Source organism: Nelumbo nucifera, chromosome 1 (genome assembly GCF_055504915.1).
Source record: "Nelumbo nucifera cultivar China Antique chromosome 1, China Antique-T2T, whole genome shotgun sequence".
NCBI lineage: Eukaryota > Viridiplantae > Streptophyta > Magnoliopsida > Proteales > Nelumbonaceae > Nelumbo > Nelumbo nucifera.
This window is the reverse complement of record NC_142649.1, coordinates 104,443,372-104,553,677: the sequence shown is the minus strand read 5'-3', so window position 1 is coordinate 104,553,677 and position 110,306 is coordinate 104,443,372. Positions and strand designations below refer to the sequence as shown.

The 110,306-nt window shown below is 38.9% G+C and overlaps 3 protein-coding genes and 1 pseudogene across 5 annotated transcripts; 1 reads left to right on the top strand and 3 right to left on the bottom strand.

Annotated features, from left to right (window-relative positions):
* Positions 1–20,498: 20,498 nt before the first annotated feature.
* Positions 20,499–22,440, bottom strand: LOC104608618 (zinc-finger homeodomain protein 1-like). Its single transcript, XM_010274655.3, has one exon. It carries the CDS (start codon positions 21,821–21,823, stop codon positions 21,146–21,148), a length of 678 nt encoding a protein of 225 aa, XP_010272957.1. The 5' UTR covers positions 21,824–22,440; the 3' UTR covers positions 20,499–21,145.
* A 28,032-nt stretch (positions 22,441–50,472) lies between these two features.
* LOC104608617 (GEM-like protein 1) lies at positions 50,473–88,073 on the bottom strand. 3 transcript variants are annotated; one of them, XM_088890969.1, is made up of 5 exons: positions 87,605–88,073; positions 87,312–87,413; positions 83,405–83,676; positions 54,808–54,868; positions 50,876–50,961 (listed from the first exon to the last, which is right to left on the bottom strand). In XM_088890969.1, exons 1-4 carry the CDS (start codon positions 87,927–87,929, stop codon positions 54,854–54,856), a joined length of 714 nt encoding a protein of 237 aa, XP_088747095.1. In that variant the 5' UTR covers positions 87,930–88,073; the 3' UTR covers positions 50,876–50,961; positions 54,808–54,853. The 3 variants fall into 3 exon arrangements, with proteins under 3 accessions (XP_010272956.1, XP_088747095.1, XP_088747086.1); XM_088890960.1 differs by lacking the exon at positions 54,808–54,868 and adding an exon at positions 52,693–52,769 and having other exon boundaries at positions 50,944–50,961; XM_010274654.3 differs by lacking the exon at positions 54,808–54,868 and having other exon boundaries at positions 50,473–50,961; positions 87,605–88,072.
* Positions 69,136–71,027, top strand: LOC104608674 (uncharacterized; annotated as a pseudogene).
* A 2,451-nt stretch (positions 88,074–90,524) lies between the features above and the next one.
* On the bottom strand, positions 90,525–90,935 carry LOC148803650 (putative pectinesterase/pectinesterase inhibitor 34). The gene has a single exon (XM_088897025.1). The coding sequence runs from the start codon at positions 90,933–90,935 to the stop codon at positions 90,525–90,527; it is 411 nt and encodes a 136-aa protein (XP_088753151.1).
* Between the last annotated feature and the right edge of the window lie 19,371 nt (positions 90,936–110,306).

Genomic DNA, 110,306 nt, shown 5'->3' with positions numbered 1-110,306 from the left:
TGAGCTCAGGAGATTCCTGTCTTGGAGCACCTTGGCTCGGGATGCTTTTGTGGAAGAATCTTAGCTCGGGGCGTTCCCTTCTTGAGGAGGAGCTCGGGGGCTCTTTTACTTGGGAGGAGTTCGGGATAATCGGAGTGTCATCTAGTACCAAGCTGCCACGCTGGACCTTGGCGGACTGGTCGTGTTGAGCTATCACTTATGCTGAGTCACGCCCATGTATCCCCCTACGACGAGGTCAGGGCAAATCACCCTCCATCAATTGCCCCCCACTCCTTGAGCCAGAGGTCCTGATCTAGTGCGGGGAGTTCACGACATGACGGGTGGATTTGGCCCGAAGTCTAGGCTGCCTCAACAGAATTCGCCAATCGGACTAGTTCGGCGTTTGGCTTAAAAAAAAAAAACTGGATCGCATACAGTTCATGCGCGGACGTGACACGGTTTATAGACTCTGCGGATGTCAAAAAATGCGCTAAACCGATTTGGCCTCGAGGGTCGCACGGCCGGTTTTCTTGAGGACCGTTAGATTGTCTTGATCTCAACCGTTGAATCTCGGGTATACCGACTATAAATAGGGGGGATCCCCGTCATTTTCTCCGCCATAAGTTCATTAGCACTCGCCTTGTGGTCGCGTCTAAGGTCTTCAACTCAGGTTCTCCAGTTCGTCTCCCTTCCCAGCTCAGTTGCTCTTTCTTTGGTGAGTCTCCCTAGCTCCTTCTTTCAGTTTGTTTCCAGTCTTCAGTTTCGGTTTGGTAGCTAGTTGCCCTTAGTTTCATTTAGTTTGTTTTCTAGTTCGTAGCTATGTCAGATCATAGCTTCGACAGTCTCTTAGACGAGCCCGAGGTAGATGCCCCAGCTCAAGCAGACAGTCTCCTAGATGAGCCCGAGGTGGGTACCCCGGGTTAAGTTGGTGCCTCTGAGGCACATTCCACCTACGAGGTGCAGAAGACCTTGGGTAACCTGACATCCACCTTTAACCGAGGTCGGATACCAGATAAGTTTGGTCCTTCTACCATGACGGTAGATAGGCTTAGGAGCCTGATAGCCCAGTACAACCTTACTAGGGAGTACACTTACCTTCTTCCTGCATGCGACTTCCCTTGGGAACACGGTCGTGACGAGATCGTGATTTTTGGGGAACAACTTGCAGCTGGGCTCCGCCTTCCACTGCACCCTCTCATTGTTGAAGTGTTGAATCACTTCGATGTAACCATAGATCAATTCCACCCAAACTCTGTTTGGAACGTGGTCGGTACAATTTCCCTCTTTTTCGACTACGCCCTTCCCCTTGATCTTGACAATTTTTCTTCTATCTTGTCGATAAAGAAGAATGCATCTAGCGTTCTCCCCGAGCACAGGCGGACCTACTACTTGTCCCCCCGCCTGGGCTTCAAGTTGTTACATAAGCTTCCCAGTAAAGTCCCAGCCTAGAAACGGGACTATTTTGTAGTTCGTAACTCTGCGGGATGGCCCTTCCCTACTCACTGGAGGATGGCCATCCAGGACTCCGGCTTTAGGTTGGACCGGGGTACGAGTGAGATACTTCAGTCTTGGGCGGAGCTCGGCTTTGACTACAAGGATTACCTCACCGAGAACAAGCTCGTTGAGGTCGGTCCTTGTTTAGAATTAGTATTTTTCTTTGGCATCCAATTTCTTCTTGATAGCATTACTGACGTCGAACTCTGTTGCAGGTCCTATGGAGCGATTTAGTGTAGAAAATCTCTTCGGAAAGATGAAGGGGAAAAAGAAGCGAGCTGCGAAGAGAGCTCGCATTGAATCTCCACGGGCTCCTACTCCCGAGCCCGAGCTGCCTATTGTAGCTCTGGTGATTGACTTGGAGGAGCCTGAGAACCTTCTACCTCGGGGGCTTGAGGCGACTACGGAGTCCGTTCTCGAGACTAGGGAGCCCACTCCCGAGGCTACTGCAGAGCTCACTCCCGTCTCTACCTCAGGGAGTGAGGGAGCAACTCAAAGCATCTAGAACCCACAGTGCAGCCTTCGGAATAGCAAGGGGGTTGTGTATCCCGAAGAGGTCTCTGAATGGGCCGAGTTAACCCCTTCCCAGCTCGGAGCTCGAGTGGCTACCCACTCCATGGTGGTAAGTCTTGTAGTACTTGTAACTTCTGTATTTGTTGCTTTATTGGTACTAATTAGCATTCTTTGGCAGGTGAACTCCGCTGTGCATGCCCTGACCCTCCAATCCGAGAGGCACTTGAAGTGAGCCCGGACTGCCGAGGATTCAGCCCGCGTAGCACATGCCAAACTGGAGCTAGCTCGTGGCCAAATCCACCAGCTGGAGGGTGATGTGCTAGCTCTTATGTCAGAGAAGGAGGAATGGCTACGCGAGAGGGAGGAGTTGCTATGCGAGAAGGAGGAAATGTTGCGTGAGAAGACACTCTGAAGCGTTAGGTCGAGAACCTCGAAGCTGACATTAAGGAGCGAACTGAAACCCTCGATGCCATGAAGGAGGCCAAAGTGAAGGTCGTTCAAGAGTACGTTATGTCTGAGGACTTCGACGGGGTGATGGTGGATGCCTACTGCAAAGGCTTCAAGCTCAGTCGATGGTTGATCAAGCGTGAGTTTCCACAACTTGATGTGAGCGCCATCACCACCTCGCGAATCATGGGAGAGGTAGCCCGTCAAGCCGCCGAAGACCCGGACTCTGAAGAGGAGGGTGACAAAGACATCGGGGAGGCCAACGCTACTGACCAGGCCGGTACTTCCGCATAGGCCTCAGGCGAGAAGTCCCCCAAGTAGTTCGAGCGGTCCTTGTACTTTGAGCCTGCGAGATCAGCTTTTCCTTCTCCAATATGTTTTAAAATCCTTTCCACCCTAGAATGAAATTCAACATCTGAAAACTTATAAATAAAACAATAACGTTCGTTGTACTTGGTTTTCTTTGTTCGTTGTACATGGAAATCCTCTAGTATGTTTTAAAATTCTTTTTACCTATAGATGGAACATAACGTTCGAAAATTTTAGAATGAATTATTTATGATATAGTTCTTCCACTTGGACCATAACAACCATTGTTGATATTCTTGACAAAATCCTAATCAATAGAATCTATATATACGCAAATGTTTCACTGTCACCAACACAAAAAAGCTCGAACTCAACTCGAAAAAAATTGTCTAGGCATGGTATATTGGAGTCGTAGATGAACTTACGAATGTAAACTCATGACCAATCCCAACATGGAACAAGCCGGGCCAATTCAGTTCATCGACCTACCTAACCTAAAAACTGGTTTAATTCCTAGGAAACAGAACCGTGTAAGCCACAACTAACCAAATTTAACCCCCACCAACAATAGCATCTCTATAAGTCGCAACATAGCCAATAAAATCCTTAAGCAAATGCTAGGACAAAATTGGTTTTCTATGTACATTGTACACAAAAATTCTCCAGTATGTTTTAAAATCATTTCCACCTTAAAATGAAACTCGGCATTCGAAATATTATAGATTAAACAATAGATATCTTGGTTCTTTCCAAAGGACCTTGATAACCGTTGTTGATATTCATGACAAAATCTTGCTCAACAAAATTTATGTTTACAAAGATGTTATACAGTCACAAACCTAAGATCAGTTAAGTGGGCTCGAGATTGGGTTGGACATTTATGAAAAAGCCCGAGCATGAGCCGGCAAATATAGTCGGTTCCAGTACATTGGGTTCTCCTATGAGCTAATGTGAATAAATGCAAGTCCAATCCTGACTTAGAATGTGTCAGGCCAAGACGACCTAGCATGGTACCAAACCCATTAACATGTGTAATCCCAGGTAATCGGAACCGAGTAACCCATGACCACTGTATTTTAACCTCTACCAACACAAACATCTCTAAAGTTGCAACATCCCCAATAAAATCCCGAAGTAAATGCTAGAAAATAATTGGTTTTCTCTATTTGTTGTACTAGGCAATCCTCTACTATGGTTTACAATTCTTTCTATCCATGGATGAAACTAAGCGTTCGAAATATTTTAGACTTAACTATTAATGATATAGTTCTTCTACTTGGATCATGATAGCCATTATTGATATTCTTGACCAAATACTTCACAATAGAATGTATATATTCGCAAATGTTCCATTATGACCAACCCAAACTTGATTAACTGGGCTAGGGCTTGAGCTTGAGCTAGGCATTTATGAAAAAGCTTGAGCCCAACCGGAAAAAAAAAATAGTTCGGGCTTGGTATATTAGATCCATTGACGAACTTGTAGGTCCACACTCATGACTAATCCCAAACTTGGAATGCGCCGGGACAACTCAGTTCATCGATCTACCTGGCCCAAAAACTGGTTTAATTCCTGAGAAATGAAACTGGGTTAGTTACGACCAACGAAATTTATCCCCCACCTATAGTATAATCTCTAGAAGTCGCAACATACCCAACAATATTCTCAAGTAAATGCAGAGACACAATTGGTTTTCTATGTTCATTGTACTCAGAATTTCTCCAATATGTTTTAATATCCTTTCCACCTTAGAACAAAAATCAACATCTGAAATATTATAGATAAAACAATAGATACTTAAGTTCTTTCCCAAGAACCTTGATAGCCATTGTTGATATTATTGACAAAATCCTGCTCAATATAATTTATATATACAAAGATGTTATACAGTCAACAACCTAAGCTCGATTAAATGGGCTTTGGATCGGGTTGGGCATTTGTAAAAAGTCTGAGCCTGAATCGTAAAATATAGTTAGTTCCAGTACATTGGGTCCTCGTACGAGCTAATGGGGCTAAATGCAACTCCAATCCCGACTTAGAATGGGCCAGGTCAAGATGGCCTGTCAGGTTACCCAATCGGAACTAGGTAATCCACAACCACCGCAATTTAACCTCCTCCAATACAAGCATCTCTAAAGTCACAACATACCCAAAAAATCCTGAAATAAATGTTGGAGCAACATTGGTTTTCTCTGTTCATTGTACTCAGAAATCCTCTACTATGTTTTAAAATTCTTTTTACCTATGGATGAAACACAGCGTTCGAAAAATTTTAGAATGAACTACTAATGATATAGTTCTTCCACTTGGACCATGATGGCCATTGTTGATATTCTTGAAAAAAATCATTCTCAATAAGATCTATATATACACAATTGTAACGCTGTCAGCCTGTCACTAACCAAAACTTGAGTAAATGGGCTGGGGCTAGGGATCAGGTTGTCCATTTACGAAAAAGCTCGAGAACAACCTGAAAAATATTGTTCAGGCATGATATATTGGAGATGTGGATGAACTTGCAAATATAAACTCATGACCAATGCCAACGTTGAACAAGTTGGGCCATTTAAGTTCATTGACCTAACTGACCCAAAAACAGGTTTAGTTCTTGGGAAATGGAACTGGGTAAGCCACGGCCAACAAAATTTAACCCAACACCAACAATAGCATCTTTAGAAGTCACAACATACCCAATAAAATCCTTAAGCAAATGCTGGGAAAAAAATTAGTTTTCTATGTTCATTGTACTAAGAAATTCTCTAGTATGTTTTAAAATCATTTCCACCCTAAAATGAAACTCAACATTCAAAATAATATAGATTAAGCAATAGATACTTCAGTTCTTTCGCAAGGACCATGATATCCATTGTTGATATTCTTGACAAAATCCTGCTCAACAGAATTTATATATATAAAGTTATATTGTCACTAGCCCAAGCTTGGTTAAGTGGGCTCAGGATCTAGCTGGGCATTTATAAAAAAAGCCCGTGCCCAAGCCGACAAATGTAGTTGGTTCTGATACATTGGATCCTCGTACGAGATAATGGAGCTAAATGCAAGTCCACTCCCCACTTAGAATGGGCCTGGCCAAGATGACCTATCGGGCTACCAAACCCATTAACAGGTGTAATCCTAGGAAATCGGAATTGAGTAACCCATGACCACCGCAATTTAACCTCCACAAGCACAAGCATCTCTAAAGTCGCAACATACCCAATAAAATCCTGAAGTAAAAGCTAGAACAAAATTGGTTTTCTCCGTTCATTGTACTCAAGAATCCTCTACTATGTTTAAATTCTTTCTATCCATGGATGAAACTAAGCGTTCGAAAAACTTTAGACATAAGTATTAATGATATAGTTCTTCCACTTGGACCATGATAGCCATTGTCGATATTCTTAACAAAATCCTACTCAATAGAATCTATATATATGCAGATGTTCCACTGTCACTAACCCAAACTCGATTAAATTGGCCTGGGCTGTGGCTCGGGCTGGGCATTTACGAAAAAGCCCGTGCCTAACTCGGAAAAAAATAGTCTGGGCCCGATATATTGGATCTGTGGATGAACTTGCAGGGGTAAACTCATGCCCAATCCCAACTTGGAATGGGCCGGGACAGGTTATTTAATCAACCAACCTAACCCAAAAACTGGTTTAATTCTTGAGAAACGGAACCAGGTAAGCCACGACCAACGAAATTTATCCCTCACCAACAATAGTATCCCCATAAGTCACAACATACCTAATAAAAATTGGTTTCCTGTGTTCATTGTTCTAAAAAATTCTTCAGTATGTTTTAAAATCATTTCCACCTTAGAATGAAACTCAGTATTCGAAATAATATAGATTAAGCAGTAGCTACTTCAGTTCTTTTCCAAGGACCATGATAGCTATTGTTGATATTCTTGACAAAATCCTAATCAATAGAATTTATATCTACAAAGATGTTATATTGTCACTAATCCAAGCTCGGTTAAGTGGTTTCGGGATCGGGTTGGACATTTATGAAAAGGCCCGAGCCTGAGCTGACAAATGTAGTCGGTTCCGGTACATTGGGTCCTCATACGAGCTAATGGTGCTAACTGCATGTCCACTTCCTACTTAGAATTGGTTGTGCCAAGACGACCTATCGGGCTACTAAACCCATTAACAGGTCTAATCCTAGGAAATCAGAACTGGGTATATATATATGCAGATGTTCCACTATCACCAACCCAAGCTCGATTAAGTGGCCCAGGACTGGGGCTCGGGCTGGGCATTTACGTAAAAACCCAAGCCCAACCCAAAAAAAATAGTTTGGGCCCGGTATATTGGATCCATGGATGAACTTGCGGGTCTAAACTCATGACCAATTAGAATAGGCCAGGACAACTTATTTCATCAACCTACTTGACCCAGAAACTGGTTTAATTCCTGGGAAACGGAACTGGGTAAGCCACGACCAATGAAATTTATCTCCTACCAATAGTATAATCTCTAAAAATCGCAGCATGCCCAATAAAATTCTAAAGCAAGTGCTGGGACAAAATTGGTTTTCTATGTTCATTGTACTTATAATTTCTCCAATATGTTTTAAAATCCTTTCCACCCTATAATGAAATTCAGCACCCAAAATATTATAGATTAAATAATAAATATCTCAGCTCTTTCCTAAGGATTTTGATAGCCACTGTTGATATATATTCATGACAAAATCCTGCTCAATAGAATTTATATCTACAATCCTATCATTTGATCCGGTCCTATTTGAAAATCTGATAAAAGGCTATCCAAATCTGACAAAAATAGGACCAGATTTCATATCCAATCCATTTGCACCTCTAGGTATGGATCGACATGTCCTTGTCCACACTTCAAGTCTAATGTACTTTTGCATGCGGAGGTGGAAGATAGTGAAATTTATAATTGGGTAGGGCTAATATAGTGGGTTTATTTAATACCTTTCTTAGATTTCAGAGTGTGGAAGATAGTGAAATTTGCATCTAAAGATTGTTGCTGATCTTGTCAACGAAAAATTGGCAAAAACCACCTCTTTTACTCTCTATGAGAAGAAGAGGAAGAGGACTGCCGATCGAGAGAGATACTTCTCTAAACAATTCATAGATATGACCAACTTTTCTTCTCATCATTGTGTACGGGTGCAATTCGTGTTGGCCGGAGTTAGCATTTTACTCTACTTTGGCTCAGGCGAATGGGCTGGGCCCATCCAAATCTTGACAAAAGGCCAAACTGGACCTGCCAAAGTTCCATCCTATGGAGGATTTCTCAGAATTAATCTCTTCACTAAACCATCCACGAAAGAGACCAGTTATTGCTTTGATCTTTTGATAATTCTGAAGATGTGTTCCTTTCAAATATGAAGGTTCCTTCTTTCATTTTCTTTTTTTTTTTTTTTGGTTCCATGCAATTTGACGGTGGGCTATAGAATGGGTACCCATCCCCCATCCCCTTAAAATTCCTCAATTGTTCATCAAGCTCCAATTTACAACTGTTCTTCAAGCACTCTAGACAGGACTTCGTACAAAAAAATGAAGAGAAAAGGAGGGAGAGGGCAGCTTTGTTTCAACAAACCTGAAACCTCTCCCGTAGTTCACTATTTAGTAGAATGTGAAAGGAAGGAGCAGAGATGCACCTCAGAATTAATTACTTACATAAATGGGGACTAAAGCCACGTTTTCTTACTCCCAAGCTACGAAACCTCCCTCGACCTTGTCATATAGGCTTAGCCAAGGTCTAATTTGAGAATAAACCTCCCTCCATTCTTAAGGGGAAAAAATTGTAATTATCGGTATAGTTTTGGGGAATAATGTATGCCACGTAATGATGGAGTTTTCTATTCCATTCATTTTTTTTTTTCTGAAAAGAAATTAGTTTTCTTTTCACTCATGGAACCAAATACACAGTGTATCTATTTGCTTTTTCTTCAACTTGTTTAGAGAATCAAAGTAAAGGTTAACAGCTATCGCGTTCAACTAATTCTTGCTCTTCTTTAATTACATATCTGGTGGTTTTCCAATTCTTTTCTTTTGTTAGTTAGAGGAATTGGGCTGGATTGAAAACATTTGGAATCAGCTCAAAAGTAGCCGATCTATAGCTGGTCTATCTGGTGAGGCCAGGCATAACTCTAAGCCCTGCCCAAAGATAGATGGGTCTTAAAGCCCATTATCCTGCCCAATCCATTTGCAACCCTTATTACAAAAAGTTACTCAAAGGCTGGAATTGGATACATGAAAAGATTGGTTGAATGGATAGGTGATAGAAATCTCAACAGCCATAAAGAGGATGTTGGGGTTATTCCTCTATAAAAATGTCACCTACTAAGCATCCTATTCATCTGAGAATCAATAATTTATTAGATTACAACCACCACATACCTATTCATCTGAGTAAAGAGAAACCATACCTATCTGCATTTTATATGCAAATAGGTTTTATCTGCAACTTAGAACGCAGCTCATCTGAACCGGCCCTATACCAATACAGTGTATTGAGGGCTTTTGTGCTGGTTTTTTAGTTAAAAGATCAATTTGGAAAGAATATAAATACAAATATATGTACAGTACAAATACATAAAAAATAATACAAAATACAAGATTTTGCATTCTAGGTATTTGTATTTGTGCTTCTTCCAAATGGAGCCAAAAGAAAAAATGAAACACGACCAAACTTGCCACTAAAAATATGAGGTATTTTTCTATCTGAGTTAAATTTATTTAAGTGGAACACTGTTAGAAAATAAAAAAGTAAGTAAGAACCTCGTCTAACAGTTTAAGCCTTTAAAAAGGTTGAATAGTTGTTTGATTAAATGTAATAGTACTTATTCACGCTTCAAACCTGATAATCTTTCATTGTCATTTCAGCTACCTTGTAATTTAGCTTTTATTTGCTTTGCCGATTCTTGATTGGGGATGTGCTACCCCGTTTTGTGTAGCCCCTTTTCGTTTATATATAAAAAAAAAAAGAAAAAAAAAAAAAATCATTGTCATTTCATTTGGACCTACTTAATAGTTACCATTGGTCGCATAAAGGGATGTTGTTGGGAGAAAACTGCAGATGATCGTTTGGACAATGTTCATGATCCACCTCAAATGTTTTTAACTTCATTATGACCCATATATATATGCTTTATAGTGGTGGATCCGGTCTAAATCGGTCAGACCAATCCGATGCTGAAAAAAAAAAAAAAAAATCCTGATTGGTCCATGATACGAAGAATCCTACGTACACCAACGGGTAAAGCTAAGAATCGGTCCATTGGTGTTAGATCATGGATGTATGCACTATGCATCGTACTTCGTACACCAAGAAAAAAAGAAAATGACGAATTAAGTCATCAACGGATAAAGAGGAGGGCTTGTATGAGGGTCCGTGGGTCAAATGAGCTAAGTCTAGAATAGCCCATTCAAAAAGGAGTTGGTCGTGTACGGAGAAGCAAGCCCAGCCCAAAGACAAAATGCCCAACTCATTAGAAGGGACAGTGGGAGTATGACACTATGATGGGGTGAGGGGTGGAACAGACTACAGAGGAAGGAAGCATGTTATAGTATTTAGAGAATCAAATTTGAGTATGAAATATGAAAACCTCACTGTGGGTGAAAGTACGATATATTCCTTTATATAGTAATGTTGACATGATGATTGCTATTCACATTGGCCGATACAAACGTGTAAGTAAAATGAAATCTGACCAACTCAACGTTATTATTATATCGTCCAGGGATGCATCGAAACAAATATCAATGACATCCATCGTTGATATCAAGCAAAGGATTTCAAGGAAAGAGAAGTGTGGATGGACAATAACATAGACAACAATGGTTCGTTTGGTAGCTCATGAACTGTCACGGCAGATGGGCCAAACAACAACTCAAACTCGACAGACATAAAAAACAGCACCGTGGGGACAAGCAGAGAGGTCAGGTCAATATCATCAATTTTGGTTCCCATCAAGACAATGCCACTGTAGTCTAGTCCCTATCTTCTCTCTCTCTCCACTCTCCAGCACCAGGGACTATTATTTTAACACCATTTCCATTTCTCTTACTCCGTGATTTGAGCATTTATTCAAGTAAAAGTATTAGCAGCCAGCAGCTTCACCAGCACTCACAGTCCCACCACAGTCCAGAGATTAAATTTGGCCCAGAAATTAGATAGAGGTTTCAGCTGGTAACGTGATTGCACCATTGTTTGTTGCTTCTTGCTGCATGCATTTGGACGGTGGAGTAAAACTCTTCAAAAGCTATAGCCTTAAAATCAGTGGATGATTAAAGTTGGCTAAAAAATCATCTAAAATATGGTTTATGGTTGGACCATACGACAAAACTATGGTTTCAGGAAATGTTTCGTGCATATATAGTTAAATATACGGAATGAAATTTTGAGGTATATTTTCTGTTCATCTTTATGCATTATCTGTTAAAATCAATTCGGTTTTGTCCACAATGTTGATAACGAAAAAAAGCAAAAATTTGACACAGAAACTTCTGTTCATATCTTCTACATTTTTTTTATAAAACAAAACAAAAAAAAAGGATCTTTAAGTTGATAATAGGGTATAACAATCCATAAAATTCAAAGAAAAAAAAAAGTATATATGATATGGGCATATGCATGAATCAGTACTTACTGGAGATGGGTTGGACCTAAGACCTAACCAACGGTGGGTCGTGATCCTCTGAATAAAACAACTGGCAACTTAAGAGGGTCAAGACTGCAACTTTGCGTTGTGTGTCCCATACCCTAGACAGTCCCTTTGGAGAAGACGACATGGGACCACATGTCCCGTTGGTGGTTTTGGGGGATCATAATTTCTCACCATTTCATGGGTCCCGCTGTGGAGAATATACGTAGAGGCCCGAAATCAAACTGATACGCCAACTCTCACTGTCTTTTTGCTATAAAGCCTTTGGATGGAGAAGGAAAATTCCTTTATAACTCCTAGAAACAACAATGTCATCAGATGGTCAGTCAGTACTCAGTAGTAATTAGGGACACTGATTTTCAATTTTTTTTTTTTTTGGGGTGGGGGGTGCAATCTCGGTTCGGCGTCTCGCTCCTGGGTGGGGCCCATCTTAAGGATGAATGCGCAAGGGTGGCGAGTTATGGAGGGCAGGATTGCAGCCACGTGTCTAGCTAGTGGCGGATATGTATGACGGTACTTTTCTTTCATCATCTCGATCTATTGCGAGCAGTGTTGAACAATGAAGTGAAACGCAACTCGCAACTTCGCAAGGGAAGAGTTAAGAACTCTTTACCTTCATTGGTTGGTTAGAAGATAGAACCTTCCGGTTTCATTGAACTGTTGAATGGTTCAAAAGGTGCAATATAGTTTTACTTGATTTGGCAGTAATAACAAAACAACAGTTCCTTTGAGCTCAAGGTGATTGGCAGTCGTTGATGAACGTCCGGCTCAGTTTTGATTTCATAGAATTGCACCAAACCAGAGAATCAAGACTTCAACTCCAGATATCAATGTCCTACTTTAACAAGTCATTACCAAACAGCCCAGAGTAGGACGGGACGGTAATATATAAATGTATCTACAATTTGGAATAAGACTGCCTGGCCCACCTGAGTAAGCCCAGTAGTGTTGGCCTGTTGGGGTAAGATTAATTAGAATTTAACATACAGCCAAACCAAACGAAAATTTGAGAGTTTTGCTGCTGCTGCTGCTATCATGCACAGAGCCGTGAGAAAACAAGAAAACTGTTGTTCTGAAAAGGTTAGGAATATTGCAAATTGTTTGCGTGGGTCCAGGAAGGTGGGGAGGGTAGCTTTTGTGATAGGACTCTGGTTAGACTTGTCCAACAAAATGGGTAGTAAAGTGATTTTGGTCTACAACAATGAGACATATTATAAGGATTGTGGAAGGGACGACTTTGGTGGACTAGACTAGATATCCCGACTCATCAGCAGCGTATATCCATTTCCCAGTGGTAAAACACGTTACATCCGAATCTTCTCTTCTTGTTTTTTCAAGTATATAGGATCTACATCTTTCAATGAGACTATCGCTCTCTTTTGTCCTAGTTCCAACAATGATATAAACCCTGGTTTCAACCTTTGTCTTTCTTGGCGCTGTGTTTGTTTCATTGTAACAAGGCAGCCAAAAAAATACAACTGAAATGTTTCATGGTGACATCTTTTCTGTCCCTTTTACTGTTCTACATCCAAAGTTTGAATAAAACGTCCAACATTCTTCAGAGAAATTAAACTCCACCCCCACGAAAATAAATAAAGAAATAAAGAAACACATAAAGTGGAGTTGAAAACTGAGGCAGCGTTTGATTACATTGCTGTTGCTCTGGGAAACAGCCGAGAATCAAGTAGTAGGAAAAAGTAAGTAATTTTCCTGCTCCTGTATGAATAAAATCGACGTTTCTATGGATCGCTACCAAACACCACCACCGCCTGAGAACCGTGCATAAAATTCAAAGAAAGACGTACTTTAAGATTCATCCACTGGCTCATTTTCAGATGTAAGCCTCTAAAATCCATCAATATACATATGTGCGAGACGATCTGCATAAATTAATGGAAATATATTGATGAACATACCTCACTGACCTTCACTCATGAAAATCACCCACTAGGAATAAAAGCTACGTTTAAAAGTCAATGACAAGGAAAACGTTGGTAAGGCCCAGTTTGGAAGGAGTAGACAATGTCAATACATACAAAATCCAAGGTTTTGCATTCTACATAGTTGTGTTTGTACTTGTACCCCTTCCAAACTGAGCCTGAACCGATTAAAAAAGCTAAGTTGACTAAGCAAGCATCTCAGTTGTACGTGGTGGTTCAAATTTGTTCAAGTTGCATGTTAGAAGTTTTGTTTTCACTTTTCACAAACATATAATTTATAAATATATCAATGTCAATATGATTGTTTTTTTATTCCTGAATCCCTGATAACAATTTTCTTATATCCCGAGGCCAAAAGAAGGTTGCTCTAGAGTTTGATATGGATAACTTTTTATATACTCCAATAAAATTCATCATTATCAGAGTGATTAAGATATGATTTTATTAAGACATTATCCCCTCTAATGAGACTGGGAAAAATTATATTCTTTTAAACTATAAATGGTTTTGTAATTTAACTATTTTGCACAAGCAGGGGCGAAGCCAAGTAAGTATATTGATGGTGGTCCCCCCATTATTTATATGGTTATTAAGATGAGGCAAGGTCAAAAATGTAAATTTAAACTAAAATGTGAATGATCATTATCTAACGCTCCTCCAACCGAACCGAGTTCACCACATCTCCGCCCCACAATGCCATACAACACATCCCCGCCACCGCCATGTATTGAAAACACCTTCCAATGATGACATACATCATCAAAAAGTGATACTATTATTAGAAAATGTTCTCAATAAATACATGGCGAAGATGTGGTGTGAGAGGCTGTGGGGTGCAGATGTGATCTCCGTCCAACCAACCATTTTTCTCCCAATCCCTCTTGTACTCCCTTTTTCATTTTTAGCTTAACTTGGCCCCCAAAACATATCCGGGCTATGCCGCTGTACACAATGTTTAAAATTCCAACACAATATGCCTCGGATCATATATATCATGTTGTATCAGCAGGTGGCTGATACATCTTTTTTAAGACTAATTCCAAACCCATCCGTTTTTTGTTGATTCTGCATACATGTGAGAAGAATAAGAGTACACATCAACTTGAGGGACAAAATCCATGCATACTATCCGAGCATTAAAGAAAAGGGCAGTCAGTCAACTTAAGGTTTGAAAACCTTCCCCACTTTCTTAACCAATGATCCTCATCTTCACAATATTTCCTATGCGATTTCCTCGAATGGACAAAGATGTCACGATTCGCGGCTGCTATCTATCTATATTTATGGCAATATGTGAGTATAGGATCATAGTGATCACAACTCACAAGATGAAGATGATGGCGTGGTATGGCATCTCTCTCTCACACACAAGGTAGAAATGATAGTCTCCTCAGCTCCTTAATCTTTCACTTTTACTTTGGCACCATTCCTCTCTTTTTTGCTATTAAAATCTCAGTGTGTTCACAAGGATTTTAACCTACTATTATAATATCAAGTAATTAAAATTAATTTTGGTGTTTGGTATAAATAACTTAACAACTAGAGTCAATATTGGTATCATGTCCAACTCATTCAAAATGTAATGTGACAATGCAATTGTAGTTGATTGTCTAATGAATGGTCTCATTACCAGCAATACATTGTCTGAAGGACTAAGGCCCCGTTTAGTTTGCAGTAACAGGGGTCCGGAATCCGAATCGAAATGGGTTAATTGTGATTCCAACTGTTTGGTTGGGTAGAATTGGAATCTCATTCTCGTTCCTGCTGAAATAACCATTCCTTACCCCTTTCTTAGGAATGAAATCTCATTCCTGTTGATTCCCATTTTTATTCTCATTCCTGTCTGAATCAAATAGACTATGAAAATAGACCATTCCGATTTTGATTTCAAAAGATTTCGATTTCAAAAGATTCCGATTTCAAATCCAACTGCAAACTAAATAGACCCTAAAACTTCCAATTTGAATGGGAATGTATGTCTTAGTTAATTCCTCATTATAAGCCCTATTAGGGAGCACCTTTATCTCAACTCAAATTAACCTTTGACTAATCCAGTTTTTCTCTACGGTTGATTCACGGAGTATTATAAGTATATGAATGAATGTCGATGTTCTAGGTTGAACCTTCATTTTTCCAAAAATGAAGTTTTTTTTTTTTTTCCTTTTCTTTTTTGCGAAAAGATCAAGTTTGCTTCCTGGGAAAATAAGGTCTAAGTCTCTGTGAGCTTCTATGTATAATTAATGCCCGTATTTTATTGTAAAGTCTAGAATTGATTAAAAATTAAAGTTATAAAGAAGAAGAAAAATTGATGGCCAATATTTGTACAGACAATAGAAATAGGTGTGTTGGGAGTGGGCAAAATAACTAGATATATGGTTTAAGTAAAATAAGGACACCCCTAGTCATATAAATGGTTAGAATCTTTCATGTAGCTATCAATTAATATTAATCGCCAATAGCTCTGTTAGTGTAATGGATATATCAATCTTGGAGAAGGGTTTGATTTGGTATCCCCCTTTAGTAGAAGTCTTGCTAGTATGGTTGATGGGAAAAGCATTTATTAACAGTAATTTAGTACAAAAGTTCACAGAGATAAAGAACTAGCTAGAGAGGGGAGAAAACCCACTCATTAGATGAAATTAATACTACAACAGGTCATCAATACACAAAATGCTTTAGAAGTGGAGAGCAGGTCTGTATTTTTATTATACTATAATTAATTATCATTAAATATAAAAAACTGTAATCGTGCACACTTACAGTTAAATTAAACCATATAAAATGAAAGCTAATAATCTTCAGATTATTTTTATGCATTGCATGTTTTACTTTTTATCATGGCTTCTTTTTTGAGTAAAACATTTTTCAATATATATAGCAATACTGCAAAATGCACCTTAAGCTATAAATATTGCACCATTAGAGCTTGAGGTGCAATGTGAAAAGCATTAATGGGATTTTGGAAGGGCAACATTATTGAGCTCATAATGCACCATTTAGAGATTGAGGTGCCATTTGGAGTAGTGAGTACTGATACCAGAAAATGTGTTTTCGTACTATAAATTATAAAATTCATTTCATTTTAAATAATATCGATATCAAATTAAACATGAAGTTTTCTTGTGTGCAATACTTTTGTTATAACAGTGATTGAGATAGTTCATGAGAATTTTTCTTTTGAACCTGGCTCAGTTTGGAAGGAGTACAAATACATACAAAGCAACACAAAATGTAAGGTTTTGCACTGTACGTGTTTGTATTTATACTCCTTCGAAACTGAGCTAATAAGAAAAAGAAGTTAGCTCTTAAAAATAGAAAGGAATCGGCGGAAGAATGCACCCATCAAAATTTGTGAGAACTTTTTCTCATAGGTAAAAATGACTAACTGATGAACATCATTTATGTTATGTCAGCTACAAGAGAATATTATGACTGAGCTTGAGAAGAAGCACTACAAGGAGGAAATTATATATAATTGATGTAACAATTGAATTCTCTCTCCTACACAAGGACATTCTGAAAGCAAATAGGGACAGTTCTCACCACATAGAAATTCTTACTGACTACTTGGAATAGAAAAAAATTATTACTTGCTTTTGAAGTACAGATCGACGAGTTTATCTAAGGAAAAACAACGAGAATATGACAATTTAACAAATAAAAATAAGCATTTTAAACACAAGGGTAATTTTTCTCTCCATATATAGTGTGTATATTAAGTTCTCTCCACGAGATTCATACCTACTAAAGGCCCAAACACTGTAAAAATTTAAGGCTCTTCCCTGAATTACCTCTTATTTCATAATTTGAAGTCTCCAATTAAACTCTTAAGTTAAAGCATTAATGTTCTAGATTTGTTATATATCTTTGTTTTAGCAATCTTTTATTTTTCTTGATATCGAAATAAATTAAATAATCACTCTTCCATTTGATTTTGACATTCTATATATATTTTGGCTTTATGGATTAAGCTACTGCTCCATGCATGCTCATGCTCATGCTCATGTTCATGAGAGTCACTATTTTCTTACTAGTTTACAATATGCACGTACATAACCCAATTTAGTAAGAACTAAGAAGAATCTCTCACCCATGTAGAGTGCAAAATCTTATATTTTGTATGTATTTATAGTGTACATATTTGTATTTATACTCTTTCCAAACTGAGCCTAAGGTCAGGTTTGATCCTTCTGAATCAAAAAACGCTCAGGGTTGTTGGTGTTGATTGGTTTTTCACTACTGTGAGTTGGAAGGAAAATGATATATATAGACAAGATAAAAGAGAATACTGTAAATTAACCTACCAGAGATATATCAAGTAATATTGGTGGAAACAAGTTAGGCAGGAACTCTATAAAATGCATTTTCATGGGCAACCCCCCATCTCGAAATCCTAGAGGCAGTTCTGTGATAAGACAAGTCATACATATTTTTTGTTCCGAAACAAATATCCCGATTTTCTCCAAAACTAGATGGGTGAAGGCCCTCAAAAAGGATTAGCCAAAACAAAAAATACAGCTGATAAGGGCAAGCGAGGGGATTTTCTACTGGTGATTGCCAAATGTACATTAGGCTCCACCTGTTTCCCCATAGAATGGACATAAAATTTCCTAGCTAGGCTATGAAATCTTTAAGATATGATTCTGACCCGCTCTTCCAGAGTAAAAATTTTGTTGTTTTCCAACAATTTTTCTGATGTAAATGACAAGGAAAACTATGTTTTCATCTTAAAAGGGATGAAAATGCAACTCTAATAATATTTCATCCAGAAAAAGTATATACCAGTTGATGGAGAAACAAATGCAGACCTTTGTTTCAACATAAAATGGATAGAAATTTTCAAGTTGAAACTTGAATACAAGCTACATTTTCACCCTTAAAAATGAAAACTTGTTTTTTTTTTTTGTTTTTTCACCTCACATCCATTTTATGAAAACATAAATGATAAATGTAACCATTAATTGTAAAATTTTAGAGGCACTAAACTGATTAACTTCCTTCTCTTTCTTTTGGTAAGAGATTAACTTGCCTTTGGGTAACTGTTGGCAGAAGCATATATATTAAAACGGATTATCAAATTAATCAGGCAATGACCGGAAAGATGATTGGGGTTTAACTCCAAACAATAGACCAAGCATCCACCTTGTGCCCAATCAATTATATCTCTCTCTATTTTCTACTGAGGTAATCCATGTGAAGAGGTTGCATGGTTAAAATTAAGATCCCTCTACCTCTAAAATGGAGAAGCTTGATGAGCTTAGTAGCATTAATGATTGCAGCGTATACCTAGCTTTCTGCCTCGCTCGGCAACATACATACAACCAACAACCCGCCTGATAAATAGATTTAGATTCAATAAATGCTGCCTTTTGGTACCCGATAGGGATCCAACTGGTACTTAGTACTGGCACCATTCCCTATGGTACAGATCTAATGGTTAAAAAGCTACAGTGCATGTGCAGTGTGGGGCCCCCATTGGATTTTTTTTTTCTCTTTTCTTCTCTTTTGATTGTTGGATTATTATCCCAATCCCAAGGATCAAAATCAAAATTAGGTAAGGCTCTTCCATGCTTTTTTGTGGATGGATTTACAATTCACTTTCTAGTTTACATGCACATATATAATTTGAATACGAGGCGAGGCGAGGCGAGGATTATTAATTATATTTGTATGACAACTCAACTCAACTCAAGATGAGATTCATGAGTCCGCATATGTTTATTCAAGGGTCAGCCGTCCAACGTTGATACAGAGCGTTGGCTTACAGCAGTCAGCAGGTCCCAGCTCGAGATTAATCATAGATCCTCCGATCCTGAATCAGACATGTACAGCACACTACAGCTGGAAACTTGCCTCCCCCAGTCACCGGTAATTGTAGACAAAACATCAAGTACTTGGGTTTGAGTTGAGTATACCCCCTCTCTCTCTCTCTCTCTCTCAACGGAATTGAAAGAACATGAGACCAATCGACCTAGAAATCGTCGTCCCCGACATCTAATCCAATATCACTATCGACTTTCTTGAACAAATTACCATTAACTTCTCACAGGCACATCCCACCATGCATTGCGAATTTATACGTTATTACTCACGAGAGATGTTCCCAATGCATGGTGAGATGTGCCTGTGTGAAGCGCCCTGTGAGGAACAGATCCCAATTCTTCCATCACACCTTCCCGGTGGTTTTTAAGCAGGATGCAATCATATAACATTAAGTCTGGATGTGGAGTTGTGGACTGGGAACTGGAACCCCACCCCCCCCCCCATAATAAGACCTACACAGAAGGTTTACCTTCATCTCTCCCCTCCCCCAAGCCCAAGTATGTATCACTAGTTACAACTGCATCAATGAATACAACACAAATTATAACTGCAGAAGCAATGGCAACAGCGAAAGATGGATGGATTCTAAGCTGACTGGTCCATCATTAGTTAAGTTATTAATGCCAGAACTTGGAAGACGCTAACAAATATGAAAAAGAAAGAACAAAAGAAGAAGCATGGACAAGCAGAAGTTAAAAGACTAGTGTAAACAAATGAGTAGACAGACTGAGGACTGAAAAAGAGAGACGAAGGAGACGAGCACTGAATCGAGGACAAAAGATCAAGGCGGAAAATAGCAGAAAAAATGCATTCATTCACTCGACTGCGCACACATGCAAATGCAAGTAAGATGCATTACTTTTAATTACTTACTCGTCTTTTTCTCTCTTCTCCTCTTCCCTTCCTTAAGCACATCTGTCCCCGTTTCTTTCAGGTTTCCAGGTCTCAAAACGAGAAGATACATTGTAGAGCGAGAAATAAATGTAAGAGAGGAGAAGGTGTTGAAAGAAAGGTGGACAGATGTGAAGGGTCGGAAATTGCAGCCTTGCATGCCACATACACGTTATGGACTTGTTGAAAATTGGTCGATCAACTGTCAACCTCTCCTTAAACAAAAATAAATAAATTGTCAACCTTCGATAACATTTTGCTGACTTGCAGACAAGAGATGATAAAAAAAAAAAGAGAAGCCTTTCTTCATCTTTTAAGTTTCTTACTGCAAGTCTGCAACCAACCATGCTTTTAGGACTTGGAGAAAGAGAGAATGAAGAAACAGTTAGCATTAACGTATATACTACAACCATGTATTTAGAATTTGAGACAAAAAGAAGGCCAAGTTAACATAGAAATTTTGAAAACCTTAAACCCTAACAAGCATTCCTGTTCAGACTATGTTTCGCTACATGGGAAAGATGAAAACAAACCTTGTACTATGTAGCTAGATAGACTAGGTTCTCATTTAAACCCAATAAAACAGCAGTTGCAGTTAGAGTTAGGGTGGGGAAGAAAGAAGGTAGCAGTGAATTGAGCAATGGCCCATCAACAATAATGCACTACGAAACAAGAAGAAATACAATCTAAACAGCAGTAGAAGAGGTGGGATTCGGAAGGGAAAAAAAAAAAGAGAGAGAGAGAGAGAAAGAGAAAGAGACCTAATTAAATTCATCTCGAGGGAGCAACGTATGGAAGAATTCTCAAACGAATTTCCCATTCCATTTGTTCTCCGTTCATCATCGACTCTCAGTTGTTGTTCTTCTTCTTCCTTGTCGAGGAGGTTGCCTTTGTCCTTGGTACCAGTACAGTGGTGAAGAAAGGAATTGGTGGATGTAGCGAGACTTAGAAGTAGCAGTAGTAGTGGTAGTAGTAGATGCTGATGCTGATGCTGATGAAGAAAGAAAGAAAGAACGAGAAAGAGAGAGAGAGAAGCAGTTGTTGTTGCAGTAGTAGTGATAGCTAGTAGCAGTAGTAGTAGATTGGATTCTAATTACTTTCTCTCTTAGGGTTTCTTACCCAGAGTGTGCTTGTTGTTGTGCATCCAAACCTTAAGCACGTGCCTCTTCACACAGGTCTCCGTACAAAACTGCTGCACGGCGGCCTCGTCGTGCTTCTGAATCCTCCACCCAAGCTTCTCCGCGAAGGCCAGCATCTTGTCTTTCTGCTCCTGCGTGAACTTAGTTCTGAACCGTTTCTTCGAACTCCCTCCACCGCCACTAGGGTTTGAGACGTCGTCCTCCTGGTCCTCCCTGCTTTGGGCTCCACCACCACCTCCCGAGGTCGACGGCAGCGCCAGCGGGCGATGATGCGGTGCCACATGCAGGTACCCCGCCGGGGTACGATAGTACGGGGAGAATTGATGGTGGTAGACTTCCCCTTCCGTCTCCTTGCGGTGGAAGTTACGGTGGCAGTTGCAGGCGGCGCATTTGAGGGCGTCTAGCGTGCCTTCCTCTCCAGCGGCCATGAACTCTCCACATCCATCGACGGCGTGGCCTCCGATGCTGACCGCATGGTTTTTTAAGCACTCCCTGTACCTGCTGACAGTTTTTCTCCCCGACGAACCCCCATCGCCGCCTGCACCTGCCATTTTGGCTCTAGACGAGTTGCCAAGAGATTCGTAACTGGCTGATACCGGCATCCCCATCTCCTCGTCTTGCTCTTCGTGATCGTCGAATTCCATTTTTTCTTCTTTTATCCTTCCTTTTTCCTCTCTGTCCCACTTAAGTTCGCAATTCTCCTAATTTCAAGCTTCTAAGATGATAAAAAACAAGAAAAAACTTCACATTGAGATGGTCGGGGAGGCAGATCCACCACCAGCAGCAACAGCACCGCCGGCGGTGAAAGTTTGTATTTTATTTTTTTCAGGCTCTGGTTTCAACTTTTTTTTTTTTCCTTTAGAAAAGAAGATGATAAGAGGGAAGAATGTAGAGTGAGGTCATCAATTCCCCGCCTGCAAAAAAAGAGATGTATTCCTTCAAGTCTTTCATATACTTTCCGTTCCAGAACTCTCACTCTCTCTCGCTCTCTATCTATCTATCTATCCGTCTAGCTATAATGTATCTCCGATGCCTAAAACCAAAACCCTCTCCTTGCCGGTTACTGCATCTTAGTTTCACCGGTTACAGCCGGTACCTGCTTGATTTATATTTTTGTATTCTACCGATTAATTACTGCGGTAAAAGGAGATGGACGGAGTTTACCAAATTTACTTTCCCACGTAATAAATAAGAAGGGAAAACATGAAAATTAAAATTCTGGTATGTCGCGTCTGAGTTGAAACTCGAAATGACGGGAAAGGGGTGGAGGGGAGTGTTTGGAAATTAAGAGAGAGAGTGAGAGAGAGCTTCTATAGTTCTACGTCTCTGAGCCAATCGTGTCAAATGAAGGTATTTTAGGGAAAGAAAGAAAGAAATAAATTGGTGCAGCTGGTGGATGAAGAGAGAGGCTGATGCTTGAATATTTGGAAGCAAGGCCCGGTTGCAGTCGGACACGGAATTAACTTCCTAAAAAATAAAAATGTCGGCATTTAAGGCTGCTTACTGCATACGTGCGCCCATCTCCGACATGCGTGACGCCTCTTCTCTTCTTCGTCAATCGTCAACTCCATGCTCAAGTCATGCTGCTACAGCTGCTGCATTGCATCTATGTTTCTCCACTTTTAAAACGCACTCACTCTTTTCTTAATGTGTTTTATTTATACATAAGGTTAACACATTAACAAATAAAAAACAAAAAACCGGTCCCTTGGTCTGACTCATTCTCTGTCTCCATTTCAAAATTACAGCCTTTCAAATTTCAATGGGGAAGGCAGGGTTAGGGTAGGGCCGTAATATGGAATCGTTTCTTGTCCTTTTTCTTTTATACCCAAAACTAGAAAGACTTGATATTGGATGGACATCATCATCGGTCTTAATAAAAATACGGAAGACACAGGAGAAGCAACTAATCGGGTGTAAGCGTAACAGTTTATGTAATCAGAGTACAAGATACTTTTTTGCTCTCAAGGAATACAGTAGAGTAGACATGCCCACGCCCACGCCCACGCCTACGCCTAGCTATACCCCTGATCACTACACTAATCAGTAATCACCCCAGCTCTTTCTCTTTTTCTTCTCTGTACCCAATTGTCCATCTTTTTGTTTTCATCTCACCTCTTTCTCTTTTTTCCTCTCTGTACCCAATTATCCATCTTTTTCCTAGCTTAATTAACACTTAAGCTATTTCACGTCATTTCATCAACCGGTCGAAATTAACACTTGACAGTTTCTGGTTATGTTTAATAACAACAACACAACACATTGATGATGAGAATAAAACGGGAAAAAAAAAAAAGAGAAAAAACAAACGAGATGTGTGTGTGTATGTACGAACAATAAGAGTGGCCTTGGATTTTAACCAATATGCACAATGGAATTAGGAAATATTTAATTGAATCTTTTTCCTTTTTTTGTTTTGTTTTTTCAAAAGAGAGAAAGGGACGTTACATCTTGGGACTTGGGGGAGAGAGAGGGGGTACTGTTCAAAGGGGTGGGGTGGAGGTGACCTGGCCAAACAAACTCTCCAATGAGCGCACTCTCATTACAACCAGAACAAAAAATAAATAAAAAAAAGAAAAGAAAATATTCACGAATATATACATTAATTTTAGAGCATTACTAAATACTAAATACTAATAATTAATATTTTTATTATTAAGATAAAAAAAGGAAAAATATGATGGGAGGTCATATGGTTCCCACCAGGAGTCATGTGACCCCTAACCAAGCCAACGGGGGACGTCTGACGTGACGCCCTGATGCCGTACGTCAGTCCTTCCTTGTCAGCTGGCGGGAAACCGCTCAGAACTATTGTAATGAGAGGGAGAGGGGGGGGGAGGTGTAACTGCGTAATTAGGTAAACGTTTGTGAATAATGTGTAAGAATTAAACAATGCAAGTGTAAAAAAACACTGTCACACGCTTCGTTGCGACAGTGCTGTTACTGTACACCCAAAGGCCAAAGGCCAAAGCTAAGCCACAGCCCACAGGGAACAGAGAGACTCATCAGTCTTCTCTCTTCCGTCGTCGTTCACCTCACGGTTCAGTGGGACTGGGTTGGCTTGCTCTTCTCCTCTCTCATTCAATTTCCGTTCCGTTCCGTTATCTTAGGCTATAACAGTAGTAGTTTTGATAAAAAATATAAAATTATAAAGAAAGTGAGAGTATTTGTATTTGCGGGGAAAAGGGGAGTGGATGGTGACAGGACGAGAAAAGAGTGGGTCGACCGTGATTTCCATTTCTATTCTTTGGCAGCCTTTTCTCTCTTGTAAGATTGCATAGCTCCTCTTCCCTGCTTTGTACTACAAGAGGGAAGGGCCCCATCATTCCCTCCCCACCATCACCCAACCCAACACACTCTTTGGTTTCTTTCTTTTGTTGATATACTTAGTTTTCTTTTTTTCTTCCTTTTTGGTACACCAATTTGGATTTCTCAATCATTTCTCGTTTTATTTTTTATTCTTCATCATTTTCTTTCCTTCAAAAATAAGAAAGATCATGATTTTACAATACATTAATGTAAAGACTAAATGGAGATGAAAATTTTCTCTCTTGGGTATTTTCTGGGTAAATACTAAAGCAGATTGGGTTGCATTTATATATATATATATATGTATGTAACTGAACAAGTTGAGAGATGAGAGGGATCAAGTGCCTGACAACTCCTACCACCACCATCACTAACAACAACAACAATGATCAATGGTCTACTGGTTTTTTCTCTTTTAATTCTCCTTCTCATCATTACCTTTATTATATTCTTGGTTTTGGCTCTTCTATTTCCTTTATTTTTTTTACATAATGATTAATGGTTTTGTTATTACAGTAACAATTCTTCTTTCTTTTTCAATTTTTCAATTAAACCACAGCCCATAAGGAGAAAAATTAAAGGCCTGAAAAAAATAAGAATGGGGAATATATCTGAATTTTTTTTTTTTTAGTTTAGGGTACATGCATATGAGATGGCGAGGTGGTCGGAGGTAATGCCAATAGGCTGGGGGCAACCGCGTGCCTCCTTTTTGAGACTAAAGTTAATCAATCACTTCTGTGTTTGGGCTGACATGTTAAAATGCCTCCTCCACTAGCATCAAAGGCTTGCATCAATATGGACATATTCTCACCTAATAAGAATGACCCGTGACAACTCCCCGTGTGCACATACTTCTTTCTTATTAATTATTAACACTTCAAACTACCATCATCACATTAATCATTTTCTTCTCCTTATCATTCTAGCTTTGGCTTCACGTCCAGCAGGCCATAATTAAACTGTTAAATTAAAATATGTTGGAGTTTTTATTGTTCAATCCATCTGACATGTTGGGGAATTGAGAATTTATCACAATGGAAGGGATGGCTTGAAACAATATATTTAGAAAATCACTAAATTTTTCAAAATATATTTTTATCCTTTTTATTTTTATGTACATATATATATATATATATATATACATACTTGGTATGGTATGAGCCCTTCTACTAGTTATATTAAAAATAAAAGATATCCAAGTGGAGATGGAATTTCTTGAAATCGAAAACCCTAAAAACACTTTCAAGCATGACATCTATTCACACATTAAGAATATTTCCTCATGAATTTATGTTCAAGTATGAGAAATATTCCCGATGTTCAACTAGATGACATGTTCTCAGAGTGTATGCACGGTTTTTACATTTATCTAATATATTTGTGCTATACACACATCCTTATTCTCCATTCCTATGTAATATTTTCCATTGGCAGTTTTACTCTTTTTGTGTGTGTGTGTGTTTATGTGTAGAAGAATTGAGGATGGGGCAGAGCAGTTTCCCCAGCTGCGGTTATGTGGGGTTGATCTTCTGCCTCCTAATTGGAAGGGGTACCATGCAATTAACCATCTCAACTACTGGGTCATTAGTTTCCCCAACTGTTAAAGAATATATTTATTTTTTTATAGAAAAAGAGAAAAAATCTTAATTTGGCTAGAAAGATATCTAGCAGAAAACGTAGATACCTTTGTGAACTGAAATATATAATATATTAATTAAGTAATGATAAAATAATAATACATGCTGTTGTTTATTTAATTTACTCGGAGGTGTTAATTTATTCATCAAATTTCTCATAAATAATTAAAACCTCATTAATTAAGGGTTTCCCAGTAACCCCATAATAAGACTTTCATTATTTCATCCCAAGAGTTGGGCCAAATTTTTACTACTTTGGGGCTTCTCCGGCCGGCAAATTTTTGCTGCCTTTACCGCTTACGTTTTCAATTCATATATATCTCTCAATTGAAGCAGCAAAGACCAAATAAATATATATGGTAGCTAGTCTTATAATTAACGGAACTACTCACTCAAAACGAAACACGGTTGTGAGGCGAAAATCAGCTACCAAACGTGCACAATCGTTTATTCATAAACTGGTGCAATTGTTGCTTGTTCTCTGTAAGGTAGGTAATATTGGTCTGTTTTTTTCATGGCTGCGTTTGGTAGTAGCAAGTAAATAACACAGGCACAGCACATGCAGCGGCCTGACTGTATGATCTCATTCAAACGGGGTTTAAATCTTTTTTCCATATATATATATATATATATATACATATAGAGAGAGAGAACAGATAACACTTGCACTAATCAGGCAAAGATGCAAAAGCAATGGAAAAAAGTTCCCTTTTATACAAGAAAAAATCTACTTTATGGAAGGAAGAATTATTTGCTCTCTTTTTCTGCAAGTGCAAGAGTATTTGCTATGCCATTCGTACTACTGAACATGATGGAAGTACAATTCAGCAATAAGCATGCATAGGGCAAAGCTACTAAAGAGCATCTAGAATATCTCCCTTCACCATTGGAAACACTAGAGTATGAAAAAAAGAGGATTCCTAGATATGAAGCCTCATGTGAGAACCTCAACGTCAGCCTCATTTGAAAGCTACAAATAGCTTTAGATATATAACACAGACCTTCCCCAAAGACGTTTGCCCCTGCATGAGGTGGACCAGAGTTCCCCATTTCAGCAACAATAGACATTATCTGCAGCTTTCCAGGAGCTTTTCATCCAAAATGTGTAAACCTTAAATCTTCTTTCCTACTGACTTGGATTATTCCTCTTCTTCTTCTTCTTCTTCTTATTGGGGTGCTATCATTTAATTTGAATGTATAGCATTCAGCAATCGACATTTGCAGTCAAACCAATAATGCAACACTAAAAAGCCAATATAAGAATCATATATGGTTTAATTAATTAATATAATTTATTCAACAACCTATTTATACATTACGAATTAGACTTATCATCATTTCTTTCTCTCTCTCTCTCTTTCTTGTTTGGTTGAGAATTTTCAAACAATTTCGAACACCAGTATTAAATGCCTCATAGAGCAACTTTGGGATAAAAGTTGCATTTTAATGTTTTTTTACAATGGAAATAACATTTCCACATTTTTGTCTATGTGGGCTCTTAGGGCAGCAATTGAGCAAGCTAGTCGAATTTTGGCATGTCTTGGCTTGATTCGACTAAAATACTATTAGGTTTGGGTTTGAGTTTGAGTTCAACTCAAACTATATTTTTTGGCTCGAGCTCAATTCAATTAAATATTCAATGAGCTCGAGTTTAGCTGGAAAGCTGAAAATAAATATATTTGTATATTTTATATGTATGATATTTTTTATAATATATAGTATAATCTTATATTATATAGAATAAAAAATATATATTTTCATATATAGAATATAAAATATATTTTATAATATTCTTTATAATATATTATATATGATATTTTTTATAATACATAATATATATTTGTATGTATGTATGTATGTATGTGTTAATCCAGCTAAGCTTGCGAGCTTTCGAGCCAATCTTTTTTATTGATCGAGCTCAAGCTCGAATAACTAATCGAGCTTACCCCAAGATTCAAATTCGACTCGAGCTCAATTATAATTGAATCCAAATCAAGCCTAATCGAATTTGAGCACGAACTATTCAATTAGAGCTCGACTCAATTGCAACTCTGTGGACTCTAATGATACCTAGCTAACATCAAACAACAATATAAAATATACACAAAACCTCTAATTATTTTATCGAATTCAAGTGTTTGAGAAAACATCAATAATACCAAAAACCACCTTAGTGTAATTAATAAAAAAAAAACATATTTTAATGAAATTTTTGCATCAAATATTAAAATATTCAAAAAGTTTTGTGTTATTTGGGCAGCCAAGCTAATGAAGTTCAACTAATACGGGTCAAGACAGGAAGAACTGAAATTGCAGTTTTCCAAAATCTTGATCATGCCAAATCCTTTGAAATGCCCATTCATACCTTATTACTACCGAGAGTGGGCCACACAAGCGTCCTTGTTTCTGCTAGTCACAATGTTGTGTTTGGTCGAATAATTTTCTTATTGATACCAGGCAGCAGTACCGTCGTACTTGCTTGCAATTTCATGTCAAAGAACATAACTGTTAGAATTAAATTCTATATCCATCTACTTCCAACATCAAACTAGGTTGAAACTAATGTGACACACCATTTTCACCATCCCGATCATTGTCTTTATCAGCCTTATGTTTATATCATTGTATGTTGAACTCGTCAATGCATCAAATTTCTCCTGTCTTTTTCTCCCCCTTTTTTTTGTTTTTGTTTGTTTGTTTTCCTTCTACCAGTGAAGAATCCTGAATTAAAATTAAATAAGAGCTAGATATAATACATTACCTAATTAATGACATCACTTCTAATAGCTAACATATAGTCAGTTCACTTGGACCCACTCTGTTCAGCCACCTTGTTCACAGATCACGATGTCAGCTGCCTCCCTGTTCATCGGTAACAATAAGCATTACATGTGCTGTAAGAAATTAAATGTTCATGGTGGATCATGTGTCTCATCATACATTCAAATCATTCATCTCAATTTTTTTTTTATGAAATCAATGTATTGAAGCATTTAAGTTTAGATCGGAAAGAGTACAAATACAAATATTTACAGTATAAATATATACAAAATAGGCAAAATTCCCAATCATTATTCTATATTTTGGTTCGAGTAATAATTTGGTCCTCAAATCTTAAAATGCGATAATTTAGTATTCAAACTTTCAGTTTGTGACAATTCGGTACTTGGCGTAAATTCTCCGTCAGTCAACGTATAAAAAGATGTAAATATTCATCTCATTTTCAATAACCAAGTTTGAATCATTTTCGAAATGATAAAAATGACCTCCACTACAATAACCTTTCTCTATGAGTGGAAACCACTGTTCACTATGTGATCTCCCAGGCTCACCTTCTTCACACCACTCAGAAGCTCGGTTCCCACTTCTTTCCTCACGAACCTATATATCGGATAAGTATTGCATTTCTTAATTCTGTTGGGCAACGGGAAATCGCCATTATCGATTCTCTCCCTGGCCTTGGCTATCTCCTCGCCTATCTCACCTTGAGTTCCTCATGAATGTTAAAAACAACAAGAAAAATAAAAATAACAATAGTAAAAGAAGACGATAAAGAATAGCAAAGAAAAAGCAATAAAAATAAATCGGCTAAGCTTGCCTTGGTAGAGCTGAGAGTCCATCTATTTATAGAAAAAGAGTTTAGTTTACATTTGGATTACAAGAGATAAGAGAAGAAGAGTTTTACATTATCCAGGTTAAATGAGAGTTATCTAGGAGAGAGTCTATCCTAGATGAGGAGAAGGATTATCCTAGATAAGAATGCTATCTAGGAGAGTCCGTAGGATTTGGTTTCTTGAGAGAGTTGGGCTTGGAGTCAATCCGTTCAGAACTTGTGCATGGGCCCATGAGCACATACGCTATCATTCCCCCACAAGCTGAATGGGGTGATGTGAAGCTTGGACATGAGAAGAGAAAATCTTGAAGATGAGAGTGTCTTGGTGAAGACATTAGCTATCTGATCTGCATTAGGTATGTACCAAATGTGTGGCTCCCATTTTGTCACACCAGATGACTGGTGGGGGAGTAGAGTAGCCGATATCCTTGAGCAGAGACTAGATCCATAAGAGTTCTATGGCGGCATTTGCAAGAGCTCGAAATTCTGATTTGGTGCTGGAACGGGCTATTGTTTGTTGTTTCTTAGAACTCCAAGCAATGAGATTTGAGCCGAGAAAAATAACATATCCTCTAGTCAACCGCCGGTCATCCGGACAACAAGTCCAATCAGCATCAGTATAAGTGACTAGTTGGTGGGATGAAGAAGGCTGAAATAGGAGTTCATGAGAGAAAGTCCCTTTGAGATATTGAAGGATCCTCTCTACTGTCGTCCAGTGTTCATCAGTTGGAGAGTGGAGGAATTGGCACACTTTATCAACAACAAAGGAAATGTCTGGTCGAGTGATGATGACATACTGGAGAGCTCCGATTGTGCTTCTATACTTAGTTGGATTAGTCAAGGGTGTCACAAAATATTTAGAAAGTCGGCTAGAATTAGCCATGGGCGAGGAGGCCGGTTTAGCACCATCTAAGTTGGTTTGATGCAATAATTCCAAGATGTATCGCTACTGAGAGAGAAGTAGACCTCTAGGAGAGCAGTTTACTTTGATGCCCAAAAAATAGTATACAGGGCCTAGATCCTTCAAAGGAAACACCGTAGATAAGGATTGAAGAAATCCGATAATAGCAGTAGAGGAATTCCCTATAAGGATGATATCATCAACATACACAAGGAGCATCATCATGGTGTTACCAGAGTCGAAGACAAATAGAGATGGATCAGCTGTTGAGTTTTGAAAACCTATTTGTTTAAGGGCTGAACTCAAACGAGAATACCAGGCCCGAGGTGCTTGTTTAAGCCCATAAAGTGCTTTACGCAATTTGCAGACATGAATGGGATGGGCTGGATCAACAAATCCTTTGGGTTGATGAACATAAATATACTCATCGAGGAAACCATGTTGATGGTGCGCAATCCGGTCACTCCTAACTGGCACTTGTGTGGCTCCCGAAAGGTACCTGAGATGGAGAAGAAGAAGAATCCCCGGGGGCTTGCCCGACGGGAACACTCTAATGCCTAAGTTAGCATTCTGATTGTAGGGAGCTTGGAGAGAAATGAGAGAGCTAGAGAGCAGGGATTACCTCCATTTTTTCATTCTCTCCCCCCTTTGTCTTTGGGGGTCAGAGTCCTTATATAGCGGTGTCCAGTCAAATCAGGCGTAACCGCCTCTATCAAGTTAGGCATAGCTGTCTCTGTCTCTCTACCGCAGCCGTTACTGCCAGAGCTGAGGTGGCGGGTGTAGGCAGTTGTTGTAGGGTACGGCTCTGCCAGGCAAGGGACAGCTTTCAGGGCTGGCAGGCACGGCGCCGCCTGGCAAGAGACGTGGGCGCATGTCTCCGGATCTGTCAGGTACGGTTGTCAGGCAGGAGATCTTCCTGCGATACGTCGAGCTGCCCCTAAGTGGTGAGCTACCTATGCCGAGCTGCCTGTAAGTTCAGAGCTCTTCGTAAGACGCCAGGCTGCCTGTGGCGAGCTGCCCCTAAGTGGCGAGCTACCTAGTTGTCAAGAGGCTGCACTTAGTTGGCATGAGGTGTCAGGTGTCATATTTTCACTAGAGGGCCAAATATGCCCTCATCACATGTAGAAAGGCATTGTTAATGTCTAACTGGTGCACCGATCAATTTTGAGAGATCGCAAGAGAGAGAACAATACGAATGTTGACCGGTTTGATAACTAGGCTAAAAGTATCAAAGTAGTCAAGACTCAGAACTTGATGAAAACCTTGGGCAACGAGCCAGGCTTTGTAACAATCAATGGAACCATCTGCTTTCTTTTTTATCTTATAGATCCACTTAGTTTCGACAATGTTCATGGATGGATTGTACGGAACTAACTGCCAAGTGTTATTATTTATTAACGCCCAATATTCATTTTGCATTGTTGCACATTGTTCAGATTTAGCCACTTGGGAAAAAGATTTTGGTTCCCGTTCTTCATTAGACAGAAGAGCATAGGGTATGGGGTACCTTGTGGCTGAGTGAGAGCGCGGAAGAGTACCGTCCATAGATCTAGTACACATAGAGTGAGAGAGTACAAGTGGCGGCACAGGTTCGGTGTGATCCAACAACTCCTGGATGCTTCAATACCATGGTGGTTGTTTAGAAGTCGATGAGGTATCAAGAATAGACCCAATGGACAAAGATGAAGAGGTCTGTTCTGGAAGTACTGGAGCCGAATTGGACCTTACTGCGGGAGGATCAACAGAGTAGTGTTGTTGTGAGGTTGGCACTGAGAGATACTATTACCAATAAAGATGCATCGTAGAGATCAAAACATGAATTTGTTCCTGTTGTACGACCGCAAGAAAGGATAGCAGACGCATCCAAAACAACGAAGCATGGAATAATTAGGACTAGTATGAAAGAGCTTCTCATAAGGAGACATACCATTGAGAATTGTAGTAGGCAGTTGATTGATCAGAAAAACCACAGTTTCAGTCGCATCAGCCCAGAAGGAGAAGGGGAGTTTTGAGGTGGCCAATAGAGACAAAGCTGATTCAATAATGTGATGGTGCTTCCGTTCAACAGATCCATTCTATTCATGAGTGTGGGGGCAGGCAAGTCAATGAGTGATTCCTTGAGAGTCGAATACTTGGGTAGGTGACGATATTTGCCACCCCAATCAGATTGGAAGGCTTTGATCTTATCAAAGAGAACTTCAACATGCCTCTTAAACATAAGAAATAAATCAAATACATCTGATTTTTTATCCATAGGATATATCCAAGAAAATTTTGAAAAATCATCCATAAAAATAACATAATATGAATATCCATCATTTGACTTAACGGAAGCTGGTCCCCATACATCAGAAAAAATTAAATCTAAAGGATGCTTGGACTTAGAAATGGAAGAATGCAAAGTCAACCTGTGACTCTTACCCATTTGACATAACTCACAAATTGACTGACTAATTGTAGACTTATCAAAGGAAGACCAAATTTTGAAACAACTTGCCATACGATGCGCAGATCTACATGACCAAGTTGAAGGTGACATCCGTGGTTCCCTAACGTGAGCTTTCGGTGTAATAGTGACTGAATAAGGAAAGCTATATAAGGTGTCTCTACTGACCCCTCGAAGCAGGATTCTCCCCGAATAATCCTTTACATAACAATAATCACAATGAAACTCAAAAAACAAATCATTATCCTTTGTAAATCGGCTGACAGATAATAAATTTTTGCAAATAAAGGGAACATGATAGATATCTTTCAAAGAAAAAGCATGTTGATTAAACAACATAGAAGATGATTCAGTATGTCGAATGTCCAAACCTTGACCGTTTACGACCTTGACTTGATTTGACCCTATATATTCAGTCCGATTTTGTAGATTATCCAAATCTGAGGTCATATGATGTGTAGCTCCTGAATCTGGATACCAATTGGGGTCAAAGCTGTTTTCACAATAAGAGTTCTGATATTGAGGGGTGCTTATACTTCCATGATACGCAGATGGCTCATTGTATGTGTTATCATTAGCAAAACCAAAAACATATTTTGCTCGACAACATTGAAGAGCACTATGTCCATCTTTGTTACAAATTTGACAAATTATGTTGCTCTTACCTCCATGACCTCCAGATGATTGTTGAGACTGATTTGAAAAAGATTGATGATTGTACTGGGGAGATCCACAACCTCGTCCTTTGCCTCTATTATTATTGAATGCCGAAAAAAATTGTTGTGGAGGTTTTTGAGGGTTACCTTTGTTCTTGGAAGTAATACCGACAAGGTTGGCATTCCGAGGATTTGAGACGTGGTCAAGCCAGCTCTCATGATTAAGAAAAGCTCCCATAATGTCTACAATGCCAAGATCAGCTGCATCAGTCATGTTGGTGAGTGTAGTAACTGCAGATTCGTACTCACTTCCTAGTCTGGAAAGAATATAGAGAACAAGTTCTGATTTGCAAACCGGTTCAGCAATTGTGGATAGGCTATCAACGATGGACTTAGCACGTTGAATATAAACAGAAATAGAATGTGACCCCTTTTTGAGACTTTACAATTGTCATCGCAGTTGAAGAATTCTAGATCGAGAATGAGTAGAGTACCTACAAGCAAGTGAAGTCCATACCTTGGCTGTTGTTGATAAGCCTACCACTTGAGCCATAACACCTTTTGTAAGAGAAGAGATCAACTAGCTTAACACGAGTTGGTCTATGTTTGTCCACTTTTCAAATTCTGGGTTGATGATTGTTCTCGTACCGTTTGGATTTGGAATGACTTCAAGAGGTGGCTTCTTCTTCTCTTCAACAAAATCCATGAGATGGTGATGTCATAGAATAGGAAGGAACTAGGCGCGTCATAACAGGTAGTTGTCACTACCAAGTTTGATAGGCAAATATTGAGTGACATTTTGGATTGAAGGGAATGAACTAGTCGTTGATGAATGACCATTGTTGGAGAGAGTTGTACTGTTGTTGTGTGTTCCGGCTTCGGTCGACATCGGCTCCGATACCAAGTTAAAACAATAAGAAAGATAAAAATAACAACATTAAAGAAGACGATAAAGAATAGCAAAGAGAAAGCAATAAAAATAAATCGGCTAACCTTCCCTTGGTAGAGTCGAGAGTCCATCTATTTATAGAGAAAGAGTTTAATTGACATTAGGATTACAAGAGATAAGAGAAGAAGAGTTTTACATTATCTAGGTTAGATGAGAGTTATCTAGGAGAGAGTCTATCCTAGATTTGGAGAAGGATTATCCTAGATAAGAATGCTATCTAGGAGAGTCCATAGGATTTGGTTTCTTGAGAGAGTTGGGCTTGGAGTCAGTCCATTTAGAATGGTATGGGCCATAGGCCATGGGCCCATGAGCACATACGCTATCACTGAAAGAATGGTATCAATTTAAATTTGGAGTACCCACTTTTAGTACTCTCTTCTTCTGCTTTAGGAGATTGATTGAGCGCCTTCTCCCCAAGGACCTCCCGCAATTGGAGTAGAACGTCGGATGGATTGGTGGGATCGTCAAGGTAGGAGAACACATGCTGGTGTTCAGTAACCTGCAAGAGCTCCTCGTAGAAACGAGTTTCAAACAATAGTCCGTTGTGAGCTGTGTATAGGGTCTTCCTCACAACTCGGTCAAGGATGTGTTTTACTACCTCCCTCATGTTCTCCTCTTCTTAGCGATCAGACTTCTGATTCTAATAGAACTTCATCTACCGATCCAAATAAGGATAGAGATTATCCTACTAACCTTGTATGATAAGGATAATGACTACCCTTCTATCTAATCTTGTAACAAGTCCTAATAGGACTCAAATCTTTGTAACTCTATAAATACATCTCAATGAAATGGATGGATTATCATCCTAGATTTTCTGTTTACATAATTTTCTATATTTCTGTTTGTTCACATGGTATCAAAGCCATAATGTCTATGACCCCAATCTCCCAATCTTCTAATTCTTCTCCTTCCTCTGTTTCATCTCTAATATCTCCTACTTTACAATCTCTTTCCTCTTCCATCAATTTCTCCAACATCAATCACTTTCTACCCATAAAGCTAACTGTTGACAACTACATAGCATGGAAGGCTCAATTCATTCCCATCTTCCGTACCCATGAAATTGAAGGTATAATAGATGGCAATATTCCTTGTCCTCCAACACAAGTTTCAGACTCAAGAGAATCACATCCTTCCCAACCCATAATACATGATGTGGATCAAGTTGGATCAGCTTATTCTAAGTTGGATTATTTCATCTCTCAATGAGAATATAATCGGACAAATTGTTGGCCTACGTACATCTCACCAAGTCTAGAAAGCATTAGAAGATGCTTTTGCTTCTCCCTCACCAACCAAACTTCTTCAGTTGCATTTTCAACTCAGAAGTCTCAAGAAGGGTTCTATGTCAACACCATTGCAAAGCAACTCGCAGCAGCCTCAGAACATGTTCACCATCGTGATCTTCTTCTTAGTATCCTACATGGTCTTGGACTAGATTATGACTCTTTTGTTACATCTGTTACTACTAAATCAGATTTTTCATCTCTTACTATTGCAGATCTTCATGTGTAGCTTATTAATCATGAGATTTGACTCAAGCAAAGACATACTTCCTCTCTTGAACAAATCACTCTAGGTGCTAACCTTGCCAATAAGAAGTCTTCATCAACCTGGACCTCTGCCCCCCAACCAAATACAACCCCTAATCGACATCTTTCTCAACAACAACAACACTATTCATCAAGGGGGCATGGGTGTGGTAAAGGCCGAGGCTGTGGCTATTTTCCTCAACAGCAAGGAAACTATCAAAATCAACAGCAACAGTTTTCTCCTAACACCATACGCTACCAACTTTGTAATAAGTTCAATCATAATGCTCTTTAGTGCTATAGGTGTTTTGATCTTTCTTTCTATGGGGAGCAATCTAACAACATAGCACCAAATCAGTCGTTTGCCTTTCAGGCAAGAAACTCTCAATCTCAATTTGATCCCGCTTTGTACCTAGACATTGGCGCAACACATCACATGACTTTTGATCTCAACAATCTTCATACCAATTCTGAATACTCTAGGACGGATCAGATTTGTGTTGGTAACAGTGCAGGTTTGAATATTTCTCATATTGGGCATTCATCGTTCTCACTTCATAATCTTACTTTTCATCTAAATAATATTCTTCATATTCCTCAAATTACCAAAAATTTACTTTTTGTTCATCAATTTGCTCGTGATAATGATTGTTTCTTTGAATTTCACTCTTCCTTTTTCTTGATTAAGGATCAATCCTCGGGGAATCTCCTCATGTGTGGTTTCAATCATAATGGTCTTTATTAGCTTTCTCCTCCGACTACTCATTTTCTCCTCCTTCAGCTCATGTTGGTGATGTTTCAAGTTTGGAATCATGGCATTCTCGCCTCGGGCATCCTACTTTTCAATAGTCAAGAAAGTTCATTCTAGTATCGACACTCCTTTTGATAATAGTTTTTCTACAATTTTTCATCATTGTCAAGTTTCTAAAAGTCACAGATTGCCTTATTCTTCTGTTCATACTAGGTCTTCAACTCCTTTGGAGCTTATATATTCAGACATTTGGGGTCATGCACCTTGCACTTCTGTTAATGGATTTAATTATTATATTCTATTCTTGGATGATTATAACCGTTTTACTTGGGTTTTTCCTATTGCTCATAAGTCTGATGCTCTACCTATCTTTCTCTGTTTCAAGATGTATGTTGAGAATCTATTTTCTTACAAAATTAAACAGTTTCAGTCCAATTGGGGAGGGGAGTATCGCTCTCTTTCCACTCAACTTGCTCACTTTGGCATACACCATCGTATATCGTGCCCCCATGCTCATGCTCAGAATGGTGCACCGGAGAAAAAGCATAAACATATCACTGAAACCGCGCTAGCCTTACTCTCTCAAGCCTCTATGCCCCTCACCTACTAGGATGATGTAATCCAAACTGTTGTCTTTCTCATTAACCGGCTTCCCACTCCTATATTACAAGGGTCTTCACCATTCCAACTTTTGTTTAAACAAGACCCTGACTACTCCATTCTTTGTGTTTTTGGATGTGCTTGTTACCCATATTTATGACCATATAATAAGCGTAAGTTTGATTTCAGATCCTCTCTCCATGTTTTTCTTGGCTATAGTGCTTCTCATAAGGGATATCATTGCTTGAATCCCTCTAATGGTCGTATTATAATTAGTAGAGATGGTTTTGCGGAATCTTCATTTCCTTTTGCATCTCTTTCAGTTACCTCCTCTACTTCATCTTCTCAATCTACCGGTACATACATATTTGCTCCCTTTTCTTCTTTACCCCAACCATCGTACTCCTCACCTCCATCTCCCCCTTCACCTGTACAACTTCCCTCCCCTGTAACATCACATGAATCCCCTTTATCCTCCTCTCCCATCCCGAAGGTGCAAACATTGGAGTGTATTATGAGGAATACTGAACCTATCCCACCCCCTACTCGATCTCATACTATGGTTACAAGGTCCCAAACTCTTGCCTCTACATCTCTTGCTACGAGGTACCCTCTCTCTAAGGCACTTCTTGCTCACCATGCAAGCATACCTAGTGAGCCCACTTGTTTCTCTCAAGCTAATAAACATGTAGAGTGGCGGCGATCAATGTGTTATGAGTTTGATGCTTTAATGAAAAATGGGACTTGGACCCTAGTCCCTTCTCATTCTTCCATGAATATCATTGGATCCAAGTGGGTATATCGTGTGAAACAAAATGCAGATGGCTCTACACAATGTTACAAGGCACGCCTCGTAGCACAAGGCTTCTCACAACAACAAGGTATTGATGCTGGTGAAACTTTTAGCTCGATTGTCAAACCATCTACCATAAGGACTATCCTGAGCCTTGCTTCATGGTGGAATCACTTAAGAAGTCTATATGCGCCAGCCACAAGGTTTTATTGACCCACAGTTCCCAGATTATGTTTGTTGACTCCATAATGCTCTTTATGGACTCAAGTAGGCCCCACATGCTTGGTTCTCTAAATTAAGTGGTCAACTTCTGAATATGGGCTTTACTGCTTCTAATTCTTATTCTTCTCTCTTTCTCTTCAACAATGATGGTATTATTATTTATTTGTTGATTTATTGATTACTAGCAATAATGCTTCTGCTCTCTCCAAGTTTATTTCTCAGCTAGCTACTCACTTTGCCACCAAAGATTTGGGTGATTTACGCTACTTTCTAGGCATTGAGGTCACACACTCCCCATCTGGACTTAACTTTCTCAATGCAAATATATCATGGATCTTCTCCTTCGTGCTGATCTTGATGGCTGCAAACCAGTCACCTCTCCAAGTTGGATGGTACTCCTCTTGAAGACCCAACTGAATATAGAAGTCTTGTTGGTTCACTGCAATATGCCACCATTACGAGGCTCGACATTTCCTTTGCCATGAACAAAGCATGTTAGTTTCTTTAGGAACCAACCACTGAGCATTGGAATCTAGTCAAGCACATTCTTCGCTATCTTAAGGGCACTATTGATTTTGCTCCGTGTTTCACCCAAATACTTGTTACACCACCAATGGATACTATGATGCTGATTGGGCTGTTTGCCTGATGATTGACGCTCTACTGGTGGGTATGTTGTCTTCCTAGGCTCCAATTTAATATCATGGCATGCTCACAAGCAACCTACCATCGCTCGATTATGTAGCGAAGCAAAATTCCACTCCCTTGCTGGCTTAGTTGTGGAAATTGTACGGCTCTGCTCCTTGCTCAAGGAATTGGGTGTTTCTTTCTCTCAACCTCCTACAATCTGGTGTGATAACATAAGCGTGACATACCTTGCAGCAAATCCAGTCTATCATGCACGTATTAAGCATGTTGAAATCGACTATCACTTCATACACGATCGTGTCACTGCTGGTTCTCTTCTAATTCGACATTTGTCTTCTATAGATGAAATTGCCAATATACTCACCAAGGGCTTACACAGATATGGATTTCATCTACTGCGGTCCAAACTCAACATTGTTCATCACCCGTTGAGTTTGAGGGGGTGTATTAGCAATCAGACTTCTGATTCGAATAGAACTCCATCTACCGGTCCAAATAAGGATAGAGATTATCCTATTAACCTTGTGAGATAAGGATAATGACTACCCTTCTATCTAATCTTCTAACAAGTCCTAATAGGACTCAAACCTTTGTAACTCTATAAATACATCTCAATGAAACGGATGGATTATCATCCCAGATTTTCTGTTTACATAATTTTCTATATTTCTGTTCATTCACACCTCTAAATGCCGGGAGATCAATCACTTGGAAAAGTGCCACCATGTATGTTGCAGACATGAGCTTTAAGATTTCTATCGCTTCTGTGCTCTTCCTGGCCGAGATCAAACCAAGTGAGTTCACGTCCTGGTTATGTTGTTCAACGCTTTGAACATGAGTGTTGATGGGGTTTGCCAGGTATTGAAGCTCTGAGCAATATGCCGCCATGGCGATCTCCGCACCTTTGAACCCATAGTCTAGGCTCGGGTTGGGTCTACCCAGATTAGAAGGCACCAAAACCAGTGGTGATGCCATATGTATCCATTCCATGAGCAATGTTCTCGACTACCCAATTGGCACTTTTTGCCACATGGTCCCAGGCCACAACCTCGTCGAGAGTAACAGTCACACTAGACCGACAAGCAACCGTGGCCACCTAAGCAATGATGAGAGTAGTGCCCTAGAGATTAACTATCTGGGATTGCTGGAACTATGACACCATGCGACGTACTTCGTCACAGTGGGTGCACTGTAGAGCCTCGGTGGCCTTTTTCCAGTGTAGTGGATTGGTTGATGTGGTTGAATGGGCAGGGTGGGAGGACGACAGTGGTCGATGGGGTGGTGGATTCTATTGGTTACCATTGCCAGAATTTGATTGGAAATATTGGAAGGAGCAGAGGATGGGGTGGCACCGTGGCAGGCAGATGCTCTGTATACTAATCACATAACACTAAAATATAATGAATAAATGAATATGTTGTGGTTATCAGCACCGGCGAGGACAAGGTGGTTATCAGCACCGCAGCGGCAGGAGAGATGCACCACTGAGAGGTTGGGGACAATGGTGAAAGGAAAAGGGTAAAATGGTCCAAAGATCATCGTAAAGGTTAGTTTTGGCATTGTGAAGTTATTTAAACTGCACTTGATCTCATGTGATGGCCCTGACTGACGATGAGTTAATGCTAAATACCGAATTGTGGTAAATTGAAAATTCGAGTATTAGATTTTCATATTTTAAAGTTCTCGGACCAAATTATCAAACAAGCTAAAATACAAGGTACTGATTGAAAAATTTTTCTAATATAAAATATGAGGTTCTGTACTTTATATATTTGTATTTATACTCCTTCCTAACTAAGCGTCAAGGGGAGGATTGAAGCTTTGGTTTAATTCACTGACTGTCCGGCCCTTTGGGAGGGTTGAAGCACAGCGGCTTCGGGTTCTTCAGGCACAGCCTAAAAAATCAAAATCTAGAGAGCCCAAATCAATCAGTTGCCAGTCAGTCATTGAGCTGTCCATTTCAGCCTGTTTGGATAGTTTAGCCAGAGCACCTCAAAGCAGCTGAACCAACTTAGCTGAATATTCAGCTCAGCGTGGCTGAAGTATAGCCTCTTCTGGCTTTCAAAGGTGGGTTCCATACATGAACAGTCTATGAGATATCTTTTTGATGAAAATTTACAGAGAATGAGAGAACTCAAATTAGCACCAGCTAATCATAATTTAGCAAAAAGAACGATTTATAAAGTCAATTATCTGAACAAAAAATTTGATATTTGTATCTTTTTGTATGTGAACAAAAATATTGTAGCTCATGGAATAGCTAGAAAAACTAGGAACACCGATACTCAAAGGATGGAGCTTCATCCGAATTGTTTGAAATTCTTTTTTGCACTCTTCCACTTCAGGAGGTGAATTGTAATAAGATAGTGAGATGAAAGTGCTTTCTGGTTTGCTGAACAGTAAAAAAAAAAAAAAAGAAAGCAATAAAACAAGGAACGTTTAATTAAGCATTATATAATATATAGTAATATGGTTATAAACTTCATTGACCTTCTCCATGTTTTCATAAAACTTCACCGACCTCTCTTGTTTATAAAAAATGCTTTTACCTTCTTGTCATATATTTTCATATCACTACCTCTCTATCATGATGAATCTGTCAATGATGCAGACAGTACCTCATCATATGACCTGTAAATACTTGTAAAACCCCAAAATACACCAACTGTTTGTAACATTGTTTAGAGAATCGGCTGGGAGGTAGAACCGTTTTTTCCTCCGGGTTGTGGCCTGTGGGTGATGTCTTTTTTATCACTCCAATTTGACCACCGGACACAAAGTCATGATCTTCGGAAGTAAGAATGAGAAATTGAAAAAAAAAATGAATAAAAACTGATCATTTTACGAAACCCAGCCGGACCGATACATCAATTCCCCAATTGAAACGACTAGTTGGCCAGTTATGCCTCATTTTTATCACCTCGGTTTTTAGAGCCTGACCAAACCGACTGATGGACCGGTTCATAGTTTTTTCCTGGGTAAACACTGATTTGTGTTCAAAATTTTGCATGATCGATCAAATTGTCCATGATCCATGCAAGCTAGAGGCCTTTCCACCTCCTCTTCTATTTCTACTCACTCAATCTTTTGCAGTTCTGTTATATGGATTATTCATTGGTGGATAAGAGAGATCTTCATTGGCATCCAAAGTGTTTCATGGAGATTCATAGCTTCTCAGTTGACCTTGATTGTCTTCACAAATGAAGTGCACCAGTGTTTTGATTTTCAGTATGGCCAATGACGACTAGCGTTTTCAGTAGTTTGGTAATTTAAGTTTAATTTCACCGACCCCATTGGGATTTGGGAAAGGGAATTCTCATACATCTTAATTACTTTTTGGCCAACTGGGTTTTTCTGTCTTAGAGCACTTTCATGGTTTTAAGGAAATAGGGGAAACTAAATCCACATAACCCCAACTTAAATGTAGTTAAAAAGCTCATCACCACTGTTTGGTTTTCAAGAATAATGAGTCCATCTTTTTTTTTTTTAATTTTGGAAAGAAGAAACAGAGACAATTAAACCCAAAAAAAACAAAAATCCTAAGAAGAAACAAAGGGCATTCCCACTATCCAATGGATAATGGGACCATCTTGTCCTTGTAATTTCTCCCTTTTCAAGTAAAAAGAAAAGGATTCGTTTTTATAAAAGTGATCTGCCCTTTATCCTAGTCCTAGGATGTGCAAGGACGATCCGAATGGGGCGTTATTTGGCCCAAAGCCCAAAGTTGTCCAAGTTACAAGGAGCATGCCCATTATTAGGTCCATTAATTAATAGTGCGCCACAGTACTATTCACTTAGAAACTGCTGAACAATGAAACCAATAAAAAAAAGCTGGAGCTTGCAAGCTTGAATCATTTTGCTGCTGCCTGTTGAGTGCTGATGCACATTGCACAAAGCTACAACTTTGGGAAGAACTTTCAACAATCTTTCTTTCGTTGTGGGCTCTTAAATCTTAAAAATTCTTAATATTGAGATCTGTGAAGTTTGGGTTTAGTTGTTTGAGCATTGAGTGTTTCCGAGGTCACAGATAGGGCCCACCAAGCTGCATCAGAATCTGGAAGAATTATATCTTGAGTACAGTGAGTCATGACGAGTTATGACTCATGACCCACTATTGTCTGGCTTTGTAAATCCTCCTATCATTAGTATTTACAGCCGGCACCGGCAAGCTGCCCAGCTGCAGCAGAAGCGTACTGCTCAACTGACGTTTGGGCCAAGCCCTCAGCCCCAGTATGATCTGGACTGCCGACATCAACTAGGTCGAGCCTGCTGGGCCACCTATTTTAAACACAACCGGGGCCTAGTCTGGTTCAAAGCTTCATGGTCAATGATGTAGGCTGCACCCTGCACCCTGCACCCTGCACCACCACCACCAGTTTTAATGAAAAGTCAGTCCTTCAATTGAGAGCCCATGCTTCATATGCGGACTGCGGAGGAGGAAGAGTCCTTTTTCAACTCTGAGATTGGATCGATCCACTTTAGTTATGTGAAATACTGAAATGGCATTGGGGTTGGGGTGGGGTCGTATATAGCTGAATCATCATCTTCTTTGCAATGGAGATGCAAGTTTTGATATTTAAAAAAGAAAAGAAAATTGCAGACTCAACTAATAAGTAAAATTGATGGAAGGCGGAAAGGTTCATCAGAAAATGGTAATTAAGAGGTACTAGTGCTGCTGCAAATACAAAAGTTGATACATATATAATCAATCAGCTAGTCGATCATGCTACTTCATCAGAGAAACTGAAGAGGATAGAAATGGAGGTAAAGACTGCCGGCTCTAAAACTTGCAGTGATTGGGGGTTTCTTGCTGGTAAAGAACTGACATTGCAGTTTATTTTTCTTCTTCTTCTTTAAATATATTCTTCTTCTTCTTCTTTATATATATATATATATATATATATATATATATCTGGGTAATTATAAGAAGCGACAATGCAGATTCAGTCTGTCCATTTGACAAAGAAAGGACCTTCCGTCTTAACTTTAACCACATGAATTATGTGCAGTGTCCTTGTCCATGTGACCTCCATCTCCACCTCCCATTCCATACCCCACTACCCCATCCCCATGTATTGCGTAAAAAGCACCCCCTGAATTTTCTCAAAAACAAAAATTCTGAGATTTTGCACTTATTACTACGAACCAAATATTTTGCTTAAAACAAGCTCCATCCATCTACACTCGAGCAATTGGTTGTCAAACCCAGATCAAAATCAATTCATCACATTGCCGATCGAGTTAATACTTAATACGAATTCCACCCCTGCTAAATAAGTCCTCTTAGTGATCATGACCTCAAAATAACAAAGCTAGCTACCTAGCTAGATATTGTCACCTGAAAATACCATCAAAATCAATTTGATTAAATTATTTTTTAAGCGCATATATAGCTATATAGGTAGTAAATTAATTCGGACTACAATCGGTCCATCTTCTGCTCCCGGGAATGAATGAGCTTAATTAATTTGCATGCACTGTATTTTGGCCTTCCCATTGATCTGGGAGCTGCGTTAATTATTACTTTACTACTTCTTCCAAATTCCAATTAAAATGAAAATATCTTGAGAGAGCCCCGTTCTGGACCTCTGTTCAGTTTTTAAAGGTGTTACCCAGTAGAGAGAGAAGCTGTATTTAAAAGGACCCAACTTGTGCATTGTTCCTATCTGTCTTCCAACGTCCCACCGTTGTTACTTCTGTTTTCCTGCCCATGAACCAGTGCTTACATGGGCTCCACTTCCACGTATTCCCGATACCATCCTATCAGTCCATAGGTTCCTGCCACATGGCAAAATGGGTAATGGTTTAACCTCATCTTATCCATCTAATTTACATATCTATTAGTGGAAGCCAAAAGCGAATGAGAGGTTAAGAGGAAAGGAGAAATCTGAGGGTTAGGGGAGATGATATATGAGAATTGGGGTGAGAGAATGGTTCAAAGTATTTATACTCTTGATTGCGTATCAACTATAGAGAGGTTTTTTTTTTTCCCTTTTTTATCGTTTTGTTGTCATATTTTGATAGGAATATGATGCCATTGCCTTTTAACAAGTAAAAATGTTAAAATATGTTAACTCTCCCAAAATAGCATATATATATCAGGGACGAGGGACCCTAAGATGGGCCTATTGTATCTATACTTTGAACCTTGGATGAGAGTATTCTTAACCCCCCTTTTCCCTATATAAGATTTATTAGGTAGATGAGGAAAAATAGACTTAAATAGTTTAGATATGCATATTAAAGAGTGTCACTACTTACAAGAAAGAAAACTTTGATCAGTTGATGTGATACTATATAAATTTACTCTTACAATTTCATCCACTCATACTTGCTTCTCTGCCCCGATTTCAATGAAAGAAAGAAAACTTGATCTAATGCAAATTGATAATTCTAAAAGAGTTCGTTAATTAGGAAAACACCAGAAAAGAAAATGGATTGAGAGGTGGGGGTTCTCTATAGATTCATGTAATCGAGTTACTTAAACGAGTTTATATAACTAGTGCTGTATAGGCGTGTGACCCAGGCAGGGCCAGGAAGAGAAACATCACAAGACAAAATGAGGCAGGAACAGGATCGTCCCGCCTCGTCTGTAGCGTGTGGTATCGACCGACCAAAGAGTTGCACTCTTATCTTATTCTAAACTCCAATATTCTAGTCATGATCTCTGTATTTTCGATTCCCTTTCCCTACCATACTTGCTTTGAGATGAGATATATAAGGGGAACCTTTGGATTTGCCGGTTAAATCACTTCTCTGATTGACGTTTAAGCTATACATTTGGTTTCATAGAAATAATCAAAAGTAATTAAAGAGGGAAACAGAAAATTGAGGAAAAGTTTTTGACAAAATCTGTGAAACTCCTTAAAAACTTACCCTCAACTTTGTGTTTCTCTCTTATTTTTCTATCAAACCAAACACAACCTCATTAGCTATTACCCAGGCCACCACCTAGATTCCTTTTCTCCTGAATTTCAAAGCAGTCTCTCCTGATCAACTCCTTTGTTTTGTCATTTGTATTGCTTCTTTTTCTTCATCAATCCAACTTTTTCAGACCCATGAGCTACACAGATCATATGCACCGATAGAATTTCTGGTGCAACGTAACGCCCGATTGCTGGACCTTCATTGCTAACTAGTTATCGGTCATAGCTAGATTGATGTCGTTACCCCAAAAATTGTTTTGTTTCATAGAGATATGCCGGATCTGTTGAACCAATAAGATGTATACATTCACCTATCTCACAAAACAACTACCATCTCTGCTTTATCCAGTGCAAAACCCAGATTCTTAAATGCCTTCGTTTCAGAGGGAGAGCTTAAATAATCTTCAACTTTGTTGGCCGTGCAAATACACGGCTGCTTCGTGCAAAGGGAAAGCCTGTGCATAGAGCTGAACTGACCACACGAATGGTTGCAAATCCCAACTCTTAGTGAAGACCATTACCCATTTCATCGAAAGAAGCTTGTTGGGCGGAACTCGGGAAGCTGAAAATTCGTTCCTCCATTAGTTGCTAGTATGAAATGATGTCTCAGATCAGAGAAGTTTGAAGCAAATATATCTAATTAATCCCCACCACAAACTGTGACTGTGATATGAAAGAAGGATATCGTCTCTGGTCTGGTCTGGTCTGGTCTGGTCTGATCTGGTAGGTAGGTAGGTAGGTAGGTAGGTAGGTATAATAATGTCAGTGTGCAAGGAGATGAGGATGAGACAGGAAATACAATAATGAAATTTTGTAGAAAACATTCTCAGGGGAACGACAAGGAAGAAGACACAAGCCGCAGTCCAATCGACTGGGGTCCGCCTGCATGTCCATACACTGATTAAGAAGTGAGTTGTAGTCGGGGCCGGCCTCGGCCGGGGGGGAGACAACAATATCCATATAACATCCATAAAGCCTGCTTACCTCAAACCTTTCTACATTGGATTGCCATCTTTTTGCTCCTTTTCTAACCGTATGTTTCCTTTTTTTTTCCTTCTTTCTTTCAGGTATATTTGTTGAAAATGACTTGAAAATCCATGCCCAACGCCATGTTTGGTTTGATAGGAAAAAAGAGAAACAGAAAAGTTGAGAAAAAGCACTTGTCAATTTCCTTTTAGGCACCGTTTGGGAAAAGTCCAAATACAAATACGCAGTTTTGCATGCATGTCATCATCCTGGAATGAATGCATGACCAATCTCAGTCACCCAGTCACGAGCATACTAGAAAATTGACTTCCCACCCAACAAAAGTTTAACACAGGTCACAGGCTTTTCCAAAATATGAAACAAGAATTTTTTTTCTTTTCATTTCCTCCTCCTTTGCTGAATTAACGAAACTTAGTGTGTACTATGAAACCAAAGTTCAATTCATCTCCTCAGTTACATAAGCATGAATTATACATTTTTTTTTGGAAAAAAAAAACAGCATATCCTCACCCATTAATGTAAGAAAACATTTGATATTTATATAAATATATATGCTTCATCACAACATGCAACAACAAACAACAATGGTAACAGAAAAAATAAAATAAACATTTCCTTATTTTATCAATCCCCTAGTAAGCAATAACCATCCCCTATCCTTCTCCAGATTCACTTCCATTTCCTCAATTCTACCTCCAACCAACAATGTCCACAAATTGACAACCAGTTTGTGGATATGGAATATCCACTCTACACAGTAATAATTAATATATGCAACATGGTAATTACCATCAATAAAAAAAAAGTATATATATAACTTCGTTTGTCTAAAAAAATAGTATACAACTAATTGTTTGATGCAGTATCGGGAACACAATTAATATAGAAATTTCAGCATTGACAAACCTTTGGACCAGACACTGAAAACTTGATCAAGAGAAATGAGATGAGACTTTGGGACCATTCCCAAAACCAAAAGGTGTCGTAGTTGCTTCTTTCCAAACTTGGTTAGTGAGCTCCAATTGTTTATGGATCAAGCATGGGCCATGGGAAGGTGAACTCCTGAAAGACTCGGCTAAGCAATTTCCAAATCAACTCTCAACATCATTTCCTTTTTCCAGTAGATTATTAGGGTAAGCCACTGTAGTAGCTTTTCTAGGGCCCATTATGACCACGGCATCTCAATGAACCCATGTGACCAAAGGTAAGCGGGAGATGAAATTACCAGTATTTTTCTTCATCTCTTTCAAAAAGAAATTCTTACCTCTGGTAAAAGATTTGGATAATCATTCTTAGATGGAGCTTTGTCTCTGGAATTACCCAACGCTGGGTTGGCCTCGTTCCTCATGCTTTGGATACTCTATTTGCCAAAGGGAGAAGACAAAAGAAGTTGGTTGCCAACTTTTACTGGCTGTACGTGATATATATGAAAATGAAAAAAAAATTAAAGATGAAACTCTCCAAGCCTAGAGAAGTGATGACTTCCATGGATGAATGCACCTGTGCAGGATCTGTAGGATTATGTATCCTGTAGAAATTACATAACACTTCTCGCCGTGTCCATACTGGGATTTGACCAACTTTAAACAGAATAGTTGCATGTCTTTTGACAAAAACGCCAAGTTTAAGGATGTATTTTATATTTGACCACTTCTAGTGTTTCTAGTTACTAGGCTAACCAGTGAAACAAGCCAGTTCATCATTAATAAGAAAAAAAAAGCAAGAAAACAGACTAAATCCCACAAATCTTTTATCGCCAAGGTGACACCTAGACAAGCACCTAGTAGCTTGTCACTGAAACAGGGTACAAGGTACTCCACTGTCACATAACTTCAACTTGATGCTTGCTGTGAGGGCCGGGGAGCCACAAAAAACGTGATTTGGATGGAGCAACCACATCAAGCATCTTTTGACCTTTTTTTTTTTTTTGATAATATTATGCTTTGTTTTGTGTAAGCACGTATGAAAATGTAATCGCCCATATATTACCTAAGAAAGCTAGGTTACATAGGTTTATTGCTTCTTTTGAAAATTCCCTCACTTCTTTAGTTCGGTCTCTTTTTCGCCTTGTAAAAGGGCGACTATGATGTGTCTAATGTTTTTAATGAATCCCTCTTGTTTTGCTCAAAAAGATAAAATAAAATAAAAATCAACTTGATTCTTTGACCTCCATGTATTGTGCGGTCAGTGACAATTATCCCCAGAACTTTCACTTTACAATAAATATCCTCTGTTAAAACTCCCTCACTTCAAAAAAATTCTCATTCATCTGTTTAAACTTTTTAAATTCCTAAATTACCCTTTTTATTTATTTGAACGATTTATAATTCAACTAGTTTTCTAAATATAAGATTGAAACCCTCTCAGTTACTCCAATAGGTCCTTGATTCAATATTCAGATGAAATAATAGAAGTTTCTTTTCTTATAGATATAATTTTAAGGTTTCATTTTCTTAATTTATTGGAGAAAGGAGTGGATAATGTTTATATTTTAAGATGAAGAGAGACATTCATGTCAGTGAAATGAAGCAAGACTTTTAAGAAACTTGTTTTTCGACATTAATGAAATGGTCCTTGTTATTTTAACTAGTTTGATTTGAATAAAAGGAGTTTGGGTCAATTAAGATTTAAGAAAAGGGCAAGAAAAAGAAAATAAAAAAGGTTTAGGTCGATATTTTGGTAATTTAATACTATTTGTGGCAACTGAAAGTTTAGGGGTGTAATTGTCACTGACCTATAGTACAGAGGGGTCATTGTAATTTCAATATGATGCTCTGACCACTATGTTGCTTTTCATTAATTTTGTTACTATTGTTGCAAATATATTATAATTGTTTCTGCAATTGGTTTCTGAGAGAACTATAGTGATTGTTTCAATAGGTTTTTTATACAACAGAGATTAAAAATTTAAAACACACGAGAAAAGACACTCCTAAAGCTTCTTCTATCAGGATATGGTGCAGCTCCCTTAAACGAAAGGTTGCCAAGTTGATATCTCCTCGATGTCAGAAACCAAAATAGCCACAAGGTTTTTATTTTTCAGGTTCATATAATTATTACATCAGTACGATCAACTTAGGATGACCTGCCAATTGCATCTTTAATCCAAGACTTATTCAAGTTCTGAAAGTTCATTGCCATTAAAAAAAAAAAAAGCTCCTAAAGCTTACAACTTGAATAAATATCAAACCTCCATCCTCTTGAACATCGTCTGTAAAGGAAAGGAGCAGCTACTTGGGGATTAGTTTGTGCTAAAGGGACAATTAATAACCATATAAACCATTCAAGTATGGTTATCCAAACCCAGACAAAAATGTGGATATGCAAGAAACACTCAATTACAATCATTTAATTTGAAAATAGTGAAGGCAATAACTTCATCGCCTATTTAAGTGCAAAATGAGATTTTTATCTGAAAATAAGTATGGACTACTCTCCAAGATCCATCATAAAAGTGAACTCTACAAATGTACCTTTAATACAGGAACAAGAGGCACATTCCACGGTTCAGAGGCATACAGCATTTCTTTTTCTGACGTTTCAGGTTCATAATGAAACATCTGCAATATGACTCAAAAACTTACAAAGTTGGAAAATTTGGTTCCATGAATGCGCAACTATCACACAGATTGTGAGTTATGACCTTGCAAAGCTTCCTGTAGGCATTTTGCAGCATCTTCATAGTGTACAAAACCCATGAACCAAAATTCATGGTTGTCAACAGAGATAACTTGGATGTATTTTTCAGTACGACTGACTCTGCTTGCTGAAGGGTTAACTGCTTTGACCTGATGAAATGGGATGACCACCTGTTTACAAAATGGAGAAGGAAAGAGAATACTGAATGTTAGTAACCTGCAGCAAGTCTAAAATCTGGGAACCAAAGGTTCATAGATTTATGATAAGGGAGAAGGGAGGAGAAGAAAAACGGGTGGAAGAAACAAGCATGGTGTTGAGGCTTGCTATCTAATACTTGATCTCCTTCTTGGTCCAAACCATTCAGAAATTTCTCAGGAAGAGTATTTAAATAAGTTAAAAGAATATTAGAAAGAACGCATGGATTCCCTTGACTTCTGATGTATTAATATATTTATCATGTAATTGTCTTTCACCTTTAATTGTCAATCCTTAGAATGGCTTAAAACTCTCCTACCATTAAAAGCCATTTAACTCAGCTACTTTAAATGGAGGTGTTTTCCAATTTTGGATACATGCTACTAATAAAGGCCATGGGTTTTGCACATCTTAGGTTGAGAGAAAAAAATAATCACTATGCAGGTAATGGTTGGCTATTTGCAAATAAAGAAAAAAAAAAACTCAGATAGCCCATAGATTAACAAGGGTCTATGAAGAGAGTGATTGTACCTAATCATCTTTTCATTTGGTATTTTGGAACACTGCCATTTCTAATTCTCTTTCTCAGATAGCCTGAGTTGTAACCAAGTTTTTTCTCAATGTTCTCCTAAACTGTGTCCATATCTGGAATCATCCCCCATTGAGGATGCTAGCTCTCACTAGCTCAAACTACATGACATTCTGCTCAGGGATAATTTTCTGTAACTTGCCATTAAATGATAAGTCATCAATGGAATACATACTTTCCAACTCAGTCCACAAAATTTTTTTCTTGTTACCCTGTGCATAGACAAAGATATCAAGTTCCAACTGAAATTTTCTAGCTATATTTGTTTGCTGATACTCTTTCAAGATAATCCCACATCACTTGTTCCCTGAAAGCTAGACGATAAACAATGGCTATATCCAGACCCCAACAGACATGAGATAATCTTTGCATTGTCAATTTCCCATCACTCTAATTCCATGACAAACATATTCAGGTTTGGGTTTGGACCCATCTACTAGTCCCATAGACCCTGCACATAAACAGGAACCAGAACCTCCACATACTGTAATAATCATAAAACTGAATAGATACTATATTTGACTTGTCAGAGGCCCTTAAAATCAGGTTTAATGAACTAAACAACCTTATGACAGATCTGCCACAGTATTTCAGAAAATCAGTACTCTTTGGCATTAAAAACGGAGTAGCCATAGGTGCTTTTTGACCTGGCTACACAAACACCTATGTCCAACAATTTTGGTGGGCTTAAAAAGCTCTAAAAACAATAAAAAACGATATGGAATATAAGTCCCCCCATCCAAGCTCAAAATAATTGAGGATAAATCCACAGCAATACCAAGTTTGTCCCCGTTGATTCTCTGATCTCAGCCCAGTCAAATGATGAGGATTTTGCCTCATTAAAATTCCAGAGAATTTCTAGAATTACTGATTCAAATCCTAAAACTATTTCTCATTAAATTGTAGATCTCAGATCTGTCACCATGGATTCTTTTTTATTGTTTTCAGTCCCAACACTGTTCATGACAGAAATCCCCAAGATATGGGGGATGACTGAATGAAACCTGGTTTTCACCCCTGGTTTGATATGAAGATTCAGATTTCAGAGAAAGAACTTCCTCTCTCTAGAAAAGGTGTGTGGGTGTTGAGAATTAAAGGAAATTGATAGAAGATTTACCTGGGATCAAACTCAGCCCTTTACTTGATGATGAAGGTTTTGCATTGCTTTTTCCCAAGGGGCTGAGAGCTCATAACCTTGAGAGAGATGACAATAGAAGACAAAGGAAAAAGAGATACCAAATAGAATCACTCTAGGGCTTTGGGAATCACTCACAGAAACTCACACAAGTAGAAAAATAATCACTAAAATTCATTACTCACATTTTGTAATTTTACATGTATATATAGGCTGTCTATGGTTGGCCAAACTCATTACAAGACTAGGAAAACTCAAAATTACAATTCTGCTGCTCATGGGACCAACTTAATTAGCCAATGACTCTGAAAATTTAGATGTTATTAATTAAACTAAGACTAGACAAATCAAATTAATAGGCTAGACACCACCTAGAATGATCAAATTGAGGAAAATACCTCTGCAGGTTAAAAAAAATACAGAAATACATAGAAATTTAGAGAATTCCATTTTTTGACCTGCCAGCTCCTTCAGGCTACATCTCTAGGTCTGCTCAGGTCCCTAAAGTAGGAAACCGTCCCCCCAAGGTGGTAGTTAAGCCCATAACACAAGATCAAGCAAAGGCATGAATCAACCTGAATTTCCAGGGGTATCGTGGAAAATAGAAACTCGTGGTAGAGAGGGCAGCACTTCCCCCCTCTAGACCCACACCCAAGTTGGAAACCCTTCAGCAATGAGGCCCCAGATGCAATCACTAAGAACTAGACCTAGTCCAAATCCATAAGCCATCTACCAAGAGTGAATAAAGCACGATAACATACTTTCCCAACTTCAAAATTAGAAGCATGTTGAAACCACTCATCCACATCTCATCTTGAACCCTGCCCAAAAAAAGGAACCCACAAGGAAAATTCTTGCTTCAACAAATTCAAAAGAAAGTGTGGTGTGTGAACTCATTGCTCTACATGTTTAAGCTATCTTTGTATTTCTTGATTGTGAAAGTAAGGGAGTGGACCCTAGAGTTATACTTTTCAAGGCACCAATAGGAGGCTAAGCGACAGGGGTACCTTATTGCCTAGTTGCTTAGGCATGGCTTTTTCTTTTTGAATAAAAACCATAAATCCTTGGACAATTTCCTAGGTCCCATAGCAAGCAGCAACCACCTTCCACTATTAATTGTTTATCACTTTATCATAAAAAGTGTATAAACTGCATTTAAAACATAGAAAATCAACTTATTCATGAAAAAAATGGAAGAAAGAAAATAAATTTCAGAAAATAGAATGGCTCAGCCTCTATTTTTACACAAGGAAGAAAAGAAAAGAAGGGACGAAAGAGTTAGAAGAAGAAGAAGAAGAAGAAAATACTAAATACTAATACTAATAATAATAATCAATGTGTTGATTAGATAAAATTAAGTTCTTCCATGCTTATCGGTTCAAGTTTTGAAGTCTTCAAGGGTTCAAGACATTATACATGTTAATTGTAGTGTTTTAAAAGTACAAGACACAAAAAAAGTGCAAGGGACATTTTGCGCACGACGAGTGAGGCAGATGCCTTTTTGAAGCAAGGTGCAAAAATACAAAAAAAAAATAAAAAATGTCAAAATTTAAAAAAATGCAAATATTAAATGCAATATTAATTAAAAATATAAACTTAAACTTTAAAATAAATGTTTTAAAAAACCTATTATATCAAATAAAAATACATAAACATAACATGTAAAACATATTTAAAATGAAAATTTAAAAATAAATTCAAGTATAACATATTAACATATTCAAGCATGTAAATTCCTAATCTCTTTATTTTTTTTCCCAACTGCATTACTACAAATAGCTAATGTGATGTTAAACATTATGCATTCCTAATTCTATGAGCTGTCTTTGTACCAAGCCCCTTGAGGCAAGCCCAAAAAAGTCCATATCAAGGCCTTAAATTCTTAATCCCTATAAAAAAAGGTTTTATAACTTAAAATGTCTTTTAAAAATATCTTTTATTAGGATGAATGAATAAGCAACATTAGCAAATATGGGGACCTGAAAAAAGGCACAAATTTTCGAAAGGCACACACTTCAGATAAAGCGCAAGGCACACCAGGCTCCAAGCATGCACCTTTTGAAAGTACTGCACCTAGGACCTAGGCAAGGCACATACCTTGAAATGCGCCTCGCTTGTGCACCTAGGCACGCCTTTTAAATCACTACTTGATTGAATCCTAACAAATAAGAAAATAACAAAAAGAAACAAGAGTTTTAACTCAAATTGAATAATTTTTTGACAAAAGGTTAACTTCTACAAAAGAAAAGAGAAGGATGTACAAAGCTTTAGCAAGGCTATCAACACACTATTAATCTTTAGAAAGGTCTTCAAAGATTTGACGTTTTCTCAAATGAAATCAAAGAGATCTCAAAAAGAGTTATTTGAAGTATTAGCAAGTCAAACCGAATAATTCAATTTAATAATGTTTGCTTTAATATTATAATCTCAAAAAGTTAAGAATATAAAGGTATACAAGAGCACCCTATATGAAATATCTTAGTGATCAAGCATAGGGACCCTCTATATAAAAGTATACAATCATGTTTGGTGTCAAATTTTCAATGTCAAACATGTCAATTGAGTAAACAATGTAGAACAACTTTTCATTCAAGTAATAAAAGAGCAAATTTCCCTTTCCATATTATGCATTTTGATGTCTGGGGGTCTACTACTATAACTTCAAAGGGTGGATACAAGTACTTTATCACACTGATTGATGATTTTCTCGTTATACATGGATATTTCCCATGCATACCAAAGACGAAGTCCCAAAGATTATAAAGGACTTCCAAATGATGTGTGAAGAAACTCCTAATGTACCATTTTATTGTAATCCTTATTGTATTGTTTCTCTTATTTATTATTATTTTCACTTCAGCCCTACAAGGGCCTCTCTGTAAATTCTCTAAATTGTGTTGCCCTACAAGGGCCTCTCTATAATTTCTTTAATTTCACTTTCTATATAAAGGACCCTTGGGGTAGGGTCGAATCATCCATTCTTCATCCCTATAATTCTGTACTCTACTCTGGGTCTGTTGACATAGTATCAGAGCAGGCTGCTCTATAATCTCTGCTCTTTCCTTGCTCATTCGTTGGGCATATTAGGGCTTTTTGTTCTCAGGGTGCTTTGGCTGGTGTTAGGACTGTTCTCTTTAATCCTAACCCTTGTTCCTCTTGAAAGCTTCTGTCTAGAAGGATTTCTGACCAGTTGTCGCCCAGAACCTTCTTCTTTCTCTCAGAAAATCAGCGGACAAGTCTTGGAGGAGTTCTAGTCTTCTCTCCTAGGCAGCAACATATTTGTTTTCTTCCTCCGTCTGTGTACTGACTTCTCCAGGGCAGCAGCAACTTTTCTCCTTGTGGTTCAGTTTTGAACAGTCACAGATTAAGGAATCTCAATAGTCTAGCTTCTTCCTCCCTCAACAGCAATAGTTTCAAGCCTGGTTTCTTTTGCTTCTGACTGAGGAACTTCAATAGACATCAGGTCCTCTCTTCAAGCTGATCTAGAAAAATTCTCATTTCAGGTTGGTGCATCACACTATTATCATAATCAACTGTTATCAGTCCTTGGAACCCTAGTTTTTGTGCTGCCCTAGGATATTTTCTTCTCTTGGTTATCAGTCCTTGGAACCCTAGTTTTTGTGCTGCCCTAGGGTATTTTCTTCTCTTGGTTATCAGTCCTTGGAACCCTAGTTTGTGCTGCCCTAATTCTGTGGTGTTTATTGGAGGATTTTTTATTCTTCTCTATAGTTTCCTACTGAAGTTGCCTTGCATTTGTCTGTATTTCATGATTCAGCCCTCATTTTACTTTTCTGAAGAATACTGTGTTCAGCTGAAGTAATTTTCTGCCTTGTTCATTACTGATTTGAGTGCTTTTCCAACATCAGTGCTGCTATTCTAGGTTCTTTTTTTTTTTTGCTCATTTATGATGGCTGAAAAGGTTGATTTTCTCCCTGTAAAATTTGATGGAACTAACTAAAATATGTGGAAGTTCCATTTTGATTTCTATGTTGAGGGAAAGGGACTTGAAGGTTACTTGAATGGGACTGTATGTAAACCTGATAAGGTCAAGGCATAGTAAAGCCTATACACAAGGGAAGCTAGACAATGGAAAGTTAGTCTCCTGGATTTTGAGCTCCATTGTGCCTCACATTAGTGTTCCTATGAAAAGATTGAGGACCGCCTATGATATGTATGTGCCTATTTGAAAAAGGTTTATCATCAGTCCAATATGTCACGGCAATACCAGATTGAATCTGAAATCTTTGCTTATTGTCAGGAAGACAAAAAGATACAAGAATACTATTCAAGCTTTATTGATCTCTGGGCTGAATATGAACTTTTTCATACTGAACCTTCTGATCCCATTGAATGTGTCAAGTATTTGTAGAAACATTTTGAAAATAGGAAAGTTAACTAGCTTCTCATGAGGTTGAGACCTGAGTATGAAATAATCAGGTCAAATATTTTGAGTGGAGGAACTCTTCCAGACTTAAGACTCTATGATGGGAGAGTTGTTGAGGGAAGAAATTAGACTCCTAACTGCTACAAACATAGAAGGGAAACATCTTGATTCAGGGATTGATAGTGTTTTTCTTGCACGAGGGGATAAGAAATCTGGTGGAAAAGACCCTTCTAAAACTCAATGCTATGAATGTAAAGGATATGGACATATAGCCTCTCATTGCAAAAAGAAGAATGTCTACACATATTGCAAACAACATGGACATATCATTCCAAATTGCCCAATTCGTCCACCCAAGGGACCCATGAAGAAGAATCAACCACGAGCTTATCAGGCGTCTAAGGGATGAGTGTCTGATACCCCTATTTCCAAGGGAGAATCCTCTACTTCCACGAATAAGGAAGAGATACAACAACTGGTATCCTCTACCATCTCATCTGCATTTTCTGCTATCGGCCTATCTGGTGAGTTCTCCGGTTATTACCCTTCTCCCTCTCACGTTTGGATAATTGATTCTAGTGCTACAAATCATATGACTGGGGCCTATACTGAACCTTTAAACAGACTATCTGAGACCAACCATAGACATATTGATGAGAAACTTGACATCATTGGGAGCGATGACTTGTGTATCAAACCTTCCCCCTCAAATTCCTTATCCCTTGCTAAAACCTTCCTTGATCCGAAACTTACTGCCAACCTTATTTCAATTGGTCAATTAGTTGATGAAGGTCATATTCTAACCTTTTCCCCTGATGGTTGTTTGATTTAGGACCAGTGCACTGGGAAGGTGAAAAGGAAGGGGCGTAGGACGGGCCACTTGTTTGCATTGGAGTTTGAGAAATCTCCATCAACATCATCCTCTGCTTTTTTGAGCCCTTCTAAATTGAGTCATGTTTTGAGTCAGAGAAACTGTTTGGAATTTGTGGCATAATTGCTTGAGCCACCCAAATTCTGAAAAACTTAAATACTTATTTGAGTCTAGTTTTATTAAAACTAAAATTCCTTCTATGAAATCCTTTGATACATCTTGTGTTTCTTCCTGTTTGAGTAAGAGTCATATTTTACCATTCACTCGCCAAGCTGAACATGCTACTTCGCCTTTTGAAATTATTCATAGTGATGTTTGGACTTCTGTTGTTTCTCGGATGGGATACAAGTATTTTGTGTTATTCATTGATGATTGTACCAGGTACACTTGGATCTACTTTCTCAAACACAAATCAGAAGTTTTCCCAACCTTTAGGTTGTTTCATAACATGGTTTGAGTTCGTTTCCAAGTGAATGTGCAAACCCTACGCTCAGACTCAGAGGGAGAATACAGTGATGGATAATTTTTGGCTTACCTGAAACATCATGGCAAACAAGTCCAACAATGTTCCCTAGACACTCCTCAGCAAAATGGTGTGGCAGAAAGAAATAATGGTCACATTCTTAGTGTTGTAAGGGTTCTCCTACAAGAATCACATGCGCCTCCCACATTCTGGGCTGAGGCCGCTAGCACTGCAGTATATCTGATCAATTGTATCCCATCTGTGCTTGCTAACATTTCTCCTCATCAAAAGATGTTCGGATCCCCCCCAAATCTTTCCCCATCTTCATGTCTTTGGGTGTCTATGCTTTGTTCATCTTCCTCCTCATGAATGTTCAAAGCTGTCAACTCAATCTATCATGTGCGCTTTTGTGGGGTATAGCCCTAACCACAAGGGATTCATTTGTTACGACCCCTCAGCACGTCATATTCGTATTTCTCGAAATGTGATTTTTCTTGAGCATATCTCCTTTTTATTAGGAATTGCCAAGTTATCTGCACCCTCTATTTCAGTTTTGCATGATTTTGAAACAATAGGATACTCCACCCACTAATGAGAAGGAACTTCTCGTCTTCTCCCGTAAGCGGGTTCGTGGTCCTGCTCCTACACCTACAACCCCTCTTCCTCCTGGTCCAAATCCCTTGCCCATCACAGACAACCCTGTAAGTGACGCCCCAGTTTTAGATTCATCAATTATTCTTCCTTTTCCTTTACATCATTCTACTCATATCTCTAGACCACCTAACCGCTATAGTTTTCCTTCAAACCATAGTTCCTTCTCTATTGTTTTGACCTCTACAGATATTCCTCGTTCTTACTAGCAGGCTAGTAGCAGTTCTCAGTAGCAAAAAGCCATGGATGCAGAGATTCAAGCTTTGCATGAGAATGACACCTGGGACCTTGTCCCAGCACCTTCAGATGGCTCTAATATTGGGAGCAAATGGGTCTATTCCATTAAGCTGAAATCTAATGGGTCTCTGGACCGTTACAAAGTCAGGCTTATGGCACAGGGATAGCAGGAGTATGGCATTGACTATGAAGAGACTTTTGCTCCAGTAGCCAAGATTACTATAATTCGTGTTCTTTTAGCCCTCTCTGTTGCTCACTCTTGGACGATCTTTCAATTGGATGTAAAAAATGCCTTTTTACATGGGCATCTAAAGGAAACAGTATATATGAAACCTCCTCCAGGGTACTGTAGTGATCCCTCCCTTGTCTGTCGGCTAAAGAAGTCCCTCTATGGGCTTAAGCAAGCCCCTCGAGCTTGGTTTGAAAAATTCAAAGATGTTGTCGTGCAAGCCGGATATAGCCAAAGTGCATCAGACTACTCTCTCTTTGTTAGGAAAGGACCCCAGGGCCTTACCATTGTCTTAGACTCTCACTATATGTGGATGACATATTGTTGACTAGAGATGATATAGAAGCAAACCAGAACCTCAAGTCTCTTCTCCATAATTCCTTTCACATGAAAGATCTCGGCCCTCTTAACTATTTCTTGGGACTTGAAGTCCAACGGAGCTCCCGAGGTTATTTTGTCTGCCAACAGAAGTATGCCTCTGATCTTGTTAAGTTGGCCAACCTCACTGATAATAAACAGGTTGATACTCCCTTGGAGTTGAATGTCAAATTATCCAAATCAGAAGGCTCACTACTTCCTGATGCTTCCCTCTATCGACAATTTGTAGGGTCTCTCATCTATTTGACCATGACTTGTCCCGACATCTCACATGCAGTTCAAGTCATTAGTCAGTTTGTCTTTGCACCTCACCAACCCCATTTGGTTGCGGTGCATTGAATCATCCACTATATTCGAGGCTCTTTATCACAAGGTCTTTTCTTCTCTTCATCTTCTTCCTCCAATTGAAGGCCTATGCTGATGCAGATTGGGCTGGATGCCCCACACACGACTCTCCACTACCGGGTGGTGTGTCATCATGGGTGAGACTCTCTAATATCATGGAAGTACAAGAAACAACAGCCAAGTCCTCTACAGAAGCAGAGTACAGGGCAATGTCATATGTTTGTAGTGAAGTTGTTTAGCTTCAATCTTTATTTCAGAAGTTGGGACATTCCTCTCCTATGCCCATTCCTCTGTATGCGGATAACGCTAGTGCTATTAAGGTTGCCTCTAATCCTGTCTTTCATGAGAGGACAAAGCATATTGAGGTGGACTACCACTTTATCCGCGACATGTTTCTTGCAAACTCTATCTCTCTCCCTCATGTTGCCTCTGATATGCAAGTTGCTGACATCTTCACAAAGGCCATGACGAGATCTAGACACATTTCTAGTAACTGCATCAGTTTGAGGGGGACTGTGAAGAAACTCCCTGATGTACCATTTTATTGTAGTCCTTATTGTATTGTTTCTCTTATTTATTATTATTTTCACTTCAGCCCTACAGGGGCCTCTCTGTAAATTCTCTAAATTGTGTTGCCCTACAAGGGCAACTCTGTAATTTCATTAATCTCACTTTCTATATAAAGGACCCTTGGGGTAGGGTCGAATCATCCATTCTTCTTCCCCATAATTCAGTATTATGCTCTGGGTCTGTTAAAATGATGGTGTTCACACAATTTCATGTCGAGATTCAGACTTTTCAATTAGACAATACAAAAGAATATTTCCATGGTGAGCTTAATGAATTTTTTGCTTCCCATGGACCTCTTTATAGGAGCTCATGTGCAAGAACACTGCAACAAAATGGGCCAGGCAACAAGTTTCTCTTCCCTTGATTCCAGATCCATCTCCATTTCCTGTTTTTTTACGTACACGTCATAGAGACTAGTAATGTTCTAAAGATGTAAGCTACCAAATACTAAGCAACTGATGCCGTCAAACTCCCAAGATGTAAGTCCAAATGAGCCAGGCATTCTTATCCCTATCGATTCCCCGGTTCCCATTTCGGTTGTGGATGATCATGACATCCCAATTGTTCATAGAAAGGGAGTCATATTGTGTTCTACCAAACACCTCATTACCCACTTTTCATATGAACATATTTCCCCCTCATCATGCCTTCTTATCTGTTGTTGATAATGTTCCCATACCCAAAAGGGAAAGATTGATGCCCTCCATAAGAATCACACTTGGGAGTTGGTGGATCTTCCAAAAGGGAAAGACCTTGTGGGGTGTAAGTGGGTAATTACAGTGAAACACAAGGCGGACGGAACAGTAGAAATATACAAAGCAAAGCTGATAGCGAAAGGATACACTCAGGTTTATGATGTTGACTATGATGAGACATTTGCCCCAGTAGCAAAGATGAATTCAATTAGGATTTTGTTATCATTGGCTGCAAATCTTAACTGAGAATTGCATCAACTTGATGTAAAAAACACCTTAAATGGTGATCTAGAGCAGATTTATATGGTTCAACCACCAGACTTCTATGCCAAAGGAAGTGAAAATAAGGTGCACGAGTTGCAAAAGTCTCTATATGGCCTAAAACAATCCCCCAAAGCATGGTTCAATATGGTTTCATATGGCAGTCCAACAAGTAGGATCAATGTCTGTCTGTTTGTTAAGAGGTGTCAAGAACAGGTTGCAGTGCTAATAGTGTATGTGGATGATATCATCATTACAGGGAACTGGAGCTCTGAAATACAAAAGTTGAAGGAGTTCTTGGCCTCCCAATTTGACGTAAAGGATTTGGGTCCTCAAAAGTACTTTCTTGGTATTGAGGTTGCCCGCTCAAAAAGGGGTATCTTCATCTCTCAATGGAAGTACATCCTAGGTCTGTTACAAGACACAGGCAAGTTGGGTGCAAAACCAGCAAACACCCCTATGGATGTTGATCACAAATTGGGTGATTGTGATGGTGAACCTCTGAAAGATGTGAAACAATTTCAGAGACTAGTGGGAAAACTGCTTTACTTGTCTATGACACGTCCGAGCATAGCTTATCTGGTTGGAGTTCTAAGTCAATTCATGCATTCTCCTAAGACACCACATATAGGGGCTATAGAAAGAATTCTCGGTTACTTAAAGAAGTATCTAGGAATTGGCTTGCTTTTCAATAAGCACAACCATCTAAAAGTGGAAGTCTATATAGATACTGATTAGGCAAGTGTTGTGGATGATAGGAAATCCATGAGTGGATACTACACATTTGTGGGAATAAGTCTAGTGGCATGGAGTAAAAAACAAAATGTATTTGCAAGGTCTAGTGTCGAAGCTGAGTATAGGGCTATGGCACATGGGGTGGCTGAAGCTCTTTGGTTGAAGAATTTACTAGGGGAGCTTGGGTTCCCAGTTAACAGCCCTATGTCTCTCTACTGTAATAATAAGGCAGCCATAAACATTGCTACTAACCTTGTCCTACACGATAGGAAAAAACACATTTAACTGGACAAGCACTTAAGAGAGGAATTGGAAAACAGTGAAATCGGCACTCCATATGTCAACTCCAAGGAGCAACTAGCTGATGTTCTCACAAAGGAACTTCCATACTTGTGACATAATGAGCTATGTGACAAATTGGGCATGACAGATATATTCAGCCCAACTTGAGGGGGAGTGTTGTTAGAATGATTTTAGGATTGTTTCTGCTGATACAGTTATTCCTATTGTTAATTCTAGAGTGCTGTCAACCTGTTTACAGCTCTTGTTATTGTTTTTTATTAGGGTGTGCCGCCAGGGGCAAATATGTAATTTCTTACTTTTTAATTTTAATCTCATTGTTATGATTATAGAGCTGGTCGCTGCTAGCAAGAGTTTTTTGTCTCTCGAAACAGTCTTTCTCTCCCTTCCTCTTCTTCCTTCTCTCTTCTTCTCTTCTTCTCTTCTTTATAGAAGAAAAACAATTATCATAATGTGAACTAGAAGTGAGATGAGGATGCCAAAGCTTACAAGACTCTTGTTCCACAGCAATAGGTGTTTGCCTTCCTCTTGTGCCTAAGTCCTATATATGAATCCTTTAGGGTACAAATCCTAGGAAGTAAGAACATCCCATTCGTCCAAGAAGTATACACCCTAATACAGTCTAAGAAGAGTAGAAGTTTGATGAATAGTTCTAAGGGAGAATCAATGACTTTGGTGGCAAAAGGAGGTGTAGGTACAGGTGGTGGAAGTTCTTTTAAAGAGGAACTTCAAAAGAAAGAAGATGACAAGGATAAGTTATGGTGCACTCATTTCCAGAGGTCCAAGCATACTCGTGACACTTTGTTGGCATCTTCAGGAAGCCGAAATGTGCTCAACAGTTGAGCAAGAAATCAGGTCTAGATCAGAGTAGGAAACCAAGGCAACAAGGTCCAAGAAAATCTAGTGTAGTAAATATGGCTTCTCAAGAGACTCAGTTATCTACTACTATGAGAGAAGAACATTCTTTTGGTTCTGAACCCAAGAAAGATATTATTAATTCCTTTCATGACCATTTGGAGTTATACGGTAGGACAATTTGTCAGAAGGATAATGCTACCCCTACTCCCTCGACTTCCTTTGCGTTTACATCAAGTAATTTTGCCATAGCTTTCCATGTGACTTCTCATTTCCTTGGATAATTGATTTAGAATCCTCAAATCATATGACTAGTAAGTCAAATTCCTTTCAGTCCTATCATCTCTTCTCTGGTAGGGACAAGGTGAGACTAGCCGATGGCTCTTTCTCAACCATAGCTGATCAAGGAACTATCTCCCTCCCTTTTGGACTTCATCTTTCTAATGTTCTGCATGTTCCAAAATTGCCTATTAACCTATTTTCTACTAGTAGTATTACAAATTCATTAAACTATTCAGTAACCTTCTTCCCTTCTTGTGTCATAGAGGATTTGGCCTCAGGGAAGACGATTGGTAGGGGTTATATGGTCAATGGGCTCTACATGCTAGAGAATGAGACTAGTCTTGCAGTCACAAAGTCTAAAAGTCAATTTAATAAGAGTTAGGTCAATTTGTGGCACAGTTGTCTTGGTCGTGTATCTTTTGAATCATTAAAAGTTTTGTTTCCAGAGCTCTTTAAGTCAGTGTCAATGTCTGAATTTGTGTCGAACTTGCCAGTTGAGCAAACAATGTAAAACCCATTTTCCTTTAAGAAATAATAAATATGATTTTCCTTGCTGACTATTCCAAGTATACATGGGTGTATACAATGCGGTCTAGGGATGAAATACCCAAAATTGTAAAAGATTTCCAACAAATGGTTTTTACCCAATTCCAAGCCGAAATTCAAATCTTCCAATCAGACAACACTAGAAAGTATTTCCATAGTGACCTCATGGAGTTTTTTTCTTCACATGGACCCCTTCACCGTAACTCTTATGCTCAAACACTTCAACAAAATGGTGTTGCAAAAAGAAAAAACCACCACCATCTTGAAGTTGCCTGTGGGTTACTTATACATATGAATGTTCTAAAACGTTTTTGGCTGGAAGTTGTTTTCTGTGGTACATATCTTATCAACTATATGCCTTCTCGATGGTTGGAGTACAAGGCCCCACATCAGCTTCAGTTTCCCAAGGCTCCCCTATTCCCTACTCTATGTGTTTTTGGGTGTTGTTTCGTTCAAGATCTATCCCCCACTAGTGGTAAACTTCAACCTCGTATTATTCCATGTGTTTTCCTAGGGTATCCCTCTTCTCAAAAAAGTTACTAGTGTTATGATCCCATCTCCCAGAAATACTATGTTTCTATGGATGTGTCCTTTCCTGAGAGTGACCCTTATTTCTTAATTTCCCCTCGGGGGGAGAGTAGTAGGGTTGAAGAGAAACATAATCAAGTTCACCTCCCTTCTCTTCCTGATTTTTCTTCTATTTTGTGTCTTCTTTCATTGTCGTAAGGACCAACCAAGTTCAAGGGACGTGGAGCATCCGGATGTTGTAACACTAGTGCCACTAGATTCCCTAGGGACAGATTTATATCCAACCAAGTACTCTTATTCACAATGATATGTCCGACCCCATTGAAATTGATACTTCTATTGTTAATGGCCTAAACCTTCCTATTGCTCAAAGGAAAGGTGTTAGGTCTTGCACTACTTAACATCCCATTTCCCATTTTGCCTCTTACGAGAACATCTCAACCTCTTTTCGTGCTTTCCTTTCTTCCATTGACAATGTCCCTATTCCAAAAAATGCCGCAAAAGCCCTCTTAGTACTTGAATGGACAGATGCAATGAAAGAAGAGATCAATGCTTTACACAAAAATGGCACATGGGAATTGGTAGACCTTCTTGAAGGGAAAAAAAATAAAAAAACTAGTGGGATGTAAGTCGGTTTTCATAGTAAAGCATAGAGTTGATGGAACAATAGAAAGATATAATGCTCGGTTAGTAGAAAAAGGATTCACTCAAGTGAATGTAGTGGATTATGCAGAAACAGTTGCTCCGATAGCGAAGGTGAACTCTATCAGAGTCCTTTTCTCCCTTACATGGAGAAGCAAGAAACCTAGTTTCATGGAGAAGCAAGAAACAAAGTGTTATGACTAGGTCTAGTGCTAAAGTTGAATACCGGGCAATGTCTCATGGAGTGGCTGAGATCATATGGATTAAGAACTTGTTGAGTGAGCTGGGGTTTATAGTTGATAATCCCATGTCCTTATATTATGATAACAAGGCTCCTATAACATTGCGGATTGTATTTTAGACTACTTGAAATTGAGAGGCTTTGGAGGTAGATGGATTCGGTGGATTAAAGGCTGCATTAACTCTCCTTGGTTTTCAATGTTAGTAAATGGGGAACCAAAATGTTACTTTAAGGCTAACAGGGGGCTCAGACAAGGATGCCCACCCCACTCTCTCCTTTCCTCTTCACTTTGGTGATGGACATCTTCAATCATCTTTTTGAGAAAGCTAACCTTCTAAATCTAGTGAAAGGGTTTGAAATGTAGAGAAATTTGGTTCCTATTTCACATTTACAGTTTGTTGACGATATCATCTTGTTTCCGAATGCTTCCTTATAAAACATCACAAATACAAAAGGATAATTGAATGCTTTGAATTAATCACAGGTTTGAGGATCAATTTTAGTAAAAGCAGCATTGTTGCCATAAATTCTGTAACAAAGGAACTCCTAGAACTATTCAAATCAGTGCTGGATTGTAAAGTGGAAAATCTCCCTATCTCGTACTTGGGGATGCCCCTTGGAGGAAACCCAAGATCCTTACGTTTTTGGGGGCCAATGATGGAGAAGTGAAAAAGAAGTTAGCATCCTGGAAGAGATGTTATCTTTCTAAAGGGGGGAGACACACTTTTAAAGGCCTCCCTAACAAATTTCCCTATCCACTACCTCTCAGTCTTTCAAATCCCGACGAAAGTGAGAAATCTAATAGAAAAAGTACAAAGAAACTTTCTATGGGATGTCGGGGAGAAAAGAAATCATTTGGTAAGCTGGAATCAAGTTTGCAAGCCAAAGGAGGAAGGGGGATTGGGGGTTGGACATCTAAAAGAGAAAAATACTTCCCTTATGGGCAAATGGCTATGGAGGTTCCCTATCAAATCCAATGCTCTTTGGACAGCTGTCATCACAAGCAAATATGGATTAAGCAACAACGGATGGGATAGAAATCTCCTTTTGAATCAGGTAAAGTCTCCAAATCCTTGGAAAGGTAAAGTCTCCTCACATTATGTCTTCTTTTCTTTTATTAGATATAGATTGGGAATGGCTCTAAAATAAAATTCTTGAAAGACCTTTGGTGGGGAAATTCTTCCTTAGCAGCTACCTTCCCTAGACTCTATAACCTCTCCCCAGACAAAGATTCAACTGTTTCTGTCTATACTCCCAACCTTCCTGCTGACAACAACCTGAACTTACACCTCAGAAGACCCTTAAGAGACCAAGAAATTTCAGACATTGTAGCCGTCATCCAAACCATCGTCTACATCTCCCCCTTTTTCCTTGACACCCAAGTGTGGACCCTCCACCCAAATGGCAAGTTCTCTTCTAAGTCTCTGTTCAAGGCTCTTTCAACAGGTGAACACAGCTTCTTCTTCCCCTTCAAGAAAATCTGGTGTAATCACATCCCTTCTAGAGTTTGCTTTTTTTGTATGGGAAGCTTGTTTACACAGAAGAAATACCTATGATCTCCTTCAAAAGAGAAGTTTGGGAAGACTTTATATTTCTCCTCACGCTCACTATCTGTGCCTACAAGATGGAGAAACAGCTGACCACCTACTTATCCATTGTAAATCTCAAAAGGTCTGTTGCATTTCTTAAACCTCACAGGTTACCATTAGGTTAACCCAGAGCATATTCAAGACTTTATCCATCAGTGGCAGGGCCATGCCCTAAGCAAAAGAGGCAAAGCCTACTGGAAAATGGTGATGCATGCAGTAATGGGGGGAGCTTGGGAGGAAAGAAACAAGCAATTATTTGAAAACAAGATTAGAACTCTAGAAAAGTTTATTTCAGATATTACCTATATCTGTAACTTTTGGGCTGCTAATTCAGAGCTGTTCCAAGGTCTCTCAGTTAATGACCTTAACAGAAATTTACAAACTGTTCTTTTCCTCCCTCACCCTACATAGACTTCCTTAAGACACCCAGCATTCTTAATTGAAGGAGGGACAATTTTACACTTCGATGGGACAGCAGGAAATCCAGGCCCAGCTGGAATTGGGGGTAATATTAAGGGACGAAAGAGGTAATTTTTGCTGGGTTTTCAGTGGCCCAATTGGATTCACTAACTCAACCAAAGCTGAAGTGTTGGCTGCTCTCACTGGAATCAGAACAGCTAAAAGCTTTGGTATTCAGACAAGGAAGGGGGGGACCTTGGAGGTTAAGCCATTATTTGGCAGAAGCAAGGGACTCCTTGGACAGCTTAAATGCAAACCTGTTTTGGATCCCAAGGGAGCATAATCCTATAGCAGATAGCTTAGCTAAATTGGGTGCCTGTTTAGAAAATATGTATAATGATAGACTTCCTCCTTTGTAAGCTATTCAGGGTTCTCCCCTGCTGTATACATCACCTCATGTACTTCCTCCTTTTTTAATGAAATCTGGTTAAACTTTTCTCAAAAGAAAAAAAAAAAAAAAAAAAAAAAAAAAACCATTGCGGCCAATGACCTCCAAGAACCAGGCGGATGACTGTAAACTTTCAGCCCTAGAACCTCCTCATGCAGTTGGCTGAACTAGAACCACATGAGGGACATGCCAAGCAATGGCCCGCTCTAATACCAAGTTGAAAAACAGCCCACTTGATGTATGGAACTGTTTGAGATTGGATGCAAGCCAGAAAATAAACAAACAAGAGAGGAAGAGAAGAGAGAGCTGGCAGCAATGAGTGTTAGAGAGTAAGAGGTTCGAACATAACCTCTCTCTAACACTCTAAACATCTTATTAATAAATTAATCTTTGACAAATTACAGAGAGGCCTTTGAGTGGGCAGGAAAATACAAAAAACAGAGCATTATAGAGTATGGGCCCAGAATAAGGCCCACAACAGAGAGAAACATAACATAACATAACATGAAATGACAGTCTATGGGCCATTCGGCCCATCTTCTCTACAATATTCAATAAAGGCATCGAAAATTTCAGTCAAGAAAGAGCAAAGGAGAGTTGGTGATCTCTTGAACAAATCACCATAAGGCGCCAAGATAGGTTCCTCAAGAAAAGGGAGGAACAAGGGAAAACAGAGGTTTTCCCCGTGGACCGACCCGTGACGAGATCCTATTTGCGGGCCCATAACAATTTGGTATCAGAGCAAGGCGTCATAGGTGACCTTGAGCAGTTGTCGACTAGGGTTCATGAACTGGAGCTCAAGATCATGGAAAACAGCACGGAGGTGCGCAAGATCAAGGATGACGTCCGAGAATTAAGGCACTTGATGGAATTGTACTTTTCCAGCAAGGAAAGGATCCCGGAAGGGGCTGCAACCACAACCGACCGCCGACCAGACATGGCAGAATCGCCCGGCAAGCAGCAGGTCGTTGCCCTAGCGCAGGTTAGCAACACCCAGAATGTCTCGATTAAGCAGGAATCCGGTGTCGTCGAGGATTCCATCGACGAGAGTTCAAAGAAGAATAAGAGCAACTACTCCAAGGTCGTCATCGCTGACCTCAACGTCGACCCTCCCGAAAGCGACGGCGATGATTGTGCCTCCATCGCTCCTCTTGATTCCACCAAGAGCATTAAGGAAGAAAATTGTGGGGAGAAAAGTACCTCAGTATGTAAAGACGTTGTGGTTGATGCCACAGAAAGAGAAGCTAAACGGTTAAATAAACTGGGGAAGTGTTGTTCAAGAATTAACAAGGGAAAATGTTCTCTTGAATGTGGGCCTGATACGGATGCCGATCAACACTGTCAAGGGGCTCCAGCATCCCGTGAGGAAAAAGTCAAGCAGCCTTAAAACTGGATTGGTTCATGTTGCAAGGAAGATGCCTAAAAATGCCCATGCACATTTTATACTTGGCCTAATGTATCAGAGGTTGGGTCAGCCACAGAAGGCAGTGCCGGCATATGAAAAGGCAGCAGAAATATTACTTCGGAGTGAGGAAGAGATTGACAGGCCTGAGTTACTTTCTTTGGTTCAAATTCATCATGCACAGTGCCTCCTGCTAGAAAGTACAATTGATCATTGTGCCGATAAAGAACTCACATGAAGAACTTGGAGAAATTATTTCTAAGTTGAAGGAGTCAGTGCAGTCAGATATTAGACAAGCATCTGTCTGGAATACACTTGGTTTATTACTTATTAGAACCGGCCGTCTACAGAGTGCTACATCGGTTTTATCCTCTTTGTTGTCTATTGCTCCTGACCACTTGGACTCCCTTGCAAATCTTGGGATTTCTTATCTTCAAAGTGGTAGCTTGGAGCTGTCAATGAAATGTTTTCAAGATTTGATTCTAAAAGATCAAAACCATCCTGCAGCCCTAATCAATTACGCATCTCTTCTTTTGTGTAAATATGGTTCAATTGTTGCAGGTGCTGGGGCAAGTGCTGGTGAAGGAGCTTGTATGCCTCATGTTGCGGCTGCAAAGGTTGCAAAAGAGTGTTTGTTAGCTGCAATCAGATCAGATCCTAGGGCTGCACATATCTGTGAATCTTGCTAATGACTACTATTTGGCTGGTGATCATAGAAGTGTTGGAAAGTGCCTGGAGAAGGTAGCAAAACTGGAGCCTAATTGCATGTCAACTCAATATGTTGTTGCGCTTCATCGTATCAAGTATGCAGAAAAGTCTCAAGATCCCACTGAACAACTTTCATGGGCTGCAAATGAAATGGCTTCAATACTCAGAGAAGGGAACTCTGCAACAATTGAGCTTCAGATAGCATGGGCAGGACTTGCCATGGTTCACAAGGCTCAGCATGAAATTGCAGCAACATTTGAAACTGGACATAATGATTTGACAGAAGTGGAAGAACGAGCTCTGTACACACTAAAGCAGGCAATAGAAGAGGATCCAGATGATGCAGTTCAGTGGCACCAGCTTGGCCTTCACAATCTTTGTACTCTACGGTTCAAGACATCTCAGAAGTACCTTAAGGCTGCAGTTGCCCGCGGCAAAGAATGCAGCTATGCATGGTCAAATCTTGGTATCTCACTGCAGCTATCTGAGGATGAACCCTCTTCATTGGAACCCGATCCGGGGGGGCAAAATCATTCCACCTATCCTGGATTCCTTTGACTGTGTTTCAAGACACCTATCCTGAATTCGAGCTTGAGGACAAGCTCTTAGTCCAGGAAGGGAGTAATGTTGTGGATGCTCTTACAGCCGCTAACAGCAGTAGTGATGGACAGCAGCAGTAATGGGCGATTAATTCAGAGTTCCTATCTTATCTTATTCAGTATTCCTATATGTTAGCTAGTTACAGTGTCCCTATCCTATCCTATCTAGCTGGATACAGTTCTATCTTATCTATTCAGCATTCTTATCTTATCTGTTTTCAGTAGTAGGATTAGTAGGGAGTCTTATCTATTCAGTGTTCTTATCTTATCTGTTTAGTAGTATAGATTAGTATAAAGTCTTCCTAAAAGTAGGACTCTTATCTCTTGTAATCTCCTATTTAAGGAGCTGATAATATTCAATAAAGGCATCGAAAATTTCAGTCAAGAAAGAGCAAAGGAGAGTTGGTGATCTCTTGAACAAATCACCATAAGGCGCCAAGATTGGTTCCTCAAGAAAAGGGAGGAACAAGGGAAAACAGGAGGTTTTCCCCGTGGACCGACCCGTGACGAGATCCTATTCGCGGGCCCATAACATTAACCCACAATCTTCACCTCCCCCCCATAGTTTTCAAGGCGCCAAGGCAAGGCTAGGCGACCACAAGGCACCCAGGCGCCTAGGCATTGGAATTTTAAAATGTTAATTTTCTTGAGTTTCTACTTTATATATGCTTTTCTAAGCTATTTTATTGGTTTTGTGTGCTAACTAGCAAGCATGTACACTAACTATTAACTGAAAAAAAAAAATAAGTGCAGGAACTAGGAAGGGAGGAGAGGAGTATAGGGGCGGAAGAAGAGGAAGAAGAAGAAGTATAGGGCAATAGGGGCAAGGAGGAGTATAGGACCCTGTTTTTTCAAAAAAAAAAAAAGGGACTGAGACTATCGACTGAGAACAGTCAAGGGCAGAGAGGAGTATAGGGGTGGAGACTCTGTTTTTTCAAAAAAGAAAAGGAACTGAGACTAGGACTAGCGACTGAGAACAATCAAGAAGAAGAACGAGTGGAGCTATGGAGGAAGGGAGGAGTATAGGGCCGGAGCCCCTGTTTTTTCGAAAAAAAAAAAAGCAAAAAATGACTGAAGCTGGGCTGGGGCATGAAGAAGAGAAGAACTTACCTGCTGAAGCTGAGGTGCGATGGAGTTGGGCTGGGGCATGAAGTCTTCGGTTCTCCTCCCTCTCCAATCAAACCGAAAAAACCCTTATGTTATGCATAAATAAAAGAAAAAGGCTTTATATTGTTGTCTTAATAATAAAATGATAGCATGTAACCGGTTTTATTTTTAAAGAATAAAACATCTAATAAAATATCAAAATAATAAGTTAAAAAAAAATTCTTAGATATATGTAGGCGCTCGCCTAGTTGCCTAGGTGCCCGCTTAAGTCTCTGGGCGGGCGCTTAGTATACAAAATCCGAGGCGTTCGGGCAAGGCGACCATGGAAAACCGCCTAGTCGCCTTGACAACTATGCTCTCCCCCAAAACAACTCTCTCTAGAATATCCAAAAGAAATGACCAATCAACAAAGTCGTAGGCCTTCTCTAGATCCAACTTACACACCAAGCCTTGTCCACCCTTTTCCTTCTTTCTACTACGCACTCATTTGCTACCAAGATCTGATAATTATTTGTCTCCCTTCCACAAAAGCTCCTTGATATTGTGAGATTACCAATGGTGACACCTTCTTTAGTCTCCTAGTAAGAATTTTTGCAATGATTTTGTAGATGCTTCCCACTAGGCTTATTGGTCTAAAGTCCTTTGTTGTTCTTGCATCCTTTTTCTTGGGATAAAGGCTATGAAAGTTGAATTTATTCCTCGAGAAATTTCCCCATCTTGATAGAACTCAATGAAAACCTCCAACAAATCACCCTTGGTAATATCCCAACACTCATGAAAGAAAGCCATTAAGAAACCATCTGGCCCTGGAGCTTTGGAACTTTCCATTGAAAATTATTGCCTCTCTAATCTCTTCAAGGGTAAAAACTTCCTCTAAAGCTACTGACTCAGCTTCCAGTACCCTCTCCCACTCCAGATCTAGAAGAGGTAGATCTCTCACTCCTGAATGCATATAAATACCTTTAAAATAATCCACAAACACCTTAACAATCTTCTCCTTGGTTATTATTGAGTTGGGCCGATTTCAAGTTATTGGGCCCAATCATTTATTTTTTATTTTTAAGTTGTTAAGTTAGGAAGTTATTGGGCTTTAGGCCCATTAGTTTATGTTTTTAAGTTGTGACTGTTCAGCCACTTAAAGTAGCCGCCCTACTAAGGGCATTCTTGTAATCTTTCATTATTTTATTTTTAAGTATATAATTCAAAGAGGGGTTGGCGGCCAGATCTATTCAATTCTAGCGACATCCCACTCTCTTTTCTTCTCCTCTTTTCTTCTCTACTGCTGAAACCTTTCAACTTCTTCTACTTTTCTTCACAAGGCATTCATCTAAGACTGTTATTAGCAACTTCTACTTGGTATTAGAACAGGCCGAAGGTTTCTTGAGATGCTCTATCATGCAGCCCTAGATCAGCCGATTGCATGGTGATATGAGAGGCTGATCGAAGATCTCAGGTAAGCCCAATTTTTGGATTTTTTGGTGGATTTGTTTTGCCCTATAGCTGGTCTAGAGTTTCCTATCAAATTCAGGAAGAACTGGAGAAAAGGGGAGAGTGTTGCTTTTGTAGGACTCTTTAATTTTGACCTAGGAAGTGGCGCCCTAATTTTTTAGGGTTCCTTAGAGTTTTTTGAAGAGGGCGGTTCAAGTCCTACCTTTTATGGAGGTCTCTGGAGAGAGCGGTTGCCTCTTCTCTCTCTTTTCCCGTCCCGCAGAAAGGGAATCTTTTGTGGGAGGATCATCTAGGGTACCAGAAGGGTGTTTGTGGTACCTGAAAGGATTTATTTCATATTATTTCATCTTAAAGTGACCTTCTAACCTTTTTTGAGAATTATGGAGGGAAACAGAGCTGAAAACAAACCCAGGAGTAAAATGAGACCAATGGGAGGAGGTGTTAGAGACCTTTTCGGGGCTGAGACCATCACTACAGTTAAGTTAGATGGTACAAACTATTTAGAATGGTCACAATCTGCAAAGATGGCCATCGGTGCTCATGGGAAGTTGGGGTATATCACTGGTGAGGAAGTGAAACCCGAGACTAACAGCTCCCGGTGGGTACAGAAAATTTATATGGTAATGACTTAGCTGTGTAATTCGATGTTGCCCATATAAGTAAAAATTTTTTGTGGGCAAATACAGCTAAGGAAATATGGGATGGAGTTGTAGAAACCTACTCACAGAGTAAAAATGTTGCTAGGACCTATCAGTTGAGGAATCAGATTATTGCTACCAAGTAGGGAGATAGACCTATTGCTGTTTATTTTTCGGCCCTTAAAACCCTGTGGCAGGAGATTAACCATCTGGAGACAGTTGTTTGGAAAACCACTAAGAATGCAACTGCCTACCAGAAGCTCTTAGAGAAGTATAGAGTCTTTGAATTTCTTACTGGTCTTAATCCCGAATATGATATTGCAAGGCAACATATCCTTTCCAGGGACAATGTTACTCTCTCTCAGGCACATGCCTTTGTATCAGGGGAAGAGAGTAGGAGGAATGTGATGATGAAGAATTCTGCTTTTGAACAATCAGCCATGGTCAGTACTATGAAACCTAAATAGAGTGGAGACCGGGGTGGCAGTGAAATCAAGAAGGAAGATAAGAAGGATTTGATTTGTGATTACTGTAATAAGCCTAAACATATAAGAGATACCTGCTGAAAGCTTCATCTCATCTTGTGCCGAATAGACTTAAAAACAAGAAGGGAAATGCTAACATAGCAGTCACTGGAGACATACCTGGCCCCCCTACTACAGCTACTTTGGAGTCTGTTGCAGCTACTGCAGTGAGGGCCGAACTTGAGAGATATGGGTAGTTCCTAAATCAACAAGATACAGTCAGCCCTAATTCAGTAACAGGTGGACATCTAGGTACAGGTGGTTCTGGTGGAGCACATTCTACTTCCTTTGCTCATACAGGTAGTTCACATGCCACTGCAAACTATGTTTCTACTACAAGTAAGGAGGGACCTTGGATTATAGATTTTGGAGCCTCAGAACACATGACCCATAGTTCCACTATTTTTCTTCTTACCAACTCTGTTCTGGAAGAGACAGAGTCTCCACAGCCGATGGATCTCATGTTCCCATTGCTGGGAAGGGGTCTGTCAAGATTACTGATTCCATTTCCCTACCCTTTGTCCTTCATGTTCCCAGATTGATTACTAACTTGTTATTTGTTAGTAGTTTGACTAAGAACTTGAATTGCTCAGTGATTTTTTCTCCTGGTCGTTGTGTTATGCAGGAACTGGATTCAAAAGGGGACAATTGGGAGTGGTCGTGAAGTGAATGGAATCTACCTCCTGGATGTGCTTCCTCATCATCGAGGTCATCATGTTAGCGGGGATATTGAGTCAAAGTCTGTGAGTCAGATTATGCTTTGGCATAATCATTTAGGTCATTTGTTTTTTTCTTCTTTGCGTTTCTTATTTCCAAAGCTATTTGAGTCTGTTAATTTGTCCAATTTAGAGTGTAAAGGTTGTCAGCTTGGAAAACATTGTAGACATTCCTTTAAAGCTAGTAATAAAAAGTGTTCATCTGCTTTTAATGTTATTCTGATGTGTGGGGACCATACCATGTTCCCTCTATGGGTGGATATGGATATTTCCTTTTATTTGTGAATGATTTTTCTTGGTATTCTTGGATTTACTTAATGAGATCTCGTGATGAGGTACCATCCTTGGTTTGGAAATTTCATCAGATGGTGCTAACACAGTTTGGGGTACGAGTGAAGGTGTTCAATTCAGACAATGTCAGTGAATATTTTGAAAAGAACCTTGCTTCGTATCTGTTAGAGTATGGAGTTATCCATCAGAGCAGTTGTTCTTACAGTCCACAGTAGAATGGTGTTGCAGAGAGGAAGAACAGACACATTGTTGAGATTGCAAGAAGTATGATGATCACATTTACTGTTCCAGTTCGGTTTTGGGGTGATGCAGTTCTCACACCAGTCTTCCTGATTAATAGGGTGCCCTCTCGTATACTTGGATTCAGCACCCCATTCAGCCTCCTTTTTCCTGAGGGGGAGATGTTCCACATTCCTCTCAGGGTGTTTGGGTGTGTTTGCCTTGCATATGTCCTTAGTCCTCACCGCTCGAAGCTCGATCCAAAAGCAAAGAAGTGTGTTTTGCTTGGGTATGCAGAAAATCAGAAAGGGTACTACTGCTATGAGCTAGTCTCTTGGAGTCAGTATGTTACTATGGATGTCACCTTTTTTGAGTCCACATCCTTTTTCTCGAACGATCCTTCTTAGGGGGAGTGTTTTGGGGAAGTGAGTGAACAGTCTATTCCTCTTCCAGTTCCAGTTCCTATGTCCACTCCTGTGTCTGATCCTCCTATGTCACCTATCTTACCACCTCCCTTGTGTCCTGCTTCTCAGTGTTACGACGGTGACTTCACAGGGAGGTCGATTCCACTGCAGAATAACTCATATCACTTCCTATTGGTTCCTTGGAGACTCCAGATTCAGCTGACATGGATTCAAGTATTCCTCTTGATCCCTCTAATGTTTCAGTTCCTATTGATTCTACTAATCCCATTATAGATGACCTAGACCTTCCTATTGCACTCAGAAAAGGGAAGAAAAAGTGTACTGCTCATTGTATTTCACAATACCTATCCTACAGTGGACTTTCTCCTTCCTATCGTGCTTTCCTTTCTTCTCTTGACTCTGTGTCTATACCCAAGGGTATCAGTGAGGCTCTCTCCAAACCTGAGTGGAAGGCAGCTATGCAGGAAGAGATGGAAGCCTTAATTAAGAATCAGACATGGGAAATTGTGGATCTACCAGAGGGCAAGGAGATTATTGGATGCAGATGGGTTTATATAGTTAAATACAAGGCAAATGGAAGTATAGAAAGGTATAAGGCCAGACTGGTTGCAAAAGGGTACACCTAAACCTATGGCATTGATTACTTAGAAACCTTTGCACCAGTTGCAAAGATGACTTCTGTTCGGATCCTTCTCTCTCTTGCTGCCACATACTCTTGGCCCCTGTTTCAACTTGATGTGAAAAATGCTTTTCTGAATGGAGATTTGCAAGAAAAAAGTGTATATGGATCTTCCTGCTGGTTTCTACAGTGATGCTGAAAAGGGGAAGGTATGCAGACTGAAGAAGTCACTTTATGGTTTAAAACAGTCTCCCAGAGCACGGTTTGACAAGTTCAGGAAGGCCTTGATTGCTTTTGGCTACACTCAGACTCAATTAGACTATACTTTGTTTGTGAAGCGGAGGAGGTCCTTGGTGTCAGTCCTGATTGTTTATGTGGATGATATTGTTGTCACAAGAAATGACCTAAGTGAAATTGACAGTTTGAAGAAAAATCTACACAAAGAATTTGAAATTAAGGATCTTGGGGAGCTGAGGTACTTCTTAGGCATTGAGGTTGCAAGATCAAAACATGGAATTTTTATTTCTCAGAGGAAGTATGTTCTGGACCTTTTACAAGAAACAGGGAAGCTTGGAACAAAGGTTGCTAGTACTCCTATTGATTAGAATCACAGAATTAATGCATCAGAAGGTGAGTTGGTAAAGGACATTGAGAGATATCAAAGACTTCTGGGGCAACTACTATATTTATGTATCACAAGACCAGATATCTCCTATGCAGTGAGTGTGGTGAGTTAATACATGCATGCCCCACGAGTCCAACATTGGGAGGTTGTTGACAGGATTCTTGCTTATTTGAAGGGACACCCAGGCAGAGGCATACTATTTGCTGACCATGGACAGTTGAAGCTAGAGGCTTATACAGATGCTGATTGGGTAGGATGCCTTGATGACAGGAGATCTACATCAGGAGTTTGCACTCTTGTTGGGGGTAATCTAGTCTCGTGGAAAAGAAAGAAACAAACAGTTGCAGCAAGATCAAGTGCAGAAGCTGAATACAGAGACATGGCACATGGAGTTTCAGAACTTCTCTGGATCCGCTCCTTGTTAGGAGAGATTGGTGTTGAGGCAGAAGAACCTATGATGTTGTACTGTGATAATCAGGCAGCAATTAACATTGCCCACAACCTAGTTCAACATGACAGGACAAAGCACATTGAAGTGGATAGATATTTCATAAGAGAAAGGGTGACTTCAGAGGAAGTTTGTCTTCCATACATTGTTTCTGATTTGCAGCTTGCTGATGTTCTCACAAAAGGTGTTGCAAGGAACAAGCTGGAGCATGATCTACACAAGTTGGGAATGTGTGACATTTACTCCCAACTTGAGGGGGAGTGTTGAGTTGGGCCGATTTCAAGTTATTGGGCCCAGTCATTTATTTTTTATTTTTAAGTTGTTAAGTTAGGAAGTTATTGGGCTTTAGGCCCATTAGTTTATGTTTTTAAGTTGTGACTGTTCAGCTACTTAAAGTAGCCACCCTACTAAGGGCATTCTTGTAATCTTTCATTATTTTATTTTTTTAAGTATATAATTCAAAGAGGGGTTGCGGCCAGATTTATTCAATTTTGGCGACATCCCACTCTCTTTTCTTCTCCTCTCTTCTTCTCTACTGCTGAAACCTTTCAGCTTCTACTTTTCTTCATCTAAGACTGTTATTAACAACTTCTACTGTTATCTCTTGACCATTCAACTCTACCCTCTTAATTAGATTCTTCCTTCTCCTACCACTTACCAGCAAGTGAAAGAATTTTGTGTTTCCACCCCCCTCCAATAACCATGTGCACCTAGATTTTTGTCTCCAAGAGATCTCCTTCCTTAGCACCTCTTCCAACTCATATTTGAGCCTCCACCTTTCCTCTCTTTCCTCCCCGATAATATATCTCAAGTTTTTTTTCCATCCAATAGTCCAACTCTACAATCCTTGAGCAGATTTCCTCATTTGACTCCACCTTTACAAACAGGTCCTTATTCCAAGCTTTTATTTTTCCTTTTAATCTCTTTAAGCTCCTCAAAAACCTGATGCCTTTCTTCAATCCCCTATGCCCTACCTCTTGCCACCAAACTTTGATCCTCTCCCCAAACGAAGGGTCCTCTAACCACATGTTTTCAAACCTAAAGGGTGAGGATCCTCCCAAAGTAGCATCTTTACTAGGCAAATCAGACAATGATCTGAGGTGACTCTAGGTAAGGCTCTAGAGGTCTGATTCTCCCACATTTCCTCCCAATCCACTGAGAAAAGAAACATGTCTAGCTTCAAACAAATTGGGGAATCTTGATAATTCGTCCAAGTAAAATCATCTTGTAGCAATGGAATCTCTTTTAGCTCAAAGGTAGCTTCTTGTACTAGGGAAATCAGACAATGATCTGAGGTGACTCTAGGTAAGGCTCTAGAGGTCCGATTCTTCCACATTTCCTCCCAATCCACTGAGAAAAGAAACATGTCTAGCTTCAAACAAATTGGGGAATCTTGATAATTCGTCCAAGTAAAATCATCTTGTAGCAATGGAATCTCTTTTAGCTCAAAGGTAGCTTCCTGTACTAGGGAAATCAGATAATGATTAGGTAACTCTAGGTAAGGCTCTACAAGGCAGATTCTCCCACATTTCCTCCCAATCCACAGGGAAAAGAAATATGTCGAGTTTTGAACAATTGGGGAATCTTGATAATTCATCCAAGTAAAATCAGCTTGTAGCAATGGAATCTCTTTTAGCTCAAAAGTATCCACAAACTCATTAAATTTCACCATACTATGTGGTTTCGATTATTTGTATTTCCTGAAAACCGTACCACATTGAAATCACCACCTAAGCACCAAGGTTCTTCCCACAAACCCCTAACTGCACCAAACTCTTCCCAAAGTTGAACCCCGTCTCATATGAGTTTGGCCCATAAACATTTGTCAAAGTCCATTACTTACCATCATCCACTCTTGATTTTTACTGAAACAAAGAATTGTCCTATTAACTCCTCCACACACTCTATCTCCTCATTTTTCCAAATAGTCAGGATGCCTCCAAAAGCTCCCCACAACGGGGCACAAGCCCAACTTAAACCCTTAGCACTCCAAATACTCCTGATCCATCTTCTATCCAACTCCTGTATTTTTGTTTCTTGTAACAAAACTACAACCGGCTTCTCCTTCATAAGAGTTTCTCTAACAATCTTCTCTTCTTAGCATTGCCTAAACCTCTCACATTCCAATTTAAAATCATGTTGATTCTAAACTTGAAACCCACAACTTCCAATCCCATTAAAAGCCCCCCATTCATATTTCTTTCCTCTTGCTCTCCTCTCTATCATATACTATTTCGCTTATCAGATTTTCCACCTCGCTCTTCTTTTTTCTTCTCCCTTTCCCCTTCATTTTTCCTTTCTTGCAAACGCCTTCACCACTAACGACTTCCCTAAAGTAGACTTCTTCATCTTTCCTATTGAGCTACCCCTTGAATCCCATTGTCTCTTACCAACTTCTTGGACTTTCACTTTACTTTCCGAGGGGGGCTTGTTTCTCTCTGTAGCCTATGCATCTAAGTTGATTGTCTCCCTCACATCCTCAACCATAAGATTAGCCTTGCTAACAAGCACCGAATCAGTGATTCTACCTTCCTCTCCCCACTAACCCCCAACCTCCTAGCTCAAATTCATCTCCAAGCGTAGTGGAAACATGATTTTCAGCATCCAAGGGATTTTGAGCAACAACCAGATCTACAAGAACAGTAGAGGACACACAAGCAGTGGAGTAAGCATTAGTTTGAGATGCAATAGGGAGACAAAACTCAGAGACAACAGAAGGAGAAGGGTTAAGAACTCCCTGTTCAACTCTATCATAAGCCAAGTCCTCGACAAGCACTAGCCGATTGGAAATTTTCGGAAGTGAGCCCTGTTCTACTACAAAGTGTTGTATCCCTTGTGTGCTTCTTTGCTTTCCAAATGGATACATCTGAACTCCCGTCTTACCACTCATCCTTTGGCTCTTAACTTGGTCATCAATTTTGTTCCCCCAACCACAGTCACGAACACATCGTAGTCAATAGAGACCTCAACAGAACCACAATCCTTCAACTGTACAGCAACAAACGAGGAGTGTTCTTCAAACAAAATCTTTGTAACCAAATCATCATCATTCAACCCTTTTTGAGCTTTGGTCAAATCAAGACTTCCAATGCTAGAGGGTTGGTTTACTTCCTCATTGCAATCAAGTTCCATGTTCTCCCATTCATTGTCTTTGTCAGAGTCCTCCCTCAAATCCCTATTGCATTTTGGGTTTGATCCATCTAGAGCGGTCTAGTTTTCTTCAGACAGAGGTCACTAGACCAGCTTGTTGGGGGGGATTCTGGTCAAGGGAGACGATGATACACCACAATTACCATCCCCCAAAGCCCCAAAGGAACGAGGCACTTGACTCATAATAGAGTCATGTGCCATTAAATTAAAATTCTCCTTGGGTCAAACTGATCTGACCCGATCCACGCCCGCCGCACATTACCCAAGACTTTAAAATTTTCCACCTGTCCACTAAACTTGTTGGGCACGGTTTCTCCGGCTGATAAAGCCTCTGCACATGATTTCTTGGTCATTCAATCTTGCAACTCTAAGATCCTCAACTGCTTAAACAAATAATACTGTTGATTTGCTTTCCCCTGAAGAAACTGTTGGGTTTCCTTCTCAAGAAACCCTTTATCATTTGCCTTTAACCACCTCTTTGCCACATGTCCACTCTCTGGTCTCTGCCTTCTCCTTCACCACATCTCACCCAACCTTCCACATCATCTTCCTCTCTCTCCTCCCACACAATAGCATCACTTCAGCTCCCGATGCTATCCAGACCCTATACCATAGTCCATCCATGAGCAACTGGAATGTCCTCAGAACCATCTCCGCTTTAACTCTGACAATATGAAGCTTTTTCCGCTTTCAAATCCTTTGTATTATACGCCTCCAAAAACCCTCACAGGATTGAAGCAACTCTGTAGAAAGTTGCTTCCACGAAGCTAGATAGTAAGAGTTCCTTCATTTGACGACCACTCATTCGACAAGGGGCACCAATGATGAATTAACACCAAACCATCAGCAGCTTCAATGTTTTTGAGGTCTAGGTTATTTGGTTTTTCATTTGATTCATAATAGTATGCTTGTGTTTTATTGGATGGTTGCAAGAAGTTGTTGTGACCCTGTGAATTCATTAAAACAAAATCACTAAGGCACACATTCGCTGGGTGATTTGGTTTATTCTTTGACTGACTTATAGCATGTCTATGCTTTTTTGGAGGTCATAACAAAGTATAATGATTATGTGAACTCATCACTCCACATATTAGGCTAACTTCATATTTCTTGATATTCCTAGTAAAGTAGTGGACCCTAGAAATAGTCGCTCTTTTTCTTCATATAATAGCAATTAGTTCATGTATTACCTAAGGTAGCAACAACAGGCATGTGCTCATTGGGTGATTTGGTATTTCGTTTGATTAATAGAATGTCTATGTTTTATTAGAAGATCACAATAAAGTGTTGTGACCATGTGGACTAATCAAAACCAAATCACTCAACCATGCACTCACAAGGTAGCTTTGTTTTAAATTTGATTATTAGTATGTTTGTTACTTATTGGAGGATCACAAAAAAAAAAAAGTGTCGTGTCCACGTGAACTCACCAAAATCAAATCACCCAAGCATGCACTCATTAGATTATTTGACTTTTCTTTGGATTGATAGCAAGTTAATGTTTTGTTGGAGAGTAACAGGAAATTATTGCAAACATGTGAATACATCACAACACATATTAGGCTATCTTGGTAATTCTTGATTGTCATAGTAAGTACACCTTACAGGTGGTCTTTATTTTTTCAGGAAAAAGGCATGCACTCACTAGGTGATTTGATTTTACATTTGATTGTTAGCATTTTTGTGTTTTATTATAAAGTTGCAAGAAAGTACAATGACCATGTGAACTTATTGAAATAAATGCACTCACTGGGTGATTTGGTTTACATTTGATTAATAGCATGTTTGTGTTTTATTGGAGGGGTTGCATGGAAGTGTTGTGGTCGTTTGAACTAACCGCTCAACTAACTTTTAAGTAGAGGAAGCTTTAGTTGGGACTGAAACTATACTAAGGGAAATTCCATGTAGTTTTTACTTTGTTTAGTTTGTTTTTTGGTGAACTAATAACTTCATATCCACAATCATCTATGCCCTGCACAATTTATATTTTAATGAAAAATGTTTTTCCACTACCAATTAAAAGAAAGCTCAGTAGCTAATAGAGACAGAAATAGCGAGGTGGAACCCTCTGTTCATAAGCTTTGTTTATCCCATAAACTGAGAAAGCATGCAGAGAGCATAATACCTTATAATAGCTCCACTCAGTCTGGTTTCCAACTTTATATGAAAGAGGATTGTCACTACAAAATGCGAGTTTTTCTGTGGAGAGATACAAAATTCCCATAACTGGACCAGCTGATGTTGATAAGTAGCATGCATATGACCTTTGAAGTTGCTCCTCAGGAACTGTATCAAAGGTCTGCTGGAAGATCTTCTCATAACCACCTTCTGCTAAAACTTTGGTTCCCTGAGCAATCCTTCCCATGGCAGCATCAGCAATACTGGGTCCTGTTTTCACTGATTTATCAGCAGGCTGTCAGCATAGTTGCTTATGATACAAAAAGGAAATTTCTAATTAACAAGAACTAACAAAAATATTTATCAAAAAACAAGAACTAACAAAAATATTAGCAAATACTTCAGAAACAAACTGGAAAATATTCCAGAAAAATAAGAAATATATGATGGAAACACAGGATGAAACAGTATTGCCAAGAATTTGAGTAAGCACACTTAAGATTGACATCTTTCCAAACCTAGAATTCTTCTATTAACAGTAACCTGTGCTACCTTGGAACAAGGTAGGGGTGCCAAGTACTCAAGTTTCCACAGGTGTCTGTTCTAAAACATGGAAGAGAAACACATGATTAATATTCAATTACATAGATAATTCTAAAGTATACTAGAAATAAAAAAGAAAAAGTGTTTCCTCCTCACTGAATGTGTCCTTTCTCATGATATCTAGCTTATGAATAGTAGGTGCCAAGGTATTTTGGTCACTTCAGATTGGAGCATCATCAAGATGGTACATGACGTGCCATAAGTGTTAACATGGTGATGTACACAAGTGTCTGGCATGGTTAGACTTTCTAGTTTCAAGATTTCCTGATAATGGTAATAAATGCATGTAAAATTATCTTTTAGAAGTATAAACTGGATATCTAGACCAGTATTTCAATAAATAGGAATAAGCTTACAAAGTAGAGGACCTAAAGTATCTTAACTGCCCAAGAAAGTGGGCAGGCACCCAAAAAGAAAAGAACAATTACAACTGATCCCAGAAACCAGAATCCCTATTCACCCCTTGCCTAGCTAATCCATCAGCAAAGGAGCTTGCATTTCTCTTTACCCAAGTACACTGAACTTTCATGTTCTTGATCAGCCATTTGAATTTTCTCTTTTCATTGCTGTAGCTCCAAAGCTTAGAGGTGTCTTCTTTTAGCCAGTTCACTACAATCTCAGAATCTCCTTCTATAATCAGTTTCTTGACATTCAGGTCTTTAGCCCTTTGTACCCCTTCCAAAGCTGCTAACACCTCAGCCCTCAAAGGTCTCCCATTCCAATTGGGCCAGAAAACATAGTTATTACATTCCCTTTCTCATCTCTTAGCACCCCCCAATACCCGAAGGCCCTGGATTCCCCATGCTGCTGCCATTAGTTTGATAAAACCAAGAGGTGGAGGGTTCCAGGTGGGATTCGAGATCATCTTAACTGAGGTTGAACTTGCAATTTCTTTACATTTTCTTAACATATCATCCGTTGAATAATCTGTGAACAAGTCCATTGTATTCAACCAATGTATTACCCTTGTATTGATTACTTCTAGCATAGTTTCCAACCTTCTCTCCTTTTCTGAAAAAATCCTTGAGTTTCTTTCTTCCCATATAGTCCAGCAAACAACAGCTCTCACACATCTCCACATGATCCTTAACCTTTTTGTTGGGCAGTTGATAGAAGAGGAATTGAACAAACTTTGCACATTCATTAGGGAAATCCACCTGCACCCAAACAAAGAAACAAACCGTTCCTAAATACTTTTTGCCAAATCACAAGATATTAGTAAGTGGTAACCAGACTCACCAGCAGCTTTGCAAAGAACACACCAGTGAGGAGATAAACAAATATCGGGTCTTTTTCTTTGAATCAAATCATCTATGTTGACTCTTTCCAGGAAAGCTTCCCAATAGAAACTCCCAACCTTCGGAGGTATAGGTTGACACCACACTTCTTTGGCAGGGAATGCAAATGACAAGCCAATAGGAACTGTCGGTTGTATTAGGGCTTTGAGGAAGGAGGCACAAGTAAAGGAGCCTGAAGGAGACAAAGTCTAGATCTTGCTATCTGTTTTTGTAGGCTCCAAGAAAACCCCATCAAGAATGGACATGAGAGTTAAGGTACTATCCAATTTTGTTTCCCTGAGAACTCTTCTCAAACCCAAGTTCCATCCAAACCCAGAAGTTGATTTCGAGGGTACAAGGAAAGTGGCAACTGGTTCATTTTTGAAGGTGGAGATAGCAAAGGGCCGGAAATTGGTCTTTCAAAGGATATATCTAGACCAGTATTCACAAAAGAGAACATTCAGAAATAACACTAGGATTTCAATGCAGTCACAACTCAGCACATTATACATGCCAAGTTGTCATAACTCAAGGGCAACATGCAGCAATCCGAGTAAAATAATATCTTGTACCATTAATAAGAACACTTCAAAAGCAAACTTTAGGTTAGCAACCACCAAAACATGCACGGTAATGACTTCAAGCATGCATTAATGTCTCTTACTCTCTCCTTTAACTCCCTTTGGAGTCACTTCAATTCATTAATCTGACTCTTGCAATATTTATTAATAACAAAGGACAAATGAACAGACAAACTCACTAGATAACTCTTAGCAATCTAAAGGCAGGGGCCCTGGATTTCAGAAGATTAAGGCAATGAACAAGGCTCCTATTGTATTCGATCTAACAGTTACATTTAGCTTCAATAAATTCTAGAATTCATATACTAATGTATCTATGTGCAGCTTTTAACTAAACCAAAATTGGACACATTATCTAATTAAAAGATGTCAAGAAATATTGATCACATCCAATATTTTGGACCCATATACCCTTCCTTGGTGATTGAGGTCAGGTACTTGGTAACAATTTACTGATTGACACCCCTAAAATTCAAACATGGCAAGAAAAGAAAACCAACCCCAAACATCACATAAAACCAGCAAAAATGTGTGCACATCACAACTCCACAAAAAAAATTGCACTATCAAACATCCTGCCTGCTATTCTTCTCCTACATACTTTAATACATTGAGAAAAGACCAAGCAATCATATTCCAAATTATCCTTATTATGAGAAGATCCGATTACATCAAACTTGCAAACATCCTAAATGGCTACTTGGAGATTACAACAAACCCCAAAGGAGATGACAACTGCTGTGCTACCAAATCTTGTTCCCCACAACTACATTAAGTTACATTCTGAAAAATCAATAAGGTAATAATGAGCCTTCCCAGATCAAATTTCCAGGCTTTCTGGCATTAAAGCCACCAAAGCTGTAGAAGCACATGTCTCAACATTATTGGAAGCACAAATATTGCTTGAAACCCAAGCGTGTGAGCCTCTAGTTCATCAGGTTTGTGTATTCTCCAAATAGAACTTTAACATTTCCAACAGTAGGCAGCAAATCTTCAGGCAGGGAATAAAAAGATACCCTCAAAGAATAGTCCAAGATAGAATTAACAGGTCGGAAATATTATGGTCTAAGAATTGAGATGGCTGAAATATTACAGTTGTAAAATTCCAAAATTTTGCCATCTTCCATATCCCAACAAGTAAGGTTTCTTATTGAAAGCTTTTATATAGATTATACAGGCAAATGTTCCCCATATTTACAATTAAGTGTTCCTTACTTTTGTTGATCTCCATCACGATCCAAAAGAAATCATTCCGACTCCATTTATTGGAGAACTAAAAACACATTTCAGTGGCTAACTTAGTTCTTTCAAAATGCACACTTCCAATCGTGGGGGAAAAGCATGCCAGCTTTGCGCACAAGAATAAGAAAAAAAATGCCAACTTCGATTATTCGTTGACGTTTAGTCGATTCTACTAAAGGCAATAAAGAGAATTGAAAATAGAGAAACTCACAGTGTTGCCAAACGTTCTCGGCCAGATCCTCTGCGGCCTTGGAGGTTTCTCCCACCTTCGTACGCCACCTCAAAAGCGCATCGCGAACCGTATCCATTGTCTCTGATCAGAACATTGTATTATTCAGAAATAAAAAGAAAGAAAAATGCAATATCCAATTAAGGAAAATCAAAGAATACGAATGGCTTCAATCTCAGAAAGAAATAAGAATAATAATCCTATGAGCAATAATAACCATTAGAATTGCAATTACCCTAACTTGCGATGGAAAACGTGAACGGAGGAATACTCACTCTTGACGGACGATAACGGCGACGCCTCAGGTGAAGAAGAAACGTAAGAATTGGTGGCACGATTTTCAGGGAGTGAAGAAGGGGTGGTCTCGCTGGTCAATTCGGATTTCCAACTGACCGATTTCCGTGGCGCCGGAGACGTCGATTTATTATTGTTTGTCGAAGGATGAGATTGTGAACCAACTACCGAGGTGCCCCCGTCCCCGTTCTCCTGCGGGGGGGGAGCAACATCTTCCGGATCAAGTTTCGGATACGGCGCGTATTCCGAAGAATGCTCCCCCTCCAATTTATTTGTGTCGGATTGATCACCTGAGCGTTTATCCATCGTCCCCGAGTTAGAGGAAAGATGGAGAAGAAAACCCTTGTGACTGAATTAATTTTGGTGTGAACGTGGAGTGATGTTTTTTCGTGGGAATTTGGATTTCTGTGAAGTTTGATTCTGCAATGATGCAAAGCTTCTTCTCTAGGTTCGTACGTTTTTTCTTTATATGTGTTTTTAAATTTTTTTGTCCTTACTTCGACCTCCAAAGGGGCGAGAGGAAATCGTGGGCCCTTTTTTCGGCGAAGGCGGGGTATCAGGTGTGTGAATTAATTGCCCAAACCTGCTGCATCTGTTCCACTGAACTCTAGTAACAACGCAGCCGCACATCGGGAATATCTGTTAATTACAACGAAAAGTACGATAAATGTTGCCGATGTGCGGCTATGAGATGTTGATCTTGTGATCTAGACTCCACACGAATGCATACTCATTGCATGCTAAAATGCTTAAACGTATGAGAGATATAAGGCCCGTTAAATTGGGATCCGCTACCCAGACCACAATGCAGTCGCACAATCGGAACATGTCTCGTACTTTTTATGTTATATATCACCGGAGATGTTCTCGATGTGCGGCTGTAGAGTGGTCACTCATTGTTCTAAAAGAGCTATTGAGGCGAGGCCAAAGAGCCAAACGATTAAGCCTTGAGGCGAAGTTGAAGCTTGAAAAAAGCCTGGCCTAGTCTTTAGTAGCCTAGACTCTACCATCAAAGCTTACTCCTTGAATTGTTTGACGTTATCCCTTTGGCCATTAGCCTCAACTATTTAGCAAGTTAATGTTTGTTTTTTTTTTTTTTTTGAAGCCCGCAAGTTAATGTTGTTTGAATATGAAAGATTATTTTGGGTTAAAATGGAAATTTAAGACAAGAAAAGAAAAAAAATACCTTATTTTATATGTATTGACATATTGATCAAATAAATAAATATAAAAATAACAAATAAAATCATAAATGTATATATATATATATATGAAAATAACATGTTCTATTGTTCATACTTTATTCTTACTTACTTTTCCATTTACCCATTCTTATAATTTATTTATTCTAAAGTATGCATCACATAGGTGGTCACTCTTCACTAATGTACACAAGTGCAAGAAACAAAACTAAAATTCCTTATTCTTAATTCGTATCCTTGAACTGAAATTTACATGGTATTGTTCTTATGGTGCTTAAATTTAAGGGAAAACCCTACTCTAATAAGATTCTAACCAATGTCTAAGATATCAAACAAGCCATATAAAATCTTAGTTTTATGTTTTTCATGTTTTTATTTTTTATGGATTATATACTTCTTTTTTGTTTTTTATGCTCGAGGCTTATGCCTCGCCCCAATAACACCCAACCGCCTTGCCTCTGCCCTTAGCCTTTTAAAACCTTTCTCCTTATGCTTAATTTGGCTTCATGTAATTAACATAAAAAAACTTAAATTAGAATACTTTATAGCATCAAATATTAATATTTGTCATTAATGGTTTATAAATATTTCAACCTTTAAATCCAATAAATGAATGGAGGCATTTAAAGAAGTACAGCAAGCATGGTATATGTCCTTCCACTAGTTAAAATAAAGGCAATTTATATGATTAAATGGTATAATATATGAAGTTCAACCAAATTAATGTGATGTTTGGTGAAATTGAATTTTAATATTTGAAAAGTAGGGGTATAAACTGGATTGGGTTTAAGGCCATTTTAGGCCCAACAAACCCTAGTACTTTAGGCCAAATGAGGTCAAGTCTAATCTGTCCAATTCAAGCCCAGTTTGAACAAAAATTTTATACACTCAGTTGGCAATCGGGCTCACTAGACCAATTAGCCCAATGTACTTAAAAGTTATAGCACAATAATTTAAAATTATGAGATAAAAAGCTTGTATACATGTATAGTCAGGCGGTGCTCAAAGTTACAAAGGATTAGGCCTGGGCCTATGTAAAAAATGAAAAAGCCTGAGGTTTTGGGCTCATGCCAAGCTCAAACACCAAAAATGAGATTTCAACCCATGTAAATTTGTGAGTTAGATCAGTTTGGGCTCGGATTGGGCTGCTCAAATTGCACCCCTATTGAAAATAAATAAAGATTTGACATAGTTTTGGGAGCTACGTAGGTAGAATCAGCCCTTCTTTTTTTTCATGCATCTAAATGCGGTTGAACTATTTGAATTATCATACCATCTAAAAGGAGAACATTTTACAAATTTATCACTTTGAATACATCTGTTTCATAAATCTAAATGTTATAACTAGTACTTTAGATTATAAAAAAAAATAAAGAAAAAAATCAGCCCTTGATATTGCAACTTATAAAAAAAATCATGTTCTAACAGAAGGAAGTTAGAAGGTGGATCCTATTTGAATAATTGGCAAATTTCTTAAATTACCCTTATGATTTAGCTAATTGACTAATTATACCCCACTATTTAACTAATGTCTTGCGCTACTCCTATTGTTTCTGACAATTGTCTAAAACCTCCCATACCGTTAATGCTCTGTCATAAACCGTTCACATGTGACATCACATGATTTATAATTTTCAAAATACCCTTACCTTTTTATGGTAAAAAATGCCTTGATTTTGCCATAAGTCATTGGCAGTGACTATTGTAATCTCGAACAACTATCTGCTTGAATCGATGACACCGGTATCTCTAACAACCTCATCTCTCTCCTTATTAACCACGTTGGCATGTCATCTTCCTTATGAAAATCACTACTGCTTTCCATCAATCTCCACCACTTCTGTATGGGAACGTCGGAGAAGTCTTGGTCCCCTCCCGAGTACGCGAAGATGGCCAAATAATTGCTCACTAGCCCCGTCATATCCTTCAACCGGTTCTCCATCTGGCTCCTCGTGTATCCATTCATGTTGCTCAGTCCTTCAACGCAAGTGTCCTGATTTGTCAATATTGCACTCAACCATGTCAACACGTCTTGGGTGGTTCTGACTGGCTTCCCACTACAATGCCTTGGTGGTGAATTGGAGTTTAGCAAGAGGGAGAGCTGATCCATGGAGTAAATCTCTCATAGAGCTCAAGAAAAATCCTAGCAAAGAGAGAGTACATGTCGTTAGTTCACTAGTCACGTTTGGGGCTTCTAGTGTCTCGTTGCTTTTATAAAAATGTCTCCTCTAGTTCAATTGCGGGTGAAAAAATCACATTCTTTAGGCTGTGTTTGGAAACGATGCAATCAAGTGTGAATGCAAATATGTAGAGTGTAAAACGGTTCATATAAATTGCAAAGTTGGGTTAGTTTTGCACTGACAAATTTACCTTCTTACCAAACAAGCTTTTAGTTGTAGTGGATGCAAACGTGAATTTCAATAAAGCATATGCTTTTTTTATCAAAAGCCCACTTGAATGCAAATTTACTTCTTTTCTATTTATGTACTTTTACATCTTATTATCAATGTAAACTAGTGAATGACCCCGTACTAAGTACGGGGAAGTTAATATATATATATATATATGAATAAGCATTAATGATTTTTATTACCATTTTTTATTACTACTTATAAATTGCCATTTTTAAGACATTCATACAATCTATGGGTCCACATAAATTGACCCTTATGTGTCAAACCCATAAAATTATACAGGTCATTAAATTCAACTTGAACCGTTTATTACATTAATTTAACCATTCTTATTCTTATTCTTATTATTATCATTATTATTATTATTAATTTATTTTAGTATTTAATTTAAAATTCTTGTAATATAGTAATAATAATAACTAAATTTGTAATTATTTAAATAATTACTTATAATATTTTTTTTTCAAACCGAGTATAATTATTATAGAATAGATCTATTAATTCATATTTTGCATTTAAGAATAAACATTAATGACTGTTAATAAATATTGATTCTTATTTAAGGTTTAATTAATGTATTCAGTAATTATTATGGGGCATGCTTTTAATTAACATTAATGATAATTGATGATTGTTATTTTGTTTTTTATTATTTACTTAATTAAGTACTTGATGATTGTTATTATTATTAATTATTTCTATAAATAATTAATTGTTAGTATTATTTACTTAATTTAGGGAAGGCTCTTTATTTGATTTAAGAGACTTACCATGTTTTATATAGACAATGACCCCATACTAAGTACGGGGCAACTACAATATCATTTAATTTGAAATTTACTATTTAACAATAAAAAATCAATGTCCTGTTGAGCAACCCACCCCCAAAAAGTATCAACAAATTTGAAATCATTAATATATTTATAAAATAGTAAAATTAGATGGATGTTTACAACAATATCACCAATATTTAGGGACATATGAATGGATAAAAAGCATTTAAATGATATCCATTCAAAGAGACAAAGAAGGAAGAAAATCATTCAAAGAGTTGCTAAGAAAAACAATCCATACCAAACAGCATTTGCAGATGCATCCATCCTCTGGAGTAAGAGATGAAAAATATTTGATTACAATCAAATCATTATCATGTACAGCTACAATCAACTGATAATATAATCAAGACTCCAAAGCCCATCCAACAAAGGAAACATGAAAGAAAGGAGAATAATGGGACCATCTTGAGTATGGAAGTCACTTCCAAGTTAGGTGGCAACACTTCTTTTGGTCAGTCATGGTTATGGAATTAATGTCTAAGCTCCCCACAGTTCACGTAGACTGGCTAGAATTTATCTTTAGAATTTATGATTAATGGTATGTTTGAATTATTGGAATTGGGAGAAAAAAATAGGAAATGTAGGTTGAAATTATAATTATGGGCATGTTGATGTGTCAAATTCAAGTCAGTTAGAATACTAATAGATTTTTAGTTCATTCATTTATTGGTAATTTGAATATTTTTTTATTCCATGTCTTTATTGAGTAATATAGATTACTAATATATTAATAATTATGGAATCAATAATAATAATAATAAGTATATTATTATTAATATTATATTCTTATTACGTGTGTATTGATTTAGAAATAAGTAATATTAAATTATTATTATTATTATTATTATTATTATGAAGTAATTAATTTGTTATAATTATGATTTTTAGTTAATTCCTGAAATAGTAATTGCTTTTATAATTCTTTTAGTTTAACAACAATGAATAATTGAAAGTTTATAATTTAACTTTCACTAAATGAAATATTTATTGGAGAATAATAATAGTATTAATTGTAATTACCTATAATAATAATAATAATAATAATAATAATAATAATAATAATGTAAAAGAGTAACCCTTATTATATATTTATAAAATAATTAATATGAATTAATATAAATGTAAAATGATTATATCCCAATTAATAATTAACATTATGAAAATACTTATTTATTATCATTAATTAATTAACATTCTGAAGTAATAATTATCATTGTTATAATAAAGGAATTAATTATTAGTAAGTAATTATAACCAGTAATTAACTTTTATCATAAATCATTATTATTAGTAATAATTAATTATAATTATTGATAATAATAATATAATTAATTATAATTTTTTATAATAATTGTAATATAAATAATTAATATTAAATATTTATTTTCAAAATAATTAATATGAGTTAATATAAATATAAAATGATTATTTCTGAATTATTAATTACCATTATGAAAATAATAATTGATTATCACTGATTAATTATCATTCTGAATTAATAATGAGAAATATTATCAGTAATAAATTATCAATAATTGGTTAACATCAATAATAAAGTATTAGCAGTAATTATTATAAGAAATTATTATAAGTGAGTTATTATTATTAGTAATTAATAGCTGAAATTAATTAATTAGAAGTCCTTAATTATTATTACTACCCCTTTGTTTCAAAAAGTTGACTCATCATCATCGTCATCATCAATGACAACAACTTGATAAATACATAATTTGATAAAAATAGATAAATATCATTAATTTATATTTTTATCTTTTGAAAAACTAAATAAGAGAAAAATAAAATGGTTAGCACTGCAAATGAAAAATTATTTGGATTTTTGCAAAAAACAATTATTGAACATAAAAAACCAATTATTCAAAAATAAGGTCGTTAAATCAAAGAGTAATTAAAATTATTTGGTAAATAGTAATTTTAATAAATTAAAATTACTAATTAATTATCTGCCCGAATTAAAATGGGTTATTTCAGCAAATAATTTTAAGTAATTTAAATTTTCTATTAACATTTTTTTAATAATAATCAGTATTATTAATATATTAATAATATATTAATAATTATGAAATCAGTAATAATAATAAGTATATTATTATTAACTAATAATATATTCTTATTATGTGTGTAATAATAATAAGTATATTATTGAAATCAATAATATTAAAGTATTCTTATTACTACTATTATTACTATTTTATTTTTATTTTTAGTTAATTCATAAAATAATGTTTGCTTTTATAATTCTTTAAGTTTAACAATATTGAATAATTGAAAGTTTTATAATTTAACTTTCACTAAACGAAGTATTTATTGGAGATTAATAATAGTATTAATTATAATTACTTGTAATAATAATAATGTAAATAAGTAACACTAATTATATATTTATAAAATATTTAATATGAATTAATATTAATATAAAATGATTATATCCCAATTAATAATTAGCATTATTAAAATGCTTATTAATTATCATTAATTAATTAACATTCTGAAGTAATAATTATCATCATTAGTATTAGTAATAATTAATTATAATTATATTAATTAATATAATATTATTAATTAAAATTACTTATAATAATATAATTATTTTTTTCATATAAATGTATGAATTATGATTTATAATAATAATTATAATATAAATAATTAACATTAAATATTTATTTTCAGAATAATTAATATGAGTTAATATAAATATAAAATGATTATTTCTGAATTATTAATTACCATTATGAAAATATTTATTAATTATTATTTCGAATTAATAATGAGCAATATTGTTAGTAACAAATTATCATTAATTAAGTATTATCAGTAATTATTATAAGAAATTATTTTCCAAATTAATAACGAGCAATATTATCACTAATTAATTATTATTAGCAATTAAATAATATAAGTAATCAGTATAAGAAATCATTATCAATAATTAATTATTACTAGTGAGTAATTATTAGTAGTAATTAATAGCTGGATTTAATTAATTAGTTTAGTAATAAACAATAATTAATAGCACAATTTCCTTTTTTTTTTTAGGAAATGATTGAAAGTGGCAGCTTCCCACTTCTCACAACTCTGCCTGGTGGTGGGCTCCACTCTGTATGTTAGTGGGCTTTTTTCTTGAACTACCACTAATCAGAATTTGACATATGTCTAGTAGGCTCTGTTTTTGAACTACCATTAATCATAATTTGACACGTATCCATTTTGTTTAAATCTTTGGAATGACAGGTGTCTGAATGTAGATGAGCCACCTATAGGGGGCTTTGGCCTATATATATATATATATTATATATATTTATTTATTTATTAGATATGCATTGATTTGTTATTTGTAAATGCATAAATGTAATGTTGCCAAACACAGGCAAAAGTGAACCAGATTGCAAATTTACCCTGAACCAGGATTTACACTCCATTTGCATCGTTTCCAAACACAGACTTAGTTTTTCTATCTATCCCACCTTAATTCATTAGGGTTATTAAGGTTATCTTCCTAATTTAGTTCCAACTGTAGTTAGAAATCCATGGATCCTCCATTTTTTAGATCTACGATCTAGGGTTCACGTTTCTATTTTCCTTTCATGAAGTTAACCTAATTGCAATCTTTAGAGTTTAAGTTCTGAGATTACTAAAGAAAATGCATAGCTCAAGCATCTCGGCTTCACAGCTAGAGGCTATATTGGAGTGGCTTCGGAAGGAAATGGGGTACCAGCCCTAGGGTCTGTATCTCTTGTCAAACAAGGCGTTCTTGCCATCAGTAGATACGCTCCAGAAAGTTTACTAGGGGAATATGGTCCCTGTATGGAATTTCTTGTTACATAGAGTTAAATCAAAGAAAATTGTAGAGAAGATTCATCGGAATATACTTGTTCATGGCAGTAACGATGGTAGCGGCAATTCGATGGGTTCCAACAATAAAGCCCTATAAAATATAGTAGGTGGCTCCACCAATAGAGCTTTCGCTAACCCAAATTTGAATCTACGACAACCCAACGGTTGTTGGAACAGAGTAGATGATGGAGGCCCTCTTAACTCTAAGCAGTGAAATTGCCTCATGAGCTTCTGACCAGATATCATCAACATTTGAGCTCATAGGACGATGAAGCTTGCCTGCCAACTCACGGAAATTGAGCCTCGTCAACCGCTCTAAACTATAACACCGCGATGTCATAGGTGGTGACTGCCATCTCCGGCGTTTCGAAGCTGCTCATCAAATTCTCGTTTTCTTCCCCCGCTCACATATCTAGCCATGGCACCTATTTCCCCCATTTTCGTCCCCGAACTCCCCTGTAATTCCCTCTACTCTCCGCTACTGTAAGTCGCTTGCTGAACATCTTTCAAAATTCTTCTCATTTCGATAGGGGGTTTCTAGTTGGTCATTTCTGCATGGCTACAGACTATGGGATTCCATATCGGTGGTTGGTCATTTCTCACGGTTTCTAACAGAGGCGTGGCAAACATCGTCATAGGCGTATCTGTCATTAATGTTGGCGTTGGGCTCAGAAGGGTGCTCGTACTGCGATAGATTGTTCATGCTAACACTCTTATGGATTGATCCCTCGGTTAGACGAACACCAAACAACATAAATCCACCAGATTCGGAGACGGCACTGGAGCCAGCGCCTGCACAAGTATGGCAGGTCGGAAGTTGCAATGGCAACCGTTGCAGGCGATGGTGATGGTGCTCCTTTACTCTAGCGCTCTCTTCATTTGAATTAACATGTGCATATCTATTAAATTAAAGGTTAAAAAAAGTAATTTTATATTTCATCCAATTATTTGACTTAAGGGCAAAATGGATGTTTCGTTCTTTTGTTACGATTTAACACGATGGCAATTGTCATAAACAAGGGAAGTTTAAGAATTTTTCTCTTAAATAATTTGTATGAAGGACAACGAAACAATTAACACATGTTACTCAAATGGGTAAGATGAAAGATTTTTTTGGTTAAGTTTGGACCATGGTGGTTGTGTGAATGGTGAACTTTAAGGTTCACTACATGATTGATTGAGGAATTTGATTTCCTTAGGTTGTGTTTGGTTGCAGTGCAATTTTATTTGCACTAGTACAAATGCATAGGAGTGCAAATGAAAAAAATGCAAATTTCCATTTAATTTTGTTTACTTCATTTGTATTACAATGCATGGGACTTCATTTGTATTATAATGACAAAAAATGCATGGGACTTGAAAGATCTGTTTCAAGTCTTAATTTACTTTATTTGTATTAAGCTAAAAATTGAAACAGAAATAGGTCAGAATTTACATTCATTGCACTGCCACAATTTTGCATCAATAGAAATTTATTTGCATTGCAACCAAACACAACCTTTGCAAGTATTGATGTGCAAAGTGATGAACTTCAAGTATAGTTTTGTGTATGTTAATCACTTGCCTTGAATTGGGAGTGACTACCTCCCCATTTTACTCAGTTTGGGATTTGGGTAATCATCATAGAAGAAAGTCCAACTCTTAAAAATTTAAAGCCTATTGGATCCACAGACATGGTTACTATGATGAGATAAAACACTATTGGAACAACCTTCTTCAAAGCTCCCCTTTGTCCACTAAATGTAAGCAGTTGGTTAATCATCTTCAAACTCAAAGTTGAAGCACTTTTACAGTTGGAAATTCATCAAGAAAAATGGAGATATAAGACTTACTACTTCAAGTGTAAAGCGCCACTCCCACTGAATCTATAATGTCAGAAGAGCAGCGTCAAGTTGGCTCCTAGTCATATTTTGCTGATCAAGATGAGATGTAATGGGCTTAACGAACTCATTCTAAGTGGATTTCAGCCGATGACTGGAATGTTCATTATTTTCATGTTAATGCAACTCGTAAGAAGGCCCGTAAAAAGATTGGTGCAATTAAGATATTTGATGATTCTTGATGTTATGATGCAGAAGCTAAAAAAGCGTTCTACAACTTCTACAAAAATATTTTCACATTTGAACCCATTGAAGACTTTAGAGGTACAATTCTCTAATTTTCTCATATTATTAGTAATTGTCAACATTCAATTTTTGCTCGATTCACTGTCTAAACCCTAATTCACCTTGAACACCTAATTAGATTATTATGATCTCTTTGAAATGTCCAAATACCCAAAAAGCCCAACTTTTAACCCAAAAACTCTTAAATTCACCGTTAAATATATCCAATACCAATTTGATGGCCCCAATCAACCCCCATTACACCTCAACTATTAGATTAGACACAATCATTAGACTAAAGACCTCCCAAAATACCTACCCATAAAATTTCATCTCAAGATTCCTCTGTTTACCCCTTTATCAAGTGAAGATTCCATTATGATGCTTCTTGTTAGTCTAAACACTCGGAACCCAGATTTTCTTGATCTTAATGCATCCAAAACGATCATACCACACCATTAAACTATGGATACATCAAAATACCTGCCCATAAAGTTTTAACCCCAAATTCCCTCATTTACCCTTCCATCAAACCAAGATTTCATTCTGGAACATCCCGTTGACCCAAATTCATATAATCTTGACCCTCCAAGACTAATCAGACATCACAAACAGATCCCTGATACCTCCAAATACCCACCTGTAAAGTTTCAGCCTAAAACACCTTTTTTACCCCTTCATCGCACATAGATTTTGTTTCAAGATTCCAGATTGACTGAACTCCTAATCCTTTTGATCTGGGCCTATCTGACTTTAACAATCATCTTAGACTGTCCTTAAATACTCACCTATAAAATTGCAGCCCAAAATGCCCTTGTTTGCCCCTTCATCACACTAAGATTTCATTCCGAAGCCCTAAATCGACCAAACCAATGCTTTCCCGAATCTGCCTGATCTAAGCCTAGTTGGGCCAATCCAACCCTACCAATCAATTCAAAATGTCCGAAAACCCCACATTATGAAATTTCAGCCAAAAATGCCCTCATTTACCATTCCATTTAAAAAGATTCCATTTCGATCAATCTCACTGGCCCACACTTGCACAACCCCTCCCTATGGTTTAACCCCTGGACCCGGTTTGACCTAAATTTCTGAAATTACAAAAATGCCCCTAAATTTTATAAAATTACAAAAATGCCACTAACTCCCCATATAAATTAAAACCTAACTTTCCAATTTACCTTAATCGACTGTTCACTCCTCTTCTTCGTTCGAACAGAGGAGGTGTCGGCGGCAAGGGCTCCTCACTTCTGATCACCCTCTCTTTCTTCTTCTTCTTCTTCTCGAATTTCTTATTGTTCATTGTCTCCTTCATTGAACAACGGTGCCACTCCTTCTATTCTCCCAGCAATACTAATTTGTCCCAACTTCCTTCTCTCTTTCTCTCATTTTAATAATTTTTCCTTCATTTCTTCCCAACAAAATCACCCCTCTTTGCTTCGGTCGTCATTACCCTCATTTACGAAGAATAGAGCACCTAGTCATCCGCGAAGGCTTCATTTTCTACTAGATTCTAGTGAAGGGTTTGTTGTCTTCAGCATCACCTTTCCACCATTTTCCGGTGGTTTCTTCTCTTTTCTCGCTCTCAAAATTCTGTAGTAGACCAAGACCTCCCTTATTTCGTGAGCTTAAGTTAGGCAAGTTGTAGAGGTCATCCTCAACCTGTACTTAGAAGGTGGAAGTAGGATTCATTTGACCTCCATAATCTGATCTCGACCCGCCAAATACATCGGACTTACCTAGAATTCTTATCCACAACATCAAACTACTAGCCAAAACATCATTCAGGTAAACTAAGACCGAACCCTCTTTGTTTTCTATTTTTGTTTACAAGGAAGATTTGAGGTTGGGGAGGAGGTCGATAGAGTAGGTTCTGATGGTGCGCGATCTGGATACTCTTAGCTGGAAGGCATCTCGGATGTCAGACGCTTAGCTGACCGATCGAACTGCAAGGAAACAATACTTCAGAGGACCTATGGTGGCTTACCCGGTGTGGGCACTCCGATGCTTAAGTTAGTACTCTTAGTGTGTGAGCCGAAGGCTTGATTACAAGTAGGCTAATGTGCAATAAATCGTGCATACCTTGTGTCGTTGGAGTTGATGCCCTTATATAGGTGAGTTGTCGTATGATTTATGAAACACCTCCGAGATCCCCAGTCTGTGCTACTAGGAATCCATTCCACTCTAGGAGGTGGACACCATGTGAGCTGATAAGGCTTATCGATTCTGTCCGATCTGGGTGGGATAAGGATAAGGCTTGCGGACGTGCGGCATGATCCTGAAGAGGTCGGAGACAATTGGCTATCTTCTAGAAGTTGGCTACGTGTCACTTCAGCAGGTCGGGCCATCGTGAGCTGCTTGGACCTCGGTCTCGGCCGGGGTGCCCAAGGTACCCGAGCTGACATGGCTTGCTGAGGTGGTGGGGAATGTTGAGTTGTCATCCAATTGGCAGATCACTTCCACATGTCCAGGTGTTGATAGGTCGGGCCAAATTACCCCTCATCAATTGCCCCCACTCCCCGTGCCTAGGGTACTGACCTGTGCGGGAGTTCATGACAAGCCTGGGTGGATTTGGCCCGGTCTTTTGTCCTTGTTGAGGTCCAGTCTAAGGGTCAAACCATCATGACCCAACCAGCTCAACCACAAAGTTAGGTCGCATATTGGGGATGCACGAACATCACTCGGATTTAAAAATTCTGTGGACATCAAAATGCGCGCTTAACCAATTTCAACCTTGAAATTCGTACGACTGGCTTTTATGGGAGCCGTTGGATCAAATTGATCTGAGTTGCCCGTGATCAATTACAACGGCTATACATAGGGGCCTTGGGGTCCCATTCACTTTGTCTTATTCCGAATTTTCTCATTCTGGAGGTCGCGAGCTAATTTCTGGGATGGTCGTCTTTCTTTTGTCTCCGAGGTTGTTTCCCTCCCCTAGGTAAGTCTTCTTCCTTGCTTTGGTTCATTCCTTTCTTTCATTTCAACCTGTTTAGTAGTGACAACCTTTTTAATGAGAGTGGGGAGTTTGGTTGGGCCAAGGAGGGCACCTCGGCCCAAGACTTGGAGTCTGGCCTGGCCGAGATGGTCACTTCGGCCCAAAATTCAGATTCTAGTCTGGCCGAGGTGGACACCTCGGTTCAAGAATGGAAGGCTTTTGGAAAAAAGGCATTTTCGTCCCGTCACTCTCGTAAACCCCGAGATCTAGACACCTTTGGTCCTTCCACTATGACACCCAAGTAGATTCGTACTCTAGCTATTCGGTATAAGTTCCCCGACCACTATGAATATTACTTGCCTTTAGAAAGTTTCCCTTGGAATCATGAGGATGAGGAAATCACTGTCTTCGCTGAACACTTGATTGTCGGGCTCCACTTCGCTCTTCATGCCTTTCTTGTTGAAGTCCTCAATTATTTTTATGTCACCATAAACCATCTCCATCCGAACTCGATTCGTACCTTGGTCGACACCATCTCTCTCTTTCATGACTATGACCTCCCTTTGGACCTTGAAACTTTCAGCTCACTTTGTTCCATCAAAGAGAATCCTACTGGTCCTAAGGGTATAGATAAACACAATTACTACATAGCTTATCATCCCGGGTACAAAATACTCCATGAGTACCTCTCGAATGTTCCAACCTAGAAAACTAGGTACTTCACTCTTGTTGTCGATGGGGGGTGGCCTTTCCTAACTCACTAAAGGAAAGGTATCTCTGACCCCGATGATCGACTGAGTAGGAAGATGAAGAAGAAGATGCGATTTTTGGTGGAGCACGACTTGAAATTGGAAGACTACTTGGCCGAGGATAAGCTCGTTAAGGCCGGGCTGAGTCCCCTGGGTAGGTCGCTACTTTGGGTGCTTGTGCTTTCTTTTGATGTTTATTTTACCTTGCGCTACTTTCCTATTTGTCCTTCACAAGTATCATGGTTGACATCCCAATGTCCAATCTTTTTGTCGACATGAAGAAGAGGAAGAAGAGGAAGGCGTTCCAAGGTGACTCTTATCAAAAACCGGTGATCGAGCTCACTGCTCCTGCTGCACCTACCAAGGATGAGGAGGACCCCGTCATCGGCTTGGTTGAGGAAGACCAAGGGAAGAAGTCACCGCCTCACTAACCCGAGGAGACCCAGACTCTAGAGCCTCGGGCTAGTCATCCTAAGGCCGGCACTACAAGCGCGAGCCACAAGGAGGCCCAAAGCGTATTGAATTTCTAGGTCACCCTCAACAAGAGCAAGGAGGCAGTTTTTTCCGAGGAGGTCTCCAAGTATGCTGAGTTGTAGCTTGCCGAGGTGGCCGCCAAGGCAATAGGTCACCTCATGGTGGTACATCTCCAATTTCACTGCTATGCTTTTATTTGTTTTCCTTCTTGTACTTAGCAGATTTTGTATCTCTTTGCAGACAAATTCCATGATTCATTCACTCGCAAAGCACTTCGAGTAGAAAGCTATAAGGATCCAAGCTGTTGAGGCCAAGGCTCAAGTTGTCGAGGCGGCGATGGTGGCAAAGGATGACTGTATTGAGGGACTAATGAAGGAGGACGAGGGGCAGATGATCACTTTCTCCGAGCGTGAAGCTGCCCTTACTCAAGGGAAAAAGGATGTCGAGGTGCTTGCTGTTAAAGCCTACAAAGACTCTCCAAAGTTTGATGAGTTTAAGTAGGACCTCGCTACATCTACCTTTTGGAAGGGATTCAAGCTACATCGTTGGTTGGCCAAGCGTTCATTCCCCGACCTCGACCTCGGAGCCATCACCACCGTCGGGGTCACTACGGAGTAGGTGCTTGAGGCAGGCAAGGACCCTAACTCCAAGGAAAAAAGTGTCGACGACATCGACGAGGGGACCATGAAGAAGGATGGCTAGGACACCACTACCGAGCAGGTCATGGATACCGAGGAAGTTGCTACAGTTGAGGATGCTATGGAGACCAAGGAAGTGAAAGATGTCTTTGGGATTGCTGAAGGTGGGGGCGAGGAGCCCGTGACGATTGAACTTTGCCTCTTTTATTGGACGTCCTTGTACAAACAATCATCGATTGAGCCTCCATGGTTGACTTAGTAGACTTTTTCCTCTTTTTTTTTTTATCGATGTACAAATTATTTTCTCTTTTTTGTAATGAAATAGAACTCTTCTCTTCCACATCGCGTACAACAACTTTACTTACAAAATTTCTAAGTGTAGGTTCTCTCAAGGTGCCTAGCTTCTAGAACAACTAGGCATGGTAAGGGGTAACCCAAAGTAGCTGTGAGCCGAGGTGAACATGCATGGTAAGGTATATGACCCGAACTGCCTATACTCTAGTGAGGCATAAATAAGGTTTGCCCGTGCTGCCCATATGCTTAGAAAGCGACTGTGTCTTATTCAATTTTAGCACTGAGGTCACTATCAGCTCGGCACCATGGCCCTTGGACTTTAGAGTGACTTGTGGTTTACTCTTTGGTCTATAACTTAGCCGACTTGCGGTCTGACCTATTCACATAAGCGAGTGGTCATTTGTACTTAGAAAAATATTGCGGATGCATGACTCTGGAGCTCATAGGTAGTACTTCTTCAGGTTGTCAATGTTACAAGCATGGGGTACTTGCCTCCCTTCCAATGTCTCAAGCTTGTACAACCCTTCACCAATAACTCATATTACCCTGTAAGGACCTTCCTAGTTCAGTTCGAGCTTACCTACACTGGACTCAGGTACCATCACTTTCCGCAGTACAAGGTCATCAAATTAGAACTGGCATCGCTTGACTCAGGCGTTGTATTATCGACCTATCCGTTGCTAGAAAGTCACAGCCCGGATGTAGGCTAGGTCGCGTACTTCTTCGATCAAGTCGAGGTTGGTCTGCAACTAGTCGTCATTAGCCTCCTCGCCGTACGCCTCAAGCCGCAGGGTTCGTACTTCGATCTTAGTTGGGATGATGGCCTCCGTGCCGTACATTAAATTGAATGGGGTCTTACCCGTCACAGTCTTGATGGTAGTCCGGTAGGCCCATAGAGAATCGCTCTGTTCGTCACCTTAGCCTATCCGTTTACTTGTGGATGCGCCACCGATGTGAAGTTCTACTGGATCCCCATATCGGCACACCAATTCTAGAACTTTATGTTTTTGAACTGCTTCCTATTGTTGGAGATCAGCACCTTTGGCAGTCTGAATCTGCACACTATGTTCCTCCAGAAGAAGTTTTGTACGTTCCAGACTGTGATAGTCACCAAGGGCTCAGCCTCCACCCACTAATAAACCACCACGACCAGGAATCTTCTCTGCCCGGTTATAGGTGGGAATGGACCGAGGATGTCAACCCCAACTAGGCGAAAGGCCACGGGCTGGTAAGATACTTCAAGTCGGCAACGGACTGGTGAAGTATGTTAGCGTGCCTCTAACAGTTATCACACTTTTGGATGAGCTTGAGTGCATCCACTTTCATAGTAGACCAGTAGTATCCTTGCCTTAGCGCTTTTTGGGCGAGCGCTCTACTCCCAAAGTGTCCTCTATAGAGACATTCGTGGATCTCGTATAGCACTTGGCTCGCCTCTAAGGGTCGTAAGCAGCACAGGTAGGGGAGCATAAAGGATCTCCTATACAGCCACCCATCAATGAGAACATGCCTTGCTAACTGATGCTCTACCCTCTGAGTTGCATTGCGCTTTGCTGGTAGGGTCCCGTGGAGCAGATAGTTGACAAGCTGGTCGATCCAGCTCGGCTCTGCTTGCAACACGGGAGCGACTTCTCCTACCTCCCTAACAATGCTAGGCCGAGGTAGGTCTTTGATGTACACTATCCTCATAGTATTGTCGTTGGTGCTGGCTAACCTTGACAGTGTGTTGGCCTCTGCATTATCTGATCTCGGTATTTTCTGGATAAACCAAGAGTGGAAGCTGGGCAAAAGTTCCCTCACTTTGGCCAAATAGGCCATCATGGTAGGTTCCCAAGCCTTGTACTCACCATTCACCTGATTTACAACCAATTGAGAGTCACTACACACCACGACGTGCTTTATGTCGACCTCATTCGCCAATGTCAGCCCGGCTATTAGTGCCTCGTACTTTGCTTCGTTGTTTGACGTTTTGAATCCAAACCAGAGAGCGTACTCCAGCTTCACTTCGCTTGGCCTGTACAGTATGAGTCCGGCTCTGCTTCCTCACTGATTAGACGAGCCGTCGATGTGGAGGATCCAGGGATCCTCGTCCCAGGCCAAGGCTTCCTTAGCCAGAACAAGCACTGCGCTGGTTGATGCCTCCGACGTGCTGGTTGGCTCAACCACCTCAGGGTCAACATGTTGAACATGCATTCGGTAACGAAATCCGCCAAGACTTTAGCTTTTATGGCTGGGCGTGACTCGAACCAAATGTCATATTCACTCAGCTCGATGGCCCACTTCGTCAATCTGCTTGAGACCTCGGGCTTCTGTAGGACATGCTTTGGTCTATCAGTTAGGACGATGATGGTGTGGGCTTAGAAGTAAGGCCGTAGCTTCCAAGCTGCAATGACTAGAGCGAAGGCCAACTTTTCGATGTCGGGGTACCTGGACTTAACTGCCTACAAAACCTTGCTAATTTAGTAGACGGGCCTTTGGACCTAGTTACTTCTCTTATTAGTACCGAGCTGACTACCTAATTGTTTGTTGAGAGGTATAGCCTTAGCTCATCTCCAGGTTTAGGTCGGGTTAAAACCGGGGGTGAATTTAAGTACTTTTTAAGCTCGTCGAATGCGAGCTGGCACTCTTTGGACCATTCAAAGTCCTCGCTTTTTTTAATGGCCTTGAAGAAAGGTAAACACCGACCAACCGATTTAGACAAAAAGCAGTTCAGGAGGCAACTCGGATGGTTAGCCTTTGTACTTCTATTATGGTTTGGGATGGTCTCATATCTAAGATTGCTTGAATTTTATCTGGGTTAGCTTCGATGCCACGCCGGTTTACTATGTAACCAAGGAACTTGCCCGACGTGACCCCGAAGACACACTTGTTCAGGTTGAGTTTCATGTTAAACTTTCTTAGGATCTGGAAAACGCAATTAAGATCATCAATTAAAGAGGAGGAGAACTAAGTCTTGACGATCATGTCATCAACATAACATTCTAATTTATTTCTATCAAGTGGTTCAAAAATTTTGTTTACAAGTCGCTAGAAGGTCGCTCCAGCGTTTTTTAGTCCAAAGGGCATGACTTTATAACAGTACAACTCTAACTCAGTTACAAAAGCATTTTTATCCTGGTCGACTAGGTCTATCTGAATTTGATTGTAACCAGAGTAAGCATCCATAAAGCTCAACAACTCGTGCCCCGAGGTCACGTCTATCGGGCGATCTATTCTTAAAAGGGGGAAGTTTTCCTTTAGGCAGATTCTGTTGAGGTCAGTGTAGTCGACGCACATGCACCATATGCCATTGGCCTTCTTCACGAGGACTGGATTTGCTACCTAGCTCGGGTATTGGACCTCCTTAACAAAGTCTATTGCGAGGAGCTTCCCAACCTCCTCATCTACTACCCTTTACCTTTCTGAGGCGAGGTTCATTTTCCTTTATCTAACTGGCCTGACTAAAGGGTCTACATTAAGTTTATGAGTAATTATACTAGGGTCAATGCTAGGCATCTCTGATGTCGACCAAGCAAAAACATCTAAGTTACTCAATAAGAAGCTTACTAGTTGCGATCGAAGCGGTTCATTTAGGCAAGCGCTAATCTAGAGAGTCTTCATGGTTTCAATATCAGAGACCGGGACCTGGACCGTATCCTCCATCGGTGCAGCTCGCTCATCGGTGTGCTTAGGGGGAGGTTCCAGCTCGATGTCGTTTGCTAGATTTTCCTTTCCCTTCAGTGCCACGATGTAGCACTTCCATGACTTCAATTAGTTTCCACATACTACCCCCACTCCACAACTCGTTGGGAACTTCATTGAAAGATAGTAGGTTGAAACCACCACACATAGTGCATGCAGGATGGGTTGACCTAAAATAACATTGCAGGATGGATTCCCGTCGTAAGTCTCCAGTGCGGGTGTCTTGAAGTTCTTCGGTCGTGGGGCCGAGAGGATTTCAGGTGCTAGGGGGGAAGGCCGGCTCAGTGGAATGGAGGCCGGCTGTATTGCTACTGAGCTCACTTCTTCCAAGAGTGTTAGCACATTGCCCTCACTTCTTCTAGGGTAGGTAAATCCTACCCCAAATGATGGTCATCTTGATGTTCTTGCCGGTGCTTGAGGATGCCATTGAAATTTTGTAGAAAGTAAAGAGAAGTGGTAGGAACCTAGTTTTTATGTAGTGGTTCCCATAGACGGTGCCAACTGATAGTGCGCAATTTGAATGCACTTAGTGGGAAGGCAGCTCGGACGTCAGATGCTTAGCTGGTCGGTCGAACTGCAAGGAAATAATACTTCAGAGGACCCGAGGTGGCTTACCCGGTGTGGGCACTCCGATGCTTAATTCAATACTCTTATTGTTCGAGCTGAAGGCTTGATTACGAGTAGGCTAATGAGTAATAAATCGCACGTACCTTGTGTCATTGGGGTTGAAGCCCTTATATATGTGAGTTGCCGTATACTATACGAAACGACTTTGAGATCCCCGATCCATGCTACTAGGAATCCGTTCTGCTCCAAGAGGTGGACTTTGTGTGAGCTGATAAGGCTTATCAAGTCCATCCAGTTTGGGCGGGATAAGGATAAGGCTTGCAGACATGTGGAGTGATCTCGAAGAGATCAGAGACAACTAGGTAGCTTCTAGAAGTCAGTTACATGTCACTTCGATAGGTCGGGCCATCGCGAGCTGCTCGGACCTCGGTCTCGGCCGAGGTGCCTAAAGTACTTGAGCTGACCTGGCTTGCTGAGGTGGTAAAGAATGTTGAGTTGTCATCCAGTTGGCAGATCACTTCTACATGTCCAAGTATTGATAGGTCGGGTCAAATTACCCCTCATCAGATTCCATCGAACTCACTCCCGTAGACTTTTATCCCTAATCCAATCCGAGCTTTGTTTCGTCTTAGATGTTAGTAGTGTTAGATGCATTCGAATATATTATTTTCAGAGATTGAATCATCAGTGTTTTCTTTATTTTTCCTCCTAAAACTGACCCCTACTCTATTGAATGTTGCTGATAAGATTATCTGTAGTATTTTCTATCATTCTCTGATGAATATTACCCAATACTAATAATGTTACCTTAGTCTTGTTTTTTTTTTTTTTTCTCTTTTTTCTTGATACCAATTTTGTGAGCTCATGAACATGGTTGATTATACCTCCATGCGTTTAATCTTATTATAGTCTTTTTCTGCTTTAAAGATTAGGTTCCGGTTAGTTTGATGAAAGACTAGCAATGTTTAGATCTCAATATATAGTTTGAATGGTTAATTGCTGTTTGAGTTCTCGTTAGTTAGCTATTCGGTCTGTTGTGATTCTGTAGTAATAAATGGAAAAAGGGTAGAGAAATAATACATTAGTTAGAAAATTTATTGCAAAAAAATTAAATTAAAAAAAAAAGAAAAGACGAAGAGGCTAGGAAGAATTCAGGTGCTACCATGCTGATAGGATATGTATGTAGGGAGAAATAAACTACTAAAATGGGGAATAATGATAGAAATATTTTTCTTAAATAAAAATACAAAAAAATAATTAAAAAGAAAAAGAGAAAAAATTCGAAATTAGAAAATACTCAAAAAATAAATAAATAAAATAAAATAGAGAATAAAAATAAATAATTCATTAAAACAAACTATAAATAGGGTGCAATGCATGAGATGGTATACAAAAGACAATAAACAATGGATGAAAGTAAAAATAAAAAAAAAACAAAAAATGATAAATAATAATAATAATAAAGGAAAATAAAATAAGGAAGATAGAGAAATGTAATCTAAAAAAAGAAAAAAAGGAATCAAAGTAAAAAAAGAAAAAAAAGAAGAAGAGGAAATAAAAAGTAGCAAATAAAAAAAAATAAAAATAAGAAGGTTTTTTTAGCTTGTGTTTTAGTAGTTGCTTTTTTTATGCTTATGCTTGTGCCAAAACCCCATGTGAGCCCCACCTATCGAGTCTTACAATAGGTGGGGTGCCCAACCTCTTCCCTCTCCCATTCGAGTCTTACGCTCTTACCTGAACTGGTTTAGTCGGTGCCTTGAGTGTTGAAGTCACTATACCATCCTTGGAAGTCCCATCACCTCCATTTCTATAATTGATAGGTGGTGACTCCATTTCTAGCCCAAGTGAGTTATTTTCTCAACGCTCACACTAACAAGGAGAATTATTTATTGTGTATAATTCCTTCTATTGAGGAAATTGGAGAGATGGTATTTAGTATGGGTCTCCTAAAGGCCGCAAGAGGTCAGATGGCTTACATGCATTATTTTATCAATTTGGTTAGGAGGTTATTGGTCCTGATTTCTATAATGTCATCCAAGAGGTATTTGTTCACAAACAGTTTCCTCCTACAATGAATAATACTTGTTTGGTTCTAATACCAAAGATAGAGAATCCATCATATTGCAGACCCATTGGACTTTGTACTATTTTTACAAAGTGGTTGCTAAGATACTTGCAAATAATTAAGCTAAGGCCTTTACTGCAGAAGATTATCTCCTCATTTTAAAATGCTTTCCTCCCCAATAGACATATTTGTGATAATTATATCATATCTTAGGAGGTGGGGGTTCAAAGATGATGGACTTCATATTTACCTTAACTCATGGGCCAATTGTATGCTTCTTAAGTCTCTTGGAGGCCTTGGTGTGAGAGACTTTACCTTGGTCAATCAAGCTTTCATAATCAAACTTGGTTGGCAATTTATTTCATAGTCAAACAGCCTATGGGTACAGATTTTAAATTTACAAGCTAAGTATGTTCAACGACGTAGTTTTGGGGAAGTGAAGCCAAATTCCAATGCATCTAAGGTGTGGCATGCCATCTTGAGTTATCGTCATACGCTTTCCTTTAGGAGATGGGTTAAGGTTCAATTGTTTCATGGCCCTTGGGTTCCCACTATTCAAGGCTTTCACCCCCCCCACCCCACAACAACATGATCACAACTCATTAGAAATAGTTAACTCTCTATTCAGCTTTGCTTGTAGGAGATGGAATCACACCCAATTTATAGAGCATTTTCATCCTTTTATAGTTGATAATATTTGCAAAGATAACTCTGCAAGAATGTGAACCCATTGGCATTGTTTTCAAAGTCAGATTGGGCTGGATGGTCGAACCGGAAAAATCAAGAATTAATCACCTGATCGATTCCATTTTACCCCAAAACTGTTCTTTCGCCAAAAACCATTGATTTGGTCAGCAAATTGCTGACTTTGGGC

Coding starts and splice junctions, on each gene's coding strand:
- LOC104608618 (XM_010274655.3), bottom strand. CDS start 21,823: ATGGAATTCGACGATCACGAAGAGCAAGACGAGGAGATGGGGATGCCG.
- LOC104608617 (XM_010274654.3), bottom strand. CDS start 87,929: ATGGATAAACGCTCAGGTGATCAATCCGACACAAATAAATTGGAGGGG. Junction 83,677..87,311: donor CGAGAACGTTTGGCAACACT/GTGAGTTTCTCT, acceptor CTGATAAATCAG/TGAAAACAGGACCCAGTATT. Junction 50,962..83,404: donor CTGAGTGGAGCTATTATAAG/GTATTATGCTCT, acceptor TTTTGTAAACAG/GTGGTCATCCCATTTCATCA.
- LOC148803650 (XM_088897025.1), bottom strand. CDS start 90,935: ATGGATCAGCTCTCCCTCTTGCTAAACTCCAATTCACCACCAAGGCAT.